The 127,779-nt window shown below is 47.3% G+C and overlaps 3 protein-coding genes and 1 long non-coding RNA gene across 5 annotated transcripts; 1 reads left to right on the forward strand and 3 right to left on the reverse strand.

The window, feature by feature from the left end:
• Nucleotides 1–42,688: 42,688 nt before the first annotated feature.
• On the forward strand, nucleotides 42,689–87,983 carry COL1A1 (collagen type I alpha 1 chain). Its single transcript, XM_035136277.3, has 51 exons — nucleotides 42,689–42,872; nucleotides 45,235–45,420; nucleotides 46,384–46,421; nucleotides 46,524–46,559; nucleotides 47,175–47,267; nucleotides 47,385–47,456; nucleotides 48,642–48,686; nucleotides 49,756–49,809; nucleotides 50,066–50,119; nucleotides 50,649–50,702; nucleotides 51,638–51,691; nucleotides 52,307–52,360; nucleotides 52,466–52,510; nucleotides 53,946–53,999; nucleotides 54,150–54,194; nucleotides 54,501–54,554; nucleotides 55,907–56,005; nucleotides 56,112–56,156; nucleotides 56,242–56,340; nucleotides 57,427–57,480; nucleotides 58,511–58,618; nucleotides 59,722–59,775; nucleotides 61,351–61,449; nucleotides 63,063–63,116; nucleotides 63,229–63,327; nucleotides 64,147–64,200; nucleotides 65,239–65,292; nucleotides 65,404–65,457; nucleotides 65,940–65,993; nucleotides 67,426–67,470; nucleotides 67,580–67,678; nucleotides 68,907–69,014; nucleotides 70,298–70,405; nucleotides 71,660–71,713; nucleotides 71,887–71,940; nucleotides 73,669–73,776; nucleotides 73,873–73,926; nucleotides 74,741–74,794; nucleotides 75,737–75,898; nucleotides 76,714–76,821; nucleotides 78,906–79,013; nucleotides 79,637–79,690; nucleotides 79,852–79,959; nucleotides 80,916–80,969; nucleotides 81,391–81,498; nucleotides 83,214–83,267; nucleotides 83,424–83,531; nucleotides 83,628–83,910; nucleotides 84,912–85,102; nucleotides 86,288–86,530; nucleotides 87,647–87,983. The coding sequence occupies exons 1-51, from the start codon at nucleotides 42,791–42,793 to the stop codon at nucleotides 87,791–87,793; spliced, it is 4,359 nt and encodes a 1,452-aa protein (XP_034992168.1). The 5' UTR covers nucleotides 42,689–42,790; the 3' UTR covers nucleotides 87,794–87,983.
• On the reverse strand, nucleotides 59,672–76,741 carry LOC118095216 (uncharacterized). Its single transcript, XR_004693813.3, has 3 exons — nucleotides 76,359–76,741; nucleotides 61,307–61,565; nucleotides 59,672–59,806 (listed from the first exon to the last, which is right to left on the reverse strand). It is a non-coding gene; the product is annotated as an uncharacterized LOC118095216 (long non-coding RNA).
• A 7,322-nt stretch (nucleotides 87,984–95,305) lies between the features above and the next one.
• On the reverse strand, nucleotides 95,306–120,078 carry SGCA (sarcoglycan alpha). Of its 2 annotated transcripts, none has more exons than XM_035136280.3 (10): nucleotides 119,982–120,078; nucleotides 117,963–118,097; nucleotides 115,586–115,737; nucleotides 113,155–113,227; nucleotides 110,071–110,269; nucleotides 108,532–108,694; nucleotides 108,230–108,438; nucleotides 106,026–106,052; nucleotides 97,787–97,990; nucleotides 95,306–95,727 (listed from the first exon to the last, which is right to left on the reverse strand). In XM_035136280.3, the coding sequence occupies exons 1-9, from the start codon at nucleotides 120,019–120,021 to the stop codon at nucleotides 97,798–97,800; spliced, it is 1,191 nt and encodes a 396-aa protein (XP_034992171.2). In that variant the 5' UTR covers nucleotides 120,022–120,078; the 3' UTR covers nucleotides 95,306–95,727; nucleotides 97,787–97,797. The 2 variants fall into 2 exon arrangements, with proteins under 2 accessions (XP_034992171.2, XP_088511993.1); XM_088655867.1 differs by lacking the exon at nucleotides 119,982–120,078 and adding an exon at nucleotides 119,511–119,583.
• LOC118095215 (uncharacterized) lies at nucleotides 103,554–105,440 on the reverse strand. The gene has a single exon (XM_035136281.3). The coding sequence runs from the start codon at nucleotides 104,672–104,674 to the stop codon at nucleotides 104,000–104,002; it is 675 nt and encodes a 224-aa protein (XP_034992172.1). The 5' UTR covers nucleotides 104,675–105,440; the 3' UTR covers nucleotides 103,554–103,999.
• Nucleotides 120,079–127,779: the final 7,701 nt, after the last annotated feature.

The following is a 127,779-nucleotide window of genomic DNA, read 5'->3' on the forward strand; positions in this document are numbered from 1 at the left end:
TATTAGGTCCATAAATTACCTGAGAACTGAAAATTGGTCTCGTCCTTTTTCACTAGTTCTGGGCGTCACAATCTAAGAAAGATATTGACAAGCTGGAAAGTGTGCAAAGGAGGGCGACCAAGATGATCAAGGGTCTTGAAACCAAGCCTTAAGAGGAACAGTCGAGGGAATTGTGTATGTTTAGCCTGGGAAAGAGGAAAGTGAAAGAAGATATGATAGCAATCTTCATGTTTCTAAAGCAGGCACCCCCAAACTGCGGCCCTCCGGATGTTTTGGCCTACAACTCCCATGATCCCTAGGTAACAGGACCAGTGGTCAGGGATGTTGGGAATTGTAGTCCAAAACATCTGGAGGGCCAAAGTTTGGGGATGCCTGTTCTAAAGGGGTGTCACACAGAAGATGGAGCAAGCTTGTTTTTCTCCTAGTCTGGAGGGCAGGACCCAAACCAACAGATTCAGGTTACAAGAAAGGTGATTCAGGTTACAAGAAAGGAAGAACTTTCTGACGGTAAGAATTGTTTGACAGTGGAGCAGACTCCCACCAGAGGTGGTCGACCCTCCTTCCTTGGAAGTTTTTAAGCAGCAATCTGATGACCATATGTCATGTATGATCTAGTTGAGATTCCTGCATTGCAGGAGATTGGATCAGTTGCCCCTTGTGGTTTCTTCCAACTCGACAATTCTATGGTTCTATTATAGAGTCCTTGGAGAGTATTGATAAGCACATGACTTGAGATGATAGATATTGTTTACTTAGATCAGGTTTGGGGAACCTTTGGCCCTCCAGATGTTGCCGAACTACATCTCCCATCAGTCCCACCCAACACGGCGGATAGTCAAGGCTCATGGGAGTTGTAGTCAAACAACACCTGGAGTGTCAAAGGTTCACCACCGGTGTCCTTATCCACTATGCAACACTGCGTAAGATAGCGATGACTTCTAGCTACAAGTTAATTGCCAGTGTGAAAGGAAAATTGCTCTGCTTTACTTACTCACTCACTCACTCACTTACGGTATTTATGTACCGCTATTCAGACAGACCTCAGACACACCATATAACACCAGTCCTGAAAGACCTACATTGGCTCCCAGTAGGTTTCCGAGCACAATTCGAAGTGTTGGTGCTGACCTTAAAAGCCCTAAGCAGCCTCAGCCCAGTATACCTGAAGGAGCATCCCCACCCCCATCGTTCAGCTGAGGTCTAGCTCTGAGAGCCTTCTGGCGGTTCCCTCAATGCGAGAAGTGAATCAGGCAGAGGGCCTTCTCGGTAGTGGCCCCCGCCTTGTGGAACGCCCTCCCATCAGATGTCAAGGAGATAAGCAACTACCTGACTTTTAGAAGACAAGTGAAGGCAGCCCTATTTAGGGAAGTTTTTTAATGTGTGATGTTTTATCATGTTTTTAATATTCTGTTGGGAGGCGCTCAGAGTGGCTGGGGAAACCCAGTCAGGTGGGTGGGGTATAAATAATAAATTGTTGTTGTTGTTGTTGTTGTTGCAAACATTGCAGAGACACCACAAATATTACAGGGTACAAATCTCCCATCCAAAGGAAGCAATACCCTGTATATTCTTGCCACTCCAGGAACTAGGATAATAGTACAATGCAGGACCCTTTTAAACTGGTATGCAAGTGGTCCAAAGGCTTCCTCTGATCTTTACCCTTGTCACCTGGGAGACCCAAGAAGCAGATTACATCGAGGACCAGCCACACACATGCAGAGGCTCTTGTGTTTACATTCCGCAGTTGCCTTTCCAAATTTATAAGCATTGCCCATTTTTAGCTGTGCATTTTCACCAGTTATCTCTGAGACGAGCTGATCCTTCTTCCTTCCTCGTCTCCCTTCATCCTTCCCTTTCCCATCCTTGCCTTTCTGTGCGCATTCCACCATGATCACACACCCCTGCCTCTCTCCTTCCCAGCCCCTTTCCTCTGAGTGAGAGAGAAAGAAAGGAAAAACAGGGGCTCGAGCAGAAGGTGGTGGAAACTCTGACTGCAGTCCTTCGAAAGCTGTAGATAATGCTGTCAGTTGACGAGAGCCAAGTGGAACAAGAAATGCTTGGGTAGATACATCATCTTGGAGTGGTGGGGCTGCAAGGAAAAGGAGGAGGGCGTTGTCATGTAACCCTTTCTTCCACCCAGACCTCCCTTTGTTCTCACACAAAGGTGCACGCCAGGGTTTGGACCACCAGACCAGCACCCCTTTCGCAGTCCGCTCTGCTCAGACTCTGCCTTTCTGGCTGACGTGTGCAAGCAGGGGATGGGATAAAAGAGCAAGAACAACCCATGGGGCCCACCTTCCCTCTCTTCTCCCTCCCTCTCCCTCTGAATTATGCAAGCCCAGACCGTTCCGCTTAGAAGGGTTCTTATGTATTCCTATTAGCTCTAAACAGCTCTGTCTGGAAGCAGGAGATCATGGGTCTCTTCCCTGGAGATTTGCATGTCATCCAGACTGTATCCTTAGAGGAATATGAAAAGCGGATCCAAATGAGATACTTTCAAGTAGATGTTTATGAAGGTTGGTTATCATTTGATCACACATATATGCTGGTGCTGTGGTTAAACCACTGAGCCTAGGGCTTGCTGATCAGAAGGTCGGCAGTTCGAATCCCTGCGACGGGGTGAGCTCCCGTTGCTCGGTCCCAGCTCCTGCCAACCTAGCAGTTCGAAAGCACATCAAAGTGCAAGTAGATAAATAGGGACCGCTCCGGCGGGAAGGTAAACGGCGTTTCCATGTGCTGCTCTGGTTTGCCAGAAGCGGCTTTGTCATGCTGGCCACATGACCTGGAAGCTATACACCGGCTCCCTCGGCCAATAATGCGAGATGAGCGCGCAACCCCAGAGTCGGTCACGACTGGACCTAATGGTCAGGGGTCCCTTTACCCTTTACCTTATATGTTCTGAACTGGAGCTGGGAGACTTTGAGGTTGCAGGATCTATGTTACTATAGAATGCTGAGATCCACCAACCAAAGCCAAGGCATAAGAACTAGGATTAAAGAAATCTGAGCCTGGGAATTTGAGTACTAGAATCTTGCTCACAATCCTGCTCCAAAACCAGACCCTGGTATCGCACCACCCCGTGCTTTGTTCCTTCATGTCACCAGTATAATTGGGGTGGCTTGGTGGCTATTTTGTTCTTAAACAACTGGGAGTCCTAAATCCTTGTCCACCTAGCAGCAGATCCTGGTCTACCTACTGCCCCCCTTTCTTAATTATGTGTAGGTATTCTGCTGCTCTCATTAGCAGCTTAGACAACTGCAATGCACTCTATATGGGGCTACCTTTGAAGGTGACCTGGAAATTACAATTAACCCAGAATGCGGCAGCTAGACTGGTGACTGGAAGTGGCTGCCGAGGCCATATAACATCAGTCCTGAAAGACCTACATTGGCTCCCAGTATGTTTCCGAGCACAATTCAAAGTGTTGGTGCTGACCTTTAAACCTTAAACGGCCTCGGCCCAGTATACCTGAAGGAGCATATATGATGGGGGTGATCATTCAGCCCAGACACTGAAGTCCAGCGCCGAGGGCCTTCTGGCGGTTCCCTCCCTGCGAGAAGTGAGGTTCCAGGGAACCAGGCAGAGGGCCTTCTCAGTAGTGGCGCCCACCCTGTGGAACACTCTTCCATCAGATGTCAAGGAAATAAACAACTATCTGACTTTTAGAAGAAACTGAAGGCAGCCCTGTTTAGGGAAGTTTTAAAAGTTTGATGTTTTACCGTGTTTTAAATATTCTGTTGTTAGCCGCCCCGAGTGGCTGGGGAAACCAGATGGGCAGGGTATAAATAATTTACTACTACTACTACTACTACTACTACTACCGTTTTTGACTTGTCTTTATTCTTATCCTGTTTTTCATTCCATAGCTTGTATGCAATGTTAGTTCTAATCAGAGTAAATCCCTTAATTAAGGAATTTTACTCCCTTAGGTTCATTGATTTCAATGGCTCTACACTGAGGGTGCATCCATACTTACTTTTGCTCCATGTTTTCTAGGCGTAGGTCCGAACTTTCGGGGTGTGTCTCCGAGCATCTTTTTGTTTCCTTTGTCTCAGCGCTTCCTGCGAGAGAACCCACATTTTACCTCTGAATCAGAGCAAATGGCCCGTTTGCAGTTTGCTCTGATTCAGCAATGAAACATGGGTTTCCTCATAGAAAGTGATGGGTGAAGCTACAGGGAACCTTGCAGAGGGCCTTCTTGGTAGTGGCACCCACCCTGTGGAACACCCTCCCACCAGATGTCAAGGAGATGAGTAACTATATAACCTTAAAAGACATCTTTTAATGTTTGATATTTTATTATGTTTTTATATACGTTGGAAGCTGCTCAGAGTGGCTGGGGAAAGCCAGTGAGATGGGCAGAGTACAAATAGATGATGTTGACGACGTCGACAATGAATGGACCTGGAAAGCCCAGACTTATGCCTATAAATGAGATATGAAGGGAATTGGAGTCATTCTCATGGACACATGACTTACACAATAAAAGAGAAATAGAGTTGCCGTATTTTGAAGAGCAAAAAAAGAGGACACATTTGCCGACTTCTACTTTTAATTGTGGATCTCTATGACGACTCCCTTTATGAAGAAGAGGGTGTGTCCTGGAAAAAGAGGACATATGGCAACTTTCAAGACAGCAGCCGATGAAAACCCACCAGCTCTTCTCCACCTAGGATTTGATTGTTGAAAACATCCAAGGACTTGCCACGATATTTGACCTCCTGGTAAGAATTGCTGCTGATATGATGGTGTATGTGGGGACATGGAATAAATAAGAGAGAGAGAGAGAATGTCTAAAAGTGCCCCAAAATCTTATATTATTGACTGACGTTTCAGAACAAGAAATTCCTTCCTCAGCAGTAATCCTCCTTATCAGCACCCTTGTAAAAATAAATCACTGCAATTTCCTTCTTTTCTAGATGCAGCTGGAAGAAGGAAGATACAGAAGGATCTGTTTATTTCTGTAGCTGTGCCTCTCCCCACTATATATAAAAATGGCGATAACCTCATCCCCCTTCTTGGTTTTGCTTCTAAAACCCATCAGGCTTTTTGAGCATTCAGTAGAAAGGTAAAGGCACCCCTGACTGTTAGATCCAGTCGCGAACGACTCTGGGCTTGCGGCACTCATCTTGCTTTACTGGCCGAGGGAGCCGGCGTTTGTCCACAGACAGTTTTTCCAGGTCATGTGGCCAGCATGACTAAGCTGCTTCTGGCGAACCAGAGCAGCGCACGGAAACACCGTTTACCTTCCCGCCGGAGCGGTCCCTATTTATCTACTTGCACTTTGATGTGCTTTCGAACTGCTAGGTGGGCAGGAGCTGGGACCAAGCAATGGGAGCTCACCCCGTCGCAGGGATTCGAACCGCCGACCTTCTGATCAGCAAGCCATAGGCTCTGTGGTTTAACCCACAGCGCCACCTGGGTCCCTTAGACCACAGGTACATAATACTAAAGAAATAGACCCACTCTTTTTGTTTTGTCTATTGTTTTATTGCTTGTTTGACTTTTTGTTTAGTATATGTCAATGTATACTTGATAGGTTGTTTTGTTAAAAAAAGATAAAAAAAAGTAAGGTAGGATATCTGCTACCTAGTTACAGTTATATAAGTCCTTAATTTCCTATGGACAGCTGTCTCGCCTATCCTGCAGGAGAGAGAGAGAAAATGGCTTTGAAAGTAACCAGGAAGTGGAACTTCCAGGTTACTGAAACTGGAGTTCCATAGTGTTCCCTGTTTATTTCCAGGTCAGGTTAAGGAGAGTTTTACCATTTTGATTGCATCTATTAGCCTGAATCAACAAGTTTCTTGGCGCATCAAACTAGTGTTGACATTAAGTATTCACAGCTTGTGCCACAAGCTTTAATCAGTTTCATTTGTGGATTAAATGTCTGGAATGATACATTGGTAGAATCCAGTTTAATTGATGGGGCTGTGGGTGAAGAGCACCGTGGAAAGTTTTTTTTTTTTTTTGAGTTTGCAGTGGTATCTGGTGTGTTACTGCAAAATCAAAGATGGCTTTTCTTCCTAGGAATGTGTAGTGGCATTTTTAAAATTAAATTATAATGGAAAAACTCAAAGTGTGTGTACTCAGAAGTGAGGTCCGTGAGTTTAATAGGCCTTACTTCCAGGTGTGCAAAGTCTTACACCTCCTTCAGCCTCTTAAGTAGACTCCCATACTGAGGTTTTGGTAACATGGAAATTTATTTGAAAGGAAACTGAATAATTAACCAATTGACTAGTTAATAAGAGCAAATGCTATGAATATAAAATATATCCACAGCTGCCGAATACACGATTGTGTCTGAGAGAGGGAACAGGAAAGTCTACATATCTCAGATTCTACTATCTCACAATCAAATACCCAATTCTATCAATTGTAGAATATCATTAGATGTCAAGCATCTAAGCAAAACCAATGATTTTGGGAGAAAGCAGTAGAATCTTGGGGGACCAGCAAATTTATTCTGGCAGATGAACTTCTCTAGGCTAAGGACAAAAGGTCCTGGACACATCTTTGCGGGGGGGGGGGGTGCATTTTGATGGGGGAGTCTAAGGATGAGATACCTAGACTCAGCTGGAACCTTCTAAGACTTACCCACAATTCCCTTTGAATTGTCCACCCCCAAAATCTGGACGAGTTCTCAGCTGAACCTCCAAATCTGCTCATGAAGCATTTCATGGCGTTTGATCACATCATTTGGACTGAGATTCCTGGAGACAAGAAGCAAAGGAAGCGGGGGAACTGGAGCAGGGAAGATAAGATAATCTACCTTCCCATCTTAAATTTCCTTTGTCTTCTTATTTAGTCTCAAGTAAACTTTCATTTCCTCAATTCAGCATTTTTCTTTTTGACCCATTTTTCTTCATTTCTCCATTTCTGGCTGCCTAATACTTTTCCTAGTGTCTTTCCTTTCCTTTATTCTCTCTCTCTCTCTCTATCATCTAGCCTTCCTTCCTTCCTTCCTTCCTTCCTTCCTTCCTTCCTTCCTTCCTTCCTTCCTTCCTTCCTTCCTTCCTTCCTTCCTTCCTTCCTTCCTCCCTCCCTCCCTCCCTCCCTCCCTCTTACTTTTTCTTTCTACATTATTACTTGGTGCTGCAGGAGGACATTATTCTCAACTCCCAGCTCCTCGCAGACCTAACCACAACTCTCCCTCCTCCCTGTTTTCATGAGAATCTCTCTCCTTTTAGGGACAACTCCAGATGAGTAATGATCCCAAAGGAATGTCCTGGGAGGGAGAGGAGCAGTGGCGGTTCTTCTCCAGAGATGCTTGGAGAGGTGGGATGTAGAAGGGTTTCCCCTTGATTTATCATTGCCTGGAGGCTGAATGAAGTGCAGGGGAGGAGAAATGATCCTTTGAGCGGCTGGACACTGAGGAGTTAAGGAGCATGATCTAATAAGGAGGCTGATACTGCCCTCACCAAGATGTTCGGGGATAATTTACAGATCCATATTAATGAAATAAGCTGTATGTTGTGTGTGTCAAAATGTGAGAACTGATACATTTTTAAACTTTACTAAATCATAGGATGTTATTAAACTTCTTAAAAACTTGGGAACATTAGTGATTCACACCAGTTTTTGTACAATTTTTGAAATGTTCTGACGAACATTTGGAAACTCCTGTTAGGGCTGGGAGCTTCTGTCAATTAGCGCTTTAATTTGTGTAACATCATCATCATCATTATCAACAACAACAACAATTTATTTATACCACACCCATCTGGGCAGCTCACAACAGAATATTAAAAACACAATATAAGATCGAAACAAAATAAAAAAGAATTCCTTCCAGTAGCACCTTAGAGACCAACTAAGTTTGTTACTGGTATGAGCTTTCGTGTGCATGCACACTTCTTCAGACACTGAAGCTCATACCACACTAGTTTCCATGCCCATACAGTCGTACCTCAGAAGTCAAACGTAATCCATTCAGGAAGTCCGTTTGACTCCCAAAAGGTTCGGAAACTAAGGTGTGGCTTTTGATTGGCTTCCGGAAGCTCCTGCAGCCAAATGGAAGCCAAATGGAAGCAGCATCAGACGTTTGGGTTCCAAAGAACATTTGCAAACCAGAACACTTACTTCCGGGTTTGCGGTGTCCAGGAGCCAAAACGTTTGAGTCGCAAGGCGTTCAACTTCCGAGGTACAACAGTACAGGGAGTTGGAAGGAGAAGAAGGGCAGAAGAGGGCAGGGAAACAGGTGTGTGTGTGTGTGGAAATTAGGGGTTAGAGCCAAGATGGATGGAACTATGGAAGGGGCGGCAGAGAAATTTGATTCGGTTCTCATTTAGAGCTGAATCGATCACATTTTCAGTCTCTGAAACAATACGCTAACCAAAAACTTGTCTGAAATTTGCTGAGCAGTTCTCTAATCAGTGTTGTTGTTGGTGTGTGTGTGTGTGTGTGTGTGTGAGAGAGAGAGAGAGAGAGAGAGAGAGAGAGAGAGAGAGAGATGTATTCAGGAGAACCTGTGTGTAAAAATGACTATTGGTGGTGGTGGTGGTGAAATATTCAAAAATCCATTAAATTAGGATAAATTGATTGACGAAACAGGCATCTTCATCAAAACAACATACAAAAATGTGTCCATCGGGGAGGAATTCACACTGAGATCCTGAAGGAGTTTCATGAGGATTTGTAAAAAAAATATTGCAAATTGCTGCAGAAATGTGGAGGCTGGGGAAAACGAAAAACTGAGAGAAGCGAAGCAGACAGCTCCTCCCTTTCCTGTTGGGAGACACCTCCTCCAAGTGAAGGGTTGAGGTTTCTTGCAAGAGAGATCTACCCACCTCCTGACCACCTGCCCAACCCCCTGAAAGGGGTTGGAAGAGGAAGGGAAACCAGGATGGGAGAAAGAGATGCCAAAAGTATGGTCCACCCACTCTAGGCTCCGGCGCTGCCCAGAACTGGCTTCAGCTAGTGGCCCCTGGCAGCGTTCCTCCAGGGGAATGTGGCCCTCGACAAATAACAACAACTACACCCTTCTGCCAATTAATTGAAACAAACCATGAATTTAGTACAGTAGTTTATTGTACAAAACTCACATACACGTACATTAGTAATGGATATGACCTCTGCTATTTTTAAGCAGCATTTGAACACGGTTTGCCATGGAATCTACTAGTTTCGAACAGTCCCTGTTGATTTTCGGATCCCTGTACAACACTTGAATCAGTGCCTGAATGAGCTTCTCCATAGTCGTACAGTCTACAGCACGGAGGCAACTTTTGCATGTAGCCCACAAATTCTCAATGGGATTTACGTCCGGGGAATTCCTTGGCCAATCAAGTACCTGTATTTGCTGCTCTTTCATGAATTTCTTCACCACTTTTGATGTGTGACAGGGGGCTAGGTCCTGCTGCAATATCCCAGTACCGCCAGGATACCTCTTTTCCAGCTCTGGAATAACTCTATTTCGTAGAACCTCAATATATTGTGGCGAGCGCATCATTCCTTCTATTGGCTACAGGTTTCAGACACCATAATAAATGAAGCACCCCCAAAACATCTTCTTTTGTGGGTGCTTGACAGACTGATTGAAGTGGCATAGAAAACATGCTTTTGTTTCAATTAATTTGCACAAGGTTGTACAGCAGGCATCCCCAAACTTTGGCCCTCCAGATGTTTTGGACTACAATTCCCATCATCCCTGACCACTGGTCCTCTTAGCTAGGGATCATGGGAGTTGTAGGCCAAAACATCTGGAGGGCCGCAGTTTGGGGATGCCTGGTGTACAGCAATGCATGGGTTTGCGGCATAAATGATTGTCTCTGAATGCTGAGTTTGAACCTTACAAATCCTACAAGCAAACTGTGCTTCACGAATGAGAAGCAGGTTTTTTAAAAAAAACCGTGGAGAAAATGTCGTTCATGCCAGCAAAGTTAGGCATTTGGAGAGGGATGGGCACAAGCCTTCTAGATTGGCCTTTCTTCCCCAACTCTCATGTGCTTCAGTGGGTTTTAAATAACATTCCTTTACCTTCCTAGACACATACTGGGTCGTTATTTATACCTGCCCCGACCATCTCATGTTCTCCACCCCAACCCTGACAGGCATAGCTGCCAAGTTTTCCCTTTTCTCGCGAGGAAGCCTATTCAGCATAAGGGAAAATCCCTTTAAAAAGGGATAACTTGGCAGCTATGCTGACAGGCAGGGCTGGGCTGCTGCTTTTAATCTCTTTCTGACCTAAATAAACACCTATTTCCCTACATCAAGAGAGGAAGCGAGGCAGAAAGTTCCACCAGCTAAACGCTTCAGCTCCGGTAGCGGAAAATGGCATGTGTTGTCTTGTTCGGCCCGGGGGCCGGATGGGGCCCGTGTGAGCCAATTGTGCGGCCCCCAACGACTGCCGCCGCCAGCTCTTACTGGTGCACCGCGGTGCAGTTGCCCATCTCCAGGTCGACGTGGCGCCAGAAATAGCTTGTGCGCATGCGCGGGCAGGAGGGCGGGGGGACGCGCTCCCATAAGCACGCGCACAAGCTATTTCTGGTGCTGCACCGACCTGGAAGTGCACCGGAAATGATGTCTGCACATGCGCAGAAGCCATTTCTGGTGATGCGCCAGAAAAAGCGAGTGCGCACGCGTTTGGGAGCACGTCCCCCCACCCTCTGGCCCGCTGCACAAACACCAATCCTGCATCAATAACTCATGAATTCTGTTGACATTTGCCACCGTTTTGCTCATCGACAGTCTCATAGACCAAAGGGTCATCCTCGATGGTTTGCTGCCCTTCACGGAAACACTTAAACCACTCATACACTGTCTTTCAAGTTACAGCTTCATCTCCGTACACAATTGTGAGCATTTCATGGGTTTCCAATGATGATTGTATGTTCGAATATTTCTCAGTGTCCGATTTCTGTGACCATTCACCAAACTTTCCGGTCACACCTTGTATTAAAGCCTGCACCATCAGCTGCCACCAAAACCAATTATTATTCTATATTTGATCGTAGCCAAAAGGCCAAGAAGCAATAAATTATTATTCTGCACCAAGGTTTGTCCTAAAGACCCTAGACTGGGGTGCAGGGAACGCAAAAGGATTTAAAGAAAAGTACCTCAAGGATCTTGACATTCCAGTTCTTATATTTCCCAAGACTCCTTGTCCACTAGACGCTCAAAATGAATGGCCAAAGTCAACCCGCCCACCCTTCCATGACATCAGAGCAGTTAAGCCAATGCCTGCCATGGGACCTGCCATAGAACCAATACAATCTCAGAGCTGATCAGATAGATAGCTCGGTTGGTTAGAGCATGGTGCTGATAACACTGAGATCACTGGTTCAATTCCCCATACGGGACAGTTACATATTCCTGCCTTGCAGAGGGTCAGACTAGATCAGTGTTTCCCAACCAGTGTGCCTCCAGATGTTTTGGGACTACAACTCCCATCATTCCTGACCACTGGTCTTGCTAGCTAGGGATGATGGGAGTTGTAGTCCCAAAACATCTGGAGGCACACTGGTTGGGAAACACTGGACTAGATGACCCTATGGGTCACTTCCAACTCTACAAGTCTATGTATATGTATAGAAAATGGCAACAAGAGGAGTAGATGGGGAGGAGACTCAAGAGATAACAAGGAGGGCAGTGCCAGGCTGTCAGGAGAGAGTTTGGGGACGACTGCAGCCAATGGGCCTGGCTGTGTGTGTGTGTGTGTGTGTGCCTTGCTAATAATAATAACAACGGGGGGGGGGACGGCAACCAAGCAATCCCCATTACTTGCCAAAGAAAGCTGAATCGTGTGTCTTCGATACAGCATGCAAACCGAGGAAATGTGAAGGACCTCTCTTATCTTTTGCAAGGTTTATTTTGCAAAGCATTCCTTTTAGGAATTCTAGGTGCCGAAATCCCAAAAGAAGATAAAATCCTGACCAGATAAGAATGGCAGATCAAGTTGATGGATTGCGCCAAAAGGGCTCAAATGAACGGAAGAATCAGAAAACAGGAAGACCAAAATTGCAATAAGGAATGGGGAAAATTTATAACTTATCTTAAAAACCATTGTAAACAGTTAAAATCGTTAGTAGGATTGGAATAGAACTTGTAGTTTAAAGGTGAATTTTGGACACAATGGAGAGATAAAAGATTTGGATTATTATACAAGATGCAGGAGGAAATGATTAACGATAGGACCCACAAAGGGGAGGATGGAAGTCCAGGAGATTCTTTGGAATCTTGTTTTTATGTTGTATGTTGGATATGTGACTGTAAAACTTTAATCTGGAAAAAAACACCAAATAAATAAATTTATTTTGCAATGTGCATATTTTATTCCAGGGGACAATAAGCTATGCAGAGCAAGCCTTGCCTTGCACCTCCTGTCAGGCCAAAAGGTAAACCGGACTGCTTTGAGTGTGCAAACCGAATCTCACCAAAAAAAAAACAACAACAACAAAAAACAAGACCAACTCGGAAGGTTCAAAGTGGCCTGATTTAACTGCTGCCCCACCTTCTCAGCTGCCCTTGTGCTTCTCCTCACTTGCACCAAGACCTTTGGCTGCTTTTCAACCATGGCCTTCCACATCTCCAGCCCTTGACAAAGATGGCAGCTCACTGCTTCTTGACTCGGCCCACCTTTCTGAGGAGGCTGCAATAATAGCAATAATTTCCCCAGCCACTCTGGGTGGCTCCCAACAAAATATTAAAAATGCAATAAAGCACTGAACATTAAAAACATCCCTAAACAGGGCTGCCTTCAGGTGTCTTCTACAAGTCAGATAGTTGTTTATTTCCCTGACATCTGGTGGGAGGGCGTTCCACAGGGCGGGCGCCACCACCGAGAAGGCCCTCTGCCTGGTTCCCTGTAACCTCACTTCTCGCAGGGAGGGAACCCCCAGAAGGCCCTTGGAGCTGGACCTCAGTGTCTGGGCAGAACGATGGGGGTGGAGATACTCCTTCAGGTCTGCTGCGGGCCATTTAGGGCACTAAAGGTCAGGACCAACACTTTGAATTGTGCTCGGAAACGTACTGGGAGCCAATGTAGGTCTTTCAGGACCGGCATTATGTGGTCTCGGTGGCCGCTCCCAGTCACCAGTCTAGCTGCCGCATTCTGGATTAGTTGTAGTTTCCGGGTCACCTTCAAAGGTAGCCCCACGAAGAGCACATTGCAGTAGCCCAGGCAGGAGATAACCAGAGCATGCACCACTCTGGCGAGACAGTCTGCGGGCAGGTAGGGTCTCAGCCTGCATACCAGATGGAGCTCTGAAATCTCTTAAGCTGGCCGCAAAAGCATCAATGAATGAATGAATGAATGAACGAACAAACAAACAAACAAACAAACAAACAAATACTGTCCCCAAGCACCCGACTCACAAAGACCCATCTCCGCTGTATGTGTCAGGACACTCTCCCACAACCTGTGCTGCCAACCCGGGACAGTTTCACACCATTTTCAAATGGCTGTGTCACAATTCTGTCCGGGGAGGACAGGGCAAAATTAAACCCGAGCTGGAGCACCAAGAGACTGCCTGGTGGAAGGCTTCCACCCTCCAGCATGCTGTCATCCCCCCCAGGTTGGAGCTCCCTCCCTTCCCCTCCTCTCTCTTCGCCACAGTTGCCGACGTGGATAGCTGTCTCCCCGGCACAGATGCCGATCCGGAGGCCTGAGGACGTGTCTGCTCCTCCCAGCTGGAAGCTCTACCAAACCCACTTTTGGTGTGGGAGCCAGTAAGTAGCATCAGCTGATCTGCAAAGGAGGTGGAGGTGGGGGGGGGAGGACTTGGAGGAAAGCGGCCAAGATGAAAGAAAGCCTTCTCATTGGGGGCAGGGAAGGGACTGCAACGAGAGAGGGAGGAGACCGAAAGAATGGGGGCAGTGGGGAGAAAGAAAGGAAGGAAGAAAAAAAGGGGGGGGAGAGACCAATCTGGGCACAGGAGCCGGCAGAAATTCCTCATGGCTTGGGTTTCCTTTTTCAGCGGCAGCCGAAACGCATCTGCTTTCAATTACAGGATGTGCTCAGGCTTTGCTGTACTGTGCGACACCGGTCGGCAAAGGATCTTGGACGTATAGATCCTTGGAAGGATCTTCTCCCTGAGCCCTCTTCTCCCAAGTCCGCTTTGCCCGCCAATGGACCCTCACCCCCTGCAACCCTCACGCACAAATGGCAATGTGGATATCTCTCAGTCCTAAGGAAGGAGAGTCTCCTCGTTGCCCCCCACAGACAACTCATCCCACAGCCGAACTATTCTTCCGAGGAAGTTCTCCCCAGCATAACCTAGAGCTGAGGTGAAACATTTCAAAGTGATGACTATTTTTCAGAGGAAATGTATATTTTTCTTTGTTTCACCTCTTTTCTGGTGGGAGGCACGTCTCCTACACACAAGGCCCTGACGCGATGCTAGATTTGAGGCAAAATGGCCGCCGGGCTGCCAGTACAGTGGCAGCGGCTGTTGCCACCTGAAGCAGCAGCCAAAAGCGGCTTGGAGGTTGGGGCAGAGCCGCTGCGCTAGCTTCCTAGCAGCTGGGTAGTTTGTTCTCACCAGGAGGGAGAGGGGCAGGGTGGTGGGGCAGTTGGCAAAGCGCCAATGTTTGCCCACGACATCAACCTCCCTGCTGCCTCGGACATCCCCCCCCCAAAAAAAATCATTTCTGGGGGAAACGGAAGCATTGTGCTCCTACCACTGCTAATGGTGAGCCCCACCCCAGAGAAACCATTGAGAGAATTTATCTTTCGGCTGTAGAGATTTACTGAGCTGGTTTTCCCCACCAGCGCTGCAATTTCTCTGCCCACAAATTAGGTGGAGAACTCCCAGAGGCCCTTGTGCACAGCTGCGGCATCAACAGGGCTGAGCTTAGGACAGCCCCACATCGGCACTTCGAGGTCTCTGAGTGGCAAGAGTTGGGGTCCTCCCTGGCAGCCTGAGGAATCTTCTGGGGGGTGACACGTGCAACAAGGTAGGGTTGATTCCTGGAGTGCAAGCTGCAAGCAGCCTAAGTCTCCATGTGCATTGTGGGAACTGTAGTTCCTTGTTCCTAATACATTTGGACACACTGTGGCCAGCAGTGCTGGGAGAATCCTCCATACCCCACATCCCCAAGGAATGAAGATTATCATTTTCCATGCAGTCTGTCAGCACCCCCACGGGACCCCATAATCACCACCCCCAACAATAATGTGGTATGTTGGAGGCCGGAGGCCTGCGAACGCTGATCAGAGCTACAGTTCTTAGAGCCCTGAATCCGAAAAGCGGAGAGAACCCAAATCTGCTGGGAGAGATTACTGCAGCAACCCAGTAAAGCGTGTCCTCCCTAAAAGAAGGCACGTGTTGCGGTGAGACCTGGAGACTGACCTCCGGGTTGTGGGTGGGTCTATTGGACAGCCATAACACCCGACTGGTAGGTCCCTCGTTGCTGGGTTTAATCTGGCCATTGGGGCGCTGTCTAAATGGAACGAGGGACCTATATATACCCATGCACGTGACCCAGAGCTTCCTCTTTCGGCGCATGTATCGGAACACCCACCCACCCAGGGCAGTCTCGAGCAGGTCGGCCGCCCTGGCGCTGAGGGGCGGAGATCACTCCGGCGCCCCCGCCCTCGCAGGGCGCAGCATGGTTTACGCACGGCTTTGCCGCACGGCGCCCTGCCTACCGGCCCGGCGCCCTAGCACATCGCACCACTGGGAGTCTACCTAGAGCCGGCCCTGCACCCACCTCTCCCTATAATTAGGGCATTTTGCGATTGACCTTGCTATGCCATCATGTGTCGTCTGTCGTTGGGACAGGGGCACAGCAGGAATTTCCCCCACTTGGCTGATATGCTGTTGCTATTTGGGTTTCACCTGCCATGTAGCAAATTGTCACAACTTGTAAGGTTGCGGATAGGCACTGGTTCAGGTGATAGGGATGGGAGAACGGTCTCGCCATCCCTATGTGAAGGGTATTCCATTAAAGGGATCCAGGGACTCACTTGGTTTGGTCAACCCCCGAGAGCGGGTTGTGCCCGTCCCTGAGTCCAGGGGAGCATCTGGGGAGTGGACATAGTCTGTTCCCAGGCATTCTACCTACCTCAGGTGTTTACCCTTGGCTGACCTTTGATAGAGCTCTGGGTCAGCGCTGCCTGCAAGGGTGCAGGGAGCTAGTCGAACCAGAGCCTATGCAACCACTCACATTCTGTAATCGATAAAGTTGTGGCCTAAATTCTGCCAAAAACCAAAACTAAAATTTGAGTCAAATGTGTGTTTATTTAACAATGTTCTCCTCTCCCCTCCAGCTGCAAGGGGAGAGCTTGGAAAAGAAAATCTCGAACAAAGTATCAACAGAACTTGAAGGGGCAGAACCTCTTGGTTCAACAGAGGTGTCACAAGCATAGGCATATAGCTGCATTTGTGTTTTTCGAGAATGCCATGGGCACCATCCCCACAAGTGACTATTCTTCCACCTTCCAGGCCCCCAAGATAGAGAGAGACTTAATGTTCTGAGTGGGAAATTTGGAGTCAGTAGAATTAACCTGAGCCTCAAAAAGCACATAGAGTTGAAAGAGGAAGTGGGGAAGAGCATCATTCTTCCAACTTCCTCCTTCAGCTCTATGTATATTTGAGGGAGGAAGGGGGACCTCATCACCTAAAGGCCAAGGGTGTCATGAGTGGCAGGGGGCTCTGAAGCTTTGTAGGTGCCAAGGGAAGACCTTGAGGGCTCCATTGTCCTTGCGGGCGCCATGTTGATGACCCCTTGTCTTACTATGAGAAATCTCCATTAACATTCATCCTATTCCCCCTGCCCCCTTTTGCCAACACATGCAAGAATTGCACGAGGAAGTACAGAGTGGGCCTGGAACTGTACTCTTTCTTCCCCACCTGTAATTCAGCCTTCAAGTACTTTAAAGGTTACCATTCAACAGCACTGGCCAAATGTTTCTTCACAGACAACAGCAGAGCTGGAAACTTCGCAGGCGTTGTCAGAACAAGATAAAAATAAAAAATTCTCAGAAATAAAATAAAATAAAATAAGGGGCATTCTGGAGCCAGGCTTCCTTCTCTAGACTCTCTTATGGAACAGCATTATTTAAAATAAAGGGGATATGATGCATAAAGCAAGGGCAATTTCACTTCCACCTCAGGCACCAGCAAACATAGCTAAAAGTCCAGGCAATAGTGCAGTTATTTTAGACTTAGTGGTCTTATTCTGCCCCCAGCTCGAGATGGTAATTCAAAATGTGGCAAGCCAAAATGTGGCAGATTGACCCTCGTGTTCATTCTGCTAAGGGGGGCCCTGGGCATCTCCACAAATGTCCTATCCTGACAGTGCCACTGGGCCTAGGCAGTTCTGGAGACTAAGATCTCTCTCTCCCTCTCCCTCCCTACCTCTCCTTGAGCAATGCAGCTTGTGGACTATTTGACTTATCTGCATAGCAGCTGCTAAAGTCACATTTGCCCATGCTTGTGGTCTCATAGAATCATAAAATTTTAGAGTTGGAAGAGGTCCCGAGGATCATCTAGTTCAACCCTGGATGGTTAAGTCCAATCAAAGGCGACTATGGGATTGTGGTGCTCATCTTGCTTTCAGGCCAAGGGAGCCAGCGTTTGTCCACAGACAGCTTTCTGGGTCATGTGGCCAGCATGACTAAACCGCTTCTGGCGCAGCGAGACCTTGCAAAAGCTAAGAGAAACCAGAGCACACGGAAACGCCATTTACCTTCCCGCCGGAGCAGTACCTATTCATCTACTTGCGCTGGTGTGCTTTTGAACTGCTAGGTTGGCAGGAGCTGGGACAGAGCAACAGGAGCTCACCCCATCACGGGGATTCGAACCGCCAACCTTCTGATCGGCAAGCCCAAGAGGCTCAGTGGTTTAGACCATCCTCTCTACCACCTGCCCTGGGACACATCATCAGAATGGTGAATTGGTGGCAACATTTGAATGTGGCTTTCCCTCTGGGATACTGTGAATATTTGTTGTGATGAAAGGAAGTGGTGCAGCGTGTGTTTGCGCGCACATGTGAATGCATTGTGTACATGCAGATCTTGCAACACCTAAGTGTGGCAACAGTGAGAACCTCCTGTTCTGGAATAAGTTTTGTGGATAAGCAGGGCGTTTTTTGGTTTTTGCCAGCCGAAGTCCCTCCCGTCAAAAGCAAAGGATGAGAAGGGTACCAAGAAGAAAAGGCAGCGTTAAGAAGTTTCTCTTCTTTTTCAGCACAAACAATGTTCTGCCAGACCACAATTCCCGGCATTTGGAACACGTGGCATCTGAGTTCCTCTCCCTTCTTTCTTGCCTGGAATGAGGTCAAAGCGAAGGGATGAAACCTGATGTATAAATTATTCCCCCAACCCCACCCCCTTTTGTAAGTGAAGCATTCGGAAGAGATGCTTCCCTCCCTTCTCTTGAAAACCTCTGCCCAGTTGCAAATTCTGTCGTGCCTGCCAGCTCCCCATCTCTCTCTCTCTCCTCTTGGTGAAACTCCTCTACTGGCTAGGCAGCCATTTCTCTCTCCCTATCCCTGGTGCAGCTGCTCTGAATCAAGGACCCCGCTTTTGGCCAAGACTCCTTTAATGATGTGGCTGCTCTCACCCACCCCTACCCCAAGTCTGCAACCACTCCTCCCTTCCAACCTCCCCCATTTCCCAATCTAGATTGCATTCTCTCTTTATATAGTTCTAGTAAGGATTTAATTATGTTCATGGGAGAGCTAAGCAGTTTCTGCCAGGTCTTCTTGTGTGTGTGTGTGTGCACGCGTGTGCGCATGTGCATGCTAAATTCTGCAATCCAAATTCTACAATGGAAACCCAGCATTCTGTGTTTGGAATAAATTTAAAATCTAATAGATGGACATAAGGATAGGTTGGCCTAACTGCCTTGTAAAGTCTTCAAAACAAGGGTCATCTGCACATCTTCAGATTTCCCTGGGAGATGGCAACCTTCTCTTGTTTTCAAAATCAAAGTTACTTTTGTGTGTTTTTCATCTCTGTTATGGATTTCTGGTATGGGAGGGGATTTGAAAAGTTTTGGTATATATGACCCTGTAGATTTCTGGTACAGTCATACCTCGGGTTGCATCCGCTGCGGGTTGCGTTTTTTCATGATACGAACGCAGTGGACCCGGAAGTGTTTACTTCCGGGTTCCACCATGCGCGCATGCGCAGAAGCATTCTGTGTGCTTCACGCATGCGCAGAAGCGTTCTGTTGTGCTTTTGTGCATGCGCAAAGCGCCGCTCAGCTTGTGGACTTTTTGGGATGTGAACGGCACCCCGGAACGGATCAGGTCCGCAACCCGAGGTACCACTGTATCAGGAATCATATACTTGAGATGTTCTGTAAACACAAACAAGCATCCATGTTACAACACGCCAGGGATTATAACAATGTACCAAATTTTTTCGTGTGTAAGACTAGGTTTTTTCCCCTTAAAAATAATGTCCAAAATTTGGGGGTGTCTTATACACGGATAGATCTTCCCCCATTTTCTTAAACCGGAGTCCCCCAAAATAGGGGGTGTCTTATACATGGGGGCATCTTATAGGCGGGAAAATGTGGTACTTTGGAGTGGGGTGGTGGAGCGTCTTTTGCTGTTGACAATTTAAAGTCAGGAACACTGACAAGCTACTGCAACTCATCCGGGGATCTAGCAGCAGATATACCGTGTTTCCCCTATTTTAAGACGTAGTCATTTTATAAGACGTAGCAGGATTTTTACACTTTTGCGGAATTAAGCCATACCCCGAAAATAAGCCATACCCCGAGCCACCTGGAACTGGTTGCTGCTGTTGCTGCTGCTGAAGCGCCGTGCAGCTCTCTATCCGTCCTCGCCCTCAACTGCTAATTTCTCCCTCACACACGGGCGGGGGGGGGGGGAGAAGCAGGAGGAGGCACAAGCACCGCGCGCTCGGTCCTCTTTCGGCGTCGCCAGGCGAGCCGCGCTGGGAGCCTCCCCACTCTTCCCAGAACTTTTTTACACTCGAGCACCCGGATGGGGCCGCATGGCCCGAAGCAGAGCAGCGGCGGGTGACAAGCGGGCGGCAGGAGCCGCGCCGCCGAAACGTTCTGGGGCCGCATGGCCCAAGGCAGAGCGGCGGCGGGTGACAGGCGGTGGCAGGAGCCGCGCTGCCGAAACGTTCTGGGGCCGCATGGCCCAAGGCAGAGCGGCGGCGGGAGGCCCGCGGCCCCTTCCGCGCCACCGGGGTGACAGGCGGCGGCGGGAGCGCTGCTGGCCCCTTCTGCGCCGCCGGACCGCACGGCGAGGAGGCCTGCCGCCCCAGCGCCCGGAACCGGCGGCTGCGGAGCAGAGCGCGCCGCAGCGCCGAGCCCTCAGAGCGCCCAGCAGCGCTGGGCGGAGCGCCGAGCCAGCGGCCTGGCCTCTTCCTGCCTGCCACCCCACTGCCCGGAACCGGCAAGGAAGAGGGGAAAGGGGCACCTGGGAATGAGTCGGGAGGGCCCTTGCTGCATGAGCCATGGGCACGCGGCTCCTTCCAAGCACAGTGAACGCCGCGCCTAGCTTTGAGCAAGAGGCATGAAATGGACGCAGCGACGAGGGCGGTGGCTGCGCGGGCGGTGGCTGCGTCACGTCTCCTGGCGGCCGTGGGGGCTCTCGGTGCTGCCTTGCCCGGGCCCCGCATTCCCCAGAGGCCTTCCGCCTCGCCAAGCTCGGCCGGCCTCATGCGGTGGGTGGAAGGCGCGCGGGTGGCCTGTCTAAGGCCGGGCGGGATCCCTCAGCCCTGCTCATCTTTATGCATTTACGGTATTTCGCGAAACACCCCCCTCCCAAATAAAGCAGCAGGAACCTTGGAGCGGTTGGCGGGGGGGGGATGGGAGAAAGATTTTAAAAACCAAGACAAAGGCATCACCTCTTCCTGGCCCGGCCAAGGAGGCCTGCCGCCCCACTGCCCGGAACCATAGGTACCATAAAAATATAATAAAAACAAGACATCCCCTGAAAATAAGACACCGTGTGTTTTTTTGAGGGAAAAAAGTTATAAGACGGTGTCTTAAAAAAGGGGAAACACGGTATGCTGCACCTTCTGCCATTCCTGTTCCAGGTAAAGAAGCGCTGATGTGAGCAAGACTTTTCTTTCGTTTCCTTACGGCCAAATACTAGCCCTTATGGATTTATCATGTGTTCATTCTTACTTATAGCAAGTCCCCGCCGCTCCTCAACGTCCCCTGCAAATTTCACTGTCTTCAAAGTCATTGGCAGCAGGCTTTGCATTTTTGAAAAAAAGAGAATGAAGAATATGCCCAGAGTGGAAAACGTTCTCCGCAGCTGTTTCATCAGTTTTTCCATATTGAATCTCCAGACCTAGAGGCTAAGAATGCTGAGGAAGAAGCTGACAATCAAATAGCATCTCAGCTCCTGAGTGCAGAACTGCCACTGGTTCGCTCCAGAATTCCTATCCCTGCCCATATCCCTGCTAGGTGCAGGTTGAAGGTGCAGCCAACGAAGGACGGTCCATCAGAATGAATGGGGCCCTTCCCTACCAAGCTCAGCCTGCCACCTGCTAGTCAGCACAGATAGGCAAACTAAGGCCCGGGGGCCGGATCCGGCCCAATCGCCTTCCAAATCTGGCCCGCGGACGGTCTGGGAATCAGCGTGTCTTTACATGAGTAGAATGTGCCCTTTATTTAAAATGCATCTCTGGGTTATCTGTGGGGCATAGGAATTTGTTCATTTCCCCACCTTCAAAATATAGTCCACTCCCCCAAAAGGGACAGTGGACCGGCCCCCTGCTGAGTCCACACACCCCTGAGGGACAGTGGACCGGCCCCCTGATGAAAAGTTTGCTGACCCCTGTGCTAGTGCCCACTTGCCTGCTTATGACTGTCCAGAGGATGGAGCGGTTGGCAAGGCAGGGTGATTATCTGGCTGATTATCAGCACTGATTATCTGGCTTCCCGGCACCAGGGTTATCTAGCTGTCAGTTATCAAGGGGCAAGGGGGTCTCAGAGAATCATTGAGTTGGAAGGGACCCCGTGGATCATCTAGTCCAACCCCCCTGCAATGCAGGAATATGCAGCTGTCCCTGACGGGGATTGAACCTGCAGCCTTGGCTCCACGCTCTAACCCACTGAGCTATCCACTTCCCCTGAATTGGCAGGGAGGCCAGCTTGACGCAGGCTCAGATTTGGGCACGTCACCTTGGCTCCATCGCTGCGCCTGCAGCACACTGACCTCTCCCCTTCTCCCTCGTGGCTCCAGCATCTGTGGGCCCCCTTCCAGTGGGGCTTACTTGCAGCAATGGGGAGGCACAGCACCAGTGTCTTGCGCCAGGTGGCTGTGAGCTCCCTGCCCATATTGCCCCAACTGAGCCAAGAGGACCAGGCAGGTAGGTATGGCCAAAGTGGAGCAGGCATTGCCACGACCCTCCAAGCATTGCCAAAGCAGCTATCCAGGGTGCAGCTCATGAACCATCACCAGGGGGAAAGTTGCAAGGGGGAGCAGTCTCCTTTCCTAAGTGCAAAAACATTATCTATTGAACTGCTATAGCAGAAAAGCACTCTGGCTTAAGTAATTAAGTAACCCTAGAGGCAGGGTTGAGTAGAGGGAGCCACAATGATAAATATTTATTTTTATTTAATCCTTTATTAGACGTCTGTCCCACCTTTCCTCTAAGGAGCTCAAGGTAGAATATAGGGCTCCCGCCCCTCACCATTTAACCCTCACAATAACCCTGTGAGGTAGGTTAGGTTAAGAGACAGCGAATGCCTTAAGATCACCGGCCGAGATTTGGGGCTCAGTGAATATTTGAGCCCTGGTGTCCCAGGTCTCAGGCTAGCACTCTAACCCAGTGCTTCCCAAACTTGGCCCTCCAGCTGTTTTTGGACTACAACTCCCACCATCCCTAGCTGGCAGGAACAGTGGTCAGGGATGGGTGGAGTTGTAGTCCAAAAACAGCTGGAGATGCAAATTTGGGAATCCATGCTCTAACAAAAACCTGCCAGTTTTGAGCACTAAAGGCTGATATATTTCACTTTTTTTAAAAAAAGGGAGGTTTTGTATATGACACCCCCCCCCCCATGTTGAAATGTGGGCCTGGTTCCAGCTTTTATCTAGGCCAAAGCGCCTGTTTCCCATGATACGCCTTTCCACTGCACCCATAACTTAATGTTATGACACAGCATTCCAGGGTCTTTTAGGCAACGTTGCTCCTCACTACTTGCTATTTTGGGAAGTTGAGCTTTGAGCTCAACTCACAAATCTCAGGCAGCTCCTTCACTTTCTGAACCGGAAGGCGCTAGCCTTGACGTGTTTTCTGCCCAAACTTGTCTCGTGGCTCACCTGCTTTTCCATGTGGATGGTTTTCCTGTGCTAGTGCATCAGTTGGGGCCTTCCTCAGTCCATGAACCAACTAGGGGGTTGCCATGGCAATGGGGCCTCTACTACACAAGAATGAGCTCTGAGCAACAGCCTGTCTAGGGCCAGGTTGAATTCTCGGTCGATTTGTCCAGTGCTTTTTTTTGGGGGGGGGGGGGGTGGTACGCAGGGGTACGCATACCCCTAAACATTTTGTGAATCTAAGTTTGGCCTCATTAAGGGGCAGTATTTCAATATGAGGGACCCAGGTGGCGCTGTGGGCTAAACCACTGAGCCTAGGCCTTGCTGATCAGAAGGTCGGCAGTTCGAATCCCTGTGACAGGGTGAGCTCCCATTGCTTGGTCCCAGCTCCTGCCAACCTAGCAGTTTGAAAGCACATCAAAATGCAAGTAGATAAATAGGAACCACTATAGCGGGAAGGAAAACGGCGTTTCCATGTGCTGCTCTGGTTTGCCAGAGGCGGCTTTGTCATGCTGGCCACATGACCTGGAAGCTATACGCCGGCTCCCTTGGCCAATAATGCGAGATGAGCACGCAACCCCAGAGTCGGTCACGCCTGGACCTAATGGCTAGGGGTCCCTTTACATTTACCTTTATTTCAATATGAGTAGGAAAATGAGAGTACTCCTAAACATTCTTTTAGAAAAAAAAGAACTTGATTTGTCTGTTTACTCGACTCTGTTGCCTTCTCGGTTCAAGCCATGAGTGGTGAGTTGAACAACCACCTGAGACTGGCGTCCTCCCAGAAAGGGGATGGCTCCAGGTAGCAAAGGTGGTCCTCCTCATTGATCAGTGGGTCACCTGGAGGGCTTCTCTAAAAGGGGAGGACCAATGAGCAGTGGCATAGTAATAGGGGGTTTGGGGCAGCAGGCTGGACGGGGCTGACCACCTCCGACGGCCGCTGCCACCGCCGCCGACACAGCCGCTGCCATGGAGGGGAAGCCCTGATGCAAGCGAGACTGCCTCACTGCTTGCCACGTCGCCGCATCACATGCCTCCTGTGCGCCGGTGGGGTGTCTTCACATTTGCCGCCCCGGGCAGCCAGGCGGCTAGCTACGCCACTGCCAATGAGCATGTGCAGTGGCCAGAGAATGTTGAGTGACTAATGGAGAATAAAACAGAAAAAAAAATGATTGGCAGGAGGGGAAGGAACGGAATGGAGTATGCTGAAACAGGGCATGGCTGGCTGAAACCCTGCATGGGAGCATTCCACATTGCAGACCCACCCCCATGTGCCCCTATTTTCCAGGGACAGTCCCGGATTTACAGAAGCTGTCCCGGTTTCTGATTTGAACCTGGAATGTCCTGCTTTTCCTTAAGACATCCCTATTTTCATCGGAGAAATATTGGCGGGCATGGAGTTATGCGAGCCCCTGAGCCAAGGAGATAAGTAACTATACAACCTTTAGAAGACACCTGAAGGCATGTAGGGAAGTTTTTAAATGTTTAATGTTTTATTATGTTTTTATATACAGTGGTACCACGGTTTATGAACTGAGGTACCACTGTAGATAAACTGAAGTGTTCATAAACTGAAGCGAACTTTCCCATTGAAAGTAATGGAAAGTGGATTAATCTGTTCCTGACAGGTCCACGGAGTACTCAACCTGAAGCGTACTTAACCCAAAGTATGGGTGTAATTGGTTCCGGAAGTCTGTTCATAAAGTGAAGCGTTCATAAACTGAAGCGAACTTTCCCATTGAAAGTAATGGAAAGTGGATTAATCTGTTCCTGACAGGTCCATGGAGTACTCAACCTGAAGCGTACTTAACCCAAAGTATGGGTGTAATTGGTTCCGGAAGTCTCTTCATAAAGTGAAGCGTTCATAAACTGAAGTGAACTTTCCCATTGAAAGTAATGGAAAGTGAATTAATCCATTCCAGATGGGTCCACGGCGTTCGTAAACCGAAAATTCGTAAACCGAGGTGTTCATAAACCGAGGTTCCACTGTATGTTGGAAGCTGCCAGAGTGGCTGGGGAAACTCTGAGCTGGGTATATATAATAAAATCATCTCAACCAGATGAGCTGAGTATCATTACGGAATAGGACACCCCTATTTTCATCGGAGAAATGTTGGAGGGTACGACTTGGTTCTGCCATGGTTGCCCCTTGATTCAACAGTGAGAAGGCCTCTTAGCCTATGCTCGGAAGTGCGGCACAGAACCCCATCTCGAATTAAAACTGGGCACAGCGATGCTCGAGGAATTTCTTGCTTTGTAAATCGCAGTGGAAACTGACCTGCTTCAAACTCCCGCAGACTAATATGCAGACTTGGTCAGTTCTTTATAATGTAGAGAAAACTATCACTGTGTTGTGTGTATGGCACAAATACCTCTCCTCTCTTCTCCACTCTACACACACACACACACACACACACACACACACACACACACACCCCACAGATTCCCCTCCTTCTGCTCTTATAATGCAACCCAGCCCAGAGTGTCCTGTATTTAAAGAAACATTTCCTCTGACCCTGGCTCCTCCAAGGCTCTCTTTTAGGTCTTTGCTAATGGGCCTTGTGGCCTTTTTGCAAGCAAGATTTCAATTAGCCGCTGGAAATAGCTTCTGAACCCTGCATGACTGATTGCCGGGTATCACCGGGCCAGCCACAATTAAGGAGGAAGAGAGAGGACGATTGTATGGTGGCCTGGCGGTAGGGACCATAATAGACCGGGCGTTGCCATCCATGTAGCCTGTGGTCGAGCCTCCTACTGAACGGGAGGGATCACAAGAAAGAGACAGTCAGCAGATAGAGGTGGCCGGGGAGGGGATTTCGGCTGACCTGCTTTGGGACAGAGAATTGCAGGACGGGCAAAGGTTTTAATCTGAAGTTATTTATTAAATTTATACACTGCCCTTCATCTGAGGACCACGGGGCAGTTTGCAATATAAAAGCAAAATAAAATTTTTTTAAAATGCAAGACGTAATAACAAATAAAACATAAAACAATCCCCTGCCCCCAGTTTTAAAGGCCACCAATCATTTCATTAGCCAAAGGCTTGGGAGAACAGGAATGTTTTTGCATGGCACCTAAAAATAGGTAATGAATGCCCCAGGTAAGCCTCCCTGGGGAGAGCATTCTATAAGCAGGGAGCCACCACAAAGTGGTCCTTGAAGCACTGTGTTCCTGAGCCATTTAACAGACCCTCCAAGTGTCCCTATTTTCCAGGGACAGTCGCAGGTTTACAGAAGCCGTCCCGGTTTCTGATCTGATCCCGGAATGTCCCGCTTTTCCTTAGGACGTCCCTGTTTTCATTGGAGAAATGTTGGAGGGTATGAAGTTATGCAACCTCTGAACCAAGGAGATAAGTGACTGAACAACCTTTTGAAGACATCTGATGTTTTTAAATGTTTGATTATTATTATTTTTTAACATACGTTGGAAGCCACCCAGAGTGTCTTGGGCGACCCAGTCAGGTGGGTTGGGGTATAAATAATAAAATTATTATTGTTATTACTTTGGAATAGAACGTCCCCATTTTCATCAGAGAAATGTCGGAGGATATTTCACAGTGTGATGCAGCAGCTAAAAAAGCCAATGCAATTCTGGGCTGCATCAATAGGAGTATAGCATCTAGATCAAGGGAAGTAATAGTACCACTGTATCCTGCTCTGGTCAGACCTGACCTGGAGTACTGTGTCCAGTTCTGGGCACCACAGTTCAAGAAGGATGCTGACAGAAGAGGGCAACCAAAATGGTCAAAGGCCTGGAAACAATGCCCTATGAGGAACGGCTTAGGGAGCTGGGTATGTTTAGCCTGGAGAAGAGAAGGTTAAGGGGTGATATGATAGCCATGTTCAAATATATGAAAGGATGTCATATGGAGGAGGGAGAAAGATTGTTTTCTGCTGCTCCAGAGAAGCGGACACGGAGCAATGGATTCAAGCTTCAAGAAAGAAGATTCCACCTAAACATTAGGAAGAACTTCCTGACAGTAAGAGCTGTTCAGCAGTGGAATTTGCTACCAAGGAGTGTGGTGGAGTCTCATTCTTTGGAGGTCTTTAAGCAGATGCTTGACAGGCATATGTCAAGAATGCTTTGATGGTGTTTCCTGCTTGGCAGGGGGTTGCACTAGATGGCCCTTGTGGTCTCTTCCAACTCTATGATTCTATATGCCAGCCACCCTCTCTGTAACATCTCCACGAGACCCCTGGCAGAGTGGGGACGACCTCCCACAAGTGGGCAAAGCTGACTAGCTTTGACGGTCAGTAGGACCCCCACCCCACCCCACCCCACCCCATGAGACAGGTTGCTAGGCCAGCCTGCCAGGGCAGGGAGAGACACAAGCTCTGAACAAACTCAGTCAGAGGCAACTCTGGGATGTGTCCCCTCTTTCCCCCTGAAGACAAAACTGGAGCAGATAAAAGGCATCTGGGATCTGTTAACTGGATTCAACACTGCAGAACACATGGGTTGCATTAAATCAACTTTCTCCCCTCCCCCCTTTCGCGCTAGGATATATATATATATATACTCTCTAGCGCTCCATTCTGTTGCCACTTGGAAACTCTTCATATCTCTGCAAATGTTTCCTTCCTTGTGAGCCGAATTCAACTAACCCAGTTTCGTTCGTCTCTTTCTCCCCCCCCCCCCCGGCCCCAGGCTGAGTCGTAGAAATGCAAGGCACTCACACAAGTGGCCCTGTCAGAGACAGCAATGGCTGGAGCAACCCAGATTTTAAGGGTTTCCTCAGGAGTGTTGCCTTGGCCCTGAAACACGAGCTCTTGCCATATGCTCAGTTGTTCGGTACAATGAATGGGTACAGGAAAGGCCTACGTGCATTCTGCGAGGAGCCCCTCATGGATGATCTAATGAACACATAGGGGGGAGGTTGGAGGTCCCCTTCCCCATTCTAAATATATTCATTGGACCCGGGTGACGCTGTGGTCTAAACCACTGAACTTCTTGGACTTGCCGATCGGAAGGTTGGCAGTTTGAATCCCTGCGGTGAAGTGAGCTCCCATTGCTCTGTCCCAGCTCCTGCCAACCTAGCAGTTCGAAAGCATGCCACTCAGTGGCGGAGAGCAGGCGGGGCTGGGGCTGGTGTGTGTCCCAGGGACAGGGTGCACTGCCCAAAGGGGCACCCAGCGCAGGTGGGGGGCAGCCACGATGGCACCCCACCAAGATAATTGGGATCACGCTGCCGGGGGCGGCACGCTCCCATCACCCCCCTCTTCCTATGCCCCTGACGCCAATGCAAGTAGATAAATAGGTACCGCTGTGGTAGGAAGGTAAATGGCATTTCCGTGCGCTCTGATTTCCGTCACGGTGTCCTGTCGCACCAGAAGCGGTTTAGTCACGCTGGCCACATGACCCAGAAAGCTGTCTGTGAACAAATGCCGGCTCCCTCGGCCTAAAAGCGAGATGAGCACCGCAACCCCATAGTCGCCTTTGACTGGACTTAACTGTCCAGGGGTCCTTTACCTTTACCATTTTACCTATTCCTCTATGTGCATCTCATTTTTCCACCTCCAAAACACCAAAGGCTTTCAGCAGAGCAGAAGATGAACCAACGGAGAGAAGCGCAAGAGGATGGGACAGGAATGGTCTGGTTTTCTTACCAGCGCCGGAGTTATGTATAAGCTAAATAAGCTATAGCTTAGGGCCCCACTCAATAATGCTGTATTGTTTTAATATTCAATTGGGAGCCGCCCAGAGTGGCTGGGGAGGCTCAGCCAGATGGGCAGGGTATGTATGTATGTATGTATGTATGTATGTATGTATGTATAAATAATTATTATTATTATTATTAGGGCCCCCCCCCTAAAATTTAAAGAAAAAAAACCCTGGATGTACATTTCCAAAGTATAAGTAAAAAACAAACAAAATAAAGCCTACATACAATACAGCAACAGTGTTTTGTGTTGACTATGATGTAAGTCATGGGCCCCGCCTGCTAGCCTGCTCCCTAAAATATCACTGGTTTGTTCATTTCTATATATAGGGTGCCTCCATTCTGCATGGACTGGTTGCATGGCAACATGTGCAAATGCCTTTAGATACCTATTAGGTCCATACATTACCATATAGCTTATATTCAAGACAAAAAACAGCGACAATTTGTTGTTGACAAAGGACAGCTGGACATATAAAGGGCCCCATTACCCTCAGTAGCTTAGGGCCTCATCAAACCTAAATCCGGCAGTGTTTCTAACATCCATGAACATGTGAAACCGCACCTCCCTCAACACATGCCATGCTATGGCGCGAGGCATCGGACTGGCAAGGCCTCTGTCCTCGTGGAAGCGTACCTTGTTGATGATGTTGACTCTGCCTTTGTATTTTGTGAAAATCACAAATAAAATATATATCTTTAATTTTAAAAAATTACGAATCCGTAACTGAACAAAAATTAACAATAAAACCTAGTCCAGTTAATAGTGGGAAGAGCCAAGTCATTTCCAGGAGAATTAACACTGGAAAGAGCCAAGATTAAGACGAGAGAATTCCACACAGCGGAAGCAGTCATGAGGCAGTGGTGGAACACTGATAAAATGAAGTGAACCATATGGGTTGTTTTATATTCATTGCAAACCAGTTTCTGAGTCCGCCCCCCCCCCTACAATCAATTGGTATATAAATTGTCTGAAATTAACACTGTCGTGTTAGCTCTGTTGCCAGCAATGGTGTGCCCACTAGCCATAACCTGGCACGTTCAACATTAGTGTGAAGGAGGCCTAGGTAAAGGGACCCCTGACCATTAGGTCCAGTCGTGACCGACTCTGGGGTTGCGGCGCTCATCTTGCGTTATTGGCCGAGGGAGCCGGCGTACAGCTTCCAGGTCATGTGGCCAGCATGACAAAGCCACTTCTGGCGAACCAAAGCAGCGCACAGAAACGCCGTTTACCTTCCCGCTGTAGCGGTACCTATTTATCTACTTGCACTTTGATGTGCTTTTGAACTGCTAGGTTGGCAGGAGCTGGGACCGAGCAACGGGAGCTCAACCCGTCGCGGGGATTCCAACTGCTGACCTTCCGATCGGCAAGCCCTAGGCTCAGTGGTTTAGACCACAGCGCCACCCGCCTCCTACTCGTGTACAAATGTGCGTGCAAAATGTCTGCTTGGCTCTTAAGATCATGTTGAGGGGGCTGTTTTCTGGGTGCTCCATCTCTGGTGTATGGGAACGTGGGAATTGGGAACAGGGCCATTTCTGTGCTGGCGACCTCATTAGGGAATACTTTGCCCAGAGACATCTACCTGGCACCAAGGAAGTTTCAGTTAAAACAATTTTCTTGCTATGTGGTTCCATGCCAATTTTACTGTTGTTTTGTGTACCAATGGGAGCTTTTGAAAGGTACGTCTCATTGCTGTGGAGGAAGGTGATTTTTGTGGGGATAATCACGTTCTCCATGGGCTGTGGTCGTGATGCCAATTGGCTTCCCTAGCCCTTATTATTAAATGAACCCCCACCCTCCTGGCTTATGACAATGCACTCTAAGCATTTAATGTAGCCAGTTCTTCTTCCTGTTGCCAGATCTGCCCAAGGAAGAAGAACTTGGAAGGCTATGGTGGAGAGTCTTGCCATCTATGACCAGTCTTTCCCCAAGGGTAAATATACATGAAACAAAAAACATTGGCTAGCTTGTCCAATATTCAAGGCATAGCTCAGCCGATAGAGCATGAGACTCTTAAGCCCAGGGTCGTGAGCTCGAGCCCCACATTGGGCAAAAGCTTCCTGCGTTGGAGTACATTGTCAGCAATATAAAGGTAAAGGTAAAAGGTAAAGGACTCCGGGAAGGGTTAAGTCCAGTCAAAGGCGACTATGGGGTTGCGGCGCCCATCTCGCTTTCAGGCTGAAGGATCCGGCGTTTGTCCACAGACAGCTTTCTGGCTCATGGGGCCAGCATGACTAAACCACTCCTGGTGCAACGGAACACCATGACGGAAACCAGAGCGCACAGAAACGCCATTTACCTCCCCGCTGCAGCGGTACCTATTTATCTACTTGCACTGGCGTGTTTTCGAACTGCTAGGTTGGCAGGAGCTGGGACAGAGCAACGGGAGCTCACCCTATCCCGGGGATTCGAACCACCGACCTTCGGATTGGCAAGCCCAAGAGGCTCAGTGGTTTAGACCACTGCGCCACCCGCAATATGCTGATGACACGCAGCTCTACTTTTCCTTTACAGAACCTCCTGGTTCATTATTTCCTATCAGGAGAAGCGCAGAGATTTCTTATTTATAACTCTTGAGTATCTTGCATGTGTCCACAAGGCACATCTTTCATATATCTAAATATTTAAAAGAATAAGACATAAAAATACAAAGAAGAAGAAGAAGAAGAAGAAGAAGAAGAAGAAGAAGAAGAAGAAGAAGAAGAAGAAGAAGAAGGAGAAGGAGAAGGAGAAGAAGAAGAATGTATTCAGTATCTAAGAGAGTGGGCAGACATGTAAACAAGTGCACACATAAGACGTTACAAGTTTGGGCTGCCTCAGTTAACATGCATGAGTTTATCACTTTTGCCAATAAAAGATGGTGGGTTATCAGGAATGTTAACAGAAGGACTTTAATGGGCCTTAATGGCCTTAAACTCTCCCCTCTCCACCTCTGGTATGTGATATTATAAGAGCAGAGGAAGGGATGGAGAGAAGCAAGTCAGTCAGAGTTGGACAGAATTGGGAGCTGGCTAAGAAATCCAGGCTTCCTTCCCAGCTCCCAAACTGCTCCCCTCGCATATTTGTAAACAAACAGATATGTCTTATCCAAAGGAAATTAAATCCTGGACTTCTCAGTGGTCAAGAACGTGAGGAGCACAGAAGAGTGCATTTTCTTCTCTCTCTCTTTAAAAAAACAGACCTGAGGAACACAAGGAGACGTCTGAAGGCAGCCCTGTTTAGGGAAGCTTTTAATGTTTAACAGACCATTGTATTTTAATATTTTGTTGGAAGCCGCCCAGAGTGGCTGAGGAAACCCAGCCAGATGAGTGGGGTATAAATAATATATTGTTATGATGATGATGATGATGATGATGATGATGATGATGGGATGAAAAAGTTGTGTTTTCCTACCAGAGAAGAATGGCAGATGAAGTTGATGGACTATGCTGAAATAGCTAAAATGACCGGAAGAATCGGAAATCAGGTAGATCAAAATTTTAATAAGGAATGGGGTGAATTGATAACTTACCTTAAAAACCATTGTAAACAGTTAAAAAAATTGTTAGTAGGATTGGAATAACACTTGTAGTTTAAGGCTGAATTCTGGACACAAATAGAGCTGTAGAAGATTTGGATCATCATAAAAGATGCAGGAGGAAATGATTAACAATAGGACCCACAAAGGGGAGGATGGAAGTCCAGGGTATTCCTTGGAATCTTGTTTTTATGATATCTCTGTAAAAATTTAATTCGAAAAACCACACACACACACATACACACACACACACACACACACACACTGTATATGGTTATATATACGTGTGTGTGTGTGTGTGTGTGTGTGTTGCATCGTCTTATGACACAACATACAACAGACCCTCCAAGTGTCTCTGTTCTCCAGGAAAAGTCCCGGATTTACAGAAGCCATCAGAGAAATGTTGGAGGATATGGTAGGACGACCCCCATTTTCACTGGAGAAATGTTGGAGGGTATGATACAAGGGCTGTAAAGATAAAAGAGTTCAACCAGGGCAGTCTCAAGCAGGTCGGCCGCCCTGGCGCTGAGGGGTGGAGATCGCTCCGGTGCCCCCACCCTCGCAGGGTGCAGCATGGTTTCCGCGTGGCGCCCTGCCTACCGCCCTGGCGCCCTGGCGCACCGTGCCACCGAGGGTCTAGCTGGAGCCGGCCCTGGGTTCAACCAGGTGCCATGAACAGGACATTAGTGCAACAGCAATTGGGGAACTGCGGGAGGGAAGTGGTTGATAGCTGCACAATTTACAGGGGGCGAGTAGTTGAGTAATTCTGATTCATAGCTGAGACTCGGCTGAGAAAGCCAGCAAAATTCTGACCAGCTCCAAGGCCCACGCTGAGGTCCAAGCTGCATGGGACTGATTAACAAAGTGTGCTTCATCTGCTCCTTTTTTATTTTTGGAGAGAAAGCAGCCATGGGTCTTATCTGGAATGTGCACCAAACAGCACCTTCAGGGGCAAAAAGCAGCCAGGTTAGGGGCGATTTTCAGCAGCACTGCCCCCAAATTGTGGTGCAACGCCAGTTAAAGGTGCTTGTTTAAACACCGGGTGTTTTTTGTAGTTTGGTCCTCAGATATCAGAGTATCTTGGGGGAAGTCCAGCCTACATCCACAAAGATTTCCCCATGAGATTCCAGGCAGGGGGTTGGATTGGATGACCCTCGGGGTCCCTTCCAACTCTACAAGATTATGAAGAAAGGCTTTAGAGACCAGAACCAGCACATTTAGAAAGAGAAAAATCACATTTATTCATCATTATTATTATTATTTATTTATACCCCGCCCATCTGGCTGGGTTTCCCCCGCCACTCTGGGCGGCTTCCAACAAATACCAAAATACATTAAAATATCACAGATTAAAAACTTCCCTAAACAGGGCTGCCTTTAGGTGTTTTCTAAATGTCAGGTAGTTGTTTATCTCCTTGACCTCCGATGGGAGGGCGTTCCACAGGGCGGGCGCCACTACTGAGAAGGCCCTCTGCCTGGTTCCCTGTAGCTTTGCTTCTCACAGTGAGGGAACCGGCAGAAGGCCCTTGGCGCTGGATCTCAGTGTCCGGGCTGAATGATGGGGGTGGAGACGCTCCTTCAGGTATATAGGACTGAGGCCGTTTAGGGCTTTAAAGGTCAGCGGCAACACTTTGAATTGTGCTCGGAAACGTACTGGGAGCCAATGTAGGTCTCTTAGGACCGGTGTTATGTGGTCTCGGCGGCCACTCCCAGTCACCAGTCTAGCTGCCGCATTCTGGATTAATTGCAGTTTCCGGGTCACCTTCAAAGGTAGCCCCACGTAGAGCGCATTGCAGTAGTCCAAGCGGGAGGTTCATTATTACATTTATATCATGCCTTTCCTGCAAGGAGGTCAAAGTGGCATACACCTGGAATACTGTGTCCAGTTCCGAGCGCCACAATTTAAGAAGAATGTTCTCAAGCTGGAATGTGTGCAGAGGAGGGCGACCAAGATGATAAAGCGTTTTGGAAACCAAGCCTTATGAGGAACGGTTGAGGAAAATGGATATGTTTAGCCTGGTAAAGAGGAGATTGGGGTGACATATGATACAGATATTCAAATATCTAAAGGGCTGTCACATGCAGAATGGAGCAAGCTCGTTTTCTCCGGCTCCAGAGGGTAGCACACAAAACAACGGATTCAAGTTACAAGAAAGGAGAAAAACTTTCCGTCAGTAAGAACTGTTCGACAGTGGAACGGTCTCCCTCGGGAGGTGGTGAACTCTCCTTCCTTGGAGGTTTCTAAGCAGAGGTTGGATGGCCATCTGTCATGGATGCTTTAGCTGAGATTCCTGCATTGCAGGGGGTGGACTAGATGACCCTCAGGGGTCCCTTCCAACTCTACAATTCTATTATTCTCTTCTACCCTCCACACATTATTGCCATGAAAACCCAGTGAGCTTCATGGCTAGGTGGACATTTGAAGCCAGGTTGGTTAATCCGGCACTCTAACCACTACACCACACTACGTAAAAACAACTTTAGGAAATGGAGCTTTTACATATTCTTGGCTGCTGCAGGACACTTAAGTGGAGCGCAACTTCCATATGCCTCATTTGTGAAAAGGGCCATCTTTACCCAGGGGTGTAAGGGGTGCAGGGCACCCAGGTGCCAAATTTTGTTGGGCACCAGGCACCCGCCGCTGACTGTTATGAAATAATAAATAATTTTGATGAAGCTAGAAAATCAAAATACATATATACCTAGGTATTACTGAAATGTATACCTACTGTTTCACTAAAGGGCTTTTGACTTTGTGCACTCATTTACCAAAGACGAGCCGCGCCAGCAGTGGCGCTTGTCTGACTCACCGAATATAATTGTATTGTAAAGAAATGAGCAAATAAAAAAGTTTATTTTTCCTCCCTTCTTTCGTAAGCAAGAGATAAGGCGTAAGCGTGGTGTCTGACATAAGCATAATAAAAGTTAATTTGGGGGCTAATTTGGGGGCCAAAAGTTAATTTGGGGGCTAAAAAAAATTGGGGGCGCTGGGTGGATCTTTGCACCCCGGCGGCACATATGCTAAAGACTCCCATTTGTGAGGTTTGGCTTCCTCTGTGCCAGGGCGCTGGGCTTTATAGCGGCATAAACTTCACATTTCACCGGAGGTTGTGTGAGACGCACTTTGAACATACGCAGAGCACTATGGAGGAGAAGCAACAACCGTGATTCCATCACCTGGGAAATAGCTGCTCTGGTTTTCTACTATTTAACGTGCATTGAGCAAAGTGTGCACTATATTGCAGCTTTTTAGCTGGAATCAGGGGTGCCAACTTGAATACAGTAGTACCTCGGTTTACAAACACAATTGGTTCCAGAAGTCTATACTTAACTTGAAGTGTACTTAACCTGAAGCGAACTTTCCCATTGAAAGTAATGGAAAGTCGATTAATCCGTTCCAGACGGTCCGTGTAGTACATAAACTGAAGCGTACTAAACCTGAAGCGAACTTTCCCATTGAAAGTACAGTGGAACCTAGGTTTATGAACACCTCGGTTTACGAATTTTCGGTTTACGAACGCTGCGGACCCATCTGGAATGGATTAATTCACTTTCCATTACTTTCAATGGGAAAGTTCGCTTCAGTTTATGAACGCTTCAGTTTATGAACAGACTTCTGGAACCAATTGTGTTCATAAACCGAGGTAATGGAAAGTGGATTAATAGGTTCCAGACCTGAAGCGTACTTAACCCGAGGTATGAGTGTAATTGGTTCCGGAAGTCCATACTTAACCTGAAGCGTACTTAACCTGAAGTAAACTTTCCCATTGAAAGTAATGGAAAGTGGATTAATCCGTTCCAGACGGGTCTGAGGAGTACTTAAACTGAAAATACTCAAACCGAGGTGTACTTAAACCGAGGTATGACTGTAAAATATTGGGCAACTTTGCCTGGCAACTTTGAGGGGTTCTTGACCCTCTCAAATATTTTATTGGGAGGGGGGCGAAGGGACCTCGGCCCCTAGGAGTTGGCTGCTATGGCTGGAATCTAAGCAGCCATCTTGGCGCTCCATCAGCCAGCCTTAAGCCTTAAAAGTGGGACCTGCAGTGAATCTGGGCAACGTGGGGCTGCTCCTGTTCAGAATGCTCCATTCCTGGGTTGTTTGGTTTTTCAGCCTGTCGCCATGGCTGCTGTGCACATGCATTTCGATGGAAATGCAACTGGCATAGCCTGGACCCTGTGCTCCATGTCCCAGTGCCACCTGTGGTGAGCTGTTCCAAAGTAGCATTTTAAAAAGTCCAAAAGCCTGGTTTCCCCCCCCATGAAATGCTAATTGAAACCTGTAGGCTCGCAGGAGGTTTTGCAGTGGAGGTACATAGATGGGGGTCAGTTGTTAAGAAGCCATTGAGAAGACATCTGAAGATTTCTTCATGGGGAGACCCCGGCCACAAAGGCAAGCAGCAGCCACTGCATTGCGCTTTCTGTCTGTGTCTCTCCCTTCCTAAATGAGAGGATGGCTATTCCTTTTCCTTTTTGCCTCTTTCTCTCCCAGTGCATTCTCTTCTCTCCACCCCCCACCCCAACCCCAGGCAAACCCATCGCATTCCTGAGCCCAAACTGCGAACTCCAAGTGATGAGGTGGCGTCTCTCCCCCTTCTTAGCCCAGCCTCACCCCCCCCCAATCCTTCTCATTCTCTCTTTACACACACACACACACACGATGGGATTCTTTTCTTTTTGGTCATGCTGCAAAAAAAAATTAAAATTAAAGACACATCTTCGTTCTGGAAAGCATCCAGCTTTTTTAAGCATCCAAAAAGTAAGGATAGAAGGGAGGAGGAGGAGGAGGAAAGGAGGTGTCTCCCGCAATGTGTGCATTGCAACAGTCAATCAAAGCCCGTTGAATTTTTTTGCATCTGCGTTGCTGAAGGGGGTGGAGGGAGGTTTCTTTCGTTGCTTTGGTGGAACCTCTGTGTGCATTTAATTGCAGCCTATTAAACACACGCAGAGCCAGGACGCCTGCGCAGAAAGTTTCGCGGCTCCGCTTCTGACGTGTCCCCTTTGAGTCGAGAAGAATATACGTGGATCTGAAAGTGGAAACGCAGAAATGTTTTTTAAAAAAATTATTTCATTTTTAGTGCAATCTGGAAGAGAAGAGTTTTCCGCAGAGCAAAGGGGTGAGGAATACAAAGCGATCGATTTTTTGCATCATTGTTATTCGTTGTTATTCGAGGCCCGCCTGCAGAGGGTGGCAAGGCTGGGCTGGGCATTTGCCAGTGTCTCAAGAGGTGGTGGAAATGGGGATGGATCTTTCCACACACATGCGATGCCAACGCTGTCAACTGTGGCAGCCTGTAAATCTCCTTTTTGACCCAGGGAGATCATCGGATCCACACGGCGCTACGACTCTTCATTTCCCCAGAGTGGCTGGAGAAACCTAGCCAGATGGGCAGGGTATAAATAAATATGTTATTATTATTATTATTATTATTATTATTATTATTCATTGCCCTCATGCTACTGCATCCAGTTTCACTGCCTGGAAGTAGGTCACATGAGTTGCAACCATCAAGGGCATTTAAGTCCACATGCGAGCTCCATCTCCCTCATTCAATGCAGTAGTAGTTAGAAGTGGCTGGGCTACAGTTCCCATTAGCCCTGGCCGGCATGGCCAATAGTCAGGGATGATGGGAGTAGTAGTCTAACAATATCTGCAGGGCCCCACACTCACTACCTGCGCGGCTGAAGCCATCGCCTAGGAGCGTTATTTAGATTTGTGGCCTTTTCCAGAGTTGTGGTCCTCCTTTAATCGCAAACTATGGCATGAGAATCACTTTCCATTCACCGCCCCAACTCTCCTCTCCCCAGTTTTCTGATGCTTTTTTCATTGTGCAGTCGTGGATGCACAATGGTACCCGTATTATCCCTTTGCGCAGACAATGTGCGTGTCTCCCCTCCTCCTTTGCATCCAGCCTCTTTCCTTAACAAGCAGCAGAAAAGAAAATCATTTTTAAAAGGAGAACAGGGAATGGCGGCAGTAGTGCTGGTGCGGATCTACCTGAAACCAGGTGGTAATTCCACCGGTTGAAGGTCAGTGATGGGAGGTTTCTAAAGTGTGGTCCATGGACCACCAGTGGTCTATGAGTTTCGTTCTAGTGGTCCATGGAAGTTACAGAAGTAGGAGGCTCTGCCTTCCTTGGAGGAACAAAGCCATGGCTGACTGCTCGATGGGGGAAGATCCCAAGCAGGGTAAAGAAGCTGATGAGATTCTTGAAAGGAGTGGGGGCGTGTGTGTCTATGCATGGGGAAGAAGGAAGCTGCAGGAAAGAGGGGGGTCCTTAAGGAGAGAGCACAAGCAAGGCACAGGTGTGGGGGGAAAACATTAAGTTGTCCGCCAAGACCCTCAGCAATTTTCACCTGGTCTTGGGTAAGGGAGTCAAATTTGGGAGCCACTGTGGGAATATTCAGGGTGGCAGGAGAGGATATATTGTTTATTAATATCCTTCCTAACTTGCACTAGCAAGTTCCTTTATGTAGCAGAGTAACATTCCCCTTTCTTACATGCACAGCAGATAGCTGGTTGCAGGCTCGTGTGGGCCTCTCACTATTATACAATTCAGTCTCTCTCACATTGAATTGTACGTTCCTGGTAAGCTCCCTTGAATCCCTCTTAAAAGAATAAAGACGCCGCAACCTTATTCAAAGTCAATAAAAGAATTTTACTCACACCAGTTCACAGTTGGATTCCTGAAGGCAGACCTAGTTACAAATATGTACATGTGGCCCTGCCCCATATGGGGGAATAATCTCAGTGAGAGCTAGCAGAGCAGTTCTGGCTGAAAGCTGGTCAAACAAAGAAGGAAGTCAAAAAAAGAGGAAGTGTGCTGTGTGACTTGTCCTTTTGTTACCTGGACAGGTAAGGTCACGCCCCTTCTATCACATGCAAAAGGAAGGATGCTCCAGCCAGGAGGATCAGGCAGTTTTGACTGGCTGGACCAAACATTCCCTCGCTTGTCTTCTCTAGCATTCCAAGGGATGTTGTACTTGACTGCTTCTCGTGGATCACATCCCACAGACACTGCACTTGACAATCTCTAAAATATATTCTAATCTGTTGGTCCATCCTTGTTTACAGTTGGTTCAAGGGATCCTGACCAGGCTGGCCCATTCATGAGGGCCAGAGTGGAAGGATCCACACAGTTAGTTGATCCAGCCTCCAAGGAATGCATTGGTCCATGCTTCTGCCTTCTCCTTGGCAGTCCCCGCTCCCTGCCCAGTGCCACATCTACAAGTAGACCCTTGGCAAATAGGAAGCGCTGGTGGTCTCCTCCTGTCCCTAAGGAGGAAATGGCAGAGGCTGCCCTCTGGGGTCTCCCAGGCTCTGCAGGAACCCAGTGTGATTCAGAGCAAGCCCCTCTCCTTGCCATAGTCTTTGATTCCAACTTCAAAGGTTGATTTGATCCCTGCATTTCTGCTGTATGCCATGTTTCTACGGGATTTGCTTGATGTGTGTGTGTGGGGGGGGCATGCGGTTTGCCTTGTGAGCCCACCCGATTCACACTTCCCAAAACAATACGCCAAATCCTTCCAAAATCTGCTCTCCACTGAATTTTGCAATGCAGTCAACATACATCTCCGAAAATGCATATGTTCGGAGAGCATGCGCATATAAATGCAAATACTGGTCAAAGTGACGTACAACTGTTGCGTTATACATGGTGGAACTGCTTGCAAATGTGTATTCATTAGGGGGAAGGTGCACTAAAGCTCTAACAATTTTTTCATGATTTGTCGCGAAACTTTGCAGCGAAATTTTGAATGAAAAATTCATGAACTGGGGCAGAAATAGGGCGAACCAAATTTAAGATTGGGGAAATGAGCAGAAATTGGAGAGATTTGTCTGTCTCTGCTGCTAAGATCCATTCTGCTGCCATCGTGATCATTAGGCGCGCGTTAACTCATTCCAGAATGTTCCTGTTTTATGGAATAGATGCATTTAAAATCTTAAAACCGCAAAGAAGCACAGAACCCAAATCCCGCTGCCTCTCCATTCTTCCAAGGACAAAGTCACACAATGACATTTCTCTCTGCATTTTTTATTCCTCCGGGAAAAGTTTGCTCTCTTTCTCATGGTGTCCGGTGTTTGCCTTGGGATGCCTTCCCTTTGGAATCTTCTTGGTCCTTATTTCAAAACCCAGAAGTTGAGAGGTTGGCCTGTTAAAACATAAATGCATGCATACGCACACGTTTATATGCAGCGGTAATTACAGCTTCTAAAAACTCCACGGTATCTTGTGTGCTGTTGTCACGATGCCTGCTTCTTTTTCCGACCAACGTGGCTCTTCACGCTTTCGAACAGTCATGGAAGTTTGCCATTATTATTTTTTTAAGAAAAAGAAAAATGCCCTTGAGGTCCATCAGGGAGAAGGAGTAAATCTGCCTTTGGATTTTTCCCTGAGCTTCCTGAAATGCTTTTATTTGAGTCACAACAGCAAAGCATCTTTGCAACTGGGATCTGATGGGTTTGATCATTCAAACCTTTTGTGAAATAAGTGGTGGAAAGTTTGAGGGAGTCATTTTTATTGATCAAAGGTTTGGGATACTCTTAGGGAAGTCTTGCTGAGGTTCCAGATTGGGATAGAAAGAGAAATATTGTGATTTTCTCTCTCTCTCTCTCTCTCTCTCTCTCTCTCTCTCTCTCTCTCTCTCTCTCTCTCTCTCTCTCTTTCACACCAGTATAAATAAAGGACCAGTTTGGAACACGGGTAACATTGTGTACAATGGGAAAAACAACAACTTTGTATGGTTTTAACAATGTGTTTCATCCTGCTATATGCACATGTGAAAACTGCCCTGCTCTGTTACACATCCTAAAAGACAGGCAGCCATGAATATAGGTAAGCCCAGTGAATTTTTTCCTGGGGGTACTCAGTGCCGGCACTTTTTCTATTTTTCAAATGTTAAAAAGCGTGGCACTCTTACTATAACAACTTCATGGTGAAGTTGTGTGGGTAAGCCATCTTACACAGTGACACTCATGCACAGGTAGCCTTCCTTTTTTCCCCTTTCCACGGGGAGGGTGGTCAAAAATGGAAAGCCAAAACCCTGATACTTTGAGACACCCGACCTCAACCCTGAACTACCTGTGATCGTAACCCATCGCTCCATTAGTTTTTGCACTGCATGCAAGTTAAATCCCACCGGTTTTTCTATGGAATTTCCAAGCAAGATATGTTTTGCGTTGGGGTTGTAAACAAGACCAACTCCAGAACTTTCCTCTTTTCAAGCAGTCATAAGCAAATGTTTCCTAGCACAGAATCTCAGGTGTACTGTGATTCACCTATAGAGTCCCCATATGCATATGGTGTAGAAAAGGAACAGGGGAAGGTTCGACGGTCAGGAAATTCTGTGCAGATCCTCTGAACCCAGAGGGAGTTGCGGAGATGCAGAGATATTCCTTTCCCCTGCGATTTTGCCTATTTGCTTCTTTTCTTTTCGCCCTTTATGGATCATTTCAAGCTCCCTTCTCTCTCTCTCTTTTTTAAATAGGACGCTCTCCAAGCTACTATATACACTTTAAAGGTGTGTATATGAAATTAAGCGGCAATTATTTTTGAAAGGATAGCGAGAAAGAGGACAGGGCAGCGAGAGAAAGGATGGATATAACATTAAAGCAAGCAGCAACGTAGCAAGGATCAGATCGCATTCAGAGGAAGTTTGCAGGATCCTCAAAGTTTTGCTTTTTCTGTACTTGGAGGAGAAAAAAAAACAAGGACAAAGAAATACACCCTTTGCTCTATATCTCCCTCTGGTGCCTCACCTTCACAGGTGCGCTGCTAAGTCATGCACAAACCTGCAAGTTCCATCTCACTACTACCTGATCTTGCATGCCTCCTAATATTCAGCTTTTTTTCTTCCTAATACTCCTGTAACTCTTATTCTTCAAACCAGTCTGCTCCCACTTTTCTTTTAACTCCCCCAGTCCGCATACACACACATGCATAAGCACCCTTCAATTCATACCCCATTACATTCCTCCCTCTTCCTGCAGAACGTACTGACAACCCAGAAGATCCACTGGTTTTCTGGAAGAGAGGCTGGCGGGGTCCATTCTTTTTGTGATTGGTTAGAAAGGGGCTTGGCTTCGCTCCTCCACTTTTTGGGAGTGGGTGCGTGTGTGTGTGTGTGTGTGTGTGCCTGCGTGTCTGTGTGCGCCTTGGGGGCAGGCTGGGCTCCTCTGATTGGCTGAGGGGCTGGCCCAAGATCCCCCCCTCAGCACTCAGAAGCAAGCGAAGAAGGGATCCACCTCTGGGACACTGGACCGTATAAAAAGGGAGGCTAAAAACTTGACAGAGTCAGTAGGAAGTTTCTGCTGGGGTCTGGAGTGGAACTACATAAACCAGACCATCCCTGTATGACTGGACACTAAAGCAGAACCAAGGATACAAAGAGTCTTCATGTCTAATATTTAGACATGTTCAGCTTTGTGGATTCCCGGTTACTGCTTTTGATAGCAGCAACTGTTCTACTCACCAAAGGTCAAGGCGAAGAAGACTGTAAGTACTTCATCTGGTGTTCTCTCGCACAGTGTATACATGCTAAATGACAGCTTTTTTATTGTAGTCCTATGGATTGGGGGGGGTACTTGCCCCTATATTTTCTTTCCCCCATCTCTTTCTGTTGAATGCAAAACTATTTCCACCCCCCCTTGCGCCACCCAGAACCCCAGAAGTGCAAAAGACAGTAAGCACCGAACCGTTTCTAACGAGCGGTTCGCCGAAGTCGGGGAGAGGGGCGGTGGCAGCCGAGTTGTGATTTTGCAATCTGTGCTTCCCCTGTGTGGTTGTAATACTCGCAGCGTGTTGCGGTGGCTTGAGAGATGTAGCTATAAGACCAGGCGAAGAAAGGTTCGTTTTAAAGGTTCCTTTAAAAAGAATTTTTTAAAAAAAGTTGAGAAAGGTCAACACATGTTTGTGACCTTTCCAAGCCTCCAGGAGTTGGCATGCAGGCAATGTGGGGAGGAAGGCTTAAGGGACTGAAAAAGAAGGTATCTCTCGCACCCCGCAGATTTCTCCTGAAAGTGCTCTATGGAGAAAACAAGCCACTCTTCTAAAAGCAAACTTAGCCAGCTGTGCATAGCCTTGGGCGTGTTTCCTTTGGTCTCTCCCCCCCTCTCCCTCCCTCTTTTCTCTTAACATGTCCCTTGGGGCCAGATAACAAGTTGGATCAATTAGAATCTCTGCACTGGCTTGCCAAGTTCAGGAAAGCGGGGCGGGAACTGCGAGAGGGTTGTCACTGGAGGGGGGGCAGGAAAGGGGAGCATGGCAAATGATGGAAAACTCATTGTGCGTTCTTGGAAAGCCAAGCGGTTGAGAGGGAGGAGAGGAGGAGAGGACAAAGCTGTTTTCCCTGCCTTGTCGAAGAAGTCTGCAAAAGCCATCAGGAAAATATTAAGGGGGGGGGGGGAGAGAGAAGTTTCAGGGTGATTCATAAGGAAAATGTTTCAGCAACTTATAAAGCGCAGGAGTCTAGACATCACTTCATAGACAAAGCCTTTTGGATGGTAAAGGATTGGAGGGAATCACTTTTGCTCGTTGACCAAGTCCAATGGCGACATCTACTGGCCATCAAGGGACTCGCTTCTCCTTGGCATTCTTCTATAGACTCGTCCAGGGGTGGGGTTGTGGGGAGTGGCCTTAAAATGGGTCAGCAATGATCAAAGGGACTGTATTTCCGAGGTCGACAACTGAATAGGATTGGTAAACAACTCCTCACCGGAGGGAAATCAATTTACCATCAAGCAAGCAACATTTTTTTTGTGTGTTGTATATTCTTCACTCCAATTATGGAAGTTTTGCTGCCATCTAGTGGTGGATGGGAAGTTTTCCTGCAGCATCCCAGGAGGGCATTATCCAACATGAGTTTCATGTTCCCAAAGCTCCTTGACTCTTTTATCTCTCCTCCCCCCTTTACTTTTCCCCAGAATAGCGGGTTTTCTTTCTCCCTCCCTGTCCAGTATCTGTTGATTTTTTTTATTTTTGCAGAAAACTCAACGGTCCAGTGCTTAATTTTAAAAGGAGGAAATAGTTTATAAAAATGCACGGTCCCTCATTTAAAAAACAAAATCAAGATGTGCTAGAAAAACAAATTCTTACTTCTTCTCCAGCATTCGTCCTTGGTCATATCTCTTGGTACCATCCTTAGCTTAGGTATGCTCCACAGTTAACATCCACGGTGCTACCAAACTCCTTGTTTCTGAACAAGCTGGCTTCGGATTTCAGCCAAGGTGGGAGGCCTCGTGAGCCTGCCCTATCATGATCCACACCTGCTGACTCCTCATCCTACCAAAATTGTTTGCAGTGGAGCTGATTTCCCAAGGCCGCACGCCATCAGTGGGATGCAATTTCTTCCCCTATGCGGGTCCTCCTCCAGTCCAAATTCCTCAGTCTCTCTCTCTCTCTCTCTCTCTCCTCTTTATCTCCTTTGCTTCTTAGAAGGCTGCGGATTTCTTTCTCCTTTCTGTGTTTGGCTTGGCTTCAGCTCAGAACATTGAGGTTACCAAGTTGGATGCAACAAGCGGCCAGAAGTTTTGTTTAAATTCCAAAGCAACTGGAAAGAGTTATTGTGAGGCTGGCTCGTTTCCTGTGTCATAGAGTTTGCTTGATGAAAAGCAGATGAGGGTTTCCTTAGAGCGTTAAGTGGAGAGCAGGAGGAGCAGGGAAGGGAAGCCAGCCATCGGAAACAATTTTATTTTTTTAAAGAAATGTATGCGCTCCTCCAGATCGATCCGTTGTCAGAGGTTCACATGTTTGCACCTTGGTTCCTAGGTTTAGCCATCCTGCCAACACTGCTGGCTCCCAAAGGACCCTTCCCTTCTTCCCCCGCCCACCTCATTTCTTGTTTCACCTCCTTCTTTAGTTCCATCTGGAAGCTGCATACAGGACGGAGTAACGTACAGTGACCGAGATGTTTGGAAACCAATGCCCTGCCAGATCTGCGTGTGCGACAGCGGCAAAATCCTTTGCGACGAGGTGATCTGTGACGACACAACTGACTGCCCAAATCCCGAGATCCGCTTTGGAGAATGCTGCCCTGTTTGCCCTGGTATGGATACTGACTTTACCTACTCTTCTTCCATCCACTTATGCCATCAGTATTGCCTACAGTTCCATCCCTCCACGGTCACTCAGTCCCCCCGCCACCATTCCATTTAAGCATACTCCAATCAATCTCCTGGAGAAACTGCCTGCCTGCAAAAATATTTGCTCATTATATCTATTCTAATTTTACTCATTCACCCATCTACCCAAACGAAACATCCACCTTCTACTAATGTACACCAAAATCCATTCGTTTACATACCTAGCTCCTCTTCTCCCCTCTCTTCTCTTTTTACCAATCTACAGCCATCTAATCACCCATCCATTTATCCATCCACCTATAGCCCCATCACCTATTTAATTGTTTCCATCCCTCTATGTGCTATCTAACTGCTCATCCATCCATCCATCAACCCGTCTGTCTCCTGGTTCAGTTGCCTGAGGTTTTGTTTTCATCGTAAACGACAATAACAAACCACTGGTTTCATATATTTCCGTTCCTTCCTTGAGAGATTGCAGAAATTTGGCAAAGAAAATTCTGCAGAGCCAGATAAGAGAGTGAAGAGTTGGGAGAGGACCTTTCAGGGATCTTAACTTTAGTTGATGCTATATTGGTGCATTGCGGGAGGAAATTGGGCTTCATTTCCTTTCTTTGAAAAGTCAACGCTTCAAATAGGATTGCCCAAGTAGTCTGGATGTTGTGAATTCGGATGGTCCTTCAGATTGGCCCATTACATATTCTGATTAGGCCAATGATAGGAGTTGCCAATTTCTATCAACCTCTAAATGTACCTAGATTTATCAACAAGAAAAGAAGCCTGGTCTTCATTCAATGTTTATTAAGGGAAGGATGTTCTGATAGACCAGAAGGCATTGTGGGTGTAAGGGAGGGATTGCAATGGTACCAGATGATGATCACAAATTCTGGGTGATGGTTCTTAATATTCCTTTTCCTTTTGTATTGAAGACACCAGCGAACCTTTCCCAGAAGCCACTGGAGCAGAGGTAAATTATCTTTTGGTAACCCTAACTTCCATTTATTTGGATGCATCAGTTTTCTTTTCTGTTTGATAACCAGCTAATCACTATTATCTTCCTAATTGGCAGGGTCCTCAGGGGGAACGAGGCCCTAAAGGAGACAGGGTAGGTATCTATAACGAAGCTTTGGCTGATAATAGTTCAAAGGGGAAATGTAGTAAAATTAATATGCAAGCATGGCAGAAGAATTGGTGGCAAGTGGCTGTGTGTGACTAGGACAGCCGTAAAATATTTGGGACACTTCTTTGGTCGCATTTTGAAATTTCCATTCCTATACGCAAAAGAAATTCTGCCTACTTCGATTGTTTAAAAGAACACCCCCCCAAAAAAAAACCTACAGAAAGGAGATTCAAATCTCCCTTTGCTTCTTCTTTTTAACAACATTTGAATTTCTTTAGCTCACATCAGCTTTTAACTAAACATCCCAAAGTTGTTGCAAAAAGACTTGGCCATTTTGGCATTATTTACTACAGCATCACAGTGGTTCATATTTTGGGAGTGGGAGAATAGAAGGTTCCCCTTCAAATGTTGCTGGCGTGTGAGGAATTTCCAAACCAGTTTTGGTCTTCTAATATTGCCTTCTAATATTGGATAGCTTTAGCATACTCAGGAATCTGAAAGTTTTGTGTCTCTTTTGTAGGAACGTATACATTTTTGTGCATTCAGCACCATATACTGCCACAGTGCTAACCTGCGACTTCCCACTTTCTTTGTTTTCAGGGGCTTCCTGGTCCCCCAGGCAGAGATGGCAGAGATGGCCAACCCGGACCCCCTGGACCTCCAGGCCTCCCAGGCCCCCCAGGCCTTGGCGGAGTAAGTTGTGTTTGCCTGCATCACTCCCCCCCCCAACAATTCACGGAGGATGCATTTTTAAGAACCCCAGCAACACGTTCTCTCTTTTCTCTTCCTCCTCCTCCTCTCCCCTTACAGAACTTCGCTCCTCAGATGGGATACGGTTATGATGAAAAATCCGGTGGTGGCCTTTCTCTTCCTGGCCCAATGGTAAGTGTTGACAGTCTCGGGGGGATTTGAGCTTCGTGTGGAAGGAGAAAAATGAGAAAACTGTAGAATGAAGGAGTCTGTTCCAGCCTTCTTGGTTCCTTAATCTCAGGACAGAATGGTGAGGCCACAAATAGGGAGGTGGTTGTTGTTGTTTAGTTGTTTAGCCGTGTCCGTCTCTTCGTGACCCCATGGACCAGAGCACGCCAGGCACTCCTGTCTTCCACTGCCTCTCACAGTTTGGTCAGACTCATGTTGGTGGCTTTGAGAACACTGTCCAACCATCTCATCCTCTGTCGACCCCTTCTCCTTGTGCCCTCCATCTTTCCCAACATCAGGGTCTTTTCCAGGGAGTCTTCTCTTCTACTTTATTCTTTTTGATTGGGCAGGCATCTCACTAATAAAGCTGAGTAACTAAGGGATAGCATTGCTTCTTTCCATGAGGAAAAGGGACATGGAATGTGGGTTCCATGACGATGATAATTTTTTTATGGTCCTAAGTGTTCACCATAGAGTTGAGATTCATCTAGTTATATAATGTTAGATCCAGACTAAGTTGGTTGGACGCAGCTCCCAGCGCAACCCGTGGAGCAAGTTAGTCGTGAAAACTCATTTTAGGGGGAACAGTGGATGGAGTTTATGGCTGAGCAGTGTGGGTTAGTACTTGCTTTCTTTAAAAATACACCGGTTAATCTGTCTTGAAAAAGGAGCAGGGGACTTAAGGGTGTGCAAATCCCCACCAAGAAATTTCATTAGTCTTGCAGGAATCTTGTGAGTGCCTCTCATAACTTCTCAGAAGTTTTTCCTGTGTAAGAACCTCCCATTTTGTGTTACGTTTCACTTTAGGCTAAATCTGGTGGCAGCCCAACACCACTCAGCTGGGAGGTATCCAAACATGTTGACCACTAATATAGCAACTACAAAAACAGACATACACCAACATCAATGTGGAACACTAGACCAAGAGAGACGAAATGGTTGTTTAAAGAGAGATGGAGGAAAAGCAATTTAGGAAATGACATAAAAGTGGGTGGAGGTCAAAGTGAGGCCTAGTTCAGAGAAAAGGTCAAGAATGTATGGTTAGAGCAAGGCAGTACGAGAATGGATATCCACAAGAGTCAAGACAAGATGGCTCCAATTTCATTTAATATGGGGAACATGACTGATTCTTCTCACTTTGGTTTGTAGGGTCCAGCTGGTCCCCGCGGTCTTCCTGGTCCTCCTGGCGCTCCTGTAAGTACTGCTTTGCTTCCATCTTAATAAGAAATTCCCATTACTTTTTAGAAAGGGGTTGTGCATTTGGGATTTTAGATGAGAGAGGTGCATTGTAAATGCATGGACCTCAGTACTTGAGGCAATGTTCACCATCAAGAAATTCCCAGTTCTTTCCTTTGGCCCTATGAGCAGTGGTTGGAGGAATGAGTGGGGTTTCTAGTGCCCTGGAGAGCAAGGATTTTGGGCCATCTTTGTCTCTTTCAAGAAAATGATGATGATGATGATGATGATGATGATGATGATGATGCAGGCTATATGCAAATCTTCATTTGTATAAATTCTGGAGTCGCAGAATTCACTTATCCTTGACACAGAATAGGAGATTGCTTTGGCAGAAGGTTTCTTTCCTCTTTGCATGGAAGAAATAAGGTCCTCTCTAGAGAGGACTACTCCACAGGCCTGGATGTTCATGGGCATTCACAGAAACTCTGTAGAGATGAGAGCAGGGGACATGGAAGACATAACCATTTCCACACTGATGTGCGAGGTGGTTACTTCTTAAAGTGTGTAGACCAACAGTGTGCAATGAAGTCAGGCAAAGGAACCAAAGTAATGTATCCCTTGCCTCTTAGAATGAGAGAGAGAGAGAGAGGTGCTGGAAATGTACGTGTCCTGAACTCCAATCCAAGATACATGAAGAATTTAGTTATTCTGTAGAACACTCTGCCCATGCACAATGACACTTGTTTCTATTTCTTTGTTGAGCTCCCAGCACTGGTGAGCTTTGGGTCATTGACCTTTATGCATCTATGTTGGGCAAAGTGGGATGTAGGCCAGAATAGGACAAAGATGGTTCAAGAAGAGATGCTTTGTAGCCGGGCAAGAGGGGTGCAGGTTCATAGGGAAGAGGAAGTTGCTTCAGGCCAGGAGAGCAGCGCGAGCAGAAGTCATGAAGGTGGAGATGAAAGGAAAGGGGCACTCGGGGCTGACAAAACTCAGGTGGTCCATCATGGTCTGTCCAAAACAAATAGGGGTGCAGTAGCTCGTGGCCTTCCATCTCACATAGATGCTTTGATTTATCTTCCAGGGTCCCCAAGGTTTCCAAGGTCCCCCTGGTGAACCCGGAGAGCCTGGTGCTGCTGTGAGTACCATCTGAACTATTTTTCGTATCTCTTGCATGCATTATTATAGCGAAGCTGAACGGCCTCCTTGGAGTCTGTTCCTTGGAGTTCTCTTTTTCCACCACTTGGGGGAGCTTTTGAACGTCGAACGCAGTAGACAGGTTTCCGTACTGGGAGTTCTTTGGCCCACTTTTGAAAAATCCAACCGGGTTATAAATAGGAGCAGGGAGGACTTGACTCGGATTTTAATGCATCTATTTTTTTCTCAAACTCTAGGGTCCAATGGGTCCCCGTGGTCCAGCTGGCCCACCCGGAAAGAATGGAGATGATGTGAGTGACTTATGCCTTTTTTTGGAGTGGGGGGGATTCTTTCCAATTATCCAAAGACGGGGTGTGCCCAAATAGCCACACAAACCACTGACTTCAGTGTTGAGGTTACTCTCAACTTACAGACTTGAATCGGGTGACTTATTCACCTGCCTCGCATTGCCTCCAAGTAAAGCAAGTCAGGTCTATAAAAAAAAACTCACAGTGTAAAAAAGAAAGCGCCTTATCTGCAATCAGCGACTTGAACTCCAAACCAGCACTTGATGGGAGACCCCCCAAAGTTTGTCAGTGCTGGGCCTAATCCATTCTTGCCCCTTACCACTTTCCCTTGCTTCTCCCTTTCTGCTGAGCAGAAGCACCAGCCCTTAAGGAACACCTGTTGACGTTACAGGGCCATTTGGTTGCAAATCTTAATGCAAAGTCACAGTCCCTTTTACAAACACAGTTCCCCAATCAATGGTATTTCATCCTCGAGTAGTGCGCTGTTTCTCGAGCGTTGGCTTAGAGCCCTGTCTCCTCTTCTTTCTCCAAGGGTGAAGCTGGAAAACCTGGCCGTCCTGGCGAGCGTGGTGCTCAAGGTCCACAGGTAAGATGTCTCTCATCATGGGGCGGCTGTCAAGCACCTGTCTTTTTAGGAAGAGCTGCTCCTCATCCTGGCATCCCGGGAGGTGGATCAGGTAGCCTTGATATTGCAACCTGTTGTTTAGGGAAAGCGATGCAACGTCTTACACTGGCGGCCCGAAAGAGCAGGTTCGACGATCATATTAGCAAGCAGCAGCTTAAGTATTTTGATTCCTGCTTTGGTACAGGGGGATGGTTCATTTATAAACCCATCCTACAGCCTTCTCCAAACTCCAGATGTTTTGGACTACAACTCTTGTCACCCCTCACGACTGGCCATGATGGTGCCTGGGGCTGATGGGATTTGGAGTCCGGTAGCACCTGTAGGACACTGGGTTGGCGAAGGGTGACGTACAACCTATTCCCACCTCAACCCACTCCACCCCCCAAATGCTTAAGGACATATTGCAATGCATCCCTACTTCAGTTCACCCTCCCGGCAATTTGGCAAGGTGGTTAGGTTTGACTGTGAAACAGTTTATGCACCTAAGGCCTCAAGATGGCTGGTGAGATTTTGAAGCCCACATTTGAACACATCCACTCTGCCAACGAGACTAGGTGATCTCTGACAGACTCCTTCCCAGATTGGAAATTTTGAGCTCTTGGTGGGTTGGTCCCAGCTGTATGGAGAACTAGGATGTTCAAGGAGATGTAAGGATATAGTACAAAACTAGCAGTAAAGATGCCGCCATCTGCCTTAATGGCATTTCTTAATCCTTTCAAACTGAGTCCTACAGTGTTGTTGCTATTGATGGAAAGCACATTAGGTATGTCCCAATCATAAACCAGCCATTGGTGTGAAGAGGGTCCCACCCACTTGCCTAGAGAAGGCGAGCAAGGTGAGCCACATTTTCTTCTTCTTCTCTGACGCCTAAATCCTTTATTCTTCTCTTGCTTCAGGGTGCCCGTGGTCTTCCCGGAACAGCTGGTCTTCCAGGCATGAAGGGACACAGAGTAAGTGTGCTCCAATAGCTCAAAGAAAATTCGGGGATCTTGCAATTCAAAATGTCCCCTGGCTAGATTATTTACTTATGAATAGGTATGCATCCCCTCTGGAGCTTTCAAGGTTTGCAGCCATCACAATACAAACAGCACCTGCCATTGCCAACATGGCATCTTCACTAGATAATGGCACCTTCACTAGATAATGGCACCTTCACTAGATAATGCCTGCCATGAAGGTGACAATAGCCACATGGTCACATGAACCTTGGGGTGAAGCCCCACCTTGAACTATTTATCTTAGGAGGCAGCCAAGGTCCAAGCTGAGAAGAGCGTGAAATGAACCCTTAAAAATGTCCACTCAGGTGTTTCTAGTCAACCATTATATTATTATCTTGTATATTCATATCCTTGGTTCCAAGGTGGTCTTCCACCCAGGCCTCCTCAGCTTATGCATGGTTGCCAATGTGGAACCTGTAGTCTTTTCAGTTGAACAGTAAAATGAGGGGTTGCTAACCTTCCAAATGTAGAATTAAGGCACCCCATTGCCTTTTTTATACTCAACTACTTGGATTTTAATGTTCCTTTTTCTTCTTTTCCATCCATTCCTTCATCCCACTACTTTAGGGTTTCAGCGGTCTTGATGGTGCTAAAGGCGATGCTGGTCCAGCTGGCCCCAAGGTGAGTGTCCACTTTTAAGTATGTGCTCCCTTCCGTTGATACCTAATTCTATCCCCTCCCGTTTCAGAAACAGGGTGTTGACATCTGCTCTGTTTCCTCTTTCAGGGTGAGCCTGGTAGCCCTGGTGAGAATGGTGCTCCTGGACAAGTCGTGAGTATCATCCTTCTTCTGCCCTTTGCTTTGATGGGTAGACCATCTTTCCAAATCTTACAAGCATAGGCTGGGTATCAGCAGAAATGGATTTGTTCAGGTGAAAGGATGATGGTGAAAGGAAAACTCCTAATCACCAAAGGGGGGGGAGTAAGAGGACTTGCTCATTGGTAGAGTGCATGCTTTGTGTCCCTGAATGTCCCAGGATCAATCCCTAGCCCATTAAAAGGAGCAAGGGACAGATGATGGGGAAAACCTCTGCCTGTGATCCTCAGGAGCCTCTTGCAATCTCATAGACAATGTTGAGCTAGATAGACCAATGGTCCGATTTAATATAAGGTATCTCTGTTTGGTTTCTGTGTACTGTGATCACACCTTACATCCTTTGTGTTCTGAGGACGCATTTGATTCCTAGCATGCTTGTGGAGAATCAAGCGGAAATAATTTGTCTGAAGGGCGTCCAAGTTCAGTATACTTCCTTTCATATACTGTTCATGAAAACCCTTCAGGTGAACTAGTTCCATGCAATGGTTAACATGCAGTATAACCCCGAAGGACAACGCAACAGTTCCATCTGACTCCATCCTTAAGTGTATGGCAGTAGCAACCTACATGAGGGACAGGAGTGTTTTGTACATAAAAGAACACAAGTAGAAATATCCAGAGAGATGAAGCATTGTTTCATAGCAGGGTTGGGAAAACCGAGGCCCTCCTGATGTGGTTGGATTCTAGCTCCCATCATAAAATTATAGAATCATAGAGTTGGAAGAGACCACAAGGGCCATCCAGTCCAACCCCCTGCCAAGCAGGAAACACCATCAAAGCATTCTTGACATATGGCTGTCAAGCCTCTGCTTAAAGACCTGTCAGCATGGCCATTTCTTCAGGAAGGGTGGGAAGTGTTGCTCAGCAAAGTATGGAGGGCTGCGAGTTCCTCACCTCTACTTTACAGAGAACTATAATTGTGTGAGATTTCAGACAGCAGGGCAGATGTCACGGGTGTTTGTAGCATCCAGGTGGCGAAAGCTACAGAGCAAAGGCTCTTTCGCTTGGTTTAATGAATTCCACAGTGGCATTTATCATCCTTTTGTGTATAGTTGCAGCCAGATCCAGGAGAGCAATGAGTCGGGGGGAATTGCATCAAGAAAGGAGGGGGTAGATTAAAAAACCGTTTTAAGTTGAGGGCACTTGAGAGGTATGAAGCAAAGACAAGAAGAAGCAAGGCATGCTGGCCTATACAAAGCCTTCGTTCTCACTTTATGGCTCCCTGGGGAACAAAGGAACCCCTTTAACACCAGCAGAGGCATTGCACTTTGGGAGAGAAATGTTAGATGCCAAAGAACAGAATAAGCTTATTAAAGGTTGGGTGGATGGTAACGGGGCATAGATCAAAGCTACCTTCACCTAAACTAAACTTGTTTCTCCTTCTGACTAGGGCCCACGTGGTCTTCCTGGTGAGAGAGGCCGCCCTGGACCTTCTGGCCCTGCTGTAAGTACATTGTTTTGTCTTGCGGGATATCTTGTGGGGCTGGATGCAACTGGTACCAAGGCATCCTTGGTGTAGCATCCTCCAGGTCTGGTGTGGCCTGGAGAGGTGGCAGTAACTGAAACGCCTTTCTCCCCCTCTTGTTCACCACAGGGCGCTCGTGGTAATGATGGTTCCCCTGGTGCTGCTGGCCCCCCAGTAAGTATTCCTGCAACCTGCAGTTTCTTCTCTGCTCAAGTGGTTATTATTTTCCTGTGGAGATGGATTGTCCTGCCAGACAAACACTGGCTGTTGCCAAACTCTGTACCCTAAATGGGGATTTGCAGGACAACACACTCTGTAATTAACCAGCCATGGGATGGGAGGCCTTGACTCTTGTTTCCCTTTCCCTGACATTTTAAATCACAGACCAAACCTCTGGCCATCGCTGGGGCGGCCAATGTTAAGAGGCTGCTTATTTGGGGGAAATGCTATAATTGCCATTTCTTTCTTTCTTTCTTGCAGGGCCCCACTGGTCCAGCTGGCCCCCCTGGCTTCCCTGGTGCTGTTGGCCCTAAGGTAAAGACACCTGACGGCACTGATTCTCAGAAGCAATTGTTTTGTATCAGGAGCATCAAAAATCGTTGGGTTTAGACTCTATCAATATCTCAGGTGCCAGTCCTCAGGCAAGCCAACATTGCACCATCAGTGCATAAGAGGGAGGTATCAGGAGGCTAAGGAGAATCCCAGTGTTTGCAGGTGTACAAAAATATTTAGAGGAAAATGCTTATAGGTGAGGCTACCCCCCGCCAAAAAAGAATACCAACCCGATGATGACTCGGCACAGAATGCTAACAGACTGTTGGGGTGTGAAGAACAAAAATCTGGGCAGGTGGTGAAGTAGAATGGAGTATCTGGAATTGTGGACAGAGACGGCAACATTTTGTTGCAGGTCCCACTTGTCTTATTGATTCCTCAGTCTATTGTTAATAATGATAATATTTTTTTATTATCATTATTTCCTTTATTATCAGTCTTTCCTTTCCCCTTCTTAGATGAAAAGCTCTGTAGCACCCGCTCTAGATGAACTATTTCTTACCAAACCAGCTACAAGCACCTTAGTCTTCTGTGGAAAAGATTACAGGCTATTTCTGAAAGCCATGGCCCTCATCATGGTTTGGAAGGCCCTCCTTCCTCTGAATCTCTGAATTCTGCCTAGAAGCATAGCTGCCAAGTTATCCCTTTTTTTAAGGGATTTTCCCTTATGCTGAATAGGCTTCCTCGCGAGAAAAGGGAAAACTTGGCAGCTATGCCTAGAAGGCCGAGAATCCCTTATAGCTCTTCATTTCAAGAATGGAGGGTGACACATCTACACGGGCCCAGTTCTTAAATTCCATGAGTGGCAGCTTTTCATCCTGCCCAGAAAGCTTCATCCTGTCTGAAGCTTAGAGGCTACTTGAGAGGTGCCCGCAATGTTGCTTCCCGTTCCAACGTCTCTCTCACACACAACAGGCAATGTTGGTCTGGGAAGGAAGCCACCGCATTGCTAAACCTCCAGCGTGGCCTATGGGGTTCAGGTGTTTCCAGAGCAGCGAGATGGAACTCTGTAAAGGACTAGTGACTGCCAAGTTCCTGCAGCGTAAGAACTGGGCCACAGGCCTTAGCGGTAGACCCCAAGGAAGCTGTAGCAACAGCCTGCTTCAAAAGGACCAAGTAGTGTGCTTCAGGTGGCAGGCCTCAAACCTCTTGATTTCTGAGGGACAGGGTAGCAAAGGAAGGCCTGAGGCTTTGTAGTACTGATCCAACGAGACAAAACTGTGAAGCCTCAGAAGGGCTGGGTGTGGGGTGGTGTAGTTTGACAGGGAGACACTGCCACCATACCTGTGGAAGAGTGCTTATGTTCCTTTGTTCTTCTTTCTCTTATTGCACAGGGTGAAACTGGTCCCCAAGGTGCTCGTGGTAGTGAAGGCCCACAAGGTGCTCGTGGTGAACCTGGTCCCGCTGGTCCCGCCGGCGCTGCTGGTCCTTCTGTAAGCTGTACTACTGGCCGATTTTTGCTTTTGCAGAATGTGCTTCGGGACTTTCTAAGGAGCGTCACCCTAATGACTCTTCTCTCCTCCTTCTCCTCTGCTTTAGGGCAACCCTGGTTCTGATGGTCAACCTGGTGCCAAAGGTGCAACTGTAAGTACCTTCCCATTTCTTTTTCTCGTCTTCTTCAATGCCTTCCTTTCCCAGTTGCTTCACCAGTGTTGCTTTTTCCTCCTAGGGTGCTCCCGGAACTTCTGGCGCTCCCGGCTTCCCCGGTCCTCGTGGCCCAGCTGGACCTCAGGGTCCCAGCGGCGCTCCTGGTCCCAAGGGTAACAGCGTAAGTCTCACCTGATCGCTCCTCACCTTTTGGCTCGTCATTTAAGTTGTGCCTGCCTTCAGAGATCTTTGAAGAAATTGGAAATAGAGGCGTCTGGGTGGGTTATCCAGGAAACCCAGACTTCTTTAGCCTAACTGGGAGAAAGCAAGGAGGAGCCTGCCATAACATAATTAATTCAGAAAATGCCACTCTCTGCATACCCTCTCCAACTGTGCTTGTTTAATAGCTAAAGCACTGTTTCTTGGTCTTTTTCAACCCATGACCTCTAATACTACCAGTAATACCAGCTCCCCTGCTTTAGCATCGTATAATACACAGGGTTTTAAAATTCTGAAAAGGACAGTATTCCAGAGCAGCTAGATTTGTGTAGCAGGTGGGATAAAGGTATCAAAATGGTAGGCAGTGGTATGCAAATCTCTTTTTTAAGGGTAGCAGTATCCAAGATTATTTAGCAGGACGCTCCTTCAACCAAACCCTATTGTTAACTCTCATATGATGGAAGTTTACATCGAGTTGCATGTTCACGATTACATTCTCAAGTTCCTTTTCCTTGGCTCTGCTTCCTATAAACCAGGCATGGCCAGACCTGGCCCACCAGATGTTTTGGGACTACAACTCCCACCATCCCTAGCTTACAGGACCAGTGGTCAGGGATGATGGGAATTGTAGTCCCAAACCATCTGGAGGGCCAGGTTTGGCCATGCCTACTATAAACTGTCCCTTCCATTCAGGGCCCAAGCCCACAAATCACATGCATCAGCATCATATCAAATCTCTTCCTCTGTGGATTGTCAGCCTGGATAGCTCAGCCAGTTGCATCATGGTGCTGATAACTCCAAGGCTGCAGGTTCAATCCCTGTACGGGGCAACTAAATTGCAGGGGTTTGGACTAGAGGATCCGCAGGGTCCCTTCCAACTCTGCAGTTCCAAGTCTTGATAACAGATGCATGTCGAAAGCCATCTCAGAGAAGCCACATCCCCTTGTTCTCTTGTAAAATAATAAAAATAAAGGATTCATTGTTGTCTTCCTTGTGCTGAATGAGATTTGTGATCATGTTGTTTTCTGTCTCTTCCTAATACGTTTAGGGTGAACCTGGCGCTCCCGGAAACAAAGGAGATACTGGTTCTAAAGGTGAACCCGTAAGTATCCCTCTCACCTGGGATGTATTTCTAAAGTGGTGCATCTATTGCCTGTCGAGGTCCCCAGGACACCCCCCAATAACTCACACAGCACACAGAAATTAAGTTTAAGGTTTTGGGCATAGTTTTGGCCACAACTCTATTTAAATACAAAAATTTGAGTGGTTGCTTAGGCATTGGTTCCATATATACATCATACATCTGTCTCTAAGACAGAACTAAGTCAGTGCGGGGAAAGCATTTTGGGGAGAGAATGGAGCCGGAAGGCTGGCCCTTTGCCTCTCCGCCAAATGTTCCCAGGGGCTCTTGCATGGCCCTAGCCCAGGCACCCCCAAACTTCAGATGTTTTGGACTACAATTTCCATCATCCCTGGCCACTGGTCCTGTGAGCTAGGGATCATGGGAGTTGTAGGCCAAAACATCTGGAGCGCCGCAGTTTGGGGAAGCCTGCTGGGGTACGGACTAAAGCATGTCAGGCCCCTGGATTCCTTTAACGGAATTCACCCGTGTAGCAGCAGCATTGGAGGGGCCTGCACAACCAACAACCAATTCTGGCCCCTCCACCAACCAACAACATAGGAGGGACCGGGACTACCAATCGTGATCCCTCCACCAACCAATTTATGAACCAATGCCTTACAAGTTGTGACGAATTGCTACGCAGTAGGAAAAAACCAAGTGGCACCAGCCAATCAGCCAAATGGGAAAATTCCTACTCAACAGCAGACGACCCCATGACAGGCACAGCAAGATCAAACACAACAGCCTAAATAAAGAGGAGGGTGGGCGGGTGATCCGAAGCTCGCAGCAAAGAGAAAGCCCAATGCTGCGAGCAGGAATATAAGGCCAGTGGGCTGTCCCCCAAATTGCAACATCCAAATCTTCCCCACTACTAGAATCGCAGCCCTGATCATCTAGGCAATCCCACCCAACAGAAGGGTGGGTGTCCTGTTAGCCCCCACCGCAACACGCTTTCTTGTTTCATTTTCGCTTTTGTTAACACCTGCCTCTCCTTCATTTTATCTTCCAGGGCCCCGCTGGTCTCCAAGGCCCCCCTGGTCCACCTGGTGAGGAAGGCAAGAGAGGATCTCGTGGTGAGCCTGGACCTGCTGGCTTGCCTGGACCTGCTGGTGAACGTGTATGTACCAACTTGGTTCTCCATATCACTGCCCTCCCGAACCAAAACTAGTCTCTCCTTAACTGTGGGCAGCAAGATCACACTCTCTTAGCCGCCAGACTAATTTGTGCGCGGGCCATGTATTCGTCTAACATACTCACGGTACATTATTAGATTAGTTAGGAATTGCTAGGTCAAGTTACAAATGAAACCAAAGCAGTCTGGAAAGGAAGCCTCGAGAAGCCTCTGTGAGTCAGAGGAGAGCTATTCTGCAGGGAAAAGTTGTTGCAAAAATAGAGTGCGCTGCAACACTTCAAAGAAAACTGAATCTGCAGATACCTTTGCCATTTATTAGGAGCTGCCTCTTAAGGTGTCTAAGATGTGAGCCCAATTGGTACAATGTGGTCTCTGCTCGTGGAGTGTTTTAAACCCACGAGGACGCACTGTCTAGGCACCGGAAGTGGGCAGAACATGGCTGTCCTTTTCACTTAACAGATCACTCCCTTAAGAATCATCCATGGATTTAGAATTTAGAAAAAGAAACACTGTCATTCTTTTCTGTTCTCGAGTTGAAATCCCAGGGTAGTCCCACGAGAATTGATTTCATACAGAGAAATAAAAAACAAAAAACTGAGACCTTTGAGGTCAAAAGACCACTGCAATATAGCCAGGTCATCAGCTGTGTTTCGAACATCAAACATTTGATCAAATCCAAACTTCCTTCTCCCCTAGACAGTTTCCCTTGTCTTCTTGTTTACTTTTGTTTCTTTGCTCCCTCTTATAATATGCCATCTGGTACTTTCGCTCTTGAGTTACCTGCAACTCTTTGCACACCTTTTCAGTGCCTGATCTCTATTTGTGGGTTGTGTGTGCTGCTTTGAGCATGTGAGGCTGGCAGGTGTGGGGTCCTGTCTTCAGCCTGGGCCCTAAACTAGGATTCTGATATTCTCGAGATTATCCAGAATCTGAATTTACTTTCTTTGGTCTGCATGTGATTCTGTCTTGTGGGATTTGTATTTTGGGTCCTCCTGGCCAATCGGTGTTTATTTTTCCTGTCCTCTTTGATGGAAGAGCCCAGTGCTGTGTATATGGCATTAACCTGTTCTCCTCCTTACCGTTCGCAGGGTGCTCCCGGAAGCCGTGGTTTCCCTGGATCTGATGGCATGGCTGGTCCCAAGGTAGGTTGTAGTCTCACGTTGTCGCTTTCTTCTGTACAGAACAAAAGGTATAAAAAGAATGGGGTGGTGGTGTCATACTTGACCCCTCTCCATCCACTGGCATCACTCCAATGGGCTGAAGTTAGGAAATAATGATTGGCTTGAAAGGTGGGAAGCCTCAGATAAGGCTCTGGGAATGTGGGTCAAGGCAGAGACAGTTAAAGCAGGGAGAGGTGGGATGTTCTCTTAGTAGAAAGGAGCCTGGAGAAATATTAAATGCTACTGAATATGATTTTATTTTTGCTGGCCATTACCTACATTAGGAATAGTTTAAAAGAGGTAAGTGGGTGATGGAAAGAAAGCCTTCTTCATCCTTGAAACTCCCCTTAATCTCAGATAGCCTGAACAGATTTTCACAACGTTGAGAAATGCCAATCTGCACATGTTCTAATGCTATCACAACATGGCTATTTCTCAATTTCCTTCATTTATTTCCTGCCCTGCCAATGTTGATAGTAGGGCTAGTGAAAGTAACAAAATCGAAAATAGCAATTTTCTTTTTTAAAAAAAAAAAATCAAAGCTTCCAGCTCGAATAAACCTCTGTGCCCATACTACTCCCATTTTAAGAGGTGGATGCCGAGTGGGAACTTGGCCAAGCTCCTGCTGAATAAGTTCGCGGCAGGCATGCGCCCAGATCTCTAAGATGGAAGTCTAATTGTCCAGCAAATATAGAAATCCAAGGAGCTCCTTCGCACTAAGTGAATCTGCTTTCTACCTCCCTCCAAAACTCCCCGAAGGAGCTGGGTAGTCTCGAGGAAATTTATAGGGGCCAGCAGGGTTTGCCTAATCATCTGAGAGCATCACATGGCATCCCTTTTGAAGACACTGAAGCCTCATCCTCAAGCCCCCGGATGAATGGTCATTGCTCTCAGCTCTTGCTTAACAACACCAGTTACTTTCATGTCTTCCCACTCCTGCAGTCTTGAGCTTTTTTCTATTCTTTTTTTAAAGGCACCAGATCTTATCTGGAAGCCAGCTTTAGTCCTCCCCGCCGCCCCATCCTTTGCCCTTCCCACCCCAGCAACATTTCATTATTATATATCACACTTTACCCCGTTCTCATGCTCTGGAATTCTCCAGGATAACCTCAAACCACTCACATATGCTCATCTGGCTAAAGAAGAACCAGAGCCCTAGTAGTTATTGCTCATATTGTCGGGTTTGGGGCTTTTTTTAAAAAATGGCTCATATCTTATTTTTTCTGCCCATGAAGATTAAGCCACCCACACAGAATCAGGCAGCCTGGTGTTGGTCTCCTTCCCTTGCTGTCCTCCTAGTGCAGCAATAAAACTGCCAGCATGCTTGCAAAGCTAAGCAGGGTCCAGTATGGTTTCAAACTGGAGGAGGAACCGTGTGTTCAGATTCTCTCATTGCAAAGGGCTTGGACTAGATGGCCCTCGAGGGCTACAATTCTGTGAATCTTAGATTGAGCTCTGATATCACACAACAGCTTTCTGAACCAGAAGAAGATGAAACAATGTCGGCATTTACCTGCAGTGCTTAATGGGATAACTTGACCGCTTTTCCTCTTCCAGGGCCCACCTGGCGAGCGTGGCTCTCCCGGCCCTGCTGGCCCCAAAGGAAATACTGGCGAAGCTGGACGCCCCGGTGAGCCTGGTCTCCCTGGAGCCAAGGTGAGTGAATTGCAAGAGATCTGGCAGATTTGCAAATGCGATCTGGCCCATACGCTTTCCTGTTAGGCCCCTGGGCAGTGGGGAATGAGGTGCATTCTGCCAGAAGCTTCCATGCCCTAGAGCGGAATTTAGAAACAAACTGTGTTAGGAAATCACAAGCTTCCCTTGTTGTTATAGTAATTGCACCTAGAAAATAACATAGGACTTTGAAGTATGCAAAGGACTTTGCACTCCCTGTCACATCCATCCTAACAACTTGGCAAGGAGCAGAGGCAGATTTCGGGCAGCACGACCGGTTCTGCCGCACTGGGCGCTGAGCCGGGGGGTGTCGCAAATATGACATAGTGAATTGAGCAGAACGGGAGGCGAGAGCCAGGGGGCACCAAATTGTGGCATTGCTGCTAAAATTTGAAAGACCACCCCTGCAAGGCAAGTCTGCAACGGTCCCATTTTGCAGATGGGAAAATGAGGCTGAGAAATACATAAGTGAATTGAAAGCAGGAAGACTTTTGGCGACAGGTTTTAGTGTCCTCTTTGGGCTGTTTTTTGTTTTAACGAAAGGGCCATGATGGGATAAGGGTAAGAATTCACCCAGTTAGAATGAGGGTAATGGATGGTATCGTGGCGCCCTGTAGCTCCCTATGTGATCCTTCATTGGTGAGGGTCATTTCTGGAAGGAGAAGAAATAGCAGCAATGTGGGGAAGCAATGGCTGCAAACAGCACCATCAAAGTAAAAGCATGGAGTTTTTAGGGGGAAATTCAGCCTCCCTGAACACCCCGTTTTTGCCAAGAACATATTCAGAGGCAAACATTCAGTGCAACTCTAGAAAGAAGTGACTTGCCCAAGGGCACTAGAAAATTAAATACAGCATTGTAAATTTAACTCGGGGGCTTATTAGCCAAGCTGAAAAACCCTTCTTACTGGGTCACACAAGCTCTCAAATCCTTCTTTGTTTAGTGATTTAAACCCTGCTTTCTAGGCCCCTTTTCAAGATGCAAAGGGGATCATTACGCCCATCTATCTAATGCATCGATCTGCCACTTTCTTCCATGAGCTCAGGGCAAATTACAACAAAATTAAAATCGGATTTATTTATTTATTTAAAAAAGCACCAATTAATCTGAAATAAAACAAAACCAGAAGGACGACTGCAAAGCAGGACTCGAACTGGAACTGATTTAACAGAAACCAGCAATCCCTAGAATTTTCTTGGAAACAAAAGTCTCCCCCCCCCCCGGCGAAAAAAACCACCAGCTGCAAGGGACACTTATTGGATTTATTAGCTACTCAGATATTCTGTACAGCTGGAGACTATTTAAAGGAAGGGTGAGGGAGAACACTTCCAGAAGGGGCTCTGAGTGCGAAAGCTGTAAAGAAGCATTTAGGAGAACTGGGAATCGTTCACAAAAGAGATGCGCAATAAGGGGTTCCTATGAGAAACGGATGTTTTCAAAACAGGGGTTGTACAGCATTTATGAGTGATTGTTGCTGTGCTGAATTGGGTGGCAAGGGCAGAGCAATCCTACCTTACCCTTTCTGGTTCACAAACCCTCTTTGTTATTGACCAAAGGATGTTTCCTAAGTCTCCTTCCTTTTCCCTCCCACCTGTAGGGTCTGACTGGTAGCCCTGGAAGCCCTGGCCCCGATGGCAAGACTGGACCCACTGTGAGTAGCAACAGGATGGCATCCTTCATTTCTTTCCTTAGCTCAGAAACGAAGTGTTCTTTTTTTAAAAAAAAAGCACAAAAAACTTATGGGCTTTTTCGTCTCCTAATAGGGCCCTGCTGGTCAAGATGGTCGCCCTGGACCTGCAGGTCCACCAGGTGCAAGAGGTCAAGCTGGAGTCATGGGATTCCCTGGACCTAAAGGCGCTGCTGTAAGTAACTGCTTACTCTTCCTGAATCTCAAGCTCCCTGGGATGAAAAAGAAAAGAAAATTCGAGGATGGCAAAATCCAGCTTTCTCCTCGCAGTGCCCAGTCTTCGCTCAAAGTTTAGCTTGCTGCATTGCCATGAAAATGGCAGGACTTCATTTCAGGACTTCCTGAAATGGCTGCCTTCAAGTCTTCGTGAAATTATGGCTGGCAATGCCTGCAACTGCAAGCTCCTTCTAGCTGCCCTTTGAGCAACTAGAGGGACAAAACAACAACAACAAAGACCAAAATTATAAAGACCAAAATTGTTGGTCATTTCTGTTCTTCGTTGTGGTTCTGCATCTGAACCATGGGACATCACAGCATGGTTTCATGCACCCTATTCTTTAGATGGCCCCCTTTCCAGAACTGAATCTTCAGTTCTTGTATTGGACCATAGAATTAAGCAGATTGTTGCAGTGACTCTGCTTTGGGTATGTGGTGAAACAGTTGCAGTCCAGAGATCCAGTCTGAGCAGTAGGCACACAAGACAGGTTATGGCTCCTTGTTCATCAGTGTTTTGCAACACAAAGCTACCCTTCAGCCAAAAATCATCCCCACAAATGCAGCAACGTGCAGGTGCTGTGGTTTCCCCATGACTGGTTTTATCCATTTGTGGTCCAAATTTTGAACACAGCATACACATACTCTGGATTTGACTCGTTCTAGTAAGACCCGAAGAGTGCAATGAAGTCCCACTGCTACGAATATCTTCTTGCTCACTGCTCACAAAGTTGTCAATCCCGTCTCTGAAATGACCCCCTTTGCCGCCCTCTTCTTCTAGGGTGAGCCCGGAAAACCTGGAGAGAGAGGTGCCCCTGGACCTACCGGTGCTGTTGTAAGTATTTCGCTTAATGCCCTCTGCAACCAGGTTCAGATACGGCTTTGCATCCGCACAGGGATTTTTAGACGAAAGCAAGAAATCTCTGGTACTTGTTCGCTATAGCAAGCCCCGTTGCAGCAAGGAAATGGATTTGACCCCAAGACACTATATAGATGTCAGGGGCTGGTCTGGATCAGAAGATTGGGGAATGCAATTGCAGGAAGATCAGTTCCTAACAGAAGAGGAGGGAAAATATTTGCCCTCCCTGCTTCCAGAGTTTCCAGAAGCAGAGAGACAGGCAGACACAGAAGCTGCACATTTCAGAGAGCTATGAGATAGTAGCTAAGCAACCAGAAGGGAGGGAGCAGCTGGGTAATACATCAATTGAGAGTGGTGGGGAACCTCACCCCAAACTCAGAGGCCTGAGCGTGTCAGAGAACAAAGGAGATGCGGGGGGCACGGGGACTTCCCGTTGGCACACGTCTTGCTGCGGAAAGTGGGGAGGAGTCAGAGTAGGCAACTGATAACCTTGTGGAGGGTTGCCTGTTTGTGCTGGTAGCAGAATGCTGTAATAAAAGGACTATAAATCTACCAAATGCTCGTTAATTCTTATCGGTGGCTCACCGGAAGGGAGAGGGGAACTCCCGTACTTGACAATAGAACATAGAAGTGATCAGAACCCTAGCTTTCAATCTATGTAACAGAGAAGGCTGAGAGCAGAGGGAGAGGTTGGGGACTGGTCAATTTGTCCTGGGCCTTTCTCCCACAAGCCAGTCAGAGAGCAGTGGAGGAGCAGGCAAGGCAAAGTTCTGGGAAGGCTTTACTAAGGACAAATCACAAATGAGATGCATTTGTGTGGAGAATCACACAAAGAAGCACACAGATGTAGAGGCTGCGAGTTTGACAGTGGTACAGAGTGACAAGGAAGTCAATGCAATGAATTCAGAAGATCTGGACACAGGAGTAGAAAAATGCTTTCAATGTAGACTGTTCTCCAAAGAGTCCATCCAGATCCTCTCATCTCTGCCTTTTTGATCCTCTTCTCCGCTGCAGGGTGCTCCTGGTAAAGATGGTGAAACTGGTGCCCAAGGACCCCCTGGCCCAAGTGTAAGTATGAATTCTTCCGTGATCCCACTTTCCGTACCATTGATGGCTATTGTAGGAAGCCACTCTTTGAAGCCTACCAACCTTTGAACTTCCCTTTGCTTCCCATCCCAGGGCCCTGCTGGAGAAAGAGGCGAACAAGGTCCCGGTGGAGCTCCTGGATTCCAGGTAAAAAAAAGGCTTTCCATGAAAAGAGGCACATACAGAACTGCATGTGTATTTTCTGCCACAGCAAAACTCCAAATTTGGAAGCCGGCGGGATGGGGAAGAAACTTCAGGGATAGCAATAAACGATGCAAACATAGTGCATTTCTGCATTTTGCATGCTTAAACCTGCTCCTTTGCTTCAGGTTTTCAGATTTCTTTGCAAATTTTCTGGAAGGAGTGGGAGGCAACAGTACAGTATAATAGTTTGACGGGGACAACATGCAAATATGTTCTTCAAATCAAGGGTTTGAAGAAGAAAAAAGGAAAGCTGGGAAATTTAACTATGCAGAAACCATGACAACAGCCATCAATGCCTGTGCTTTTGCACAAAAAAGAAAAATTGTGGGTGATCAAATTATAGCATAGATATAGCTAACCTCTTTGAAAAGCAAGATTTCAGCTCCTAATCTAACTCTTTCTCCATCTCTGGTTTTCTCTTACAGGGTCTTCCCGGTCCTGCAGGTGCCCCTGGTGAATCTGGAAAGCCTGGTGAACAGGTAGGAAATGAGGCTGTGCCTAGAGAAATGTGAAGAAGAGACTATTGGGTTTGGAGATAGGTAGTTTAGGGTCTGATCTGAGCATGCTGGCTCCCCAGTAAGCCTCGCTCCACATACTGTATAGATATGGCATTTGCATCTGCCTTCCTGAATACCTCCAGACATAATGCAATACTTACACCATACTATAGAAAGACTTAAGGATACCTTGAGGAGAACTGGGTTGTCAAGCTTCTCCCCACTTAGCTTCTTCTGCTTGGTTATTCACAATCTACATGCACACACACAGCAGGGTGAGGTTTCTCCCCCTTTGAATAGCTGGAGGGAATTTCAGCAGGCAAAGTTTGCTCCTTCCTTTCAGGACCATGCCATGGCAAGCTTAGAATCCCTTAGCTCGGGTGGCTTTCTTTAGAAAGGCTTCATCCAGTCCTTGCAACAACAACAAAGTACAGTGCTTGTGCTGAATCTATCCAGTAACTTTCTGAGAACCACATGCACCCTTTGCATTGAATGAATTGGAAGCTGTGCAATCATAGCAGAGTCCGTGCCATGCCTGCTTTTCATATGACGCTTCTCTCATGCTTCCTATGCAATGCCAATGGACTTCCAGTTGATTGGCCAACAATAAAAATTCAGAGCACCTGCAAAGAAGTATATAGGGAGGGCGGGAAGGAAATATTTTCCTTTTGCATGGCCCAATGGCCATAGAAACCTCCCATATTGTAGGCAACAGATCTGTATCTCCCCCATGTCCTTCTCCTACTAGAGATAGGGTTGATTGTTAAAACTGGGATTTCAGGCATTCAAAGCACTGTAGATACTTGATGCTTCTTGTTGCTGAAGGAGACATTGTCTCAGCGAGGTGAAGAGATGCTGAAGTGAGTGAAGTCCTTAGTTTAGGCCTAGTGGACTCTTTCAGTAAGCCATTGGATTGGACACAACTTGATGATTCAAAACACAAAGGGCTTTTTGATACCTGTGCGTATCAAATCCAGGCTAATATTCAGGCTAATATTCTGCAGCTGACGTTGGCATTTTAAAAGAGTCTGTCTTCAGATCCTGTCCACATGTTTCCAACGTGCGCTTTTGGAGAAGCCGTCAAGGGAGGTTTACAATGCATACCTCCTGAAGCATCTCCTAGCAGGCAATAATAGCTAGATACTTCCCATTGTGCTGTCCAGTTTCCTCCATGCTTTTATATGCTAGAGGCCCTTGCCCACACTGTGCAAATCCTGCCACTTCAGACTTGAGCTGTTCCTTCTAGAATTCCATAACTCAAAGGGACCATAAGTCCACAAAGTCCTCAGCCGTGAAGCAGCAAAATCCATCCCCATTGCTGCACAGCAGGACCATCCACCGGCCCCATCTTGGATTACCTATGACACCTGGATGTCAAAGATTCATTAACCAATGGGTTTTCTTCTTCTGACAGGGTGTCCCTGGTGATGTTGGTCCTCCTGGTCCCTCTGGTGCAAGAGTAAGTGAAGATCTTCTTCTCCATACTGGTCTTCCATATGTATTTTCACTGGTCCACTGCTGTTTACTGTGATGCTGGCGTTCTAACCAGATCTCTTTCCTCCCTCTAGGGCGAGAGAGGTTTCCCCGGTGAACGTGGTGTCCAAGGCCCCCCAGGTCCTCAGGGCGCCCGTGGTTCTAATGGTGCTCCTGGTAACGATGGTGCTAAGGTAAGGGTTCCTGATAGGGGCGGGCCCCTTATAAATGATGGGATGTATTCCATTGCTAATGGTTATTCATGTCCTTTTTCTTCCTTTGAAAATATCTTGCATGACAAATATAAAAATCAGTCTTGGATACTTGTTTTCAAATGATCAGGGTCAGATTTTGAGCCACATAGGCAACAAGACATCTATAAACCAAGAGGTGGAGAAAACAATCTATGGTTTCTGAGGCATCCCCTCACACCTCCTGTTCTTCTCAACCCTGGTGATGTACGGTGCTCACCAGCTTAAGACAGAGTGGGAGCACCTGTAGTATTCAGGATCCTTTTATGAGCTTATGCAACTTGATAATAGTGCATCTCCATACACAGAGAAAGAGAGGTTATAAGGCTATTGGGCAAATCAGGAGTAGAGGCCCACAGCTGAGCTGTTTCATTTCATCAGGGCTGGGCTAAGTTTTGGAGTCCAACCAACCATCTACCATGAAGCAGGACACAGCTTCCATTCTGCTATCTTATTACATTCCAGGCCACATGGGACAAGCCCTGGGACCTTCTTTCTCCCTTCAGCACCTAGAGACACATTTCACTCCAAGCGAGGCAACTTTTGCACCCTAGTATCCTTAGTTCCTACAGGGACCCAGGTGGCGCTGTGGGTTAAACCACTGAGCCTAGGGCTTGCTGATCAGAAGGTCAGCGGTTCGAAGCCCTGTGACGGGGTGAGCTCCCGTTGCTTGGTCCCAGCTCCTGCCAACCTAGCAGTTTGAAAGCACGTCAAAATGCAAGTAGATAAATAGGAACCGCTACAGCGGGAAGGTAAACGGCGTTTCCGTGTGCTGCTCTGGTTCGCCAGAAGTGGCTTTGTCATGCTGGCCACATGACCTGGAAGCTGTACGCCGGCTCCCTCGGCCAATAACGCGAGATGAGCGCGCAACCCCAGAGTCAGTCATGACTGGACCTAATGGTCAGGGGTCCCTTTGCCTTTATCCTTAGTTCCTTAGTATCATCTACCCAATCCCTCCGAACCACTGCCTTCCTGGGTGCAACAAGGATCTTCTTCCCTAGGATACAGACTGAAAATGTGAAAAATAAATAAATGTTGTTTTGCAAATGTGTATGAGGCAGACAGACAGAATTCAGAAGGGATTGGGTGCTGCCATCTATGCTGGGCCTGGTATCTTAGCTCTGTTTCTGATATGTGTTGTTTGTTTGTTTGTTTGGCTCTGCTCCTCTAGGGTGATGCTGGTGCTCCTGGTTCCCCCGGAAACCAAGGTCCTGCTGGCCTTCAGGGTATGCCTGGCGAACGTGGTGCTGCTGGACTGCCTGGTGCCAAGGGAGAGAGAGTAAGTATCTGGTCCTTGGAAACAATGCCATCCAAATGGCAGCTCACTAACTTAACCGACCTATAAAGAAGGCGAACAAGCAAACAACAATGGCAACAGCCCCCTGACGCTTCCAAATATAACCCTCCGCTTAGGAGGCTTTCCCAACTTCTTCTCGTATCTCTCTCCAGCCCACTTTCACGACAAACCACCATTACTGCAACTGTGCAGAGATAATTTTGACACAGATCCTCATGCCCACAGGTTCATATGAGGGTCATAGGGGGGCCAGTGGATGGAAGGCTTAATAAAAACAGGAGGTCACTTGCAAAACTGTTGCTGTTTTTCAGGTGGGATTTACCTGCACGCCAACAAACTCAGGCTGTGCAATTGAAGTGTGCTTGGTGTTGTGTGGCAACACACCCACTTCCCCCCAACACAGGACTTTTAAGTGATAAAGAGAGTGATAGGAAAACGCAATGGGCTATTGACTGGCTTTGTAACACACCATCTCAATTGGGTGGGAAGTAGCATCTGAAGTTGCCTTACGCTGACTCAGAGAAGTGGTCCATCAAACTCAGTACTCTGTCTCTTTCAGTTCCACCATATCTGGCTGAGACATTTCCCACTCCCAGCACATGGGATCTTTTCTTTTCTTTTTTTTAATGAATAAAAGGCCAGAAATCTAACCTAGGGCCTGCTCCATGCAAGGCCTGTGATGTGACCCCAGACCTTCCTCTATTTGAAGTAGGCTGCTGGCAGAATCGTAATGTGGGAAATAAGGAACAGGAAGATGACATTAAATTCTGCTCTCTGGTATTTAGAAACTCCCCTCCTTAAAATACCCAGTGGGCAGACGACTCTTCCCTTCTGTATGGCCAAAGCAAGAGGGTGGTTGATGCAGTCCTCCAGATGTTGCTGGACTATAGCTGCCAGCATCCCTGACCATCATCCACGCTGGCTGGGGATGAATAGAAATTCAACATCTGAAGGGGCACAGTTTCCCCACCTCTGGCTTGCGGCTTTTGCCTTCAGGGTTGGCCTAAGAGTTTGGAATGAAGGGCAGATCTTGGGGTGCTATCCAGCACCTAGTCCTTCTTCCACCAGTTTCCTTGAGATAAATTCCCTCGCGCCAAACTCGGCTCGACATCCTCATGCAGATTCTGCTAGATGGCCGGATCTCTTTCAAGACCTTCGGATATGAGACACATGGTTTCGTCAACAGAGAGTTCTTCCTCCCAGTTCTTGCACCTGCCTGTTCCTTTCGGTGCTTCATGGTTTGCTCTGTTTCTCCTTCCTCCTAGGGTGACACTGGTCCCAAAGGTGCTGATGGTGCTCCTGGCAAGGATGGAGCTAGAGGATTGACTGGACCCATTGGCCCACCTGGACCTTCTGGTGCTCCTGGTGACAAGGCAAGTGCTCCACGGACTTTTGTACCTCCTTTCCAGAAAAAGGTCTAGTGATCTCCAGTTGTCAGGTGTCTAGGTGCATTTTCTGACGTTTTAACGGATTTGTGAATGCGCTGGGAGCTATTTGGCCCCTTCCAACTTGGGCTTTGACACCACTTCTTTTGCAAAGCATGCAGTGGAGAGACAGGGTCAGTTGGAAACTCTTTCCTGACCAGGTGTTCTGATGGCATAAGGATGCAGAGATCCAACTTGGCCCTTTCTAGTCAGCTCAGTGTCCCCGCCCTGCATGCTGACAGCCAGAATAGGGCAGCCATGGGGACAGCCCCCTTTCCCAAGGAATTCTGAGAATCTCAGGATGGTGTGCCCTTGTTGGATCCTGATCGTGGCATTTTAGCCCACGATGATTGGCTTCATCTGAAGCCCTCAGTCTCTGTGAGGGTCAGCTGGGCTAGGCTTGGGCAGAGAGCAAGAGGCTAGTGGAATAGCTCATGTCCACATGGACCAGAGCTGATTGGACAGGGGCTAGTTTGAAATTAAAGCAGCGGCCAGCAACTAGATTCAGTGATAGGTCAATCTGGAGTGGAGCACTGGGGAGAAGAGCTTAGCCCCTTCCTTCTCACCTTATTCACTTCATGCCACCTGGACACCCATCGCTGGCTGAGGCTGAGGCTACAACCTCCACAAAAGCATCCTGCCTGTGGGAAGGACACTGGATGAAAGTTGTTGGCTGTGGAAAGAACACATGGGGATGAAGGGCTTCTTTTTGCCTGCAGAATTGCATGGATGAGAGCAATGGGCCGACAGGTGATCATCTGCAGGCCACATTGTCTCACAGGCCACCCTGACTACACAGTTAAAGGATTTCCCCAGCTCAGTCTGCTATATCATGTATACCATTCAGGTGTGCTTTCAGGTCCTACGAATAGGCTAGGCTGAAAGATATGGACATGATCAGCCTTCCCATCTCCCCTCTCCAGCCACATACAATCCAAGCTTGGATCATAGAATCACAGATTTGTAGAATTGGAAGAGGGACCGCAAGGGTCATCTTGTGTCCAACCTTCTGCAATGCAGGAATCTTTCATCCAACGATTAAGAGTCTCATGCTCGGCTGACTGAGCTATTGCATCCTGGTTTTTTGTTTTGTGTTTGTTTTGGTGCTTTTTTCCTACTTGTGTTACAGCGCCTTTTGTGCTTCCTCATGGTTCCCTGGAGCATAACTTCATCTCTATTTCCTTTCTTTTCTTCCTCAACCAGGGTGAAGCTGGTCCTTCTGGTCCTGCTGGTCCCACCGGTGCTCGTGGTGCCCCCGTAAGTCCTTTCTTTTCCATCCTAGAAACATAGAATGGTAGAATTGGAAGGTACCCCAAGGGTCATCTACCCCCCTGCAATGCAGGGATCTCATTCTTATCACCTTCTGCCATTCTTTGACCCTTCCTATCATCACCACTGACCAAATGCATTTGTCCCTTTTTCCTTCCCAGGGAGATCGTGGTGAGCCTGGCCCTGCCGGACCCGCTGGATTTGCTGGCCCCCCTGTGAGTGTTCGGTTCTCATCAAACTGTTGGTTCGTTGCATGTTGGGTGTCAGGTGCAGGGCGGACAATCCTTCCATTTGGCACACATTGTGGCAAACAAGCGACAACAGTTGACAGGCAAAGTTGGCGACGAAAAGCACCTGTAGATTGTTATCAAGTGATCTCTGGTAGGAGAACGTTATACATTCCAGGCATTGCAATTGCTCAGTTAGCAGCGCTCATAAAGTAAAGAAAATAGTCCCAATTTGGGGTGTATTCATAGAATCATAGAACTGTAGAGTTGGAAAGGACCCCAAGGTTCATCTAGTCCAACTCCCTGCAATGGAGGAATCTCAGCTAAAGCATCCATGACAGATGGCCATCCAACCTCTGCTTATGAACCTCCAAGGAAGGAGAGTCCACCACCTCTGAAAGAGATCTTTCCACTGTCGAACAGCTCTTACTGTCAGGTTTTTCCTGATGTTTAGTCGGAATCTCCTTTCTTGTAACTTGAAGCCATTGATTCAAGTCCTACCCTCCAGAGCAGGAGAAAGCAAGCTTCCTCCATTTTCCACGTGACAGCCCTTGAGATATTTGAAGATGGCTATCATGCCTTCTCTCAGTCTCCTCCTTTCCCAGGCTAAACATACACAATTCCTTCAACCGTTCCTCATAAGGCTTGGAAGAACAATTCAGTTCTTCCTTACCTTCCTCCTAACTACAGCAAACAAGCAAGCATTTATTAGTGCACTGTTGGGGTGGCAAATTGAACCCAACAGTGCCTTTTTCAGTGGCATAAGGCCACTTAACTTTCATTGCTACTTTCATTGGAGAACAAGGTGGGGTACGATTAAAATAGGAGCCCAGACAGCAATCCTCCATGTCCTACTTGAATCCATTTTAGGAATATTTTCCAGAACTGGGTGAACTTGAGTGTAGAGCCACTAAAGAACCGGCTCAGTCAAGACAGTGAATCACAAGTTGATTTGGCTTCCATGCTGTTTCTTGATGACATATGGATCTGCCAATTGCTTTGCAAGTGCTCGTCCTGTTTGTCCTCCCAACAAATCCCCTGAGGTTGATTAAACTGAGAGATAGGTGATGCTTGAACCCAAAGCTGAGGAGTGGCCATTTGAACTTGGATTTCCCCATGTCCCAAGCTGAACTGCAACCGGGTTGACTCCACTATGTAACTGAGAGAGACTGGGAACTGAATCTCCCAAACCTGATCGAGAGCCCTCCTCTCCATTTGCACCCTCCCCGCTCCAGGTTGAGCAAACCTTGCTTCTCATGCTGCCTCTTCCTGTTTGATTCACACCTGGTAGGTTGGTAATGTGGTCCAACCTCCTCTGGCACGATGAGATCATTTCAGGGGTCAGCAAACTTTTTCAGCAGGTGGCCGGTCCACTGTCCCTCAGACCTTGTGGGGGGCTGGACTATATTTTGGAAAAAAATATGAACGAATTCCTATGCCCCACAAATAACCCAGAGGTGCATTTTAAATAAAAGGACACATTCTACTCATGTAAAAACATGCTAATTCCCGGACCATCCGCGGGCCGGATTTAGAAGGCAATTGGGCCGCATCCGGCCCCCAGGCCTTAGTTTGGGGACCCCTGGATCATTTAGTCAGATGTACTTGGGCGATGCAGAGAAAGATACATTAATGTCTTCCATCTTAAGTGGATACGTCTTTCCTTTTCCATCCTTCTGTAACACACCACCACCTGCTCTGCTCTTACCTCCACAGGGTGCTGATGGACAACCTGGTGCTAAAGGTGAACAAGGTGATGCTGGTGCTAAAGGCGATGCTGGTCCCCCCGGACCTGCTGGTGCCACTGGACCTCCCGGACCCGCTGTAAGTGTCCCTCTTGTTGCACCCCAATCTCTTTTGTGAACCCATCGCCTTCCATCAGCCTTTGGCTTAACACTGTCTTCCTCCCGCCTGTTGCAGGGTGCTGTTGGTGCTCCTGGACCCAAAGGTGCTCGTGGAAGTGCAGGACCCCCTGTGAGTACCTTCTTCTTCTGCATTATTAAGCTGGGTGCGAGTCAAAAATGCATTCATCTCCGAAACTCCGAGCTTTCACACCCTAAGGAAATTGCTCCCAGTTCACCACCCCGGGACATATAAAGCAGACCGTGGGTTTGAAAACGAATGCAGCTCTCGGCTGCAGTAGTGGGCTGCAGAAATGAACCACAGAAAGGAGCATGCAACTTCTGCCCAGAAAGATAGATCACAGTCTATGTGAGGTGGGCAAGACCTCTTTAGCACCTGATCTATAATAGTTAATCGGTATTCACAGCAGACCAGCTATGCCGTGGTGAGGAAAAGTCTCTGTGTATGTTCAGAGGCTCTCACTAGCTAGCCTAAACCCATCTAATACACAACAGGGGGTGGGAATCACATTCCAGAGCTTGCAGGTTCTAGCTGAAATTAAGCACGAGCTGATTGCCAGGCAATTAGCTGAAATTAAGCACAAGCTGATTGCAATGCAATTAACCTTGATCACGTAATCCAAACTGGTTTAGTTGCATGGTGTATGAGGATCTCTAGCTGGTAGAAACGAATAATAAAATAAAATAAAATCCACACCCTTTTCCTGCATACCCAGAAACAGTAGTGGCAAGATGCTAGAAGAGCTGAGATTTCATTATCTTTCTGTGGCAAGGAGCTTTGGCATTGCAAAGAGGTTGTCGAACTGAAAAAAATTAAGACAAAATCTGTTGCAGGATCCTACTGAGTGGGGAATCTGTGTTAGAATCACACGTATGGTAGGGGAGGAGTTATTGAAAAGGAACCTTCTCTTCCCTTCCTTTCATAGGGTGCTACTGGATTCCCCGGAGCTGCTGGAAGAGTCGGACCCCCTGGCCCATCTGTAAGTACCCTCCCACAAAACACGCACATGCCGGCATTTAGAAAGCTGTTACACAACCCCCAGGTGGCTGGTGATGGGTGAGGATGCTCAGTAAGAAGTCCCTTAGAGCCTACATTATAGGATCTACATAGGGCCTACAAAGATATATGTTGACTCTCTCGGCGGCAGAGAGGATGGCAAAAGAGGGCCATAAGGTAGAAAAGATACAGACTGAGAATAGAGCTGAATCAATTCATATCTAAATATATACAATGGTTTTAGTCCGAACCAGAAGTATTCCTTATAGAAGTTGGAAGGGACCACAAGAGTGATCCAGTACAGCCCCCTTCAAGTAGTCTTTGTACATCCACATTAATTTTTATACGCCCAAGTTTGCAAACTGGATACCCAGGGGTTTTTTCCCCAAAATTTTAGCCCCATCCCCCCACAATAATAATAATAATAATAAAACAGCTTTCAGACACAGCAGAAATTGTTGGGCCTTACGGATTATTACAGCACACAAGCATCTCTAGATATGTTCATACCGCTAACTTAACGGCCTTTCCTTCTTCATGGAATTGTGGCTGGGGAGGAAAGGCCAAGGATCTTTTAGCATTAAGTTCTCAGCATCCTCGCCGAAACTGCAGTTCCCAGGATTTGCTGGAGCAAACCACGACATTTAAATGACGCTGTCACATAAGCTTGGGCAGGCTTTTCGTTTCAGCTGGCTCTACTTGGAGCTGCACCTGTTTCGAAATGCGGTGGCCCAAGCTTTTGGCTGTCTCTAGGAACATACAACCCAACGCAAAAACTCCTTCTCATTCTCAGCGACCCACTAGAACCGCACTGGGGTGGGGTGGGGGGGTCCTTCCTCAAAGATGCTTCCATTGGCGACACTGTTCCCCAACTCAACAAACAGCCTGTGACTGATTTGCTTGCCCTCTCTCTTTCCCCCCAAAGGGTAACATCGGCCTTCCCGGCCCCCCAGGCCCTGGTGGAAAGGAAGGTGCCAAAGGACCCCGTGGTGAGACTGGACCTGCCGGCCGCCCTGGTGAAGCTGGACCTGCTGGCCCACCCGGACCTCCCGGTGAGAAGGGCTCTCCTGGTTCCGATGGACCTGCTGTAAGTAAATGCCACATCTTTACCTTTCATTCCTCGAGCCAAACTTGGGCGCCTCCTCCATGGGGTTATCTCCCTGGCACAGCACCTGGCTCCCTGTAAGCCGCCCAGCTGCCATGTTAACAATTTCCCTGCCTTAAATTGGCTTTGGAATTTCCTACTGCTTGTGCAAATCTTTATGGCTGCATCTCGTCAGCGGCCATGTTTTAGTGAGCATCAGAATGCCACAGAATGGCTTCCTACTTTATAGACCAGATCCATTAGTTCAGATTGTTACTTGCCAAGTGTTTGGGTTTTTTAAAATGTGGGATGTGTTTCAGTAGAAAAGGTAGCCCTTGCCACGCGGGATCACACTTTGCTTAAAGGTGAGCCTGGAGAGAAATCCCCTAGCCAGCCAAGATACAACAAGGTGTGGGTTCCTTTAGGCAAGGTATGGGTAGAAAGCCCCCTGGGCATTACTCACAACGTAAAGTGGAGTCAGGACATTCAACAGCTCTTCTCCTTCAAGCAAGCCCACCATGTTCTTATTTCCCAGCCTGCCTGGGGTCTTCTTTCTTCTTTGGCGATCACTTGTAGCCAAGTAAGATTGTCTTCCATAAACGCGGTTTTAACAGTGAGTCCGTAAGTGACTGTGGAGGCCAATTCTGCATCCACACGTCCTTCCACTTCATTGCTTGCTGCTGAAGTGCTGCTGAGGCCCAGCTCACCTCCAACCCTTCCGCAGCGCAGCTTAATGCTGGCGAAAACGAAATGCGTCTTTCCAGCCAGGAACACCTCTCTGTCAACACCTCATGCTCATGTCTGTTTTCCTCCTGCAGGGTGCACCTGGTACTCCTGGCCCACAAGGTATCGCTGGACAGCGCGGTGTTGTTGGTCTTCCTGGACAAAGAGGCGAGAGAGGTTTCCCTGGTCTTCCCGGACCATCCGTGAGTGCTCTTCTCTGACAAACTCTGCGCAGAAAGTCTGGGTTCAGTTTCCTTCTGAGCTTTGAGGGGCTGGTGCTTGCGGGCTGGGGAACAATGAGGAAATTTTTATTTGAGGGGGAATGTTTCTTAAGGGGACTCAGCCACATAGAAGGCTGAAAATGCAAGGATACATATAAGCAAAATAGACACACACACACACACCGAGCCTAACTGGGACATATGACCCAAACATACCCAGCGTCCGCAAGGAGGACACGCAATTAGAAGTTTAGTTATCAATTGGCAAAGCACTCAATTGCATCAGCTCCTAAGGTGCAAGAATCTAGCTAGCTGAACAGGTCCTCCTTCAGACCAATGGTCTGTCCCAGCAGTTGCAGCAAGCAACCAGTGACTTTTCCTGCGTGTCATGCCCAGCTGCTCCTGTCCCTTTAAGCCCCTCCTCGGAGACAGTGCGAGAATAAAAAATAAATAAAAAGTCAATACCATTATCCTGTAGAAACGGAGCAACATGTTTTCCATATTGCATCTATGGGCTCACCCACACTTAACTTTTGCCCCAGGCTTTCTTAAGCACAAGTCTTGCACTTTAAAGCTCTGTATCCAAGAGTTGTTGTTTTTCCCCCCACCACTTTCCCCAGGAAAACCTGCTCTTTAAAGCTGAATCGGAACAAATAGCAATTCAGGTTTTCTGCAGATTGCCGTTTGCTCCAGTTCAGCAGTTCAGAGTGGGTTTTTGCAGGGAAAGCGCAAAGACAACAACAAAATGCTCTAACAAAGATTTGAAACATGGCCTAGAAACATAGCTCAAAAGGAAGTCTGGATGAGCTAAGACAAAGCACTGTTTATTGTTTTAGCTTGCTCAGAAATACTTGCACAGCCCCTGGCCAAATTGCTGCAAAGTGAAGGCTAAACCCTGGAATTCGGTTCCAAATCTTCCCTACCCCATCAAAAAGACTTATCATTCAACCACAAGTTCTGTGAATTGTCAAAAGTAAGAAACATTTCTAGGGAATCCTGTTGATTACATTGAATGTCGCCCCGAGACAGGACGTCCTGAAAGATGTAGTAACATTCATCTGTTCAGGTTTTTAATCTGAGCATCTTTCTAGCCCTTTGAAACACATTTGACAGATTTTCTCTGTTTTAAGGGCAGGTGTTTTTTGCCTGTTTGTTTTTTGAGGAGTACAACTGTTTCTTAGAAGCAGCTCACAAATTTTTGAAATTCTGTTTTAAAAGAACCATCCACAGCTTCCCCGGAACAGATAAAACCACAGCTGCATGTACTGGAAATGAAAGGAATTCTGGGGGGGAAAGTTCTCAAGCAAGTTCTTCTAGCTCAAACTTGTTTTCAAATCCTGACTCTGTCCCCTCTTAATGAGGATTTGTCTCACAGCCTAGTAGACCACTAAAGATGTAGCTGGATTAAGGGTCCAAGATAGGGGGCGGGGGTGGGGAGTTGAAATATTGAATTTGGTCAATTATAACTTAATATTGTTGCCTTAAGCATTGATCAGGAAGACAAGGATCTTTGGTTTGGCCAAGTGTTTTTATAAATCTCAGTTTTCAAAGCTGAAACAGATTTAATTTGTAAAATGCAATTCTGGTTTGACAAAACTTCCTGGATTCTCAATACAGTACCAGGAAGTGAGCGAGCTTCCATAAACAGAACAGTGCTCTGGGTCCTACAGTATCTAGAAAAGTGATGTCAGCCTTACAAAACAAAACTCCATAGAAATCTATATCTGAGACTAGCCCATGCTTTATACAACAGATGCTTTCCTAGTTCTGAAATGCAGAGTGATGTATCAAGTGATATAGAACCCTATGGAAAAGATAGCCTTCCCTGGCTCCATCCCATAACCCATGTTGCATTGAAAGCTCTACTTTAGTGCTTTCAGAGGTCCCAGGGAAAGGAATTCAAACTCTGCCTAGACTAGGCTCCTGCTTTCGCTCTTTTTAACTCTAGTTAACCATGGTCAAGCACAATGTGTGAATGCGATTCCTCTCCTGCTGTCTTCCCCCCCCCCTCTTCTGCATCTCAACAACTGGATTCTTTTTGTTTTAACTGGGACTGATCTCCACAGGGCGAGCCTGGCAAACAAGGCCCATCTGGTGCTTCTGGTGAACGCGGTCCTCCTGGCCCAATGGGACCACCTGGCTTGGCCGGACCCCCTGGTGAATCTGGACGTGAGGCAAGTCTCCCAATTTCCACAGGCATACCGGACTCCTAAACTTGCTCACCTTTCTCTGTCAAACCCCAGTCTCTTACCATTGATCAGAAATGTGGTCCAAGCCAAACTGTGCAGACAGTGGTAAAATGCAGGTGCAGAATGCCTTGGCATCCCCAGCTAAAATCAGCTTCGATAAGGACCTCTATCTGGAGCTTTGGAAAGTAAGGCAATAATATTGGGCTAAATACGTAGACCAATGCTCCGAGCAGTGTGGCTTCATGAGGGACCATGATCAGGGTTATGCTTTTCTTGCAGAAGATCCCAGGTGTGTTCCTTAGCATCTCCTGTTAAAAGGGTATCCAAACAGGCTGCTGCCTGAGACCTTGGAGATACGGTGCCTGGGTTTTTTTGTCCTTACAGAGGATAGACAATACTGCTAGATAGACCAGTAGTCCTCCTCAGTTCATGGCAACTTCATGTGTCTGTAAATCCTTACTAATAAATGTGCATTGAATAATACAGTTCAGTTACAGAGCTGAATAGTTTTAACTCGGTTCTAGATTCCCCCATTGGTAAGCTAGAGAGTTCTATAGCTTCAACGCCGCCACGATCTCAGTCTCACCATCTTTCTTCTTGGCTGACAGGGTTCTCCTGGTGCAGAAGGTGCTCCCGGTCGCGATGGTGCTGCTGGTCCCAAGGTGAGTTGAACATGCATGCGTGTCTACAGCAGGTGTCCGGAACGGGCCGGCGTCGCAAGACGCGGGTCCGATAACTTTGCAAAGTGAAAGACTTGATTTCACAAGCGCACACCGATTCTGAGCTTTGATCGCCTCTTCTTGCCTTCCCCTTTCCCCAACAGGGTGATCGTGGTGAGACCGGCCCAGCTGGTGCCCCTGGCGCTCCCGGCGCCCCCGGTGCTCCTGGCCCAGTTGGCCCTGCTGGCAAGAATGGCGACCGCGGTGAGACTGTAAGTGGCGCTTCCTTTCCTTCTGCTACAATGCAAAATGCATTCAGTGGATCTGAAATAATGTCAGTCATTCACAACTTTCCGTTTTCACGATCAGTAAAGATGCAGGCAAGATGGGTATCCTTTTGCAGATGAGGTGGGCATACCCTACACACACCCAGCTTCAGAATCTGACATATTTCAGGAGCGTGCCTTCGTACTTAATTAACGTGGAACGCATGCCTCTTCTGGTCCTGTGCTCACATTCGCTAAAGGGGCACTCTTTCACGCTGCTTTAATTAACTTGGATTGGCATCCACCTATGGCTCCGCATTTGTTAGTTTGAAATAATTACTCGAGCCATATGAGAGCGCCGTGGGGGAACCTCTTCCATTGCGCTTTCCCCATCCTTATTGCAACTCTGCCAGAGGATTAATGAGGTCACTCATTTGTGATCTTAATGTGTTCCGATTCCACTCTCCAAGCAGGGGATGGTAGAACCCAGGGAGCAGTATCTTCCACTCAAATCCTATGGAACATCCCAGGACCTTGCTACCAAATGCAGGAATAGAAAACTCCCAGATTTATTCATTGGCGTGCTTATATCCTGCCCTTTCCCTCTTTGGAACTCGAGGCAGTCTGCGTGGGGGTTCCCAGGTGGTCCCCCGTGCGAATCCTGAGCAGACCTAAACCTGCTTAGTTTTAGCAAGGTGGATGCAGCCATCTGGTGGCCATATATATTCCCACCTAAACATCCTAAACATCAGGCTGGCTGCTATAGTGAAAACACTTTATAACTAACGATCCAACAAAGAAATAGACAGATAGATGGATAGACTCTACAGACAGACTAGAGCTCTTCCTGCTGTGATTGCCCTCCCTTCCAAGGACTGGGCTCCTAAAGAAAGAAGTTGCATGCTCAATTACATGTTGAATTTTAAAAGCGATGATATGTACCCTTTTCTCCTTCCCTCTAGGGTCCCGCTGGCCCTGCTGGCCCTGCTGGCCCTGCTGGTGCTCGTGGTCCTGCAGTAAGTTTGGGCTTTTAAATCTCTCTCTCTCTTTCTTTTCATAGAATCATAGAATTGGAAGGGGCCGCAAGGGTCATCTAGTCCAACCACCTGCAATGCAGGAATCTTTTGCCCGGCATGGGGCTCGAACCCATGACCCCCTGAGATTCAGAGTCTCGTGCTCTACCAGCTGAGCTATATTATACTGGTAGAATATATAATATTCTGAATGGATATATTTAGACACTTAACTGTCTGCATAATCTCTGCTCCCTTTGCCTTATATGGTTGAAATACAACTAGAAACCCTACACACCCGAAGTTCATATCCCCGGTTATGCAGAGTGGCTTGTCGATAGGCATTTCCTTCCTTTTTCCTTTGTGAAAGCCCAATAAGCCAATAAAAGTTAAAATAAATCAAAACTTCCTTTTTCATTTCTAGGGCCCACAAGGTGCTCGTGGTGACAAGGGTGAGACTGGCGAACAAGGTGACAGAGGAATGAAGGGTCACAGAGGATTCTCTGGTCTCCAGGGGCCCCCTGGCCCACCTGTAAGTACCAGAAAGGCTCTTTGCCATTTTTGATGTAGAGAAGCTCCAAGCGTCACAGAGCTCCGTACCCTCCGACATTTCTCCAATGGAAATAGGGAAAGCGGGATCAAATCAGAAACCAGGACGGCTTCTCTTAAGTCAGGGGTATCCCTGGAAAATAAGGGACACACCGGGAGGGTCTGCTTTAAGGCTTTAGTCCTCATGAAGGACAGAAATGCCCTCACACAGATGAGAGCCTTGCACCTCTGATCTAGAGAGCTAGAGCTTTTCTATCTCATTTCCATGGCGGTCTGAAAAAAAGAATGAAGGACAGACCTCTCTTTCAATAGCCACGATATCTTAATTTGAGCCTCTGCATCCAGAGGAAATCTACCCCCTTCCCCACCCTGTTTTCCGAACTCCCCAGAGGCCTCTGACTAACCACTATTCAGAGACAGGCGGATCTCAGTCTAATCATTTAATGAGCAAAAGCTACCTTCGCTTTCTGCAAGGAAATTCCATCTTTGGATACCTTTTTGATGAAACATCTAGTCGGGGGCGGAGAAAAGAAAAGGCGGAGCTTTGACATCTATTTGGCCTGTACAGCAGCAGGTCCTTGAAGGGTCCCCAAAGCCCTCGCCCATAAAGCGGCTTCCGTTTACAATTCCACCCAGATCTCCAATTGCACCAGCTTACTTAATTAAAACTTGCAATTCCATTTTTTCCAACTTCTAGAGACAGAGGGCAGGCTAATGAGCAACAATTTCGTTCCTAAATTTCTTCAGCTACCCATATGTATCCCCCTCCCCCACCTTACAGCTCGTCAGTTGTTGTTTTTTTCATAACACGCATTTTGCAAATAAGTGTTTGCCTGAGTTCATGCACATCTCCATTTGTTCCACGCATTCCTCAGTCCAGAAAGGCTTTGAGCCTGCCATGTGGCCGAAAGCAGCAGTGGGCCTCAGCTGTCACTCGGTGTATAGTTGTTGTCACTGAGCAATGGCCAGGGCAGGCTTGGGCCTACCTTAGCGGCAAAGAAATAAGAACTTTAAAGATGGAGGCCTTCTATTGCCATGGCTTCCTTCGGGTCCCTCGTTAACGCAGCCCACTTAATTACACAGTGGCAAGATTGGAGAAGATATTTCTAGATCTCCACACACCCCAAAGCAATCTGCATTTGATACACATTTCTTCCTGATCCCAAATGTGAATACAGTATGCTACCCAGTAGTTGTGACAAGGCACTTCTGTATGAAAAAATATGCCACAAAAATATTGCCTATCCTTCTTTCCACCCAAGAGCTAGAAATCTAATTGCTGAAAGGCTTCCATTTGAGATATACCCACTTTCCACTCTACTGAGTGAAACCCCTTTAAAAAAAATTATAGGGTTGCCATATTTCAAAAAGTAAAAACCAGGACCCCCTCCCCAAAGTGATTTTTCTATTGACTTGCCTAAGATCCAGGACAAAGCGCCGCCTTTTCAAATCCCAGCAATGTCTGTATGGCAGCATAGATATCATTTCATTTCATTTTGTACTGAGTGAACCTATTGGTTCCCGTTGCCACTTGGAAGAGTAGATTTATGAAGGAACACATGTGAGATTGACATGGACAGAAGCTAGATTGATGCTTCCTCTCTGTTACTGAATAGGACTGCATTTCTCTCCCATTTAAGTAAACCTGGTTTTGCCCCGGATGATCATCAAAACTGACAATTTCTTCTTTTTGTGCAGGGCTCTCCTGGTGAACAAGGTCCCTCTGGCGCTTCTGGTCCTGCTGGTCCAAGAGTAAGTATGGATTGGGCTGTGAAGTGCAGCATTTTAGCAATTAGCTATTATTGCTAGACTTCAGTCCTTCTATGCACCTGTTGTTGAATGCTGCTGCATTCATGCTAACAACAAAAGCTTCACTCGTGCTACATTTTTGCTCTGCCTTCCTGACAGGGTCCCCCTGGCTCTTCCGGTGCCGCTGGCAAAGACGGTCTGAACGGTCTTCCCGGTCCCATTGGCCCACCTGGTCCCCGCGGTCGCACTGGTGATGTTGGTCCTGCTGTACGTATCCCTTCTCACTGTACAAAGCTCATAGTTAACAGCATAAGGGGTGGATGAGATCTTTGCCTCCAACTCTTCTTCTTTTTCCTTCTCCAGGGTCCTCCCGGACCACCTGGGCCACCCGGTCCTCCAGGCCCACCCAGCGGAGGCTTTGACTTCAGCTTCCTGCCCCAGCCTCCTCAGGAGAAAGCTCACGACGGTGGCCGCTACTACAGAGCTGACGATGCCAACGTGATGCGCGACCGCGACCTGGAAGTGGACACTACTCTCAAGAGCCTGTCCATGCAGATCGAGAACATCCGCAGCCCTGACGGAACCCGTAAGAACCCAGCCCGCACTTGCCGCGACCTGAAGATGTGCCACGGAGACTGGAAGAGTGGTAAGTACGGGGTGGGGGTGGGGGCACACACACACGATTCTGAGGTGCTGAAGTGGGGCATCTCTTAAATGCCACAAATTCTCCTTTCTTCTTCTGGACCACTTCCGTTGGCAGAATGGCTTTGCCCTGCTCTTTTCTTCCTTGTATATCAATCTTCTCACTTCCTCTCTCTTCTCTGCCACTGTTGACCTTTCTCTTTCACCTGGGGATTGTTTGCACAGCCAAGCATAGTTGTTTTCGCAGGTCTGGGGCCAGGAATGGATTTTCCACCGGATTCTGACTGGGCAGTGATTTGGGTGTTATTTCCCTAAATAACATGCTTGAGTCAAGCAGAACGATTAATTCTCCCAAGAAGCTTCTATCTGCAGAATGTGACTTGCTGCCCTGAGCCCGGTCTTGACTGGGGAGGGCAGGGTATAAATAAAATATTATTATTACGGTATTATTATTATTATTATTATTATTATTATTATTATTAATAATAATAATCTTAGGTCCTAAAAGGTGAAGTGGGCCTTCTAAGTTGCTGTAATGCTTCTAGGTCCAGCCCAGGCTCTTCTCTGGCCCCTCTCCCTTCTACAAAAAAATAAATATATGCTTAGGAACCAGAATGTCATTACTTGTGTAGATAATTAATGCTGGAAAGTGATGGGGCAGCCATCTATTTTTTTATCATACACAGCCACCTCCCCCTGTTCCCTGGCTCTCTAAAGTCCATCTCAGCCACACATAGGTAGTTCTCTTTTCTATTCTTTTGCTTTTAGCTGTTTGCCTCCTCGTCTTATATGGAGTAAGGCTTAGGCACCTATTTTCCTGACCCACTTGGGCAAGTCTGAGAACTCATTGCATGGGGTGGGGAGGGGATCTGTGAGATAGGAAGAAGCAAGAGGGGCAAATGGTTGGCCAGTCCCCTTTTAGATCAGGTGGGCGCAAATTGATGGGGTTTTGTTGTTTGTTCTTGCTCCTGCAATCCATTCTCCATCAACCCCATTCCTCATCAGGCGAGTACTGGATTGACCCCAACCAAGGCTGCAACCTGGATGCCATCAAGGTCTACTGTAACATGGAGACTGGAGAGACTTGTGTCCAATCTTCTCAGCCCACCGTCGCCCAGAAGAACTGGTACATCAGCAAGAACCCCAAGGAGAAGAAGCATGTCTGGTTCGGCGAAAGCATGTCCGATGGCTTCCAGGTGAGACCAGGAATCGGTGAGGCAGCGACAGTTAACCAGCAAGTGGCTTAGCTGGGACTGCCAATCCCGTATTCTGAGCTGGGACCGGAGAGAGTTATTTCAGGGTCAGGTTTCCTCCAAGTCACCTGCTGAACTAGAATGGCTATGAACTCCACGTGAATTCCATGTGTGGAAAGAATGTTGCAGGCAGAAGAATCTGGTGACTGTTTGGTTGTTGAAATGGAAGCTTTGGGACCGTTTAGCAAGGGGATGAAAAGACTGAGAATTGATAATCACCTTAATGCACAAGTAGGAGCGGCCTCAATGAGGCTGAGAAATCCATGTCTACTTTCCATGTCTGCCATGGAATCTGCTCAGATTGTAACCAGAAAGATTAAGTTGCCTATTGAGAAAGGGCCTTTAGCTGTAAATGGTGGAAGAACCTTTGAATTGGCCTCCTAGGGAGGCCTGGGCATCACTGGGCTTCATTGGAATGGGCTTGATTCAAAAGGCAGAAGAAGCACTTGGATGATGGCTTGATGTCACTCCTAACCTTTGTCCAAGGATGTTGAACACAACAGATGAAAATGGATAGGAAGAGGGAATTTATGTTGACCAAGGAGCCTCAAAGTACAATTCCTGGTGCTTGCAGGAAGTTGGGCTTTGATGGCTCATGAAATCACTTCCAACTCTATGGTACTTGGAAGCAAAAGGGAGAGGGGAAGATCATTGGTTAAAAGCAAGCATAGGCCAGTTTTCAAGTGATCTATTCCAGAGGTTCAGCTAGGCTCAAAGGTCCCTTGAAAGGTGACTTAGCATGCTGGAGTAGTCTAGCTCAAAGAAGCTGTAGATGGTGCAACTTGGAAAAGCAGTCTGTCAAGGAGAAGGTATAACTGTTAGCCCATCTCTCTCTCTCTCTCTCTCTCTCTCTCTCTCTCTCTCTCTCTCTCTCTCTCTCTCTCTCTCTCTCTCTCTCTCTCTCTGCATCTCATTGGTTCCCAAGTTGGCTCCTTGAAGAGGGCAGCAATCAGCTTATCTGGCTTTGCCCATTATTGGATTACTTCCTTCCTTGGCCCTCTGAACATGAACAGAAAGCCAAGGAGCTGGTTAGATTCCTAGATATAGCAGGGGGTAGGGTTCCTAGAGGACATGACACGAGTGCTAACCAGTTCCTTGCTCTCTCCACCCCTCTGTCTCCCATGGCAGTTCGAATATGGTGGTGAGGGATCTGACCCATCTGACGTTGCCATTCAACTGACCTTCTTGCGGCTGATGTCCACTGAAGCTTCCCAGAACATTACCTACCACTGCAAGAACAGCGTGGCTTACATGAACGCAGAGACCGGCAACCTGCAGAACGCTCTGCTCCTCCAAGGCTCCAACGAGATCGAGATCAGAGCAGAGGGCAACAGCCGGTTCGTCTATGGAGTCCCCAAGGATGGTTGCACGGTGAGTCATTGGGTCTTTAGATGTAGCACTGTGGGGTGGGGGGTACAATAGATTATATATATATCTCAAACTGGAGACCTTGTGCATAAGCTGCAGTGTTTTACTCGTATCTGGGAGGGGTATTCCCCTTTCCCCCTGCTAAAACCATGCTTTGGAACTGGGAGACAGTCCATATAAAAAGAATGTCATATGTAAGAATGGCCAGAGGCAGGGAAAAAAGGTGGCAGACAGGTCTGGCAAAGGAAGTCAGGACTGCAGGTTGATGTCTCAGTGCTGTGAATTCTATCTGTGTTTGGAAACACAATCACTGGGTGCTTTTCAGTGCTGAAGCATAGCAGATGAGGGATGGAATATCCCTATTCAGCAGCAGAACCCTCTGAAAGATCTCAGGATGGAGGAGCTGTGGCCCTCCAGAAGTTTGGTGGACTTCAGTTCCCACCAGCTAGCATGACCAGTGCTCAGGAGTGATGGGGGTTACAGTCCAATAATATCTGGAGGGCCGCAGTCTCCGTACTGCTGCCATAAAAAAATCCTCAGAAGCTGCAAAGGTGTATCTCGCTTAGTATAGTGGTCTCTACTTGCTATCTGGATCGGGGACAGAATCTTGGACGTTTTAGGTGTTTCCGTTTCAAGGCACATCCTGATTTTTGACCCAAAAGGCCTTCAAGGCAAGAGAGCGTCCAAATGGATGGCTGAGTCCAGAGTAGCTTAAATCCATCAGAAGACAGTCATAGCGCAAGATCAGATGGTGTGACATTCCCCCCCCCCCCCGGCTATGTATGGTGGCTTCCTCTGGACTTAAGGACCTGAATTCTGGTCATGCGGAAGATAGACTATAACAGATCCTCCAGCTTCTATTTTGGTTCTGCCTCTTCTCTCACAGTGCCCTGAATCCCTGAAGTTCTAAATGCCAGAGTAATTATGTGTTCCAGTGGCACAATGGGATGGGCAAACAGGGCGGGGAAGGCAGGAGCCAGCTTTGAGGAGCACAGTTGACCAGGGAGAAAGTTCAGATCAGATGTGGGGAGAGGGGTGTCATTCCTCTGTACTTGGAAGCTTCAAAAGTCTATGGAGCCAAAAACAAAATTCTGATTTTTTTTTTTCCTCCCTCTGCAGCGTCACACTGGCAGTTGGGACAAGACAGTCATCGAATACAAGACAACAAAAACATCCCGGTTGCCCATCATTGATGTGGCTCCCATGGACATTGGTGGCAGAGACCAGGAATTCGGCTTTGATATTGGACCAGTCTGCTTCTTGTAAACCCAAAAGGAAACCTGACAGTTTAAAAAATAAAATAAAAAACAGCCAAAAAAGAAGGAAATTTCACATGGACTTGAATTTGTGTCTTTTTCTCTCCATCATCTCTAAAACTATTTTTGTTTCCGTTAAAAAAATCAACAAAAAAAGCATTAAACCAAAAAAATAAAAATAAATGACTTTTCAAAAATAATTAAGGAAGTGCATCCACTTGCTTGACTTTATTATTATTATTAAAATCCCCAAAGACAGAATGGTTTGATTTTATCTTCTTCTTTAAAAAAAATAAAAATATCAAGTAATATTGTGGGACCAATATTTGTACATTCCAAAAAAACATATATAAAAACCATACAAAACGACAAAATCAGTTGAAACCAAGCAACACCTGAAATACATCTGTATGAAAATCTGGTGTGTGTTTTTTTTCCCTCCTGGCAACAATCAGAGCAATACTAAACTTAGTTGTAAAACCTGCCCATCACAACCCCATCAAAAAGAACCTCCCCTCCTCTGAACCCAGAACTGTAAAAAATAAATAAATCCCAAAATCTACCTATAGACCATCTTTCTCTGCCGGTACCTGATAGAAAGAGATTTATCTTTCCTCTTTCTTTTTTCTTTTTTACTCGGAGCAATGCCACTGAAAAGATTATTCTTTCAGTCATTTTAAATGTACGTTTTTTTCCGTTTTGTTCAGTCGGCAACAAGGATAAATTTGGCGAAGTTATCATAAAAAAGGTGTGGCGCTGAGTGGTTTTTCCAAATAGAAACCTGTTTGAAGAAAAAGAGCAGGTGATAGTGCCTGTCCCTCTCAGAGAGGTCAGGTAGAGGGGGGGAGACAGGTTTAAGAGCTTTAATTATTTTGTCGGTGAACAACTGAAGGGAAAAAAATGGCCAATAATACCAGGAAGCAGAGAAAATGTAATGTTAAATGTATATTATTGTTGTATGGACGGCTACCTCACCATTGTCATTTTCAAGTTCTTTGGGGTAGTTTTGGGATTTTTTAAAAATAATAGCATCAGCTTGCATGGAGGGGGGGGCAAAGAAACTGGGCAGAGTTTCAGGTTTAGATAAAGGTGCTAACTGTGTCTTTCATATATCACTTTTTTTTTAGTCTGCTATGTTAATAATTTTCAGGTCCCATGAACTTTTTATTTTTTACTTTTTGAAGTGACGAAACCTAGAAAAACCTCGCCCCGAGCACAGCTTTGCTGAAAAGGGGGCCATTTGGTGCTATAGAAATGAGATTATTGGAGGGGGAAAGCAAACTGGATGCCTTGCTGCCCAGAGATACTTGTGAATTTTTTTTCAAAAGGTGCTATTTCTTTTTTGACAAGCAAAAATAATAATTTTTTAAAAATCAAGGATGAGGAAAAAATAAATCAAACATTGCTACAAGGGATCAAGGTCTCAGCAGTTTCTGTCTTTCTCTTGTAAAGCAGGTGGATTCTCTTTTGGCTTCTATTTTCTCCGACATTCCCCCAGTTCTTCTCCTCCATCACCATCTCTCTCTCTCTCTCTCTCTTCCATCTTTCATCCTATCCCACAAGCAAACACTTTTGCCAAGCCTCCCTTGTCCGCTCATCGCCCTCCCTTGCTGCTGATTCATTCTTCCCTTTCTTATCCACCTCTTTCTCCTCAGCTCCGCCAACATCACCCCTCATCTCTCTTTTTCTTTCCCCCCGCTCCTCTACTTTCTGTCTTTCGTTGGGTTTCCGACTTGAGCAAAAAAACCCCCCATAATTCCTCTCTTTCTCACAAGAGGCAGATGTTGTAGGGAGTGTGAGCGGCCGAAGATTCTGTACCTATTTTGTATATGTATAATAATTTGAGATGTTTTTAATTATTTTGACTGCTGAAATAAAGCATGTGAAATGATCGATCACACCCGTTGTTCTTCGGACTTTTTCTGTCACGCAAGGCCAGGGCGTCGGTTGGGAGAATGGGGCAAAGGCTTCCTGGACTTTTACTGGTGTGGCTAACATTTCAAACATAAGCCGCTTTGGGAAATTATCATTACTAACCGGTGCTGGGTTTGTTTGTTTGTTTTTTTCTAGAAAAAGAGGTGCCGGAACTCACCACGAACACTTCCCTTGTTGTCTTATAATGGCGCCCATCTGAAGGGTGCCAGAACTGAGTTCCGGCGAGTTCCGGCTAGATTAAAAAAAAATGCCCTGATGTTAACTGTCATGGCTTTCCCCCAAGGAACCAAGGGGGAAACAGTTGTGTGAGGGCGTTGAGATAATTTTCTGTCAGAGACAGGGAAGCAGAGCTTAGGCCCTCCATATGTTCCTGGACTTCCAAGTCCCATCGGCCCCTGGTCAGAAATGGTGGGACTTGTAGCCCGGCAAGATCTTGAAGGCCAAAGGAACCTTGCTTTGGCAAGAAACATGTATCTGCATTTCTGACTGGGAGTCCTGACAGCCCCGCCAATTGACATTCGCAGTGTGGGCACGCTGTAGCCTGAGGGAAAGGAGTCGCGAGTTTTGTTCCTTCGCTTAGTTCTTCTGACAACTTCTCCCTTTCGCATGGTCCTGTCTCATCCTTGCTCTCTTCTTGTATGCCTGGTTATTTCCTCCCACCCCACAACTTCTTCTAGAACTGGTCAATATGTCCCCTGTCCCACCCAATGCTGCTATTACTGTAAGGCTCGACAACTTCTAAACGCCGGGCTCCCATATGTTTTAACACAGAGAGACAGAGTAAACAAACTTAAGCAGGTAAAGCCCTCGTTGTTTTAGCTCCCTGCGAAGAAAAATGCGTCTTGTCACGTGGGTCATGCTCCTCCCGGCAAAAACACCTGTCCTGACCTCATCCTTAGTTCGACGGATTCATTTTGATTTGATTTTTTCCCTCCCCGTCTCCAGATATTTCACCTCAGACATTTGCCCCCACAGGGATTCATCCTGCTGGTTTCCAGCCACTGTGAAATTTCTCTTTTAAACCCCCACCACCACAATCTCAAAACCCCCGGAGAGTTTGAAGAAACAAGCAAACAGCCAACCCACCGCCCCAACCATTCTGCTGCATGACAGAGTGGCAATGATTTCGGGACAAAGAAACATATAAAAACTGCCGACTTAGCAAAACTCTGAGGAAGACAGTACTCCTTGAGGCAGGAGGCTTAAATGCCGACTAATAATTATAAAGCAAAAAAAAAAAACCCTCTCTGAGAATATTCCACCCTGAAAATTTCTTTTTCACACCCACATTTCTCCCCTCAAAAAAATTTTTCCTCCCTCTTCTCTGTGAGCCAGAAAACACCTTTCTTTTAAAGGAAGCTGAACAAATTCCAGAAACCAAAAGCCCATCTCCCCTCCCACAAACAAAATATCAGTTCCATATTTTTTTTTTTTAAAAAAAAGGTGCCCCGACACCACAATGGTCACCTTCCTCTCCTGCAATACATTCTTGCAAAGTGTGATTTATGAGAGTGAAACGCCAGGGCGTGAGTTTGCCTAGCGGCCAATGCCATCTTACCCTTGAAGCCTCGTGCAACGATCCAAACTGTGTGGGAGAGATGCTGGGGTGGGGGTGGGGAATAAAAGGCACTCTGTGCATGCTCAGAAGCACTTATCCACGGCACTGGAAAGAGATTTCAAGGCTGAGCTGTGGAGGCACACGTGAAGCTGTGGGGTCCTGTCTGCAGATGCTCAAAGCCAGAAGGAAGAAGGTCCGCAGGTTTGTTTCTCTCAGCTCCACAGCCTCATTGCTTCACCTCAACATCCACCAGCCTGTCTTTCTTGGGTTTCTTCTTCCTCTTATCCATTGTCCAGGAACCATCCTTGCCTCTGGTCTCCTTTTCCAGTGTCAGATTTGCACCACTTGCAGCCCACCTCCCCAACACCCTCCCAGCTCTCTCTCATATACTCAGCATTTCTGAGATCTTTGCAATCCGGACTGAGCTTTCCAATCCTTTTGCTTACCTGACACTCTAAACAGGAGAGGGAGAAGGTTGTGTGAGGGGGGAGAGAACCCTCCTCCCTCCCTCACCAAACGCAAGAGCTGGCGTCTTCTCCCCACATGCCAGGAAAGCTGGACGGCGTTCAATGGTCCTCATTCAGGAGCTAGCGAGAAGAGGGGCTCTTTGCATCAAAGGGTGCTTTGTCAAAGGGGGAAACACAGGCACCATGCGCAAACATGCGCACGGTGGATATTTTGCCCCCTTCCAAAGAGGCCTGGTTGTGAAGGCGGAAAAAGCACAGTCGCTCGGATGGCTGCTCATGAATAAGAAGCTTTTGAAAACACAAAGGATGGATGGAGCCTTTTCAAAACAACCGACATCTGTCTGGGAAACCCCAAGGCCCAAATGGAGTGGGGCGAAAACCAGTCTCGGCAGTTTCTGCCTTGATGTTGCTGAGTCTTATACAGGGTCAGACCATTTGCCCATCGCGGGGCAGTAGGTTTGATAAGGCCCTAAGCTACTGAAGGTAATGGGGCCCTTTAATATGTCCAGCTGTCCTTTGTCAACAACAAATTGTCGCTGTTTTTTGTGTTGAATATATGCTATATGGTAATTTATGGACCTAATAGGTATCTAAAGGTGTTTGCACATGTTGCCAGGCAACCAATCCATGCAGAATGTAAAGGTAAAGGGACCCCTAACCATTAGGTCCAGTCGTGACCGACTCTGGGGTTGCGGCGCTCATCTCGCGTTATTGGCCGAGGGAGCCGGCGTACAGCTTCCAGGTCATGTGGCCAGCATGACAAAGCCGCTTCTGGCGAACCAGAGCAGCGCACATAAACGCCGTTTACCTTCCCTATTTATCTACTTGCACTTTGATGTGCTTTCGAACTGCTAGGTTGGCAGGAGCTGGGATCGAACAATGGGAGCTCACCTCGTTGCGGGGATTCGAACCGCCGACCTTTTGATTGGCAAGCCCTAGGCTCTGTGGTTTAACCCACAGCGCCACCCGCATATATATATGCTCGCAGGCCAGTGTTTCCCAGTTGTCAGTGTTTATACTACATTTTTAAAGATTTGCCTTGAGACAATCTTTAAACCTCTTTTGTTGACCACCAGCATTACGCTTTCCATTTTTAAGTTCGGAATAGAGTAGTTGCTTTGGAAGATGATCATCAAGCACACACACACACACACACACACACACACACACACTTTTCCATCATTCTCCACCCTATTTCCAACACACATTTGTCTCCCTTCTGGCTAAAAACGAATCCTGACTTCTGCCCAAAATTCAAGCATACCCCCCAACATTTCTCTGGTGAAAATAGGGACGTCCCATTCCATAATGATAATTTTACTACTGTATTTATACCCAACATGTCTTACTGGGTTGCCCCAGCCACTCTGGGCAGCTTCCAACATATATAGAAACAAGATAAAACACTAAACTGGTTTTGGTTTTTTTTAAAAAGCCCTATACAGGATTGCCTTCAGATGGCTCGGGGGTCGGATAACACCATACCCTCCAACATTTCTCCAATGAAAATAGGGGCATCCTAAGGAAAAGTGGGACATTCCAGGATCAAACTAGAAACCGGGGTGGCTTCTCTAAATCAGGGACATCCCTGGAAAATAGGGACACTCGGAAGGTCTGTTCAAGATGACCCTAACTACATGTAGACTAGCCCCGTAACACCAACTGCCCAGAAATGCACCCATCATCAATATTAAGGCTGATCTGAAATGCCTGCTTAGCAATGATGCACTCTCAGGACAGCAAGAACTACAACAGAATCCGCATAATGCTCAACTATTCATCTACAATGAAGTTTCTGTGCCGTATTTCCTGGATTCAACTTGGACCAGGAGGTGAGATATATTTGTAGCACACTCTGAACTTTATTTGCTCCTTCAGAACTCAGGCAATGTTTGCTGTGCAGCAACTAGAGGAGAAAAATCTGTGCTCCGTTCAACAGAAAATGGATTTTACAAACTGAAAAACAATCGTGAAATGGCGAGGCATTGCTGCAAAAAGGACCGCCTTGCTCATGCATTTATCCATTTCTGCTCCTAGCTTCAGAATCAAGGTTCAAGGTATATGAGATGCACAGTATGTGAATTCATATTTGCCTTATTAAATCATACTTTTCACATGGCTGCTCCACAGATTTAGAGGCAGGGAATGCTCCTCTGGTGATGTCACAGAAAGTGGCCAATCAGCAGCTACCACAACCACACATATATCTGGGAGATCAAGCTTAGAATCTGTTTCTTTCCCCAGGTAGAGCTTGAAGCATGCTGAAGATCTGCAAAAAACCCATTTGCTCTGAGCAGACGACAGCTAGACAGAAAAGCTGTATACCATATTGTGGACTGCAACTGAATGGAATGGAGACGAGGATAGGAGCATGTTGCTTTTTGTGGATTGTGTGCTTTCATGATATGGTTCTTGGTTAGCCAGTGAACCAGAAAAGGAAAGAAGAAAGTTTGTTTTTTTTCCTGGATGCAGGCTAAAAAGAGAGTCAATTCTTATGGGAGATGATGGAGGAGAAGGAGGAGAATAATCCTGGGACATTCTGCTCCAATCAACTGCCATGGCATTAAATTTGTTGTTCTCCAGATGACTCTCGACTCCTCCCAGAACTAAGGACTTAAAAGCACCAATTAGACTTTTTAAAAATATTGCCTTAATCACTGTTCAGAGTTCACTTGTTGTGGCATCACACTGCATGTTAACAATGAAAGGTTATTATTTAGTTTGGTGGTAGTGCAAAGGTAGGTATAGTGTGTGTGTGTGTGTGTGTGAGAGAGAGAGAGAGAGAGAGAGAGAGAGGGGGGGGGGGAGAAGTATTTGTCTTTTACCGAGAGTGTCATATTTAAAGTACAAAGCTGTAAAAAAAAATATTGGGTGCAGCCTCATGAAGCGTTCTGTGAATTGTGAAAGCTGACATATACAGATCTCACCTCTTCCAATACAGAGAGGGTAATTTTTTCCTGAGTTGTTGTTTTAGGATTTAAAAACCAGGGGGGTTGGACGACCTGTACTGCTTCCATGGTGTTCTGTTTGACAGTTTCTGGTGTCCAGCTGCGACATAACTGTGTCAACCAGGGATGCAGAACGTTTGAATCTATAGGTCGGAGTGTCTGTGAGCATGTGGCAGTCAAAGGTATTGAGGTTTTCTTTCTACAGAGCAGGCAGTAGGATTGGGTGAATATGTCCATTTCAGATTCTCTCTGTTTTCCATTTTTCCAGTCCTAAACTCAATTCTCCACCCTGCCACATTAGTTTTTATTCGTTTGTGTGTGTGTGTGTTTTTTTAAAAAAAGTCATCGTGAAAATTAATCATCATCTTAGTGCATACACACACGCCAATGCAATTTTATGCACTTTTTTTGCAAGCAATTTCCCCTAATGTAATGCAGTTTGAGGTGTCCGCTTCAATAATCATACATTTCTGTGTATGTGCATTTTCTGGCTGGAGAACTGCATGGCAAAATCCAGAGAACAGTGAACCAAGGAATACAACCTTTTGAAGGCTCTTAATTGGGGAGAAGGTAAATAAAATAAAATAAAATAAAATAAAAACAATACAAAGAAGGGTGTTCAACCTTTTATCACTACAAGGTGCAAAATGGCAACCAAAGGACTCTTTGATCTCAGTCACTTGGTGGGTTCAAAGAGGTACTGTCGTGACGTTACCCACAGAACTCTGGGCAATGTAGTTCTGTGACCAAGGTTATGTACCTCCGATGCATCAACAGCTCTGAACTACCCACCCAGCACTTGGATATGTAGCAAAAAGACAAAAACAACATTGCCCCGGGAGTCAAAATGTAAGCTTAACCCTACAAACATATCCATAGAGTTACCGAATTCCCACCATTATCCCAATTCCCACCATGATCAAAGAGGAAACAAGCAGGAAAGCAAAATCCATTATCCCGAGTTTCGAGAGAAGTTGCCTCAATATTGAGAGAAGTCTTTGGTGGGGACATTCTCCACAGCCTTGCCGGATTTGACCTGTTGGAGGGAAAGGGGGGGTTAATAGCACATGCATTTCTTTGGCTTCCATTATTGAGAAGGGGGAACGGAGACTACAAGAGGAGTCACTCATCCACCAGAAGGTTTCTGTATCTTTGTACTTGCAAAAAAGAAAGAAAGACAAAGGTTCCCCTCCCCTGCAAAAAGAACAGGGTTAAATCCTGTCTTGGCTGAGCACTAGGCTTATAACTTTTTGACTTTCCTGTACAGTGGTACCTCGGTTTATGAACACAATTGGTTCTGGAAGTCTGTTCATGAACTGAAGCGTTCATAAACTGAAGCGAACTTTCCCATTGAAAGTAATGGAAAGTGGATTAATCTGTTCCAGACGGTCCGTGGGGTACTTAAACTGAAGCGTTCATAAACTGAAGCGAACTTTCCCATTGAAAGTAATGGAAAGTGGATTAATCCATTCCAGACGGGTCCACGGAGTACTTAAACTGAAGCGTTCATAAACTGAAGCGAACTTTCCCATTGAAAGTAATGGAAAGTGGATTAATCCGTTCCAGACGGGTCCGCGGAGTACTCAACCTGAAGCGTACTTAACCCGAAGCATGGGTGTAATTGGTTCCGGAAGTCTGTTCATAAACTGAAGCGTTCATAAACTGAAGTGAACTTTCCCATTGAAAATACTGGAAAGTGAATTAATCCGTTCCAGATGGGTCCGCGGCGTTCGTAAACCAAAAATTTGTAAACAGAGGTGTCCATAAACCGAGGTTCCACTGTATCATAAAGGGATGAACTTTTGCTTAGAAACACTGAAAAGGGACTAATTCTTCTCAGTTGTGGGGGAAAAGGTCACCCCGAAATGAAACACTGGTATCACCATATATGTAACATTGCTACTCATTAAGCATTAGGAATTTTTAAAGCTTTATGGGACTGTTTAGAACTTTTACAGCTGTCTGGAACTTCCTAAAACTGTATTGGAGAATCACTGGAAGCCATCCGTACTCCAGATACCAAGAAGTCATCAGTGTTGAGAACGCGCAATCAAAAGTGATGCAGGAATTTTATGGTGCTTGAGGCAGAAACAAAGGCAAACTGCAAGCTCAGTTTTTTTCTAAGGAGTAAGAAATGATGTACAATGTACAAAGTATGATAAACTTTGCAATGATGTTCAATGTACAAAACATTACACAAGTATTATAATTTATAAACTTTTATAAATTATAAACTTTGCAATCTCTGTTTTTCCTGTATTATAATACATGACATGCTGTGCAAATTACAGAATACACTTCAGTGGTAGCTTGGTTGTCTAACTTAATCCATTCCGGGAATCCGTTCGATTCCCAGAACTGTTTGAAAACCAAGGCGCAGCGTCGGACATCCGGCTCCCGATAAATGTTCACAAACCAAAACACTCACTTCTGAGTTTGCGGCGTTCGGGAGCTGATTTGTTCGGGAGCCAAGCCGTTCGACAACCAAGGTACCACTGTACCATATAGTTAAAGGGTAAAGGGACCCCTGACCATTAGGTCCAGTTGTGACTGACTCTGGGGTTGCGGCGCTCATCTCACATTATTGGCTGAGGGAGCCGGCGTACAGCTTCCAGGGCATGTGGCCAGCATGACAAAGCCGCTTCTGGCGAACCAGAGCAGCACACAGATACGCCGTTTACCTTCCCGCTGTAGCGGTACCTATTTATCTACTTACACTTTGACGTGCTTTCAAACTGCTAGGTTGGCAGGAGCTGGGACCAAGCAACGGGAGCTCACCCGTCGCAGGGATTCGAACCGCCGACCTTCTGATCGGCAAGCTCTAGGCTCTGTGGTTTAACCCACAGCGCCACCTTCCCACACCATATAGTTACATATGCAAAAATCAATTTATTGATTCTGGAGTGAAATCTTTTTTCAAATGATTCCTTTGTTTTTCAGTTCATTCCTTTGTTTTTCATCCATAGTTTGTCTAACTAAGCTATGGGAGCATGAGGTTGTAAAACAAAGTTATAACCCTACCGGACATGCCTGTTCCCAGGCATTCAAGGCCCCATTCAGCTCTATGGCTCTGCAGTGGGTGTGGAGGAACTCACCTGACAAACGATCACTGCTGAGCCAGGATGAGAGGCACCTGGGCACTGTCAAAGTGGGCGCTTCTCATGGGATTGGTCCTCTCGCCCGTGCGGACGTTGAACATGGGCATGGTGGAGAGGGGCCGGGGAACATCTCGGGAGCCGGCCATCTCCCTCAGCTCCTCGGTGTTGTCATGGATTGTGTGGTGATGCACCATTTGAATGCTGAGGAAGAAAAGAAATGGTATTATCCCCACAGGGTTGATGTGGGGATAAAATGGGGAGGGGTGGAGGGAACCATGTACAATGGTGCCTTGGTTCTCAAACTTAATCCATTCCAGAAGTCCAATCCAAAACCAAAGCATTCCAAAACCAAGGCACACTTTCCCGTAGAAAATGATGCAAAATGGATTAATCTATTCCAGACGATTTTTAAAACAACCCCTAAAACAGCAATTCAACATGAATTTTTACTATCTAACAAGACCAGATGTAAGGGTGACTCCCTGTAGGGAGCCAGCCCCCATCATCCTAACATCCACCTCGCCAAGCACAGGGAGCAGCAGTGGGTCTGAAGCAGCCAGGGAGAAGGGGAGAGACTCGGAGGGAGAGAGCAGCCAGCGTGTGGAACGATAGGAAAGCTCAGGGGAGGAGAGAGCCCTTCCACTGCCTTGAACAGGAGGAGGCTGAGAGGGCATCGCTCCTTCTGGCGCAAGAGTTAAGGAGAGCACCGCGACACAGGTCAAGGGGGAGGCGTTTTGGGGTGCCCCGACTACTTTGCTGGCGTAGGAACAGACATACGCCATTGCCAGATTCTGGTTCGGACTGAGATGTCATGTTTTCAGTTGTCTCTGCACTGTAAATACTTTGCACAATAAAAATCTTTAAAGACAAACTGGACTCAAGCGGAGTTACTCTAGAGTAGCCACGCCGACCCTCTGACACCATCGATCCATAAAACGAAAGCAATAAACAATGTACTGCAGTCACACAATCAATCAATCAGTAGCTGAACAGGGTTCCACACAGTCACAAAAACAAAACAAAACAGAGCTGCAAAAACAAGAAAAATGCACAATAAATAGCAAAAACAGACAGACCTCAGCGTAACACTCAAAACGGAAGTGTGGCACTCAAATCGGAAGCGTAACCTTCAAAACGGAAGCACGTTCAGCTTCCGAAAAAAGTTCGCAAACCAGAACACTTACTTCCAGGTTTGCAGTGTTTGGGTTCCAAGTTGCTTGAGTACCAAGGCGTTTGAGAACCAAGATACCACTGTACATGACTGAGAAGGAGAAGTGAGATATAAACAGGGCCAACGCACCCATGAGGCAAGGTGAGGTGACCGCCTCAGGTGGCTGGATCCATAGGGTCTGCAAATCCCAATGTAGATATTTAGTCCCCTCTTTTTCCTGATATAGATCTTCCCTCAACCCTTCTTCCCTGGCAGGGAGGGAGGCGCCATTTTGTGGTCCGCCTCAGGCGACAAAATGTCTTGGGCCGGCCGTGGATATAAATGTGGTAATCATCATCATCATCACGGGGCACAAGGACCAGTTGACCTGGCTTTACCATGATGCATGAAATGTATCCAACTTTAACTAGCAGCACCCCTCCAACAGCCAAGGTGGGAGTGTTATCGTGGCCCTTGCTTACCTGGAGACTGAACCTGGGCCCTTTTCTATGCTACATATTCTCTCCATCACTCAGCTGACATGTGGACACTGAGGTCCAGCTCTGAGGGCCTTCTGGCGGCTCCCTCATTGCAAGAAGTGAGATTATAGGGAACCAGGCAGAGGGCAGTAGTGGCGCCCGCCCTGCGGAATGCCCTCCCATCAGATGTCAAGGAGATAAGATACAACCTTTAGAAGGCATCTGAAGGCAGCCCTGTATTGGGAAGTTGTTAATGTTTGATGTTTTATTGTGTTTTTGTATATGTTGGAAGCTGCTCAAAGTGGCTGGGGTACAATTATTATTATTATTATTATTATTAGTAGTAGTAGTAGTAGTAGTAGCAGCAGTAAGTAAAGGTAAAGGGGCCCCTGACCATTAGGTCCAGTCGTGACCGACTCTGGGGTTGTGGCGCTCATCTCGCATTATTGGCCGAGGGAGCCAGCGTGAACCAGAGCAGCGCACGGAAACGCTGTTTACCTTCCCGCTGTAGCGGTACCTATTTATCTACTTGCACTTTGATGTGCTTTCAAACTGCTAGGTTGGCAGGAGCTGAGACCGAGCAACGGGAGCTCACCCCATCTCAGGGATTCGAACCGCTGACCTTCTGATCGGCAAGCCCTAGGCTCTGTGGTTTAACCCACAGCACCACCCGCGTCCCACTACTACTACTACTAGTAGTCTAATTTGTTGAGTTAACAAATACTTCAATGTGTTCATGTGTATTTTTAAAAAGAAAACAGCAAACCATTAAGAGGGAGAGGCAGGCATGTGATGCAAAACTTCAGGCAGTTTCTTTGTGGCATCACAGAGCACTAAGCTGACATCACAGAGCACTCAGCTTTGTTCCCATGGCAACTAGCTGGACCTAAATACTCAAAATGTGCCTGGGAGATGGACAGGATTGATTTGCCTTGCAGCTGAGCACCATCAACTTGAAATCCTCTACCCTCCCAAGGCAAGCAAACTCAAAAGTACTGTTGAGAGAGGTTGAAAAGAGATAACTGTTTATTCAGGAACCCCCCAAGTATCGCAGCAAGGATTGGGTGAGCGCGCGGGCGAGTCGAGTTGTGAATGTGACAAGATATTCGGAGCCACAAAATCTCCAAACCCGTTTACGTTAAATGACAGACGTGGTAGACGCGTGTGGACAATATAGACCAAGAGATAAAGACAAAAGCAACACCCCCGTTGACTTTCTTTAAATCTGAGAAGGGAGAGGGACACATATCCCTCCCAGATAGAAACGAACCGCCAGAACTATCCACCCAGAAAGAACAAGGAGAAGGGGGTGAAACAGAAGGCACTTTCTGAGCAATATGATGGAGTCAAATGAATTTGCGGACGTTCCTTCGGTTGATGCATCTGAAACAGGCTCAACCAACGGAGACTCAACTCCAGAAGACACTGAAGAATCTGAGGTTTCGCCAAACTTGCAATCCTCGGGTTCCTCTGAGGAGCCTTCTCTCCTGGATCCTTCCTTGCAGAGAGGCAGAAGAAATCCTGGGCCAAAGACTGCTTCTGACCGCAATTCAACGAGAGCCGCTGTGCCCAAGCCGCCGACCACCCACCTCTCCTTGCTGATATTTACAGCCGTGGCCACCTGCCGAAGAAAGACTGGGCTTTCCCTGCAATCTCTCCAGAAGACCGTGACCGACATGGGCTATGACATGGAGGAGAAGAAGCACTACTTCATGAGGTCCATCAACAACATGGTGTCCAAAGGGCAACTCTGGCAAGTGAAAGGGAAAGGAGCCACAGGCTTCTTCAAGGTCAACCCCAACATCGTGAAGAAGTGCCAGCCAAAGATGAGAGGCCGGAAGGCAAAGGATGCTGCCAAGAAAAGAGGCAGCCAAGCCATGTCCAGGAGTGGCAGGAACAACGGCAAGAAGCAAGGGAAGGCAGAGTCCGCCAGAGGCGCAAAGAGAAGCAGGGCTCTCTCCCTCCCAGCTGCCCAGAATCAGGTCAAAGTGTGAAGGGTGCTTGCTGTGTCCTCCAGAGTGACTTCCGCATCCTTATGACGAATAAAGCAACCCCTGTATTTAAAATTCACCGGTGTCTATGATTTTTCCCATTCCTCAAAAAATCAAAATGTGTATTTAAGATGTACTTTAATAGATTATAGTAATGCATAATTTAAATGTGCTTTTGCTCTTGAAATGAGTTGGGTACGTTGGCAACATTTTTAATTGCCAGTAACCGCACTGCATCTGGCGGTTAGCAAAGTACTTATCTGTGCATCAATCCGAAAGGTGTGGGATCAGACCATTTCGTGTAGGAATTTGCAGAGTTTGGATTCCTCAAGCATCCCTAAGGGCAGTGCCATGGGCGTACCCAGCATGGGGCAGGGGGGGCAGCTGCCCCCCCAGAAGCAAAAAAAAATTTTTTTTAAATCGTCCTGCTTCACGGTGGCTGCAGCTGAGCTGGAGGCACGTCGGGGTCCCGCAAGAAGAGCCTGAAGCGGCTCAGCAAGGCGCAGCGGCATTGCTAGCCTTCTGTCTGCCCGGGGTGGCAAATCAGAAGGCACCCTGCCGGGGGGTGGGGCGTCCGTCGCGTGCATTAAGGCTAGCGACGCCGCTGGGAGGAAGGGACCCGCGCGAAGGGAAAGGAGGAGCAATGGAGACAGGGAAGCGGCTTCCTCCTCCTCTCCATTTTTTTCTCCCCTCCTCGAGCTCCAGCGTGAGGGCAGCGCGGGAGCCACGTCCCTAACCAGCCCAGCCCCGGCGGCCGCGCCCGATGGTGTGCCCAACCCCGCTGGCCCCGACTCCAAGGGCTGCGCATGGGCCATTCCTGGCGGCTGCAACAATAGCCCACGGCGACGCAGCGCCTCAGCAGCTCCCGGGTTGGCGCGCCCTGGGAGCGCGCAGCAGACGCCACCACCGCTTCTGCTTGGGCTGCAGCGGCAACAGGAGCCGTGGAAAGAGGAGGGGGCTTCGCAGCAGGAGGTGGAGAAGGCGGAGGGCCTCTAAGCCGCAGAGCCAGGCCTTGCCCCCGGGGAGGGATGGAGGGGAAAGGAGGGTGGACCTCAGCTCGCGCCCCCGCTGGGTCTGTGGGAAGCGGAGGCAACTCGAGCGTGCAGCTGCTCGGCTGCTCGGCTGCTCGGCCAGCCCTCCCTCCCTCCCTCCTCCTCCTTAGGCGGGGCAGCCGTCGGTGGAAGTGGCAAGGGGGTGCCACCCCGCCCCCCACAAAGTGGTTCCCGGGGCCCCCACCCCCTATTGCGACGCCCCTGGTCGCACATGCGCACTCTCCCCCGGGGCAGCGCCCAGGATGAAACTTCTTCCGGAGTCAGTTTCACCTGGGCTCCGTAGCCCCGCCCATGTTCCCACTTTGTGGCCCCTCCCCTCCCGTGCCTTGGCCCCACCCCTGAACAACCATGGCTTGCCCCCCCCCAGTTTTGATCCTTAGTACCCCCCTGGGCAGAGCCACCTACCTCATCCGAGGAGCTGGGAGTCACCAGTGTACAGCCGTACCTCGGAAGTCAAACGCCTTGTGACTTGAACGTTTCGGCTCCCGAACGCCGCAAACCAGGAAGTGAGTGTTCTGGTCTGCGAATGCTCTTTGGAATCCGAACGCCCGATGCGGCTTCTGCAGCTTCAGACTGGCTGCAGAGCTTCTTACAGCCAATCGGAAGCCGCACCTTGGTTCCCGGACGTTTTGGAAGTTGAACGGACTTCCGTAACCGATTCCTGTGAGCCTCCACGGCAGCCGGAGGGGACGGGGTAATGTTCTAAAATAGCACTGTGCATCTGGGTGAGAGAGGAGGCATTGTGTCAGGCCGCAACCCCCACTCACGTGAAAGACAGTAAGCGGCCATTATATTAGGGCTTGCAGCTTTGGGGGGGAAATGTGCCTACCGGAGGAAATGGACATAGGTTCGCAAAAGTGGTGGGAAACCTGATTTTTTTTTTAAAAAAAAAAGAATTTGTATTAAAGTAATTTGGTTTGATTTGTTATAATTTGGAAAACTAATAAAAATAACTTTTTAAAATGTGTATATTAGACAAAAAATGCATATAAATGCATATATTGAAAGAAATCTGCACCATTGTGCTGATTATTTTTTTACGAGGATTTTATTTTTATTTTATTTTTATTTTATTATTTTATTATTAAGCAAACAGATGTGGAAATGTGGAGAACTGAATTTATGACTGAAGCAACAAGAAACTGAAAGTGACAGATTTGCCAGTCCATCCCTAGTGGTCGGTTGAACAAGCAATGTTCACTTCTGACCCATGACATCATGCCATATGAACATGCGTCTTTTCGTGCTGTATGAGATTGCAGGAACTGGGCCACTTTCTACCCCAATTTTTTTTTTCTGCTGGGTTAGGAAGTCCCGACCACCTGTAGAGACAGTCTGCTTCCCTGCCTTAGGGAGAAGAAATATATACACACACAAACACACACCCCCTTTGCATCAGACCTCCATCTCAAAAGACTGAGAAGAAGCTGCCCTTTCTCATGTCTTTGGCTCAGATGCTAACCATCTCAATTAAGAGGCACAAAAACAAAGGCACTTCAAATACGACACTTTATTCTTTTTCCTCCTTACACACAGCGTCAGCTATGGGAACCTGTCATCAGCATAGGACTCTGCAAGTCAGTCGGCTTAGATGTCATCCTCTTGGTCTTCTTCTTCTTCCTCCTCCTCTTTCTGCTCTTCCTCTTTTTCTTCTTGGGTACTTGCTTTGGCTTGAGATCTGGCAAGGCCTTCCCCTTCCCCTTCCCTTTCCCCTTCCCCCTTCTCCTACTCTTCTGGCTCCTCCTCCTCAGCAACTTCGTCATCATCCGGCTGATGGCGTAGCAGCCCGTGAGCCCTCGGCCAGTCAGCTTCCGCAAAACCCCTTTGGCCACCAAGGCCCTCAAGACCCTCTTGAAGTAGCCCTTCTTCTTCTCGAGGTCGTATCCAGTGGCTGCCACGCTCTTCTTGAGGGCTTGCAGGGAGACGCCATGGCGCTTCTCTCCCGAGGCCACCACCTGGAAAATGAGCTTGGAGACGCCCCGCTTCGGAAAGAGGAATTTCCAGGGGAAGGAAGGTTTGTGGACCTGTCTGCCTTTCGTCTTGGACTTGGAGATAGCCTTCAGGTGTTCGCCGGAACATGACGGCTGAGGCTCCCTTAAGTCCTGGTCTTCCTGGTGTGCCGGAGGGTCAAAGATGTCCGCCGGTATCTTCTGCTCTGAGCGCTCCTCATTATTAACCAAGAAATCAATCTGCGTTTCGCCTAAGGCACTCATTTTCTCCTTAAGCCTGGCTTGTGTTGGTACATTCCTACGCTACCTGCCTCGCAGCTGAGGAAGATGTTGGGTGGTGATATCCTGTGCAAGGCAGATATGACAAAGCCATCCTGCTTTGCCAGAGGTTATGAGGTTACAGGGGAGGGACTTGGACTAAATGGTCGCCATGGAAACAGCTCGGTGCATTGTGGGATCACAAGCCCCCTGTGATGCTGCTCCCATGTGACGGCGTCAACAACAAGGGCATATCTCTAGTCATGCATGGTAAGCCCCAAGACATGCCCAATGGCCCAGCGACATCCCTATCCTGTTCCAGACCAGAATATTTATTTTATTCAGACACCTGTGATGTCCCCCCACTGTGACTGAGGGCAGTAGGGCCATTTAGGCTGTGCAAGAAGAGCCGGACACGACTAAACGACTAAACGACTAAACAACAACAACAAACTTTACCAAGATTGCTATCATAGTAGCAGGGAACTTGAGCTGACTCTGACCTACAAAAAGACTTAAAATCCATTTTCTCTCTTTTTTATAAGAGACCTAAAGTCCAGAAGGAGTGATATACTTTACTTTGGAACTTGGAAGTCCCCTCAGAAATTTGCTCCTGGGGCCACGGACCCCCTGCACCCCATGCTACACCACTGCATCGAACACACAGCTCTACCACCCCCAACACCACTCCCCACTCATACCTCATGTCGCTTCCAGGTAGCCCATTCACAGAGTATCCACCCTAACTAGTTTGCAATGAGGTCAGGTGACTTCCACTATTTACCGAGCATCCATTTTCATTTGTTTGTGGGGGGTTAGGCAACATTGCTTCAAGCAGATGTTATCACACACTTGCCGCCACGTTTTCACCGTCACTTTCCTAACCGCATGAAGTCCAAACTTTGGGGGAAGTGGGTTTGTCGCAAAAGAGCTCCAGATAAATGCTAAAATTTGCCAGCCTGTGGTTGAATCTCACCCAGAAATATCAACGGTCTGGAAGTGACCGCAGCCTGTCTAATGGTGGGGCCTAGCCCTGTAGTCATGGCACGGAAGGTAGAAATTTCAAAATGATTGCAAGGATTTGGTCAACGGAAGAAGAAAAAACTCGTACATTCAATACCCATGACTGATATATAACGCTGACGTGTGGGTTTTGTTTCATTCACATTTTCAAATAAGCTGTGTACTTCGGATCGCCTCACTTTTAAAAGACGACAAAGGAAAATACAAAAAAGGGTGTGGCTGAAAAGGGGGAAAGCAACTTCTGAAATGTAGACACTGGGTGTGGGGGATGTGGAAGTAATGATTTCACATTTTCATAAACCACTCCCATGCAAATGGAGGCACAACTACTTACTCTGAGGTCTTCTGGTCCCTTTTCTGCCTACAATTTTTAAAAAAGGGAGAAAACTGGGGTTAGGTCCAATTTGGCAACACATAACCTTTCATTTAGTATACTCAGGGCTGTACCAAGATAACAACAGTCCTATATACTCTAGCTGAACATTTTCTGGACCTGTCCTTGGTAAATCACTGCCGGATTTTGAACCCATGTTTGCCTTGTTGGAGACTGTGACCATGTTTGCCGGTCACATGGAAGTATGGTGTAGGGCTGGTGAACATCTGGCCCTCGGGGTAATTTAATTTGGCCCTTGGGCTGTTTTTGACATGGGCTGCAATCTGCACTGGGGACCTCAACCCGATATATAACCCAGCGTGGCCGATGGCCAGAAATAGTCAGGAATCTATGATTCTATGATTCCATGATGGCAGTTCTCATTCAATGACATCAGGGGACCCAAAGTTACCCTATGGTATCCCTGCTGCCTTAAACTGCCTTGCCATTGCCGCCCCTTTATGATTTTGCAGGGTTCTAGAACGCACAGGGAATTCCCATGGGATCACCGTCTGGCCTCTTTAATAGCAGGAAGTTCAGCTGCAAAATGGCCTTTGCTGGGAGCTCGGGAGAAGAAGTGTCAAGGACTGGCAAGTCACTGACCAGTGTACCCTGGGGTGGGAGAGAAGCGGGGCTGGAATCTGACTCAGGAGAGGCGGTCAGTGATTTGTGGGGAACTGTACCGGCCAGGAGGCAAGATTTGGAGGCAGGGGAAGCTTCAGAGCTGGAGGGTGGAGCCACAGGATGGGTCAGAAGAAGAGGAGGAAGAGGCAGGTCAGGCAAGTGAAGGCCTGAGTGCTTCCCCACCCTCTCTTGCAGCACTATCCCCCAGAACCAGGAGGGGATTGAAAAGGGAAGTTTCCACGCAGGCATAGTCTCCAGCTGTGTGCATGCAGCCCATCGGGGGAAGGTACATAAAACCCCAATTCCTCCCCTCCCACACCCCTTTGAACTATCGTGAAATGCCTTATAGGTGCCAAAATAAAATAAAAGACTGTTTATGTATGCCATGACAGCAGCAAGGATGCTTCTTGCCCAGAGATGGAAAGAAGAAGCACCGGCCAGAGAAGAGTGGCAGACCAAGCTGATGGAATATGCAGAGATGGCAAGACTGACGGGAAAGATCAGTGTGAGCTGAGAGGGTTAATAGCTCAGCAATCGTCCTCTGTGACGTGTCCATGTAAACAGGAAGTAGTACCTGTTGCTGTTGTATCTGTTATATATGACACTATATGTTTTTATACTGTCTGTTCGTGTCGCAGTTCCAGCCGAGGATGGAGTTGAACTCTCCGGGGCTGAACTGCCCTAAGCAATAAATCTCTTTGTTTTAATGAACAAGGGAGTGGACCTGAGTTATTTCACAGGCACGGAAAAGCATGGAGAGCCGGATAAAGTTTCCGCTGCTACGGACTGTTATCTAAACTCAGAAGGAAAAATTTCTGGACGTTTTAGAAACGAGGCTGGACATTTGTGACGGAGCGTACTGGACGAGTATTTTTTGCAAGTGTCTGCAACACAGCTAAAGTTGTTCATAGGCAGATAGATTTCTCTGCTATCCTTCTGTCTCACAAAGCTGTGTTATTGATAATTGCCAATTAGACAATTAGACAATCTAATAATCAGGAAGACCAAGTATTTTCAAAAGACTGGAATGACTTTCTAACATACCGTATTTGAGAGATCACTGAAAACAGTTCAAATCATTGGCAGGAATACAGTGACACTCATAATGTAACATGGATTTTGGATACTATGATGATATAATTGATAGATTACAGTAAAGTATGCAGGAATAAAATATAGAATTGGAACCCATGGAGGGAAGGAAGGAGGTCTCAAGGTTAAAAGGAACCCTTTTCTTTTTTTAAATGTGTGAAAATGTTGTGTTTATGGTGTATGATTTTTTTTTTTTGTAAAACTAATGAACTACAGTAGCACCTCGGGCTCGGTAACGTAAACTTTGGGATGCGAAAGCGGCAAACCCAGAAGTGTTCCGTCGCGCGTGCATGCGCAGAAGAGGTCTACTGCTGCGTACATGCGTATAACAATGATCCCCAGCTTGCGAAACCTCAGACCTCCGGGACGGATCCTGTTCGCAACCGGAGATACCACTGTATTATGAAATGCCCACGGGAGGCTGTGACCTCCCACAGATTCAGACTTACACGCCTTCCCGTCGGCAGCACATGATGTAGGCCAGGAGAAGAGCGAGGAGGAGCGCCAGGAGGAAAGGGAGGAGGAAAGTGAGCAGGAAGTCGCTGAAGAACTCCCTGTCTGGGGAGTCATCCGGAGGATTGAATTCGCTGCCTTCCTCTAGCACTCCGTCTCCATAGATGGTCACCGCTTCCGTGGTGTTTATATTGGTGAGGTCTATCTGAGGAGCGGGAAAAAGGACGGAGGGGGAGTGAGCATCTCTGGGATGGCCTAGCGCATGCCGCCACCCACTTTCTCCAGCGTCCCCTCTCACCAAGGTGAGGTTGCACCAGTCGATCTGGAACCGAGAGCTGAAGGTGTCGTAACAGGTTAGGGCCGGCTGTTGCTGCAGCTTGCACCGGTTGCGGTTGGCAGGGGACTTGACCTTGGTTAAGCACTCGTTGAACGGCTCCTTGGAGCCCACCTTGATGAACACCCTGCGAGAAGGAGAGAAGGCCGCCGAGACCATGTAAAACCGGCCCTGAAAGATCTACGTTGGCTCCCAGTACGTTTCCGAGCACAATTCAAAGTGTTGGTGCTGACTTTTAAAGCCCTAAATGGCCTCGACCCAATCCAGAAGGCCCTCGGAGCTGGACCTCAGTGGGGGTGGAGACACTCCTTCAGGTATACTGGGCCGAGGCCAAAGTAAAGCAGAGCAATATGTTTGGCGAAAGCTGGGCTGCAGGAGTTGCCGGAAGGAGGTATAAAAGATACCATCCAACTGTCTTAGGGACTCCACTCTGGATTTGTGTAGGGTTTACTCCCTAAGTCTCTTCTTCTCCCGAAATATCCCGCAAGGCAGCAGAAGTTTAGGATCAGAGTTTTCCTTCTCCTAGATGGGCTACCTTCCCTGGTGGACGAGCCCCATCTGCCCCTCACTTCCCTCTACAACTCATGGAGAAACTGCCTTCTTGACCATTGAACCCACTCTTGGTCCTGTCCACTCAATCTACTGGATCCTGTCTTCACATGCAGGGTGAAGTCCTTATCTCACGTGGGATTTGAGACCCAGACTGACACCTTTGATATTGGGCAATACAGAAGAGGCTTTCAATGAGCAGCTTTCCGATCTGCAGTGCTAGCAAGCCAGAAAAACGTGTACACTTGAGCCTTGCAACAGATAAATACTCATTTTCCTGTTATTTGGCCTCCCAATTTACAGTTTCTGAGGGTGGTGGAACAACCAAGTGAGGCCCGTCTGTGATCTTCACATCTATCTTGAGTGAAGAGTTCGCCTCCCCTTCAGTAACTTCACAGATAAGAATGAACAAGCAGTTTATATTTTATAGTTATTTTATATTTTATATAGGCATCAGGTTGCAAGCAAAAGTCCGCATCCCTCCCCAAGGAGAGCAGTTGGCTTCTCTAATTCTTCCCCCTTCCCCCTTCTGCAACATAATAGGCATCAACAGGAGGTTCTTCCTTCTCTCTGCAACCTTTGTTCTCTAATACGTTCGGATCTCTGAGTTCGTGGGGAGGGAGGGTTCCTCTCGCTTTCTAATGACGTCTCTGCTATCTGTCCCCTCCCTTTTGTTCCCTTTGCCATTATCTCGCAGCTAGGTAACTCCTGCCTAAACCTCTCTGTGTCTGCGTCTGTCTCAGCTTCTGAGACAACTGTAGGCAAGGGGGGAGGGTGAATCTTCCCCCTTCAGCTCCTCTTCTGAGAGAAGCTGCTCTGCTTGGGAATGCACCCCCACCCCACTGCTTCAGACCATTCCCTGACAGCATCTGAGGGGGTTCTGTAGGAAAGGAGGCAGCCTTTCCAATATTGGGGACCATTTCTACAGCCTGCGAGAGACTCCCCTCCTCTTACCCTTCCTTCCGGTTTTCAATGGGCAAAGGTACGCGGCCTCCACGGTCCAACGCTGAGGTAATATTGACGACGGTCAGGCCATCTTGTTCCCACATGCTGTCCACAGCTTGCTGGAAAAGATCCTGGATATCTGCCGGCAGTACTTCCTCCACGTCCCAGTTCTTCACAAGGAAGTCAGCCTGGTATGGCATTTCTCCATCTACAAAAAGAGTTGAGAGTTAGGGTTAGGGTTAGGGTTGGGGTTGGGGTTAGGGGATATACTGTATGCATTACTTCCCACCACAAAAAAGTCCTGGTCCATCTGCCCAGCCCATCTCTGTCTGACCTCATCTAGCTGCCCCATACGGAGATCGAACCTGCAACCTTGATTAGCACTGTGCTGCAGGACTGACCTGCTGGGAGTGGAAGGGCCTTGCCCTGCCTCTCTCCAACTGTCTTGGGGCAGGGCCTGACAAGCTCCATAAAAGACTGCTGCTGCTGCTACTGCTGGGCAGAGAGGGCTCCGTTTTTGTTTTTGTTTTTAATTGCTTTTATTTTTTAAATCTATGTCATTTTAAATTGTGATTGATATTAATGCTGTATTTTCAGTCTTAAAAGGTAAAGGGACCCCTGACCATTAGGTCCAGTCGTGACCGACTCTGGGGTTGCGGCGCTCATCTTGCATTATTGGCCGAGGGAGCCGGCGTACAACTTCCGGGTCATGTGGCCAGCATGACAAAGCTGCTTCTGGCGAACCAGTGCAGCACACGAAAACGTCGAGCAGGTCGGGCGCCCTGGCGCTGAGGGGCGGAGATCGCTCAGGCGCCCCCGCCTTCGCAGGGTGCAGCATGGTTTCCGTGCGGCTTCACCGTGCAGCACCCCGCCTACCGGCCCGGCGCCCTAGCACACCACGCCACCGGGGCTCTACCTGGAGCCGGCCCTGGCGGTACTTATTTATCTACTTGCACTTTGAGGTGCTTTCGAACTGCTAGGTGGCAGGAGCTGGGACCAAGCAATGGGATTCGAACCGCCGACCTTCTGATCGACAAGCCCTAGGCTCTGTGGTTTAACCCACAGCGCCAGACGCGTCCCAATTTTCAGTCTTAGATTGTATGATTCATGTGGAAATTGTTTTCCCTTTGGTTGTGCACTTTTTGATGTGTTTTATTTATTGTTTAGGACTTTTGTTATGTCGGTAATTATGTAAATCTTGTCATGTTGTAAGCCGCCTTGAGCATTGTTTTAACTATTGAAAGGCGGCATACAGATAAAATGATGAAGGGAGGGCTCTCTCAAGCCACTTTCCCCATACTGCTCAAAAACTGATAAACCTCTATCATGCTCTTTTGCTGTCCTTTATACTAAGCTTAAAAGCTTCAATTTAGCCTTTGCTTGCAGGCAAAAGCGCTCCAGCTCTTTGATCATGTCCCCCTAGTGCTATTACATCCTTTCAAGACAGGGAGATGATATTCTATTTGAAGCCACACTGCAGCCGCCTGATAGAAAGGCATTACGATGCCTGCCGTTTCCCTTCGAGGTCCTTTCATAATCGCTCCAAAGGCTGACGCGTCATTTGGCACATACCCGTTTACTAGAGAGAGAAACTGCTACGGAACGGTGAGGCTTTATTATTCCTGAGTAAACCAGCACAGGTGGGAGATTGGATAGCTCAGTCGGTAGATCATGAGACTTTAAATCTCAGGGTTGCACGTTCGAGCCCCACATTGGGCAAATGATTCCTGCATTGGACTCATGATGGTAACTTCCAACTTTACAATTCTAGGATTATGCAGTGGGGAAGGGACATAGCTCGGTGGAAGAGCACTTTAAATGGAGGTGCTTCAAATATATGATGTTGATCTGCCCAGATACATGTTTAAGGCAAAAGGTCTATGGTGGAGGGGACCCCCCACCCACATTTGCCTTATGAGTGTTTCACATTTGAGCTGTGGGCAGGTAAAAACACAGCTAGATTCTTGGACCTGTAAAAAGGTAAAGGAGTATTAGGAAATAATCCACAATGAATTGAAAAAAGTGTTTAGAAGTACTTTCCCCAAACAAACAAACAAACAAACAAAAACAACCCAGAGTCCTTTTTGTTGGGGATAATTTAGACAGAAATTCCCAGGTGTCAAAAAAGGTTATTTATGTATGCGACAGCTGCAGCCCATATTCATATTTTTTTTAAGACCAAAAATGGAAACCGAACGAGGTCCCAACTGAAGAAGAATGGCAACTCAAACTGATGGAATATGCACGTCTTGCAGATCTAACTTATAGAATAAAAGAACAAGAAGAACATACATTTAAGGAAGATTGGAAAATGCGTATTGAATATATGGGGGGGGGAATTGTGTACACTTGAAAACATTGGCAGCTATAAGATAAATTCAACAGTTTATGTAAAATATGCAGGGATTTATGATATGCAAAATGGAACAGTGGAAAGAGAAGAAAGAAAGTCATTGATATTTTAAGGTTGTTTAAATGGGTAGTCATTGATATTTTAAGGTTGTTTAAATGGGTTGTTTAAATGGGTAAGGTTGTTTAAATGGGTATATGTAAAACATATATACAGTAGTACCTCGGGTTACGAACACGATCCGTTCCGGATCGCGGTTCATAACCCGAAAAGGTCGCAAACCGAGCGCCGCTTCTGCGCATGCGCAAAGCGTGCGTGCTGCTTCTGCGCATGCGCGCGTCACGCACCGAAAACACTTCCGGGTTTACGGAGTTCGTAACCCGAAGTGTTCGCAACCCGAGCGGGTCGTAAACCGAGGTACGACTGTATATAAACACACAGCTAGATTTGATTCCTCATCATTGGCCCAGGAGAGGGCCATGGGATGAATAAGCCCAAATAATGCATATATATACATTGGGCCTAGAGGGCTTTGGAAGTCTTCTCCAACTTTGCTGGCTCAGGTCAACACCTGCTCACCCACCTCCCCCCAATAGCCCAACAAAGGCCTTTCATGGGAGTCCAGGCAGTGAGGATCTGCACCAAATTTAAGAACAGCCAAGATCCACTATCCCCACCAAAGTCAATCGTAAGGAAATACAGCTGAATTTGCCCCATATGCTTCATGGAAGAGGGGGAATTACCTGAAGATGGGGCAATGGTGATGATCATGGTTTGCCTTGCAGTCTCATAAGTGTACCTGTTATATGCCTTCACCTGTCACAAATAAGAGAAAGAGAATTGGGGGTTAATTGGATTGTTCTTTAAAACACATGCCCAAACACACCGGACTTTCCCAGTGTTCCTATTTTCCAGGGAGAGTCCCCAGATATACAGAAACCATCCCAGCTTCTGATTTGATCCCAGAATGTCCCGCTTTTCCTTAGGATGTCTCTATTTTCATTGGAGAAATGTTGGAGGGTATCGAAGCTACCAACATGAGTTTCACCAAACTGCGGGAGGCAGTGGAAGACAGGAGTGCCTGGCGTGCTCTGGTCCATGGGGTCACGAAGAGTCGGACACAACTAAATGACTAAACAACAACAACAACATGACACACACACACACACACACACACACACACACACACACACACTGTTGTATCTCAGCATTCAAAGGGGGGAAAAGCATGTTTCCATAAGGATAACAAACAGAAAATAAATAGTTTCTGGGCCAATGGATACCACAAAAGCTGGAAGCAGAGGCAATCATACCCCAGTCCTGTGTCTGAGAGGAGCTGGCTTTTCAGAGCTGGTACTGGAGATACCTGGTTACAGGTAGTAGCGATGGCTGGTGCCGGGAGTCCCCCGTTGGCTGGGAGGCACGGGGCATTCTTGGCATGACAGAGTAAGTCCAGCAGGTCCCTGGTCAGCTTAGTCCTCCGTGGCCCAGGGCAAATGTAGCCAGCTACCCCTTACCACCTGCATGGGCCTGACTGGTGCCCTCTGGGATTGCTAGGGCAGAAGGCATGGACGCCATGACAAGCTGAGCCAGCGAATACTTGCTTTGTCCCTGTTCTCTGCTGAATTCAACAAGACAAGGTTGAGACTAAGGAGGGGGGGAGGGGGAGACAGGCGGTGCCCAGTGCCAGATTTATGTATAAGCTAAACAAGCTCTAGCTTAGGGGCCCACTCTCTTGGGGGCCCCAAAATAATTAAAGGGGGGAAAAACCTGGATGTACATTTCCAAAATATAAGATAAAAAACAAATCAAATAAAACCTACATACAGCAACAGTGTTTTGTGTTGTGTAGGCTCCTAGGATGTAAATAATGTCCCTCGCCTGCTCCCTAAAATATCACTGGTTTGCTCATTTCTATATATAGGGTGCCTCCATTCTGCATGGACTGGTTGCATGACAACATGTGCAAATGGCTTTAGATACCTATTAGTTCCATAAATTACCATATAGCATATATTCAACACACACAAAAAGAGTGACCATTTGCTGTTGACAAAGGACAGCTGGGCTTATAAAGGGCCATTGCCTTCAGTAGCTTAGGGCCTCATCAAACCTAAATCTGGCCCTAGCAGTGCCACTCCCTGGATCCTAAGCTGACAAGGGGCTCGACGGTGGCTTCAAAATGTGTCTGTGTCCTCGGGGGGGGGGGGATGAACAGGGATTAATTTGGTTTGAATTTCAGTGCAGATCAATTTAATTAAGGGCTCGTCCACACTTACATTTGCCAGTGATTTCTAGTCATGGGTTTTAGCCATATCCTCCAATAACCCTCAGATGAAAATAGGGATGAGCTAGGTGGTGCTGTGGGTTAAACCACAGAGTATAGGGCTTGCTGATCAGAAGGTCGGCGGTTTGAATCCCTGCAATGGGGTGAGCTCCCGTTGCTCGGTCCCAGCTCCTGTCCACCTGGCAGTTCGAAAGCACATCAAAAGTGTAAGTAGATAAATAGGGACCGCTCCGGCGGGAAGGTAAACGGCGTTTCCATGTGCTGCTCTGGTTCGCCAGAAGCAGCTTTGTCATGCTGGCCACATGACCCAGAAGCTGTCTGCGGACAGACGCTGGCTCCCTCGGCTTATAGAGCGAGATGAGCATCGCAACCCCAGAGTCGGACACGACTGGACCTGATGGTCAGGGGCCCCTTTACCTTTTTAAACATCAGTGTCCTGCTGCTAGGGGCAGAGATGCAGTTGCAGCGGCTGAATCCATGGCCCCAGGTTGCCCCCAGGTTTCGGGGGAGGGCGTGTGGTGCATGTGTTTGATGTCAGGATTCCCCCCCCAAAAAAAATCTTGGGAACTGTAGCTTGTTAAGGGTGCTGGGGATTTTAGTTCTGTGATGGGTAAACTACCATTCCCGTTGTGGTGTTTTTTTGGGGGGGAGCCATGTGTTATAAATACATAGCTGCCAAGTTATCCCTTTTTTACAGGGATTTTCCCTTATGCTGAATAGGCTTCCTCGCGAGAAAATGGAAAACTTGGCAGCTATGTATAAATATGCTTTAGATATAGGATGTAGGCATGACTTCACACTTAACCTGGACCTGGGCTTCTGCCCAGGACCCCCCGTCCGTCCGTCCGTCAGGGACCACCCCCCTGAATTATAAAACATGCACACACCTCAATTGTTTGCTTGCCGAGTTCTTTGCTTGTGGGGGACCCGTAGAGATATCCTGTCTGGTAGGGGGTGCGTTGAATGTAGCGCAGCCAGCTGGGCAAGTCTGGGTGACCCAGAAGATTGGTGTGGAAAGTGACAGGAGGCTCAGGTGGCTCTGTAAAATTTCAGACCCAGATTGAGCTAATGCTGTGCTTCTTCTGCCCTCCCTGGGAGAGGGAGATGCTATCCTGAAGCTTGGTCCTTGAAACACCTAGGCTACAGTGTATAGGGTTGATCTCTATGGAGGCAGGAATAATAATAACAATGACCGTTCCCCACATAAAGGGGAGGCGCATTTTGCGCAGTTGCGCGCAGCCCTGGAAGTTTGGAAGCCTGCACTGCCTACCTGGGGCTGGATACTGGTGTTCTCCGCCCACTCAGTTAGCCGTCCAATCCAGCTCAGGGAGGCGTGTCGGGGGGATTGGCCAGGTAGGAACAGGTAACCTTACCTTGCACACAGTGGAAGTTGAGCCATTCTTGGGAAGCAACCGACGGATTCAGAGCTTTCCCACCCTTCACTCCCTAAATTAATGCTTGTATTACAGGTTATTTCCTTCCACAGGTGTACACGCACGCAGGCGCTGCTACGACAAGGCTGCTGTTGAAGGGCCGGAAAGGAATTTCCCTGCATTGGCAGGTTTCGCCTTTCCCGTAGCAATTCGTCACAACTTGGCGGATGCAGGCCTTGGGCGGAATCCTTTAGTCATTTACATAAATGGGCGGGGCGTGGGGGCGGTGACCCCCCGCCCCCATTGCGGCGGCGATAACAGGGTTCCTGTAAATGGGGCAGGGGGGGCATTGACCATACGCATAGGCCGTCATTGCCCTCCCCCTCCAGCGGCTGCGATCTAGGGGCCGGGCTATCAGCTTGAACATATGTTCTCCAAAGTTAGCCCGACCCCCATACATGCTGGACAACCCTGAAAATTACCCCACCCCCGGCTGGGGGCTGGGAGGGATATACGCCCAATGCCTGAGCCAAGGTCTCCCTACGTCTAAACTCTTAATAAAGTTGTGGCCAATTTTAATCCCATCAAACGTGGTCTTGTGTCATTATTCCACTCTGGGGCTGCCCGGGGTTTTGGGGGGACTCCGCCTGACTGCGCAATAATAACAATAGTACTGTGGTACCTCGGTTCTCAAACATAATCTGTTCTGGAAGACCGTTCGACTTCCAAAACGTTCGAAAACCGTGGCGCAAAGGGCTGGCTGCAAGTTCAATTGAGAAAATTGAAAAACACGCAACGGAAGCCGTTCGACTTCCGAGGCGTGTTCGAAAACAGATGCATTTACTTCCGGGTTTTCAGCGTTCAGAAGCCGAAACGTTTGGCTTCCGAGACGCTCAGAAACCGAGTTACCACTGTAATGTACCCCCGCCCGCCTGAATGGGTTGCCTCAGCCACTCTGGGCAACTTCTGACATAACTAAAAGCATAATAAAACATTACACATTAAAAAGCTTCCTTATACAGGGCTACCTTGAGGTGTCTTCTAAAGGTCCACAGGGGAGGGCATTCCATAGGGCGGGTGCCACTACCGAGAAGCATACCTGCCAAGTTGCTGTCGGAGAAATAAGGGACCGGGCCGGAAGTAGCAGACCGGAAGTAGCGCTGCCGCCATTTTGGAACTGGGCGGGGCATGCTCAGAAGTGACTTTTGATGCTGCTTTTCCCAGTTCCAAAATGGCCGCCGCGCCAGAAGTCGCACTGCAGCCATTTTGGAACTGGGCAGAGCAGCATCAAAAGTCGCTTCTGAGCATGCTCTGCCCAGTTCCAAAATGGCCGCCGCGCCAGAATAAACCGGGGAAAAACAAAAAAATCCATTTTTTCAGCTAGGAACAGCTGGAAAAATGGGGATTTCCTGGGGAATACAAGAGACTTGGCAGCTATGCCAAGAAGGCCCTCTGCCTGGTTCCCTGTAATCTTGTTTCTTGCAGTGAGAGAACTGCCAGAAGGCTCTCAGAGCTGGACTTCAGTGTCCAGGCTGAACAATGGGGGTGGAGATGCACCTAGTCTTGGCATCAAATAGCACTTCACACAAGCTTGCTGCAGATCCCTCTTAGGATTCAGCCGAAATAATATACTACTGTGATTGACAAAGCAGAGCAGCTGGTGAAGGCAGAAACTGAAACATTTTGCAACAACAACAACAACAACAACAACAACAACAACAACAACAAAATACTTTTTTTTGTTAATCACAGCAACATATATAGATCTAGGTCCATGGACACATGCCATTATGTAGACCAAACCGTATCTGTAGAAAGGCCACTAGCTATTTAACTGTGCCTGGGATGGATTGAAACAGAAAGAACAAGGAAACCGCTCCTGGTCCCTTACCATTTTCGTCCATGGAGGAGGGAAAGGCATCCATAAAGCCGTCTATTTCAAACTCGTGGACAAAGATCTCCCCAACCACAGCATAGAGATTGAGGACAGGGAGGCTAACAGCCAGGCCCCGGCTGAAGAGGAGCCCTAAGACAGAGCAAAGAAGACACAGGATTAGGTCCAGAATCCGGATTCATGTGACACAAAAGACAAACTCTCCATGTTCTCCACTGTGTTTTGCTTTTCAGCAAACTGAGGATTTTTGCACAGCCCAAGACGGAGCTTAGCGTCGCTGGGAAGCCTGCACACTCTATTGAAAGAGTCGTCAAAGTTTGTAATTATCCGCTTTGGAACGTGACTTGGTTGAGCTCATAATGCCCAGAATGCGTCTTCCTCAGGCAAATGGTTTCTCAGTCCTTTCTCAAGTATGTAACTACCCTGTGACACACACTACACTACGGAAAGATCCCACACGTACCAGTAGATACTGCTAAAGTTACCAACTTGGTTATGAGAAACGCCACATGTGCAATTAACGTGCATTCTTTAGCATGATTGTGAAGCCGCATTACTCCTCCGTTTTGTTTTGTTTGCCTTCCTGGCTCCTTACTTAACGTTGGTGCGCCAGCTGCTGCTGCTGCAAAGGGCATTGTTTTCAAATGCAACCGAAAGCATTTTTAAAAGATATTGCCACTGCTGTGTTCAAGCTTATTTTAAGACACTTCATTAACTGTAACACTAAAAATTGCATATATGCATGGATTTGTCCATGCCAAAAAATGTACATTGGCAAATGTTCCAGACCCATAAAACTAGCAAACACCACTCCAGGATTCGTAATCAGATCATGGAGGCACCATTGGTTGAACATTACAGCTAACACAAACACACAGAGGATGATTTTTTATTCTTCGTAACATGGAAACTACCTCCAGCCCGCTTTCACCGGAAGAACAACAACAGACTTCTCCTTCAACAAGAATGCAAGTTCATACATCTTTTCAACACGTTACATCCGCGGGGGTTGAATAACAGTCTTGACTTTACAGCATTCTTATCATCAATATTGTGTTCTTATACAGCCTATATTTAAATCATGCCACTGCAACTTTAAATTGTTGCAGCCATAGTCAGCATCTGCAAATGTATTACTGTTCCTTTAAGTAGATAGTAGACTACATCTAGTTTTCTATTTAAATACTGCAAACAGATTGAGTTAGTAGGAAAACATGAATGGTACGCTTTGACCTTGAAACTATGAAACTAGAGGTAAGCATTTTTTGTTCGTTATACGCCTACATATAATTTTCTATATATCTCCTATGTAAAGATGACAAAATGTCTGTCTGTTGGAATTTTCCGTATATAATTGTATATATAAAGAAGACAGAATGTAATATAATACTCTAAGACACATTTTTAATGTAAGGCTCTTTGTCATTCCAGCTGATGAAGAATAAACCGAAACAGGGCCTTGTCCTGGATTTCTAAAAACCGGATTGCTACTGGAATTTGTTTTATTATTATCAACTTAAAACTTTCTGAAAATTATTCCTTTACCTGGCCAGAGCTCTTGGAATCTTTTCATTTGACTCCCTGACAAATATGGCAACGGCTGTCTCTGCGCCAAGCGGCGAGCGAAAGGGACTGCAGCCTGAGACTAAAATTAGAAGGTGTTGCAAAGAGAGGGAGCAAGAAAAAGCAGGCAAACTTCCTGGTCCCCAAGAATTTTAGGCACACAGGTCCTGCTAAAAATTGCACCAAAAGACACACACCAGGGTGGAACACATACATATGGCTACTTCTTTCTTGACCAGAGTGGAGCTCTTTTTTTTCAAAAAAAGGAAGAAGTTTGAAATAGCCCTTGATATAGTCTCTTCCCGTGGCTACTCATCCTGTCTTAAAACAGGTCCTATGGCGTTCCCATTCCAGTTCCTATAAGTGGATGCTAAAGATAACACATAAACACACAGACGCCCTCCGCTGCACAACAGATTCCTGTATGCTCCCATAGAAAATCCAGAAACTTGCCTGCAAGGAAGCAGCTCCCAATCAGGCGCTGTCCTGCCATCTTTCGAGAGGAAAGTTTTGATTGACAGAGGCAGGTTGCGAGATCACAGCCGGTGGGAGGGTGTGCACGCCTTGTGTCAGGCAGAGGGGGTTAGGAGAATGGGGGTCAGCAGAGTCGCAAGCACCAGGCCCTATCACTGCCTCAAGGGGGCACTGCACGACTGCCAAAACAGCAGGCGAGGAGATGGTCCCATTGCTGAGCAAAACTGCAGGATACAGACTGCACCAGCCACCCCTGTAGAAGTCACTGCATGGTTAATATCACGACGATGTAACACAGCCAGGTAGAACAAATCATACAGGCTGTGTGAAGCCTGGCAAATGGAGGGTTAATCCAGACAAGACAGGGGTGCACCATAATAATAATAATAATAATAATAATAATAATAATAATAATAATAATAAAATTTTATTTATACCCCGCCCTCCCCAGTCAAAAACCGGGCTCAGGGCGGCTCACACCAACAAAACCACAATAAAACATAAAAACAATTAATTAAAATACAGAATAAAATACAGTATTAAAATTTAAAATGCAGCCTCATTTCAAGTAGTCCATAAATCCAAGCCATGAGGGAGGAAAACACGGGTCAGACTAAGTCCAACCCAAAGGCCAGGCGGAACAGCTCTGTCTTGCAGGCCCTGTGGAAAGATGACAAATCCCGCAGGGCCCTGGTCTCCTGTGAAAGAGCGTTCCACCAAGTTGGGGCCAGTACTGAAAAGGCCCTGGCTCTAGTAGAGGCCTATCTAGCCACCTTATGGCTCGGGATCTCCAGAGTATTGTTGTTTGTGGACCTTAAGGTCCTCCGCGGGGCATACCAGGAGAGGCGGTCCCATAGGTAGAAGGAAGGGCTTGGCTAGAAGGAAGGGCTGTATGTCAGGGGTAGAGCACCTGCCTTCTGCAGCCATTCCCAGGTTTGATTCTCGACATCTCCAGTTAGGGCTGGAAATATCTCCTACCTGAAACACCTGACAGCTGCTGTTGGTCCGTGTTGACAATACCAATGGACCAGTTATCTGAGTCGTTAAGAGCACACAACTCTTTATTGTGGGGAAAGGGCAGGTCTAATTGCACATGCAACCTCGGCAGCACATGCAAAATTATTAGGGGCGGCAAGGAATCCCCATGCAATCAAAGGCCCAGCTCGAGAGTAGAAAGGCAAGGTGGAAACGCAAAAATAAAGCACACAATTTTTCACAATGTACTATTATTTTGAATACTGGAAAGAAACCAAAACAAAAGATGTAGGGGGCATAATCCACATGTACGTATATACAAGACAAAGCTCATCATATTAATCCACAATTTAACAAGCCAGATGTTTAAACTAGAAATTAATCCCCAAACCTTCGTAATGCTTCCCCCAAATATTCGTTCGCGAAACTTCCTGTCAACACCGAACCCAAAACAGCACACAACATTTGGAAAGAGATTAGGGGTGTCACCTGAAGCAAGAAATCTTAGGTGCTTCATCTATGTCCAATTAAATCCCTATACACTTGCATATGGATAATACATGCTTTTTAAAAAGTATACCTCTTTTATATCATGTATGTGGAACCTGTGGCCTTAAGATGTTGTTCAATGCCCAACGTCCCTGATCACTGGCCAGTTGGCAGGACAGATGAGAGTTGGAGCTTAACACCCCAGGACCGCAGGTTCCCCATTGCTGTTGCATGTATAAAGCTACTAACCCAGACACCCCCAAACTTCGGCCCTCCAGATGTTTTGGACCACAATTCCCATCTTCCCTGACCACTGGTCCTGTTAGCTAGGGATCAGGGGAGTTGTAGGCCAAAACATCTGGAGGGCCGCAGTTTGGGGATGCCTGTACTAACCTGTACACTTTAATCCAGAAGTAATTCCTATTGAACTCTCCAGGACTTACTTCTGAGCAGAAATGTATAGGGTTGCAACAGACATCCTTGTAGGAGAAGCATTTTTTTCACCGTGTGAGAATTAAGAGTACAGACCTCTTCTGTCACTATGGATGAAAGAGAAATTCAATTCAGTCCTCATTTAAAGCCAAATCGATCAAATTTGCACTTTATGAAACAATGTTTGGTTGGAGGCTAACAGATTGACGGATGGCGGCTAACAGATTGAGGTTGAATCCTGATAAGACAGAAGTACTGTTCTTGGTGGACAGGAGGCAGGCAGGTGTGGGGGACTCCCTGGCCCTGAATGGGGTAACTGTGCCCCTGAAGGACCAGGTGCGCAGCCTGGGAGTCATTTTGGACTCACAGCTGTCCATGGAGGCGCAGGTTAATTCTGTGTCCAGGGCGGCTGTCTATCACCTCCATCTGGTATGCAGGCTGAGACCCTACCTGCCTGCGGACTGTCTCGCCAGAGTGGTGCATGCTCTAGTTATCTCCTGCTTGGACTATGCAATGCGCCCTACGTGGGGCTACCTTTGAAGGTGACCCAGAAACGACAACTAATCCAGAATGCGGCAGCTAGACCGGTGACTGGGAGCAGCCGCCGAGACCACATAACTCCGGTCTTGAAAGATCTACATTGGCTCCCAGTATGTTTCCGAGCACAATTCAAAGTGTTGGTGCTGACCTTTAAAGCCCTAAACAGCCTCGGTCCAGTATACCTGAAAGAGAGTCTCCACCCCATCGTTCTGCCCGGACACTGAGGTCCAACGCCAAAGTCCTTCTGCCGGTTCCCTCACTGCGAGAAGTCAAGTTATAGGGAACCAGACAGAGGGCCTTTTCGGTAGTGGCACCCGCCCTGTGGAACACCCTCCCATCTGATGTCAAAGAGAAAAACAACTACCAGACTTTTACAAGACATCTGAAGGCAGCCCTGTTTAGGGAAGCTTTTAATGTTTAACAGACCATTGTATTTTAATATTTTGTTGGAAGCCGCCCAGAGTGGCTGGGGAAACCCAGCCAGATGGGTGGGGTATAAATTTATTATTATTATTATATTATTATTATTATTATTATTATTATGGAACCAAAACACAGCCACCCTTCAAAATTCACACTCATCTGAATTTTGCAATGCAGTTCGCCAACCAAACAAGGGTTACAAAAATCCATGCATGAGTGAAAACAATGTTAAAAATTCATTGTCTGAAGGAGAACTGCTTGCCAAACCATGTACATTACCCACCCAAAACTATATTTAAAATGTGTTTATTAGGAGAAATTTGCTCTAACGTAACACTTTGAAATGAAATCCGTTTTCCTGGTAACGCTCAGACCTGATAAAATGGCTAGCAAACCTTGAAGTGTCCAGGATTTGGGGAGGTACCACAGCTGTTTGAGAGAGCAAACCAGCAGATGGCAGATTGGGAAAGGTTATGGAAAACAGATTTGAAATTCACAGCGTGTTATGTACTGAAAGAAAATCATATGGAAATGATGTACCGGTGGTATTTGACTCCTAGTTAGTTAGCAAAAATGGGTAGAACAAGTACAAATACCTGCTGGAAATGTAAAGAAAAAGAAGGTACCTTTTATCATATGTGGTGGTCATGTAAGGTAATAAAAGCTTTCTGGGAGATGATATATAATTAAATGAAAAAATGTTTACAATAGCCTTTGTTAAAAATCCAGAAGCTTTCCTTATTAGGATTTATACATACCGACATCCCAAAGGAGCAGAAAATACTTTTTATGTATAGGACAACAGCCGCTCGGATGCTACTAGCTCAGAGATGGAAAGAAGATAAAGTCCCAACCAGAGAGGAATGGCAAACCAAACTGATGGACTACTCCAAAATGGCAAAACTGACCAGGAACCTCAGGAACCAAGAAGACAAAAATGTTTAAAAAGAATGGGAATTTAAAAAACTTATCTAAGAGACCACTGTAAGCAGATGAAAACATTAGCAGGATTTGAACCCCACTTGTAATGTAACAAATACTATGGACAATATGGATTGACGTAAAATATAGAATATGGAATAATATGCAGTTGTAAATGTTGACAATAGGATCCGTAGAGGGGATGGGGGGGGGAGTCTCGAGATTCAGAGTAATCTCTATCCAGTCATACCTCGCAAGACGAATGCCCTGCAAGATGAATTTTTCGCAAGACGAATGCGTCTTGCGATCGGATGGTGACTCACAAGAAGAATTCGTTTTGCGGAAAATTAGTCTTGCAAATCGTGGTTTCCCATAGGAATGCATTGAAATTTAATTAATGCATACCTATGGGCAAAAAAAAAAAAAGAAATTTCAATGCATTCCTATGGGAAACTGCGATTCGCAAGATGAAATTTTTGCAAAACAAATTAACTCGCGGAATGAATTAAATTCGTCTTGCGAGGCACCACTGTATATGGATATCCATTTGGAAAGTTATAAATTCATATTTGTAAGAGAGAGAGAGAGAGAGAGAGAGAGAGAGAGAGAGAGAGAGAGAGAGAGAGAGAGAGAGAGAGAGAGAGAACATACAGGCCAGCAAATTCAGCCGAAAAAGGAAAGCATTGGAAAGTTGAGGACATAGCAAGAGGAATGACGACGAGAGGGAGGGGCTGGAAAGATCTGTTCCAAATCTAGGCCATCCCCGACAATCAAGGACACCTGACACTGAGGGACAACCAGCTAAAAATGAATTTCGTGTAACTGTCTCCTGATGTCTTGAGTCTCCGTGTGACGGCTTGGTGGAGGCTGCAGAGAGTTACACTTCCTGGTGTTCAGATGCCGAAGCACCCTGGCCAATTTCTTTTTTAAAAAAGATGGTTTTGAGACCCAGGATCTTTCTAGAGGTCACCCCTCTGGCCGGGTGGGGATTGGGGCAGCTGCCAGCTCAGTGCGCATCCTCAGAAGCACCCTGTGCATGCTGTTCTTTTCTGATCATTTCACATGTTTCCGAGCGGGGTCACCATGGCAGCAAACTGATGGCTTTGTGAGTCGGGTCCAGCGGCTACTGTGCTCAAACCGAGCCTCATCACACGGGGGGGGGGGTGTCCCCATGTCCGACTTAACAGATTGCAGTCCTCTTATTTCAAGGGCTGTCCGATGGCACTGCTCTGTTTGAAGGGGTCTGCTATTTGAAGGGCTGTCCGTCCAAGTAGGGTTTAAAGATGCAGAACCAGGAGGGGACCTTGAAGTTGCCCACCGGAATGGACAGGCGCACAGGAAACCCAATCAATAGTCCTTCCCCCCCACTGTGGTGTGATGTACTGAACTTCTATTTAAATCATAGTAATAACGTCTAAATTTGGATCTGTGCATGTAAATTAGGCTTTGCAATCCTCTTGCGCAAATCTGTGTCTGCTTTTGTCGGCTTTCTTTAGTGATAAGGAGCCAGCCGCTCTATCCCATCGTCAAGGGTCTTCCTTAGAATCGCAGAATTGTAGAGTTGGAAGGGACCCTGGGGGTCATCTAGTCCAGCCCCATGCAATGCAGGAATATGCAGTAGGCAGGTCGCTGCGCAGCGAAGCCGCACGGAAGCCATGCTGCACCCTGCGAGGGTGGGGGCGCCGGAGCGATCTCCGCCCCTCAGCGCCAGGGTGTGCGACCTGCTCAAGACTGCCCTGGTGCACGGAAATGGCGTTTACCTTCCCGCCACAGTGGTACCTATTTATCTACTTGCACTGGCGTGCTTTCAAACTGCTAGGTTGGCAGGAGCTGGGACAGAGCAATGGGAGCTCAACCCATCACGAGGATTCGAACCGCCGACCTTCTAACCAGCAAGCCCAAGAGACTCAGTGGTTTAGACCATAGCGCCACCCACATCCCAGACATCGTTGCTGGTTGTGAAGAGGTCCCCAAAACAGTTCAAGCTTCAGATCTTCCAAAATGTAGGTCCACCGCTGCACTCACCTACATCTGAGCATGCACAGACCGCATTTCCTTCACTGTGGAGTAGCCAGGGCCGGCTCTAGGTAGACCCCCGGTGGCGCAGGGCACCACGGCGCCCGCCTGCTGGCCAGCTGGTCTGCCGGTTTGACGCGCAGCTGCGCCCGCCCACTGCACTGGGAAATGGGGCGGGGGAGCGCCGGAGGGATCCACCGCTCCACGGCGCCAGGGGTGCTTAAGACGGCCCTGGGAGTAGCCACAATATTTGCCCTCCAGCATCTGAGAAGGAAGGGGACGGAGTCTCCAGAATGGGAGAAGTGGCTTGCTCCAGGAACAACTTCAGCTCTGTTGCCCTTTCTTTCGTTTTTTAAAAAAGAAATTCAGTCTTAAGTGCAGGCCTTGACGGAACCGATCTCGCTGGTGGGATCTGAGCAGGCGCTTGCTGCTCCGGGTTTCTTTTTAGCCTAGTATCTGAAAGCAGGAAAAGACTAAGAATCAGGTGGTGTTTTTTTTTAAAGAGCTTGAGGAGGAGATGGATTTCCATGTATGCACAGAGAGAGAGGTTGCACTGGAACCAATTAGAGCACACAGCGCATGTAAAACTCATCTTGTTGCCCTACTGCTTCACACCTCTCCCTCCAAAAACCACAGCTCTGACCCCCAGTCCCCAAAGCACCTTCCATTACCCGCAAGCTGTCGATATTTAGGTCAGCAAGTTTCCTCTCCTCTCTTAAGGAGGAATGTCAACATGTCCCAGTGCAGGCAGGCTGCGTTCAGAGATGCCGGCAGACCTTTACAGGAAGAGAGCAGTACTGGTTTCGTCCTGCTGTGTGTGAGCAAGAGAACAGATCTGCTGGGTTTTTGTTTTTTTTTTTGTCTTTAAGGCGAATGACAGTGATCACCGCTGGCTGATCTCACCCGTGAGGCTGTGTGCAGTTCTAAAGGCATCTGCTCTCTCTTCTGCAGCTTGAGAAATGGAACAAGAAGAGAAAAAAAATCCAGTTAGGCATAAGCGTTTGAGGCAGCAGTGCCCAATGGCCAGGGATGATGGAAGGAGTCCAGCAACATCTGGTTTAAAGGTTCCCCACACCTGAAATGAATAAAGGGCACTGATGGGGATGTTCTGATCTGTAGCTGCCACCTCTCAGCCATTATGATTTAAACTGCTTTATAATCTATTGAGTTTACCACTGTGGTGTGATTTTATTGTTTGAATCGCACTGACGTTGAAAACTGCCTCCAATTAAGTGCTCAGAGCAGAGGCATGAAAATATTGTAGGCAAACTAAGGCCCAGGGGCCGGATCAGGCCCAATCGCCTTCTAAATCTGGCCCGCCAACAGTCTGGGAATCAGTGTGTTTTTACATGAGTAGAATGTGTCCTTTTATTTAAAATGCATTTCTGGGTTATTTGTGGGGCATAGGAATTTGTTCATTCCCCCCAAAATATATATATATAATCTGGCCCCCCACAAGGTCTGAGGGACAGTGGGCCGGCCCCCTGCTGAAAAAGTTTGGTGATGCCTGTATTAAACGCAGGGAGGAAGATAGTGAGATTACCGTTGTGCAAAACACAAGCCAAAGCACTCTGCAAATTAAAAATTTGCATTGTATTAAGCAAGGCTAACTAAGGGTGTTTCCTGATAGGGGATTAATATGGTAACCGGGTCACTCAGATATCACAGGCAGGAAATTGGCAATGGGTTTTTTGGGTCGAATCTACTGGGTTTGCTGTGGAAAGGGTAAATCCAGATTAAATGGGACAGGGTGGGAAATACAGGCAAGCCATTTGGTTGCTAGTAATGCTGCTTAGACCAAGGGACGCAGGTGGCGCTGTGGGTTAAACCACAGGGCCTAGGGCTTGCTGATCAGAAGGTCGGCGGTTCGAAACCCCATGACGGGGTGAGCTCCCATTGCTCGGTCCCAGCTCCTGCCAACCTAGCAGTTCAAAAGCACGTCAAAGTGCAAGTAGATAAACAGCGGGAAGGTAAACGGCGT

This window comes from Zootoca vivipara, chromosome 12 (genome assembly GCF_965207765.1).
Source record: "Zootoca vivipara chromosome 12, rZooViv2.hap1.1, whole genome shotgun sequence".
Taxonomy (NCBI): Eukaryota; Metazoa; Chordata; class Lepidosauria; order Squamata; family Lacertidae; genus Zootoca; species Zootoca vivipara.

Excerpts from the sequence above, each read along its gene's own strand:
- COL1A1 (XM_035136277.3), top strand. The coding sequence starts at position 42,791 with ATGTTCAGCTTTGTGGATTCCCGGTTACTGCTTTTGATAGCAGCAACT. Across the intron at positions 63,328-64,146 it reads CTGGACCTAAAGGCGCTGCT|GGTGAGCCCGGAAAACCTGG; the intron begins GTAAGTAACTGC and ends CTCTTCTTCTAG. Across the intron at positions 85,103-86,287 it reads GCATGTCCGATGGCTTCCAG|TTCGAATATGGTGGTGAGGG; the intron begins GTGAGACCAGGA and ends CTCCCATGGCAG.
- LOC118095215 (XM_035136281.3), bottom strand. The coding sequence starts at position 104,674 with ATGAGTGCCTTAGGCGAAACGCAGATTGATTTCTTGGTTAATAATGAG.
- SGCA (XM_035136280.3), bottom strand. The coding sequence starts at position 120,021 with ATGGCAGGACAGCGCCTGATTGGGAGCTGCTTCCTTGCAG. Across the intron at positions 110,270-113,154 it reads CACCATTGCCCCATCTTCAG|ATGGAGAAATGCCATACCAG; the intron begins GTAATTCCCCCT and ends CTCTTTTTGTAG. Across the intron at positions 106,053-108,229 it reads TGCTGCCGACGGGAAGGCGT|GCAGAAAAGGGACCAGAAGA; the intron begins GTAAGTCTGAAT and ends TAAAAATTGTAG.